We start from the raw sequence: 133961 nt of genomic DNA, 5'->3' as shown, positions 1-133961 counted from the left end.
TAGCCAGTCAGTCAGTGATTGGCACTACTAGCAGCAACCCTGCTGAAGGCGGGGAGAGCAGAGCAGGCTTTAATTGGCTGAGAGGTGCAGGGAACTAGATCCCCTCAGAGTCTCACTGTGATTCCCAGGGCCTGGAGTGCCCAAGGCCCAGAAGGTACTGGCCATGTGGAAGCTGGACACTGACCACAGGGCCCAGGCTTAGCTCTGCCAGCAGCCCAGCTCCCAGCCATGTGGTCAAGACTCCTCTCCTGCCTGGCCGCTGGCTCCCAGTCCCAAATACCCACAAGGCTCTGTGGAGCAAGTCCTGATTTCCAGTGCCCTCACCTCTAGCCTCCCCCACAACCCTCACCACTGGCTCACCCCTCCCCCAGACTCCATCACTTCATCTGGGATGGGGCAAAAAGCCCCCTGTTAACAACAATAATAAGTTGAAAGGAATTTTTCATCTCACAAAGTACATCCATATCCATTCTCCTCCAGGACCTGCGAGGCAAACAGAGCAGGGAGTCCATTCGAGAGATGAGGAAACCGAGACCTCAACTTGCCCAAAATCACTCCTGGCTTTTTCTTGCTTCCTAGCCTTTACATTCATCTTGGGAAAACACACTCCTCTTCAGCTTTAAGGCCTCAGCTTAAAGATCACTTCAACCAGGAGGTTCCCCAACTCCCCAGCTGCAGGTAAGGGCCCTCGTCCTGTGTTAGAGTTGACAACTTGCTCACATCTGCACTGGGCCATGGGGGCAGCTGCTGCTCTGACTCTCCCTCTGCATCCCTGGGAACCTGCTCAGGGCCTCACGTGCGGTAAGGAAACAATGAATATTTGCTGAAGGAAGGACAGGAGAAATGAATGAGCCACCAAAGTGGCAGATTTTCTGATCCCCAGTCTAGTGCTGGAAGGAAGGACACTGCGAAGGACAGGGCAGGGCTGCCCAGTGTGGGCATTTCAGCCGTTGGTGTGCAGGAACCCACTGCACGCATGGGCCACCGGACCCGAGAGCAAGCAGGTGAGCCCTCCCTCTCCCTTCTGCAGAGAGAACGTGGTGGGACTGACCCAGGGAGTCGTGGGAGATGGGGGCCAGACAGGAGAGGGTGGGGAGGGTATAGCTCTGGGGCATTAGGGCTTCCTTCAGGGGAGCCAGGAAACTGGGGTGGAGACAGAGCACTGGTTTGAGAGTCGGAGACCTGGTTGGAGTCCTGGCTTTGCTTGACCTCCCTGGGTGACTTTGGGCATGTGGCCTCCCCAGTTTGGCCTGTGAATTGAGAAAGTCTGATGATATGGGCTCTGGACCCGTCTGGGAGCCCTGCAGCCCCAAGAGACATCTGTGACCAGAGGAAGTGAGTGAGATGGTGATGGACAGTAGGAGTGGGGATTGTGACACTCCCATGGGAGGGATGCAGTGGGAGGGGTGATCATGGCCAGGAGCCTCTGATCCCCAAGAAGAGCCCCCTGCTCCCCTCAGCCCCTCTGCTGTCGCCGCCCCTCAGATTCAATTTCCAGCTCAGCTTTCAAATCAAGCTCCAGCCAGTAACTTTACTGGAGAAAATGATTATGTGATTATTTCAACCTTGCTCCAAACACTGTTTTAATTGGATCTGGGAAAAGGCGATTTGGGCATCAGAGGGGCCATGCGGGGGCGGAGCAGCATGGGAATGTCAGGAGAAGCCCGCTAGCCCCTGAGCCTTGAAAGGCAGTGGACGCTTCTGAGCCATTCCCCGCAGACGACCACCCTCTCAGCAGGAAAGAGGAAATTGGTGGTGGTGGTGGGGGGCTTCCCAGGCAAACAGGTTGGGGAGGGGGCCTTGAAAGGGGGACAGGATTCCAGCAGCGTGTTTCCTGCCCAAAGCGATCCTCAGCCACTTAGAAAACTGCTTTTCTGCCAATCTCCCTTCTCTGCTTCCAGCTCGGCTCACCTGAGAGTAAACTTTTGCTCAAACACTAGCCCGAGGAAGCAAAGTTGGAAAGAGCATCTGATTTTCCAGACTCAAGCAGAGCCTTCTAGGCAGATTTGGGATTATCTGCTCCGGGGATAACCCTGCCAGCTTTCTCCCTACCAGACAGATAATTGGGATTTGACTACATACTAATCTTCCTGAGCCTCAGTTTCACCAACTGTCAGAGAGGGTTGGTCCTAGGTGACCCCTAAGACCCTTCCTAGCTCTGAAAGAAGCCATTTTAGCTGATTCCCTGAGTGTCCTCTAAGAGGCTGGAGAAGCACCCCCCAACTCCTTGGTGGCCAATTCTGTGGGGACCTGTGGGCTCCAAGCCTTGCAGGGCCCATCTGCTCTGGCAGCTAGCTTGTCCCTCCCCATCCCTGAGCCAGAGCTCAGCCAGGTGCTAGGTAGAGAGAATGAGCCTGGGATTGGGGCAGGAGGGCGGGGGGTGGGGTGTGCCCCAAAGGTTGAGGGGTCAGGTGGAAGGACACAATGAAAGGCCCACCTTTGACTCCCTCTCCATGTGTCTCAAGGTCTGGCCATCCCAGGGGCTCTAACTGCTTACACCCATTGCCTTAACAAACGCCATGTCAATTTAAAAAATTGCTTAAAAGATGCCATTTTGAAGAATGTGCTGTGGGGAGCTACCCACAACAGGAATGAATGTGCCCCCTGCACCTCCCCACCAAGACATGGGCAATGAGACTGCAGGGAAGACTGGCCAGGTCCTGGCGTACTCCCGCATCTGCTAGTCATCAGCAAGCAGTTACCGAGCACTTGGGCATGGGTGGAGGGACAGCAAGGCAGGTGCAAAGGAATAAAGCATGTTGGTTAAAATTCATTCACCAGTTATTGAGCACCTACTGGGTGCCAGGTACGGGGCCAGTGCCACCTTGGGGAAGCTGACAATCTGGTCTGGGAGACAGGACACCCCCTTCCCAGAATAACCTGGAACTCTGAGACTGGGCAGAAAAGATGGTGAAGAAATGAGTCCCTGGGCACTCAGGAGCCGTTAGTCTCAATAGGATGAAGCCCAGGTGGGCTTCCTGCAGGAAGGAGGTCTGGACGCGTTTTGGCGGTGGGGAGATTGGTGGGCATTCTGAAGGACCGCACAGCTGAGATGCTCAAGGAGAAGAGGGAGGGAGGGAGAGAGAAAGAAGGTAACCATCATGTTTGCATCTTGTGCTTCACAACACCCTCTGGAGAGGGCAATTATTATCTCCATTTTACAGACTGGAGTCCTGACATCCAGACAGGTTCAGACACCGGCCAGGGCCACCGCCAGGAGGGACAGAAAGCAAGATGTGCCTGTGCCCCACAGCCTGTCCTGTGGGGTCACCTTGCCCCTCCCTGAGTGGGCTGGCCTCATGCTTGGAGCACCAGCAGGCAGAAGCCCAGGACTCCACTGGGAATTAGGGGCCCAGTTCCCGGGAACTTCTGGGATCCCTGAGGATGGCGGAATAAGATCTGAGACAAACAGGACCCCAGCCCTCAAGGCGAGTGCCTGCTTGGGACTGGGGGTTTCAAAGGTGCAGATCACCAGGGAAAATTGAATTGTCAAAGAGGAAAACCAGCGCTGCTATCCCTCCTTCACTCATTAATTTCTGGGGAAGTATTAACTGTCAGCAAGCCGCAGCCCTCCAATTCAAATTACAGAATTTGAATTCTTAATTTCTCCTAATCCATCAGTGAGCTGCCTTCCTGGGCTAATATTAGCAGCGCTGGCAAGGCTTGTAGCAGAGTCATTGATGTCTCCCTCTCTCTGAAGAGAGCCCTAATCGATAGGGCTGGGCCTGGGGTGGGTCCCTCAGACGCAGGGACCTCCTCCCCACTCCCCAGCTGCCTCCAGTCCCAGGAAGAGAGTGTGGAATTTTAGGGAGGTCCCTGGAGAGACGGGAGAGCAAAGGAGAGGGACGACATAATCAGAATCTGATAGAGACGTGGAACGAGGGAGGGAGGGTGAGACCCGGGGAAAGACAAAATTAGCGAGACTGAGAGAGGTGGAGGCAGAGAGTGATGGAGAGACTGAGCCAGACGCCCAAAGAGATGGATGGAGACTGAGGTGGAGAGGAGGAAGGGAGCCCTCCAGAACCTAGGGTCAGAGCAACCCACACGCTGACTTCGTTCAGGAAGAAAACACAGCAAAGCAAAACCAAAGCCCCAAGGGCCTCCCAGGCATCATGGGGAGTGTTGTGTCCCATGGATAACACGACCCCCATAACACTGGGCCCACTAGAACACTTTGGTGTTCTGGAGTCAGGCACCTTGAATCAAATCATAGCCCAAAGGCCTCCTCTCCCAGGAAGCCCTCTTGCTTTCTCTCTGGCAGCACCACCTCTTTGCCCCCAGGCAGTAGTACTCTCTCCCGATCTGCTCCCCGGGTCCTGGAGACACTCTGTGCCGCTGCTTCTCTGTGCAGGTGGGGAAAGCACGGGCGATGAGACAGTCGGGATGGCTGCTGGGCTAGGCACTAGACGGGTTTTTCCTATTTATTTCTTCAACAAGGCTGTGAGGTCAGGACTATTATTACCCTCACTTAACAGATGAGGAACCACTTGCCGGAGGTCATGGGGCAATGAAATAGCGATGTCAGGATTTGAACCCAAGCAGGCTGACTCCAAAGCAAAGTAGTCAAACCGTGTGACAGAAACTTGGGGGAACCCCTGGGGGATTGTATATGGTGCAGTCCCCTTTGTTGTTGAACTACGGAAGGGTGAAGGGCATGCCAGGCCAGCCCCATGACTTCCTCACATGACCCCACTTCCATCAGCCGGTCTTCTTACTAACATCCAGATAGCCTCCTACTTCCAGCCCCTCATCCAGCTCACGCTACCCCCTCCTGCCTTTCCATCTCCCCAATTCCGACCCTTCATCCAGGCAGGCCTGGTTCAAGTCAGGCCTTCAGCTGTCCCTCTCTGGCTGGGTCCTGGTCCTTTCTGTGAATGTCCTTCCTCCTCAGCAAGTTGTGAGCCTCAGTGCACAGCCCAGTGCCCTCCAATGTCCTAGGACTCAGCCTTGCCTGGGCGAGTGCTCAGTAAATATTTGTGGACTTATCAACTGATTGATTGGCAAGGTGAAGACAGGAGGACTGGGACAAAGACAGCTGAGAACTGAGCAGTGTCCCTCTCACCCTGGGCGCTGGGGAAGTGTCAGGGAGCCAGAGACATGCAGGCAGGGACTCCAGGCCCCAGCAGGTGTGATGGCCCCAAGTGGGCAGAGCAGCACTCCAGATTGCTCTCCCAGCTGCCCCTCAGGGGACCCTGTCTCCCCAGGTTAGAGGATTTGGGGATGTGAGTGGGGAAGGGAGAAAGAGGGGCCCCTCAACTTGAGAAGGGAGCCCTGTAGGCTGCTCTTGAAGCTCCTCTCTCTCCCTAGCTCTGCCCAGGCACCGGGAGCGGGAGGCAGACTGGGGTCTTCACCAGGCTTGAGGCCACTGTCCTCACTCCCTTTGCTGTTCCTGCTGCTCCTCCTCCCCGATCCAAGAGGCTGGGCCTGAATAGAACTATTTTGGGCCAAACCTCTGAATTATGCATGGTCTGGCCAGAGCCTACCCCTCCTGATCAGTGGCAATGGGAGCTGGGTATAGGAGATCACTGTGTTCTACTTTTGGCGAGTGCGTCTGAGTTGCCAGGTGCCAGGCGGACTGCGATGGGGTTGCATGCATGTGCTTGTGTAGGTTTTGTGACTAAGGGATTGTGGGTGTGCATGAACAGTTATGGGGCCACAGGGAGGAGTTGTGGGTTTCCAGAGACCTTTCCTTCTCTCTGAAGCTCCAGGATGGCAGACCTCTGGGCCCAGCACCCTGTGGTCCCCAAATGCGTGTATCTGGCCAAGAGCCAGGATGAATGGAGGCCCAGCTTCACGTGGGGTGATGATACAAGTCATCCTGCCCCCACCCTGTCCCTGCCTTGGCTGCCCGTGGATCCTCAGGAGCCAGATGGACAGAAAAGAGATATCTCCCCATCAGGGCAGATCCAGGAGAGGTGAAGGAGAGGCCATTAACTGTCTGAGAGTAAGAGCAGTAATGGCCACCATGAGTTGAGAACATCCTCTGGGTTCAGGCACTTTACATACATGAACCGAGTTAAATGTCATAACACTTCACTATGGTACATACTATTATCCCCATTTTACTGATGAGGAAAATAAGGGTCAGAAAGACGAAGTAACTTGCTCAAGATCACACATGTGGAACAAGCAGAATCAAAATTCATACAGCTATGAAATTGATAAGGCAAGCCACAGCCTGGGAGAAACTGTTTCCAATATATATATCTGACAAAGCAAACTCTTACAACTCAATAATAAGAAGACAAACAATCTAATTTTAAAATAGTCAAAAGAAGATACAGAATGGCCAGTATGCACATGAAAAAGGTGTTTCACATCGTTTGTTATCAGGTAAATGGATATTAAACCACAGTGAGATACCACTACACACCTGTTAGAAGACTGACCATGCAGAGTGTTGGTGAGGTTGTGGAGCAACGGGAACTCTTGTACACCGAGAGTAGAAATGCACGATGGTACAACCACTTCAGAAAACAGCTTGTCAATTAAACATACAATCACCACGGGACACAGTCATTCCACTCTTAGGTATTTACCCAAGAAAAAAAACACATATGTTCACGCAAAGACTTGTACACACATGTTCGTGGCAGTTTTTACTCTCAACAGTCAAAACATGGAAACAACACAAAAGTCATCAACTAGTGGCCAAACTGTCATATTTCATACAATTGGATCCCACTCAGCAGTAAAAAGGTATAAACTACTGACAAAACAACAACATGGATGAATCTCATAAACATTGTGAAAAGTGAAAAGCAACCAGACACCAAGAGTACACATTACATAATCCCATTTATATGAAACTCTAGAAAAGACAAATCTGATCTATAGTGACAGAAAGCAGATCAGTGGTTGCCTGGGGCCGGGGGAAGGGTGGGGATTGACTGGGAAGGGGCACGAGGGAGCTTTTGCAGATGATGAAATTGTTCTATATGCTGATTGTAGTGGCAGTTATATGTGCATATAAATTTGTCAAAACTCATCAAATTGAACACTTAAAATGTGTGCATTTTATTGTATGTAAAATATACTTCAATAAAGTTGAAAAAGAAACTCAGGTCAGCCGAGCTACAATCCACACCTGTAATTTATGCCCTGTGTCTCTTAAGGTAGTGGCAGGTGAGTAATGGGCATCTCGGGCCCCTTTGAAGAAAAGAAAGGGCTTTGAGCCAGAAAGAGAAAGACAAACACTGTATGATCTCACTCATATGTGGAATATAAACCAACACATGGACAGAGAAAACTGGACTGTGGTTACCAGGGCAGTGGGGGTGGGGGGTGGGCACAAGGGGTCAAGGGAGTCACATATGTGGTGATGGACAAACAAAAATGTACAACCCAAAATTTCACAATGTTAGAAACCATTAAAACATCAATAAAAAAGAAAAAAAAGAAAGGGCTTTGATTCTAGAATTGTTTACCTGCCCCCACCAGAAGGAAGCATCCAGCTTTCCTCTACCTTACTGCCCCCCACCCTGGGGCTCTCTATGGCTTTCCCTGTAACCTAAGGAACTGACCATCTGGGGGTGTCTAGTCTCCCACTGGGGCACCTCCCTGACCCCTCCAATAGGAAGCTTCTCACAGCTTTCTCAAGCAGCATCCTGATTGGTGGGTCAGAACCCCCAGGGAGCCAAAGTTTTGTTTCCTTCCATGCCTAGAAGTCAAGTGCACGTCGGCACATCCCGTGAGAGGCTTCTTTCCACTCACCACCCAGGGGACTGGAGATGGGCCACCAGTGCAGTGGGAGGGGGCGTGGGCACTCTGCTCTGGGGTAGGTACCAGGCTTACCCACCCAGGGACCCCTGGTGAAGGCCAGTGTGCTGGTGCTCAGAGCCCTGTGTCACTTGCTGTTATCATCAGTCATTTATTGAAAGCCTATGAAGTGCCAGGCTTTGAGTTAAAGCCTAAACCTGCATTTTCTCTGTTAAAGCTCTGGACAACCCTAGGAGGCCGAAGCTATCACTGCCCTTGTTTTACAGATGAGGATGCTAAGGCATAGAGAAGGTGAGTAGGGCCACACAGCCAGCAGGTGGAAGGAAGGCTGACAGCAACCAATGCTGTTAATTTCCCAGCAATACCTGCACCAACCCCATTTGAATCTCTTGGAGGGTTTATAAAAATACAGATTCCTTGGGGCCAGTCCTGTGGCCTAGTGGTTAAGTTTGGCAGACTCCACTTGGGCAGCCTGGGTTTGGTTCCCAGGCACAGACCCACACCACTTGTCGGTGGCTGTGGCGGCAACCCACGTGCAAAATAGAGGAAGATTAGCACAGATGTTAGCTCAGGGCGAATCTTCCTCAGCAAAAAAAAAAAAACCACACAGATTCCTGGGCCGACGCTTTGCTTTGTCCTTATTTCCTCTAGATTCTCGGGAGTTGACCCAGGTAGAGGATCAGCCCCGCCCCCTGCAGGGCCTGCTGTGACCTCCTGCCAGGTACTGAGCCCCAGGCTCCACGCGTCTGGGCACAGTGTCAGTCCAGCTGACAGGGGAGGGAGGCAGGGCCGAACTTGGTCAGGATCGGCTGGGGTTGGGGGCCGGCAGGGAGAGGAGATCTACAAATAGCAGCAAATTGCTCATTGATTTCTGCCCTGTTGGGGGGGGAGCCCGGGGAGCAGCAGGAATGGGACTGGGTTTTAACTGGAGGAGTGGAAAGGGCAGCTCAGCCTAGGGCATGTGGGCAAAGTCAGGAGGCAGGACACCCAGGGCCTTAGAGGCACTGGACATTGACTGTCCTGGGGAAGTGGTACCGCCACCTCCATCTGCCCCTGGGGATGCAGGTTCCCGGCAGGTGGCCGCAGAATCTAACTGGTATGACCTGCAACTGGGGAAGGGGTAGAAAAAACACCAGAGAAAAAGGCTCCACTGCCCCAGATACCTGCTTTTCCAAGATGGCCCATATTTCAAACATCCTGCCCCATCAGGCCCTCAAGCACACACAACCAGTCACACCAAATGCTCAGATTTGGGGATCACAAAATAGCCTTCATGCCTTTAAAGAGCATTTTAGGGGTCCCCTTACCACGCCCCTTCAGCTTCTTCCACCGCCTCCCTGCATTCCAGGAGTTAGTTATGTATTTCCCACACCCCCACCATTCCCCTCCATGTCTTTGCACAGGCTGTTCCCTCTGCCTGGAATGCCTTTTCCATCAGCTCTCCACGAATCCATGTCCTGTGCCATCCTGAAGACCCAGACTAACTCCTGCCCCCTGCTGAAACCCTCCTAGCTGTTGGCAGCCTCCTGGGGTTCTTCCTTCCCTGACCTCCTGTGGTCTGTCCCATGCAGCAACCTCAGTCCTGCCATCCTCTTTGAGTGTGTGTGAGTGTGAATGTCTCTCTACATGTGGAGGCTCTGGGAATACTGCACTTCTGTGGTTTCTTGAGCAAGAGTCCCATCTCCACTGGACAGTCGGGGCCTGGCCATCAGGAGCCGTGTCTTAACCGTCCACATCCTCCCCACCCCCACAGCAGATAGCACAGCATGCGGTTGCTGCCCGGTCACCTTAGACTCACGGCCTCAGAGACTCCTGCAGCTGCAAGGAACCACAGTGGGGTTTTGTTTCTCCTTCCCACCAGCTCAGAAAATTCTTTTTCTTTTTTGTGAGGAAGATCAACCCTGATCTAAGATCCGATGCCAATCCTCCTCTTTTTGCTGGGTAAGAGTGGGCCTGGGCTAACATCCGAGCCCATCTTCCTCTACTTTATATGGGACGCTGCCACAGCATGCCTTGACAAGCAGTGCGTCGGTGTGCGCCCGGGATCCAAACCTGCGAACCCCGGGCTGCCGTAGCGGAGCACGTGCACTTAACCACTACGCCACCGGGCAGGCCCCAACCAGCTCAGAAAATTCTAATGATGGAGGGCAGTCCTTCCATCACTCTAGGAGTTTCTGCCCCATCATGTGGGGGTGACAGGTGTCTTGACTTCTGGTCTGCCTTCCATTTCCTCCATCTCCAATTCCTTCAGCTCCCAAAGCCCCCTATGCTTCTCCCGATCATCCTCTGTCCTGAGCCAGCAGGCCCTGGACAGCTTTCCAGCTCCTGAGTCCACCCGCCCTTCATGCCATGTGTGCCTGTCCTCCTGTCCACCACCTGGGCAGACGGTGACTCTCCTTGGATCCCCAAGGTGGGGCTAGAGAGCAGAAAAAGGGTCTCCAATCCAGAAATCATTGCCATCAGGCTCAGCCTTGTTTCAGCTCAACTTACAGAAAGTGTGTGGCAGTGCCCAGGAGAGGGAGGGAGGAGCCCAGAGATGCCCCCTCAGGGCAGCTGGGGCAGCAGTATTCCTCGAAGGAAGAACTGAGCCTTCTCGTTGGAATGGTGGGAACACTGAGGCCTGGGGAAGGGACGTGACTCGACCATGGACGCACATGTCAGAGTCAAATCGAGGAGCCAGTTTCCCACTTGGGGTATGGGTTCTGCTGGGCCCTGGCTCCCAGGTTGGCACCAAGCAGGGGACCACCCTTGGCACATGCAGGTCCCTGAACGGGCCCCACAGAGGATGAGGGTGGACAGACACCCTCCCAACCCTGAGGCCAGGGCTGGGCCAGAGCTTCCATGGGCAGAGTGATTTCCTGTCATTCAGTCCCTGGGCCCAGAGCAGCTGCTCCCTCATCTAATTAATGGCCCTGGTTCTGAGTCCTTGATGAAGGGGGATCTTGAGCAGTCACTCTGTACAAACCTCCACGGAGCTTTCCATTAAGCAGGCGGGGGCAGGAAGGTTCGGGAGCGGCCTGGGCAGTGCATAGGGCTGACATGCTGAGAATGGCACCCGGCACCTGCTTCCCCGCTCTGGTCCTCCTTTCTGCCCTCACCATTTCTTAGCAACTTGCCCCAGGCCATTGCCCTTTCCCTGCCCCTACAGGCCTCCTCTGCATCCTCTCTCACCTCCAGTCCACACTATCCTCTGCTACCTCTCAGAGCCTTCTCCTGACCTCTTCACCTTGAACCCCCGACGCTACCCCTCGCCTGGCTCTGGGAGGGATGTGGGCAGGGAGAGGTGCCTCCTTTCACCTACAGTTCACAGCAAGAGCAGCAATCTTGGGGTTGTCCCTGTGAGGTCAGCCCAGCCAAGAGCCACGATCCTCCACAGACTGTCACTCCTAGCAACTAACACCCTGGTTTGGGTGGGTGGGGCTGATGGAGGTGTCCAGCAAGCAGCCAGATTTCTCTGAGGACAGCTAGGGACAGTGAGGAAAACCCTCCCCAACCAAACTCTATGCTGCTAGTGAGTGACAGCTGGGAGGAGTTGTTAGGGCTGGTCAGATGGAGAGGAACAGGACTGGAGACCCAAGAGCTCCACCACTGGCTGACCAGACAGGTCCCAGGAGCTTGCAGAAGTTCAGATTAGTGCCCAGTCAGGGTCAGGGCAGTCCAGCTGCAACCAGCAGACGTCTGAAGAGTTGCAGATAAAGCACAGGGCCCAGCAGGAAGCATCAGGTGATAGTCAGTGATGGGGGGGTCCTTGTTGGGTAGAATCTTAGATGGCCAGTGGAGAGTGGTTTGGGGTGATCAGTTTGGGGAGATCTGTATTGAGGGTCATTACTGGATGTTGAGATAGAGATGCTGGTGATGAGTGGTCAGTGTTGAGAGGCTATATTAGCATATTGATGTTGGGCCATAAGGGGTGGCCGGTCAGTAATGGGTGGTTGACATTGGATAGTTGGTTGGGCATGGGCCATCAGTGTTGGGAAGTTGGGGCTGGGTCGATGGGTGGTCAGTACTGCTGAGGACGGTCACTTGGCTAGTTGGTGTAAAGAGGTAGATGTGGAGTAGTCAGCATTTGGAGGTTGGGATAAACTGGTCAGTTCCCACACCCCTAAGGCATGGCAACCCCTCCCCACTCTGCATGGTGCCTGATAGGCTCAAGCAACACTGAGCTCAGCCCCTAGTTCCTGCCCGAGGGCTTCCTCCAGTCCCAAGCTACACTCCTTGCTCAGTCAAAGCAAAGCTGCTGGGGCTGAGGGGGGGCCTTGGTTTCTTGGGAGTGTGGCAGACGGAAAGGCAGGGCCAGGTCCCTAGAAGTGATGCAGGGGCATGGGGGATGGAGTGGGCAGGAGCTGAAGTGCTCAGGGATGCAGCAAAGCTCCACAGGGGCTGTGGGCCTCAAGGCCAGGATGCTCATTGATGAATTGATTCCCACTATTGATGCTGCTTGGAGAAGTTTAGAAAGATGGAGCTGGGGGAGAGGATGGGGTTCTCACAGAAAAGGCCATGGCACTGCCTGGCCACTCAGAATACAAATGAGACCATCTGCTCACCTGGCCCTTTACAGCTGCACCCTGCAGCGCTGATGAGAGGTGGGGGCCTGCACCCAGGCATGCAATGAGCTGCAGATGTGCATGTTGGGGGATCCATGGTGGGCAGGGGGCTGCGGCTCTTGAATGGAGCACCCTAGCTCTGGACAAGCTGCATACTTGCAGGCAGACGTGCAGGGAGCATCAGGCTTGCATGGGGCAGTCACAAGGAGATGGATTTCGGCTTCCAGTGATGACAGTTTCTCCAGAAAGCAGGTCATTCTCCACAGGAGAGAGCATCCCTACTTCCAGAGGCAGTGAGGACCCTGGACTGGAAGCGTTTGGAAGCAAGAGTGTGGAAGACCCCCTCTCGAGAACAATAGCCTCTGAGGCACTCCCCCTCCCACCTCCCTCTGCCCCTATATTGTCATGAGGGGTCCCATTAGTGGTGTGAATGGTGGGAAGGGGCCATAACCAGCCAGAGGCACATGGATGTTTACCGTGAAGGGCGAGGGGAGTAGTTGCTGTGTTGACCGTTGCTAAAGGGCCAGGCAAAAGGAAGAGGGACAACTTGGGCAGAGCTTCATCCATGGGTAGCAGGTCACTGCAAGGAAAATCTGGCGGGTCCACAGGCAGAAGCCAGGAAGGGACAGGATAGCTCACTGCTGTGAGGTGGGGCCAGAGGCAGGTCAGGACGCAGCCAGTGCTAGAGCTGCTGTGACCATCAGATCACAGGGGCAGAGGCTGGAGGGGAAGTAATCTGCTGGGGGAGGCATGATCTCCGCCTTAGGTGAATGTCCAGTCTGATAGGGGAGACTCACTCCCTGCCCTGGGAGCCCAGTTTGATGAGAGAGACACAGTCCCTGCCTTGGGGAGCCCACAAGTCTAAAGGGGGAGTCACTGCCTGCCACAAGAGTATCCATCCCTTGGGAGGAGAACAAGAGGCAGGTTGTCCTGATTGGAGCAGATATGCAGCGCCCCAGACCTGAGATGGGAGGCCGGAACGTGGAGGCCAGCATGGCCCAAGTCTGCAACGGAGAGGGCTTAGGCTGAGGACCCGGGCATGCTGACTTCCTGTCTCCAACTTTCCAGTGCTGGCCTGAATTCACCACCACTGGCTGTGTCTCTTCACCCCACCTTCTGCTCGCTGCTCCAGGCTCCACTCTGTCCCTAATGAATTACTGAAGATGCTCAAACCAGTGGGAGGACAGGGCTGCTGCCCTCTGGCAAACAGGTGGCATTCTCCAGGTGTGCCTCCCTCCACCGTGCACACACCATGTCCTCTCTGGCTCCACACCCTCCCCCCGGGAGACCTGCCTGGTCTACCTTATCACCCCTCACCCAGGTACCCCATCCACAGGAGGTCTCCAAGGGGACTTAGGCTGAGAAGGGGAGCAACCCCCTCTGCCTCAAACCTGAATCCTCAGCCCAGGTGTGGCAACGACTTGCTCTGTGACTTTGGACAAGTTCTTTTCCCTCTTTCCCTCTGGACAATGAGTGGGTTGGACCTACCGGCCTCCCAGGTCACTGCACATGCTGACCCTCTCTGAACAGGAGTGACTAAGAGCAGTCTCTGCTAGAGGCGCTACCATTTAGCAACATGTGACCTCAGGCAACGATTTAACCTCCTGAAGCCTCAGTTTCCTGTAAAATGGGCACAAGAAAAAAAAATGGGCACAAGAGCACACCCGCCTCCTGGGGTTGTTGTGAAGATGGATGAGATGAAGGCAGTAAAGTGCTGGGTATAGGGTCTGGCAGGTGGTACACACTTGTAAACATTACTTACGGCTATTGTTGTTGTCATTCTTCTTTTCCTCCCAGGAGAAGTAATGTCTCTGATAGCCCATCTGTGGACCCCGTTCCCCCTTCTCCAGGCAGCCTTGCCACAGCTGGGCCCTCTGCCCAATTCTTGTCCCTATGGTCAGCTCCCACACAGCCTACCATCCCATTTCTATTAAGTGCCACCTTTCCCCAGCCCCCTTCCCAGGGACAAGGCTGCACAGCCCCCTCCCTATACACCCTCTACCACTCAGAGGGCCCCCCTCCGAGCCCCCCTCTCCTGCAATTATATAGAGCAAACAAGAGCAGCTGATGGGAAAGGAGCTGCTATTAGCTTAACCTTTCGGGACTGGAGCGGCTGGGACAAGATAGGGAGGCTGGTGGGGAGGGGGCTCCTGGAGCACGTGGGGGCTAGGGCAAGGAAGGCGGGGGCGGAGGGGGAGCGGGAAGACTTGCTCTGAGCTACTAATGGGTAGGATGCAGGCCCAGAAAAAGCCAGAAAAGGGACGGAGAAGGAAAGGAAGACATGGAAGTGGATTATGGAGACTGGAGCAAGGAAACAGGTATGGAAGAGGCGGGAGGCAGAAGAAAGACTGGGAAAAGAAAGCCCCGGATGGCTGTGCTGAGAGCTCCCTGCCATGCTCATCACAGTACCCCAGCCCCTGGCACACAGGAGGATGGGACCGCAATGGCTATCTACAGGGTTACTCCATCTGACACTAGGGAGAATCGCAGAAGGAGGATTGTTGGAACGGAAAGAGACCTCAAACACATCTGGCCCAGCTCTCCCATTTTACAGATAGGGAAACTGAGGCCCAGAGAGGGCTTCTGCCTTTCTCAAAGACAAAGTGAATGTTCACAGAAACCAGGTGAACATTCAGGCCCCTGACTCATGACCCTAAACTCTTCCCTTTACATCACCTCCCATCCATCCATCCATCCATCCATCCATCCATCCATCCATCCATCCTCCCATCCATCCATCCATCCATCCATCCATCCATCCATCCTCCCATCCATCCATCCATCCATCCATCCATCCATCCATCCATCCAACCAAGTGGGCAAGCCCGGCTCCCAGCCTGAAGGAGCTCGGATATGGTGAGAGTGACACACGCAAAAAAGGAAACAAAACAGGGTGGAGAGAGTTCCATAGAGGGACAAAGTTCCCACTGGGCATGACATGCGATTGCCTCTCCTCAGGAAATTTATTATTATTAAAGAGCATCGATATGTACAGTGAACAAATATCACTTCTGTGTGAATCAGGGAGGCTCCAGGGAGGAGGTGACTTTGATCTGGAGTTTGAAGGATGAATTGGAGGAAGCTGTGAGGATAGCTATATCTAAATTTATTGGTAGTTGTGTAGGGGGTGTAAATGAGTGTGGTAAGAGGCACAATTGCAACTGTCCCAGCAGAGCCAGGCTCAGGTGCTGGCAGAAGTTGGGGGTTCAGGTCAGCTCTTCCTCCTTTCTCCTCTGAGTTCTGGGAGGGAGAATGAAGCAGGTGTGCAAGGAGGTGGAGAGGGGCCCCTGGCTACATGCAGGCCTCTAGCTCCTGAGGTGGGAGGGACGATGGATGGGGCAGGTGGTGTGAAATTGGTCAGAAGCTGCGGAGGGGGTCACCACGGGTGGTCAGGAACCAGAGGAGCGCTTCTGCCTTTCTTCCTGATCCGACCCATGTCTCACCTGCCTCTCATCCCCAGCTCAGGTGGGCTAGCCAGGGGAGGGGAGGAGCGGGAGTCAGAGATCCACAGAGGCCTTGGCAAGAGCCCTTCCACCTGACCTCGGCTTGGCCAAGCACTGAGACTGGCCGTGACCCTTCATCCCGCAGCCCATTCAGGGGGCTGAGGGAGGGAACGGGGGAGGGGGAGGGAGGCTTGACTCACACTTAGCCCACAGCCTCAGTGAGACAGCAAGGAATATTTTTAGGAGCTCATTAAACAGGGAAGAAAGAAAGGGAAGGGAAGGAAGGAAGACGAGGATTATGCATTATTTTTCATCCAAGTGACAGCTCTGAGCATCTCCACTGGAACTGTCATGCAAAAGAAATGGCATGTCTAATATTATTACGGAACGAGTGTGCATGTGCGTGTGTGTACGTGTGAGTGCGTGTGTCTCCAGTGTGCAACTCTGCAGGGTGGGGGGCCCACAGGTGAGCTCGTGTGTGGGTGACACTGGGCAAAGAGGCTTTTGTGTGCGAGCAGCCGTGGGGGCGGCTGTGTGTGTATGAAGAAGGCGGTGTGTGCGACTCCGTGAGGGGACCGGGAGCCGTGCGACTGTAACTGTGGGAGAAACTCTGCAAAACTGTGTGTAATGGGGCGTGCAGACTGTGTACAACTCTGTGTAATTGGGTGTGTATAACTCTGTGCGCGTGAGACATTGCTGGAAAGCTTGTACCTCCGCAGTTGTGTGGGGTGGGCATGGGGGCGAGGGGGGCATCACAGGTGAGGGAGCAGCCAGAATGTGCAGTGGGTGGGGGCGCATGGGTAGGAGGGGGGAGAGTGGGTGCAGAGGCGATCCCGAGTCAAGCTCCCAGAAAGCAACAGGAAACGGGAGAGGTGAGGGGGGCACTAGGCCGGGAGACAGTGGCTAGAGCCCCCCAGCTCACACCCCCACTGTACCTTGTTTGACCTGCTGACTGTGGGGCTGGAAGGACACACCCCACTGGTGTGAGTGCAAAAGTCTCTTCCTCGAGCGTCTGCTCTTTGGTTGGCACTTCAGACCATCTCACTGAATCTTTCCCCCACTCTGGTGCAGCAGGGACTTGCATTATTCTCATTTCACAAGTAAAGCGCTCAGGAGGTAACTGTGACTCAGAGAGGTTAAGAAACTTCCCTGACATCACAGCAGCCAGCAGGAGGCAAAGCTGAGATTTGAATGGGCCTCTGCTGAGTCTCCATATGTCTAGCTTCTCAGTTGGGAGAGCTGAGTGCAGTGGGTCAGGGTTAGTGGGAAGGGGGTCGGCAAGGAGGCTGTGACTGTGAGCTTGGTGTTGGTGGAGCCTTTGCAGGACTCCTTTGGGGTTCTTGGGGGTCTGTCTGGATGACAGGTGCCCAGCGTGGGGAGGGAACCCTGGAGAGCTGGTGGGACTCCTGGGAACAGCCAGCCAGGTGGGGTGTAAGGAGATTCGCTTCTGTCAGCGGCTGAGCAGTGTCGCGGGCCCTGCCGACTTGGTAACTAAAGCCAACCTCGTAAGTGGCTAATTGATTTCTGTTCCCTGATTAAATGTGCAGCACTTTACATGGCAGCAGAAGGAGGTCAGCACTCCCCCCACTTCTCCAGCGCCGCGTGCGGAGAGACAAAGAAATTGATTTTCCAATCGATGCTCTGAGAAATGATTAAATGTTCTCTGCACAGCGGGCCTAATGAGTCCCCGAGGGGCGTGCCGGTCCTTTAATTAGAGACTCCCATGGGGGCCTGGGCTAGGGGCTGCCCTGGAGTGAGGGGGTCCAGCCAGGGAGGAGGCCTCATCTGCAGGGGTTGGTGGGCTGGGCCTTGGGGTAGCACCCTGTCTAGGGACCCTGGGCATAGAGACATTGCAGAGGGGTCCCTGGGTGCTCAGGCCCATGCCAAGGCCCCCTGCCCCCTCCACCTAGTATCCAGGTCCAGCGGTTCTCCTTTTGGTCAGTCCAGCTCCGCCATAGGCAGTGGCGGTAGAGACCAGACTGGACAGGAAATGAATCCCCTGTAAGCGGCTGCATTTTCATTACCCAGCTGCCCCATTGGAGGAGCCAACTAAAGACTTTAGAAATTCAAATGAGGATCTCGGGGGAGAGCGGGGCTTAAACATTCCCCTGCGCAGGCGGCTTTATTGAAGGAATAAACTATATTTGCAAAGTAAGATATTGAGGCTGTCAGTTTCTCTTAGGGATATAATGAGATCCTGGGAGGGAGGGAGGCCGGCAGGATGGAGCTCCCGAGGGCAGCTCGAGGGCGGGAGCCCTAGCCAGGAGCTGGGGTGAGCATGGGCCAGGCAGAGCTGCCCCCTCACAATTCTGTGACCACCACCTGGTGGAACCTATCCCCTCCCCCACATCCACCATCCCCACCTCAGTGCTCCTGAAAGAGGGGGAGGCAGGAAGATAGTCAGAATGGTACTGCTTGGCCCTGGAAACTCCAATATAGTGGAGCCCCCCGAAGTCCCACCCCCCACCCCCGCCCCACGCGCGCGCGCGCGCGCGCGCGCGCGCGCACACACACACACACCCCGCCAGCTCTCCTCCCATGTATAGAGCTCTGCTCAGGAGGCAGAAGTAGAAGGCAGGTGTCAAGACTCTGGTGTGGGGCTGTTGTTGAGTCTAGGCTCTGCTATTTGCTAGCTGTATGACCTTGGGCAATTTACTTAGCCTCTCTGCGCCTCAGTTGTCTCATCTCTAAAATACTAGGACCTGCCTCATAAGGTTGTTGGGAGGATTAAATGAATATTACATATAAAGTACTGAGCATGCACCTGTTTTATGGGTGACACTCAATAAATAGTAACTGTTCTTAAGGAGGTGGGGAAACACGTAGAGGAAGGTAGTAACCAGTCAACCTCCCTCCCTCCAGGATGCCCTACCTTACTCTGATCATCCAAGAGCTACCGTCACCACCACCATCACCACTACCTCCACTGCCATCACCACCTCCGCCACCATCACCACCGCCTCCGCCACCTCCGCCACCACCACCACCACCTCCACCACCTCTGCCACCACCACCACCACCATCTCCGCCACCACCACCACCGCCTCCGCCACCTCCGCCACCATCACCACCGCCTCTGCCACCTCCGCCACCACCACCACCGCCTCCGCCACCTCCGCCACCATCACCACCGCCTCCGCCACCATCACCACCACCTCCACCACCTCCGCCACCACCACCACCACCTCCACCACCTCCGCCACCATCACCACTGCCTCTGCCACCTCCGCCACCATCACCACTGCCTCCACCACCTCTGCAATCATCATCACCATGACTCAGACTTAGAGTCAGACACATAGCTTTGAGATTGAAGGGATGGTCAGAGGAGTCAGAGAGAATAGGATTGTGTGGGATGAGTCCCAGAAGGCTTCCCAGGAGACGAAGCCTGTGGACAATGTGCAGCCTGGGCATGATCCTTTCTCTCCTCTTCCCTTTTTCACTAACTCCTGGGGGGTCAAGGTGGAGATACCCATTTTTTTGAGCAGGAGACTAAGATCCGGGACCAGAAAAGGATGAGGACAGCAAGACAACTGGACCCCAAGCTCACCACCTCAAAGCTCAGAAGAGTGCTAGCCCCTGCCCCTCTACCTTAGTGCCAGTCAGAGCAGCTGCAGCATGGTGTGCAGGCCAAAGGGGGCCCACAGTCAGATCTAGGGGAGAAGGTGTCAAGTATAAAGGGTCAGGCAGCAGCTGGGCATCTGTCACTCTCACTCTGAGGCTGGAGGAGGAGACGAGTTGACAGGGTACAGGGTCAGGAGGACAGCAGATACAGAGCCTGCATCAAGGGCGTGAGGAGGTCTGGGCTCTGGGCCTCTGTGAGGGCTATGAGGGGTAATGTGCTGCAGTCCCCGTGTTGGGAAGGCTGCTGAGACCTAGAAGTGCAGAGAAAACAGCCGGGCTCTGCTTCTAACTGCTGCATGACCTTGCGCAAATCAATTAACCTCTCTGGAGCTCCATTTCCGCTACTGGGAAATGTGGGTGGCTTCACGATGGCATAGAGAAGGAGCATGGGGCTAGGAGTCAAAGGACCCAGGATTTAAATACCTCTCCATGTCTTACTAGCTGTGAGCCGGTAGCCAGGTCACTTGTTATCTTTGGCCTTAGTGTCCTTATCTGCAAAAGAAGACAGTAATCTCCATGCATTGCTGTGGAAATGAAGCGAGCATCACATGGCCTGGAACATGGTAAGCCCTCCATGGACTAGCTGGAACTGAGCTCTCTTCTAGCTCTCAAAATCTGAACATAGGATTCTGAAATGAGCTCATACCACCATCATCACCACCTCCACCACCACCAATATAATCACCACCTCCATCCTCACCACCATCACCATCATCACCACCTTCACCCCCATCACTACCTTCACCATCAGCACCACCACCACCGCCACCAATGCCATCATCACCTCCACCATAACCTCCCTCACCACCATAACCTCCATCACCACCATCATCACCATCAGCACCATCTTCACCATCATCACCTCCACCACCACCAATACCATCATCACCTCTGCCACCTCATCACCATCACTATCATTACCACCATCCCACAACCACCACACACACAATAATGCTTATTTAAACTTGAGACCCAGAGAGAAGGGAAACAGGGTGAAGAAAGGGCTGTTTCTCTGGAATGTTCAGGTGGTCCATGAGGCAAAGCCAGGCCTCTGCACCCTCCTCCCCACAAATAAGAGGCTCCCCTCAGAGCAGAACCCTACTTCCTTGGAGGACGGCATGAAGCATAGATTCACGGTGCATGGACTGCTGGGTCTTCCTGCACTCCCAAATCCCCACCCAAGCTTCCTCCCCCTGCCAGTGAGGAGAGATGCAGTGTACACCACTGGCAAAGGGGCGGGGCAAGGGGCTAGCATGAGTTGAGGTCCCACTCTGTGCGGGGCACCATCTTTGGTTCGTTATATACTTAATCTCATTTGATGCTGATGGTACCACTGTGATGGGTATTAGTTACTGCATTTTAACGGAGAAGGAAACCGTGACTCGAAGAGATGAAATGATTTGCCTGAGGTCGCCCAGTGAGTGTCCAAGCTGAGATTCAGTCTCACATTCATACTCTTTCCACCATTCTCAGAGGCCTGGCTGCCCAGGAAGGCAGACCTACAGAGGCAGGAGCGGGGTGAGAAGGAGATGTTGATCCTGGGATGAGAAAGGGATTCTGCATCATTTTCAAGCATTCAGCTGGAAAAGCAGGACATCTGCGTCCCCAGACACTGCTCCCTGGCCTCCTGGAAGCATTATGCTTTGTTGTGCATTTGTTTGTCTTCTTCGATCAAGTCTAAACACCATGCAGGCAAGAACATCGTCTGGCTCTTGCACTGGCTCCCAGGACGCAGCACACAGCCTGGCACCTGGATGAGTAATGGTTGTTGAGTAAATACTTGAATGAACCGAGAAAGCATGAATCAATCAGGACGTCAAAAGCCAGTGGAAAGCTGCCCTGATGATTAAAAAACAGGAAAGCAGCAGTCAACGCAACTTTCCCTGCCTTTTATTATTATTATTTGTTTGCCTTTCTGATTTTATAGAAATGGTTGTTCCCAGATTGCAGAGCACAAACTGACTGATTGATGCCCTAGAACTAATACCCTGAGACAGACCTGAGGCAAGAACGACGATTATTTAACACAGCACCCAGGGGCACGGGGTGTGGGGACATCATTCTTGTGTGTGGTGAAGCAGATGAAATAAAAACATGTTTGCCAAAAACATGTTTGGTTCCTTCCCCAGCCCCCTCCTCAAGCCCCTGCCTCATGCACCAGTTCCTGGCCGCGTCTGGTGGGTCCTGGGGGTCTGAGAGCAGAGTTGGCCCATGATTCCTAAGCTCAGCCTGCTCACCTTTCGGGGAGGGGAGTCCAGTTGCCTCCCTCCCCCCGCCGTGGCCCTGTGAGGTAAGGGAAGCCGGGCCCGTCACTGGTCTCATCTGGGCCCCTGGGGGGATGAAATGGGCACTGATGGGTGAGTTGGCAGCTGGGCTGGAGTGGCACAGCCAGCTGCCCTGGGCACTGTCTTCCCTGCTTGTCACCACTCCCGGCTGCCCAAGCAGCAAAGCAAAGCCACAGTGACAAGATCCAGAGGGGAGAGGCTCCAGCCGGGGGTGTTGCTGGTCTCACAGGCCACTGGAGCAGCAATGTGACAGCTTCTCATCCGGGGGGCCCTCTTTGCCCAGCTCCTGCCCCCTCTGCCTTGACCCTTGTCAGTCTCCATTTCTTTGGCTGGCCTTCATCTCTCTCTAGCTTCCTTTTGGGCTGATATCAGCTCTGAATGGCTCTTGGTCCACACCTCTCTCCACTCCTCCTCCCTCTTCCTCACCCCATGACCTCAGGACCTACTCCCTCCTGCTCCCTGCACACACACGCACACACGCACAAACACACCCCCCACATCAGACACGAAACAGGAGGCTCCCTCCCAGGACCTGTGATTATGACCCGTGGGGAGTGGCTGGGATCTGGGAATCCAATGGGTTTGCGAGTGTGAGCTGGTATGTGTGCAAAGTGTGAGCATGTGTGCATGAGAGTGAGCATCAACATGGATGTGGGATGTCACGAGTGTGACAATGAATGTACACGAGTGCTGAAAGGTGTGTGGTGGTGGGGTGAGTGTGGCCATGGGTGTGTGAGCACAGGGGTGAACTGGGGCAACGGTGGAAGGAGGTGAGTGGCTCTGAGTGTGGATGCGGAAGCTGAGCCGGGGCAGATGGACAAATGCATCCTTTGATCTTGTGTTTCTGAATGTGGAGGCTGCCAGCCCCACGCCCTGCTCGATCACCCCCATCCCTGTCATCCTGCACCCCCTCAAATGAGGTCAGGGTGTGGAAGGCGGAGTGAAGCTGTTGAGCTCCAGGCAGGGCCCCTGCCCGCTCCTTGGGTCTGTCAGCCACTGATCTGTTCCGTGTTCCTATAAATATTTACAAATCCCAGCTGCTGAGGAGCAAGACATCCTCTGCCAGCTGGGGCTCCCAGCCTGGAAGCTGGCGGGGAGGGAACACAGGGGAGGGAAAGGTGGGGCGGCACTGGAGAGGCAGGCGGCTGGGACTCCTGGGTTCAGCTCCTAGCTTTGCCAAAGGTTAGCCTGTGTGCTCCAGTGTGTCCTCACCAGGAACTGTGCAGCCAGAAATCTCCTCCTCCATGCCCCTGTCTCAGGAAGCCTGCACCACCCCTACCTGATGGAGAGGGAGGACCCCTTTACAACCAGCCTCCTGCCTCCTGTCCATGTCTCTCAACTACGGGCAAAGGGAAGGGTCTTCTTACTTTTTAAAAGACACTGAGAGGGCCGGCCCCGTGGCTTGGTGGTTAAGTGAGCGCGCTCCGCTGCTGGCGACCCGGGTTCGGATCCCGGGCTCGCACCGACGCGCTGCTTCTCCGGCCATGCTGAGGCCGCGTCCCACATACAGCAACTAGAAGGATGTGCAACTATGACACACAACTATCTACTGGGGCTTTGGGGGGAAAAAATAAATAAATAAAATCTTTAAAAGACACTGAGAATTCTCCCTGAGTCCCTGGAGGGTGTTGTGTCTCTGAGCTCAGAATCTTCCTCAGGACACCTAGATAAATCCATCTGGATCTTTCTAAATTGGAGGCTGGAGGACTTGCAGCTCAGTGACCCCCATCACAAGAGCCCCCTCTGTAGCCCCTGAGGGGAGCTAAAGCATTTTCCTTTGGCCTCACCCTCTGCCCCCAGCCTCCCTGTCACTTCTGGAGCTGGGCTGCTTGTGGGAACCTGGAGGAAGGGGAGTTAGGTGGGACCTGTGGGGAGGGCTCACTTGCCCCAGTCCACCAACATCGTGACCCAGGCTGGTGGTCAGACAGCCTGGTGAACCAGCCCAAGAGAGTATCGCCTCTCAGGCAGAGGCTGAATATTGACTATTGATCCTCTATACCTGGTGCCCAGCACAGAGTGAGGCATACCACAGGCCCTTGAGCATCTGTGTGAAGTTGTCAGCCATGTGCCTGGATCTCCAAGTCAAACTTTCCCAATAGCACTTGCTGGCAACTCCTAACTCCCAGTCCCAGGAGGCATGTGCCTGAGGGATGGCACCAAAGTCCTAAGTGTCCTGGGTCTCCCAGCTCAGGTAGGCCCAACACGGAATCCCGACCCAGAGTGAGATGAGATCTCTTCCCCTGCGTTGGCTAGAATTTCACATTTGTTAATGCTGGACCCTCCTAGTCCCCAGTGGAACTCCCCTTGGCTTTGCCCAGGTAATGCCTATATTCCTGGCCTAGGTTTGTCCAAGAAGCCAGATACTGGAGTGGGAGAAAAAAATAGGGAGAGGGAACCCCATGACATTGTGAGGCTCTGGCTGCTTGTGTGGGACACCCAGCTGGGCCCCAGTGGGGCACCAAAATCAGGCAGGCACAGGCTGCTGCTCTGCCAGAGGGTGGAGGCCGGGACTGTGGCTTCCCATCTTCCTCCTGAGGGCCCAGGCCAGCTGTTTTCACTAGGACTGTGGAGCCTAACCATTCCACTTGCAAAAAGATGAGAAGAGGGCCAGGCAATGCCAAAATCTGCCAATCTCCATAGGCCAGAGCTATGATGGGGAGAGAGGGACAAGTCACAGGGCAGGGCAAAAAAGGGGCTCAGGGGCCAGAGATGGGAGCTTTCCTTGGCAAAAGGCAACTGGCTTTACCCCCAAGAAAACTGTGACCTTCTCAACTGCCAGAAAGGAAGAGCAAGGACTGAAGAGGAGGGATCATAAGGAGGACAGTCGGGAGCTGGCATGTGCTCGGGAAGAGAGGTCTAGTGATGGCAGTGGTGCAGGAAGAGTTAAGAATATTCCTAAAATAGCCCAGCTAGAGCCTAAGCCAGCCAGCTAGTTCCTCTCCTGGAGAGCAGATCTATAGCAGGAAAAGTCAGCCTGCTCTGTGCCCACCGCCTGCTGCCTGGCTAGGGCTGCTAATTAAGCCTCCTACCCCACCTTACCCCTCCGCCAGGCCCTCCTGCCCTAGTGGGGGTGGGGGTGAGAATAAGCAGAGGGGCCATGTCTCCCCAAGTGACAGGGAACTCCAGCTGGGACCACAAGTCCTGTGCCCAGGCACCCCCCTCCACACACATCATTGACACTTGGGTCAGTGATGGGCACACAGATGGACAGACAGGCAAAGCGCAGGCCTGTGGATGAGATTGAGACTGACAAGATGGAGTGGCCAAGTTCTCCCAACCCCTCACAAGCACGGTCAGCCATTGTAGGTTGGGGACCCCCGGGAAGGCCATCAGCTTCTCCTAGCTCTGTGTTCCCCTCCACTTGGGGCAACTTGGGGCATGGATGGGCCAGGGCAGCCCCTCTAAGTACAAACCACATCTCTGTTTCAGGGGCAGGACCAGCTACACAATTTATGAGACCTAGTACAAAATGAAAATGTGGAGTCGCTTGTTCAAAAACTGTTAAGAATCTCAAGGCGGTGACAGCAGAGCATTAAACCAAGCACAGGTCCCTTCTGAGGGAGAGACCTTTTCCACTGCACAGGTTGCACATCCGTGAAGCTGGCCCTCTTCAGGGGTCGGTTTAATGAACATTTACTAAGTACCCACTGCTCTGCTCCACTGTGTTACCCGCTCTGCCACCTCAGAGATCCCCTCAGTCACTCCTGCCCTCAAATGTATGGAGATGAGGTGTTCAAAGACCCCTCTCTGAACATGGAATTGGGGTCAGGCCACCGCACCCCTGGCTGATTTGGGCAATCCGAGGATACTGCTGCAACCAGAGTTCCAAACCCCACATCCAGCTGTCAGACCTCTCTGAGCCCACCCTCCATCACCACCCTCGGAGGGTCTGTGGGGACCACCTCGTACAGGGGCGAGCAATCAGCCCCTCCTCCCCTTGCCCCCCAACCCCTACCGGTAGGATCCTGAAAACAGCCTTGGGGGGCCTATCTGGCTCTATCTCAGATTGGCTCTAGGACCTTGGGCAAGCCATGTCCCCTCTCTGAGCCTCAGTTTGCTGTCTGTCAAAGGAGAGGTCTCTAAGACCTTTCCAGATCCCAAGTTCTAGGTCTCCTGGGGTGGGAATGCAAGGGAAGGTTTTTTCTAGAAGGGACAGGGCTTCCAAAGAAAAAGCCTTCCCCAGTCATCCTGGGGAGCAGGAGGCTTTCTCCCTTAAGCCCCCATCCTCAGACCAGGGGGTGTCTTCCCCAGAACCCAGGAAAACCAGCTGCTGCCCACCAACCTGGTTCCTTCTCCACTACTTCTCCCCCTGCCTCCCTCCCTGCCTTCTCCCACCTTGCCTGGGAGCTGGGGCTGGGGGCTGGGGGGAATGGAAGCGTCAAGGCCCATGGGAGGGGGTGGGGAGCATGTGACCCTGCTGGCCAGGCGGGGCCTTTCCCTGCTGCCTTTGCAGGCGGCTCAGCATAATTGCACTGCCTGTCACTCCTGCGTCCTGCTATCTGTCTCTCAGGCTGACCCCGGGCACCCGCTGTTATATTGGTTCCTGTTGGGGCTGCAGAGCCTCATTACTTATACATGCAGCTGGGAGACGCAGGCTGGGCTGATGCGGGACAGCCCTCCGATTAGGTCTTCCCTCCCACAGCAGGGGCCTTAAGGAGCTGCCTCCCTGGGGCTGGACTGGGATGGGCGGCAGGCAGCTCTACCAGTCAGAGGGTGGGGAGGAGGAGGCCCAGGGCTGGGCAGCTCCCTGGGACCCCCAGACCTGAGGCCCAGAGTTCTCTGGTGAGGGAGCATGAGAAACCTTGCCAACGACCTGGATGCTTGGGCTCTGCCCCCTTAATCCCATGCTCCTTCAGGGGCTCCTGAAGACGATTCCTCACCGACCTCCAAGACCTGGCCAGACTCAGGAGTTCTGAGTTACAGCCTGGTTCAGCCCACTGAGGTGTGTCCTGGCTCCCCACCCCAAATCACACACAACTTCCATTCTCCCACACTTTCTGACCAAAAGCCCCTTCCCCAAAAGGAGGCTGAGGTTATGGAGGCTTTTCCAACGGAGGATCTGGAAGTGTCTGAGGTAAAATGTCATGAAGGGATTTAAAATATTTTAATGGATCCCAAAGAGGTGTTGTCTGTAACATGAGAACCAGAGCCTTTCAGAGCTGCCCTGGACAATTTTCCAGCCCAGAGAAAGAAACGAAGCCCTCAAATGTGATGAGTCTTCCCCAAACACACATGGCAAGTCGGTGGCCTAACTCGGCCTTGAGAGCTGGTCTCTGCCTCTTGGCGCCCAGCTCCTGAGCCTGCTCAAGCCAGTACTGTAGACCAGTGGCTTCAACCAAAAACCAAAATATGCCTTTTATACTCTTGGGCCTTGACTCAAGCTGTTCTTTCTCCCTAAAATGCCTTTCTTTGATTTCCCCACCAGGTCTGTACCCTCTGGGTAAGTAGTGAAGAGCCCCCACCAGGGGTCAAACAGACCTGATGTCTAATCTCGACTCTCCCTCTTACCAGCTGTGTGATCCCGGGCAAGTTACTTAACCTCTCTGAGCCTCAGCATCCTCATCTCCAACATGGAGATGATAATGCTTATTCCTTAGACTTCCAGTGAGGATTAAATGAAATAGAGTATGTAAAGTGCCTGGCACATATCAATTCCCAGGTAACAGCAATAACATTCATCCATCCTTAATTCATTTTATAAACATTTCAGGAACCTTGAAGTCTCCTGCTCTCACCATACCCCCCCCACCCGGTCCCGATCAGGCCACTTTCAGCTCTCACCTGGACCATCGTAACTGCCTCCTGCCTAATCTCCCTATGACACTCTTAGTCTACTTTATTTCCTCCTCCCCACAGGAGCCAGAGTGATCCTTCTAATTTAAAAAATCTGATTAGAGTGCTCACTCAACACACTTCAGTAGTTTCTAATTGCCCTTAGGATAAATTATACACCCCTTGTCACAGCCCACATGGCCCTGCAAGCTTGTCCTTAGCGCATGCTGTTCCCTCTGCCTGGAATAATCTTCCCTCCCTCCTGTTAGGCATCCTCTTCACCTTACCACCCTTTCATTAGGGCTTAACTTAAATATCACCTCCTCCAGGAAGCTCTCCATGATTTCCTGCCTCCAGACGAATGTAGGCGACACTGCTGCGTGCTCCTGTAGCACCCCACACATTCCCAGGCAGCCTACTTGTCAAGCTAGATAGCAGTTGCTGGTTTAATTGTCCAGGTTGCTGCCATACACTGTAAACTACCTAAGGTCAGAAGCCTCTTCATGCTCACCACTGTGTCCTGTGATAAGAGATGTGGTGACAGTCATTTAACATGAGTTTACAGAATGGATGGAGGATGGATGAATGGATGGATAGATAAAAGGAAAAAACGACATCTCCCCTGTAAAGCCTTCCTGGAGTCCTTTGAGCAGAGAGTTTTTCAGCTGTGCTTCCTAACACCTAGTACAAACTTCTGCCAAAGCCTTAGTTTCCTCAGCTATAGTTTCCTCAGCTATAAAATGGGAAAATAATAGTACCCTCCTTTTGAGGTTATTGATACTAAATGACATAAGCTGTCTAATAGTTCTAAATCCATGCTCATAGGTTGTTAAATTTAAATGAGATAATCCACGTAAAGTGCTTAGAACAAGACGTGACACTTAGTAAGTGCTCCAAAAATGTTAGCTACAACAGTTATCATAGCATCTATCATTTCTTCCTCCTCGTGTCCCCCGCCAAAGAGTGAGCTCCTCAGGGGTACCACTTAGGTCTCCTTGTATTTTTGGACATATCGCCACCACCACCTGGCAATGCCGAGCTAGGTGTTTTCAGTAAATGTTTGCTGAATGAACAAATGAATGTAGATTTGCCAGCTGATGAGTCAGGGCACTGCACCCCCTTTTATCACTCACAAACCCAGACACACTCGAACACAAACACAGTCTCTTACACATTCACACCCACTCACATTCATTCAAAGAACCCCAAAATACCACGGAACAGCCACCCAGTTTTCTAAAGTTAGCCAGTGCATAAATGAAGAGCCTTATCCACTTTCTTGCACCCTCCCCCCAACGCTGCAATGCCCAGCACCCACTCCCCACCCCTTGAATGATGGGGGCTTTGGAGCAAGGGAGCTCCACTCAGAGGAGGGAAAGCAAAGCCGGACCTTCAGCCCCCAGCAGTGGCGGCATCCCAGCTACAGTTAGCGCTGCCTTCCCTCTCCAGAGGCTCACTTTTTTCCCTTTTGGAAAGCCTGGGTCCCTTATGTTGGCAGGTGATGGAGGAAGAGGGTGCTTCCCGTGTTCCTTCCTCACTCCTCTAGTCCTATCTCTGAACCTGGAAGCATACTATTGTCCTCCTCTCCTAGTGCCAAGCCCAGCACAGGCAAGAAGGCAGGATGAGGAGACTCAAGGCCTGGGGTGGTGGAAGAGCCTTCTTAGCCTTGAGGTGGAATAATTGCATTAGCCACACTTACTGGGTGCATCATAAGGGTCAGATACTGAGCCTGGCGCTTTACATTCGTTATATCTCATTTAATCCTCACGACAACTCTTTTTTCCAGGGAAGGACACTCGAGGTGCTGCAGGTTAGGCGACTAGCCAAAGATCACCCGCTGGGATTAGCACGCAGGTCTCTAATTCCAGAATCTTCAACCGCCAGGCTTTAGAGAATTTGGGGTGGGTGGGGTGGCAGGACTGGGGGGTCTTCACGTATTAAACTAGGGAGACGCCCCCCAAGGCAGCTCCCTTCTCCCAATCAGCCAGGCCCTGAAAAGGGGCGCCGAGCGCCGTGGCGGGGGTTCGGCTCCCTCGGAACTTGGGCGGGGCTGGGCGGGGCCCGGCGAGCCCCGGGGAGGCGCGGAGCCGGTGGCCGCGGCTCACAGGCCAAGATGGCTGTTAATTAAAGTGCTGGCACCAGCTCCTCTCTGCAAAGTTTGAAGCCGTTATTTTCCACTCCAGCGGAGCGGGGAGAATCCGGCTGGGCTGACAGCGACGCCACACCGCGCCAGGGGAGCGGGCGCGCGTTCGGGGCGGGGGGCGGGCGGCTCTGCCGCGCCGAGTGCTCCTCTCGGACGCCCGGGCGAGCGCGGGGGTGGACGCGCCCGCCCGTCCTCCGCCTCGGGCCGCGGGTCGCAGCTGCCCGGGCGGGTTCTGGGAGGACTGCGGGTGGCGGACGAGGAGAGACCCGTCTGCCTGCGAACTAGGGGAGTGGGGGCTGTACAAATCACACTCTGATGACCGCGCACTTGTCCCTCGGGTCGCCGGCCCTGTCGCTATTAGGCGAGTCATACTAGGGAGACCGCCGTGAGGGACAGGAGGCCGGACTGAGAGCCGACAGCTGAGGGCTACTCTTCCTGAGCCTGGGGAACTCTAGCCCGTCGCCCCCTGCACTTAACACCTTCCTCCCTTGGGGCAGGAAACAGTAGCTAGAGACCCCATCGCGTTGAGGTTGGACGAGCTTGGAGCCAGGCTGCCAGTTTGAATCCCGACTCTACCACTTATCAGTTGTGTGACTTTGGGCAAATCTGTTAACTTGCCAGAGTCTCAGTTCTCCATCTGTAAAATGAGAATAATGATGGGCTTTACCTCTATAGATTAGTATGTAGATCAAGTGTGATCTCATACACAAAGCATTTAACACAGGAGCTGGCACACAGTAAGCCCTGAATAAACGCTACTTATTGAGGTTTTTTTTTAACTCTCTCCTTTGCGGTGCACATCACTCTAACCTGGGCTCAGCTATCAGTGCTTGGACGGTCCTCTCTCATAGCCCCGGACTTGATATCCTCCTGTCCATTTCCCCCTCCCAGCTCTGGGTAGAGTAAAGCAATCTCAACCTTGGGTAGAGAAAGCCAGAGAACCATAAGGACCTCTGGTGTCAGGTGAGCGAGGGGAGAGTGTGAGCTGGGAAGGGGCCTCTCTGGAGAAAAGAAAGAAGCTGGAGGGTCATCCTTTCGCAGCGGCCGGAGGCCTCGGAGATGCACAGCCCTCCCTGGTGGGCTGGATAAAAGAGGGTGAAGGAGGAGCAGTGGAGCAGCACGAGCTGGGCCTCAAATAATGTGACAAATATTTTGATGGAAGCAGACACATTTCAGTTTATGCAACCTAAACACTTTACTGCACTTGAGGAAGAGGACTGCCTCACACAACCTGACGGGAAGAAGAGTTGGGGGGCTGCTGAGGAGGCTGGGAGGGAGGAGGAGCTGAGGGGCTGGGTGAGATCAACCCCTCCTCTTGGAGGCTGGAAAGGGGGGTCACCACCCAGGGACTGGCTGTTTGTACTGATCAAAATGGAGAAATAACGTGAGGGTGTCCACTTTCTTAGGGCCCCCATTTCTCCCTTGTCTAAAAGCAGGGATAAGGGGAGTGATCAGAGGAAGATGGAGGAGCTCCCCTGCCCCGGGAAAAAGCGGCCTGGCCTGGAGCTCGGTGAGGAAGGGGCAGAGGTCAGGAGGTATGGGTAGAAAATCCTACCCCTCTTGGAGGAAGGTGGGTCCAGGGAACAGCCAAGAGCCAGAAAAGAGGGGACGGCTGCTGTCAGTACCCGAGATCCCGCTGGGCACGCTGCAGGCTCACGATCTCCGGATCTCCCAGACGGGTGGTCTTCGAGGAATGAGTGCGGAATGGCCCCCTCCCCATGCTCCTTTTGCCTTCCCCTCACTTCCCCCCTCATAACCTTCTTCTTGTCCCTTCTTGCTCCCCGATCGGTCCTCCCTTCAATCGCTCTCAGTATCCCCTGCAAACCGGGGCGCCCCCCTCCCCGCCTTCCCCCCCCTCCCCCCCCCCGCTGCGGGCCGTGGCCCCTCGCACCTCCCTCTGTCCCTCTCGGTTTTCCTCGGAACCGACCGTCTCCTCTCCCAATGCCCCTCGGCGCTCTCTAGCTCACCCTGTGGACCTTTGTTCTGTTCGCTCTTTGGTCCCTACTGTCCCCTTCCCCATGGAAGCCTCTCCTGTCTCTCAGACTCTAGCCCCCTCCCCATTTCCGAGTTTCGGTCTCTCCTCCGTCAGTCTCCCCATTCCCCTCCTGGCTCTGGCTCTGTCTCCGCGGCCCCGCCCCTCTGGGTGGGCGGAGCTCTACCGCCCGCAGCCCAATTAGGCTCCGGCCCCGCCCTCAGCCCCACCCCTCGCGGACGCCGAGGCCCGCGAAGGGGGTGGGCGGGGCGGGGCGGAGTGGGCGGTGGCCCAAGCGCCAGCAGGCGGGAGAAGCCAGGCAGGAGGCGGCGGAGCCACGCTCAGTCCGGCCGCGCAGCGGGAGGGAGGCGCGAGGCAGGAGCTGGCGGCTGGGCTCCGCAGCGCATCCAGCGCAGCGCGGCGCCCCGGGCCCGGCCCCATGCCCGCAGCCCCGCTGGACCACCCTTGAGCGCGGGCGCCCCGCCCGCGCCCCGTGCCCGCCGGCACCATTGCCCCGACGGCGCGGCCGGGCGGCCCGGCGCTCCCTAGGCTCCGCGCCGGCCGGAAAACGCTGCTGGCTGCCGCCGCGGGCGTGGTGATGCTGCTGGTGCTGGTGGTGCTCATCCCCGTGCTGGTGAGCTCGGGCGGCCCGGACGGCCACTATGAGATGCTGGGCACCTGCCGCATGGTGTGCGACCCCTACCCCGCGCGGGGCCCCGGCGCCGGCGCGCGGCCCGACGGCAGCGATGCTCTGAGCGAGCAGAGCGGCGCGCCCCCGCCCTCCACGCTGGTGCAGGGCCCCCAGGGGAAGCCGGGTCGCACAGGCAAGCCGGGCCCCCCCGGGCCTCCCGGGGACCCGGGTCCTCCGGGCCCTGTGGGGCCACCCGGGGAGAAGGGTGAGCCGGGCAAAACCGGCCCTCCCGGGCTGCCAGGCGCGGGGGGCAGTGGCGCCATCAGTACGGCCACCTACACCACGGTGCCGCGCGTGGCCTTCTACGCCGGCCTCAAGAACCCTCACGAGGGTTACGAGGTGCTCAAGTTCGACGACGTGGTCACCAACCTAGGCAACAACTACGACGCGACTAGCGGCAAGTTTACGTGCAACATTCCCGGCACCTACTTTTTCACCTACCACGTCCTCATGCGCGGCGGCGACGGCACCAGTATGTGGGCGGACCTCTGCAAGAACGGCCAGGTGGGCCCGGCGGGAGCATGGGTCTGGCCTGGGGGCAGGGCACCAGGGAGCCCGGGGCACATGGGTACCGGGTCGGAGTCAGCGGGCGCAGGTGGAGATTCTACAGTAGCCCCGCTTAGGCATCACATGCGGGGATGGTCGGGGCCGGCTGGCACCCCGAACTCCTCGGTTCCTGGGCGCCCGCTCCCAGGCAAACGCTGCTGGGCCCCCGCGCCGAGGGAATGCGGGAGATAAATACAATTAATCAGAGAGCAGGGCTTCCGGACGCGCGAACTGGCCCTTGGGGGCTTGGCCCTTGGGAAGCGGCACCTGAGAGCTGGGATTCTGGTTGATACCAGCAGGCGATAAGGGGCAGGCAAAGCTGGGTTCTGGGGAAAGGCAGCCTCGGCGCCCGGGGCGCCCAGGCGCACGGCTTTGCGCGCAACCGAAGGCGAAGCTGTAGATGTTTTGGACACAAAGGCAAGGGGAGCCGGGCGCGCAAAGCCTTCGCTGCAGTACATCCCCCGCCCTTGGGCAGCGACCACTGGGCCGATCTGACACCTTTTGCAAAACCCAGGACTGCGCAGCCCCTTCCCAGAGTGTCAGAGCTACCTGCGCAAGAAGACAGCCTCGGGGGAAAAGTTTTTCCTCCTGAGGCAGGGCAAAGAGGTGGAAACTCCCCCTCCTCTTGGCCTCCCAGCTGCAACTCCTGACTCCCGGGGTGTTAGAGTCACCCATGGGGATCCTCTTCGTTCCCTATCCCCATCCCGGAGACCGGAGCTGGCAGGCGCCACGCACGCGGTGTCTTTGGTACCGAGACCGCAGTGCACGGTGTTCTCCTTGGAACTGCTGCCCCAGGACTAACCTCGACCTAACCCTGTCCCAGCTCCCTTTCCATTTGATACCCCCTTCCTTCCCAGTGCTCCCAGACCACTGTGGCCTGGGGCCGCTGGGGGTGGTCAGGCGGAGCATTCTTGTGGAAGAAGGGGACCTGTGCAGGTCAGGACTAAAGCCAGGCTGGTGGGAGTTGGGAAGGAATCTCCTGTGGCTGAGACCCAGGAAAGAGCCTGTTGGAACCCCTCCCACTGCAGCACTACCCTGAGGTACACCCTGGCTTTGGGGGTGGGGGACCGGACAGGCATGGGAGTCAGCAAAAAGCATACCAGGTGCTTGTAAGTCATCTCCCTCTTCTCTCTCCCCTGCCTGCTTCTCTCTCTGGTTTCTGCGTCTCCCCTGCCTCTTTCTCCTCTCATTGTCTCTCTTCTCTCTCTGTCTCTTGTTCCTGTCTCTCTCCTGGGTCTGCCAGTCCTTTCTGTCTTTCCCTGGGTTTCTGGCCTCTCTCCTTGGGGTTTAAGGCCCATCTTTATTCCTTGGGTGTCTCTCTCCCACTTGCATCTATCAGGCTTCCCATGTCTCTCCTATTTGTCCTTGGTTCCTCACTAAAAGAGAGGCCCCTGTATCTTGGGGGCTCATTCTGCAGACAGCCCCACGATTCCCCTTATTAATCACCAGTAAGGGGTACAGCAATGTCACCTTCATCAATGGAATTTCTTCCTTCTCCAAAGAAAGTTTGGGCTGGCACCAAGCTGAGGTTTCAGAGGGTTGGGGGCCCAGCTTGTCTGGATAGGGAGGTAGTCACCAGGCCACCAGTGGCCCCGGACCCTGCACCATCTCAGGAGGTTGTAGCAGGGCCCCAGAGATGAGGCAAGAGGAGGCCCCAAAGATGATGTGTGCTTGGGGAAGGGGCATTTGCTTCAGTCACTGCGGGGTGAAACTGACTCAAAGCCCCTTCTTTCCCCTCCAGCAGGGGCAGGGCATTGGCAGAGCCTGACAAGGAGGTGGGACCACAGGCTCGTAGAAGAAAGGAGGTGGCTTTAACTAGGGGTTTCAAAGACCCAGCATTTTAACAATTCCTCAGACTATCACTCCCCCACAAATAATGGGGCCTATACCCTCCTCCCCCACATCCTTTGTGACTTCTCCTTCCAGATTGTCCAAGAGACTCATTTAATCCGACTAGCCATTCCATATATTAGTTTTGAGCCCCTACTAGGAGCCAGGTTTGGAGCTTGGTTCCAGAGATTCAATCTCCTTGCCCTCCAGGACCTCATGGTCTGTGCAGGGGAGACAGTAGTAACCACACAATAACACACCCCAGGGATTACTGTGTTAGAGGAGAACTGGGAGCCCACCTGGTACCTCCTGTTCCCAAATGGGTTGGCTGCAGGGAATGATTCAGTGGGGCCTGGCTGAGACCAACCTGGCCAGGGGAGAGGATGGCGAACCTGGATCCCCAATGTGAGGAGACATGGCTAGGGAGAAAATAAAAAGGTCAAGTGTAGGGAGAGGCTGTCTCAGAGGTGGAAGAGGACATTCAAGTGGGCAGAGAAAAAATGACAGAGCTGGCCAACGGATGGGAACAGAAGAGAGGAGCTTGCTCCTCCCATGCCTTCAAGACCACAGAGACCAGGCTACCCTGGGCTCTGTGCTTTTCCTTCTTGGCTTCCTGCCTGCAGAGAGGCTTCCAGAATTTCCTCAGAAAGGCAGGGCTGCTTCTGGGCCCTGGCCCTTCCTTGGCCCTTCCCAGCCTGGTGCTGGGACCCCTCTCTGTCCTTGTCCCAGCACCCCTCCTTAGGGGTAGCTTTGAGTCACCACTGCGCAGCCTGATGGCACCAAGCCCTGGTTATTAGGACATGGGGACCTGAGGAGCCTGAGGAAGGGGCTCTAGGTTGGGGGTGGTGCCCTGGGTGGTGTGAGCTCCCTGAAGCTGCCTCTAAAATCCACAGTTCAGATGGGTCAGGGAGGACACGAAATTGATAAACTGGGCTGGGGGGGAGGGGGCTGTGTGGGGATGGGCAGGACCTATGGGAAGGTGAGTATTACAAATGGGCAGGGGTTTGGACACCAGAGTCTGAGTGAGCGGAGAGGCGGTGGGGTATATAAATTGAGAATTGTGGTATAAGGAACTAACTGGATGTCGGCCTTGCACCTGATGGTGGGAGAGGGGCCCCCAGCAATTCTCTCTGGCCTCTAATGCCTTTCACAGCACAGAGCACAGTGCCTGGCACAGTAGGGACCCAGTAAATGTGTGAAAGCACACGTGTTCCCTGTGCCTGTGGGCCAGGCTGGCTGCCTGTGGGAGCCAAACTCCTGCACATCTGAGACCCCTGCATTGATCTAGGGGCAGGGACATGTTTCCTGGGTTCTCCCTCACTTCCAGGCCCCTCTTCCAGGCCCCTAGCCTAGGCCCCTAACCACTGCCTCAGTTTCCCTTCCTAGAAGCCCTTGAGGAGGTAATTCTACAGCGCCCCCTCGTGACAAGTCTCAGGCTGTCTTTCCTGCTTCCATGGCAACCTCAATTCCCCAAACTTCCCCTTGGCCCCCAGGAGGAGCTGGATGCCTCCACTGGTCCCAGTCTGGGGCTGAGAATCAGGACCCCTGGGTTCCGTTCCTGGATCCCCCACCGTCTAAGGATGGAAGAGCATAAATTCTCCCTGCCTCCATGGATAATTAGGATAATCACAGCAACAATCATGGTGATGAATAAATAATAAACATAAGCATAACAGTTCTGATGCCTGTCACATCACCAGGAGATTCCTGATGACAGATGACTGTATTCTAATGGATTTGGCTATTAAGAAGCACACTGTTTTAATGAGTTAAGGCTAAATTAATCTGGGTAATAAAAATAATTGTTATTAGTAGTAATTTATTAGCAAGATAATGAAATGCATGTGTAATAATAAATACTACCAGGATTAGGGCCCAGGGAACAATACAGAAGTTGGCTGCTTGCTTTCAGCTCTTTCCTAGTAGCTCAAAGCCCCATCAAGATTTAAAATTTTTTTCTTCACCATCAAAAGGTTTTTACAAAGGTGGCTGTGGTGAAGCAGGATCTTCTCATCCATTTTCTAAACAGAGAAACAGAGCTCCTTGACTGACTGTGTCTCTCCCCATTTGATTTCCACCCACCTTCAGCTGGACCAAGAGTTTTCCCAGCTAAGTGTCCCAAACAGCTCCTTCCCAGGTTGGGGAAGAAAAAGTTGAGGGAAAAGAAGGGGCGGGAGGGATCTTTAAATGGCAGACTGCATGCAAACATGTTGGGTCCCCCTGTTGCGGCATTACCCTGAGTCAGCAGCTTTGGCCCAGCTGATCTACAGTTGTGCCTCCAGCCCAGGAGGGAGGATGGGCCCCTCCTCTAATTTGGCTTGGTCCAGCCCAGACTCAGCCCTTGGGGGAGCTGCCTTCAGGGAAGGGGCAAGATGGAGGGGAGCTGTTGAGGAGCCTGGCTGAGAGAACCCCACTCAATGCAGCCTCCCCCCAGCACAAGCCAGAACCTTGGAGAGGGCTCCTCTCTTCTCATTCTCCACCCAGGATGCCCTGGAGAGGCCCCAGGTCCTATGGCTCAGGCCTGGTGTTACCTCAGCTGTTGGAGAGGAATGCCCAGAGGGAATGTGTCCACCACCACACACCCTCAATATCTTATGATTATAGTTGGAGCCCCTAAAAGCGATAGGAAGCTTCACACCCAAATGCTGGCACTCCCTTGCCCCATCATCCTGCCTGTCCGTCCCCTCCACTCCAAATAAAACAAGGACCAGCAAGGATATAGACCAGACTGAGGATCACAGAGGGATGTATGCCTGGATTCCCTTCTTCCCACTCTGGGGTGAGACAGGAGGAGCCAGAAGTCCTCTTTGGGTGGGGTAATAGTCACAGGTATAGCTTCTGCTCCTTGGAGGCTCAATCTGAGCCTTGGGAGGAGAAATAATTACCAGGCCTTCCATCTCACTGCTCCGGTGTGAAAGAGTCTAGAATGACCTTCAGACAGGGAGTCCAAAGACGGGGTCCTGATACTAAGGTTAAGGTTACTTACTGGCAGCCTGGCATTGGGCCAGGGCCCTGACCTGTGAGGCCAAGGTGCGCCCTTGTGTCCACCTGACATAAGAACAGGTGGATGTGGCTGAAATGTAAGGCATCATTATTACAATTAAAGCAGAGAGGAAGAAATGATGAGAGAAGGAATGGCCCTCCATCCCTTGGGGGTACAGAGAATTCCTCTCTGCAAGGAGGAAGTTCCAGGCTGGGACATCCTGGAGATGTTGTTGGGGTCCTCAGCAGATGAGACAGTAAGACCTAGAGGAGTTAAGAAGGTCGACTCCACCTTGACTCTCAATCCAGACCCAGATTACATGGGCCCTGGAAATCCAGGGCTCCCCTATAACCCCCTCCCAAAACACACAGTTATGATGGGGGGTGGGGGGGGAGACGACGGGAGAGAAGCAGGCTCGGAGCCCTGATGGGGCTTTTAGGTCACCCCCCATCCTCCTTCCTACCCTCTCACACACACCCCTACTCCCCTACCCCCGCGACCCCGCAGGTGCGGGCCAGCGCCATTGCCCAGGACGCAGACCAGAACTACGACTACGCCAGCAACAGCGTGATCCTGCACCTGGACGCGGGCGACGAGGTCTTCATCAAGCTGGACGGAGGCAAAGCACATGGCGGCAACAGCAACAAATACAGCACGTTCTCCGGCTTCATCATCTACTCCGATTGAGCTCCCGCCGCCCCTGCATCCCCATCCCCTCAGGGCTCCCTCCCCGGAGGGCAGAGGATGACCCGTCCCCCGCCCACTCCCTCGCTGCCGGCCCTCCCCGGCTATGACGCCCCCGGCCCGCCCTCGCCACCGCCCGGGCCCGCAGCTAGGCCCTCCCGCCGGCTCGCCGCAGAGCCGGGTCCAGCGCCCCCGTCCCGTCCCGGTCCCCGGGAAGCGGTGTTGACCGCCCCACCCCGGCCCGCACTGTATATTTGTACAATAGGACTGTTTATTGCCCACCAGCCCGCCCCAGTCTGGGGACAGGTCTCGGCGGGGTCGATGCGCTGCCCCTCCGCCCCGGGGTGGCGCCGCCTGGGAGAGGGGTGGATTGGGGGCTGGATAGCTTCCCAGCACCCCATAAAGACCCGACCTGGCTGCGCCCCCTCTGACCAAAGCTATAATAAAAACACTTCCACCCCGCTGGCTTTCGGTCTGTGCCCTGGAGAGGAGCTGCAGGAGGGGACCATGAACCCGGCCCTCCTCCAGACTGAGAAGGGGTCTGGTGGAAGTTTCCCATGGATCTGGGGGAAGCCAGGTGCCAGCGTCAGAGCTGCTCCAGGAGGAGGTGGGCCAAGGGGCCCAATGCCCACCACAGCCCAGGAGGGCCTGGGAAGCAGCCCAGTTACATCATCTGCCATGGTGGAGATGTTCTATTTTTTCATCCTTGAAAGTGGCATCAGCGTTCCAAAGGCACAGCAAGGTTTAAAGTGGGAGACCCAGGTTCCCAATCCGGTGCCACCGTGTGTGCTCCTGGGCAAGCCACTCCTCTCTGACTCAGTCTGGGTTAGTGGCAGCAACCAAAGGAACAAGCTTTGCACTAAACGCCTAAGCACTTGACCTTGGCCTAAGCACTCCACCTCTGGGCCTCAGTTTACTCATCTATAAAATGTAGGTGTGGAGACCTACCTCACTTGACTGAGGATTAAAGAGGTATAGTGTATGTGCTCAATAAACATAGCTTTTATTATTTATACATCACTCTCAAGTTTGCAAAACCCTTTCAGGGTTGTCACCTCACTCAAGTCTCCCACGAGCCCTGATTTAGTTCTTCTTCCAGGGAGGTTAAACAGCTTGCTTAATGTGACACAGTCACTAAGTTCTGTGATTGCCCGAGTCCAAAAAGCCCTTGCTCCTTGGAGATCACAGAACTTAGTCTCCTTGCCCCTCATTTCCTGTAACTGGGGCCGTGACAGTCGCACAGTTAGAGCATTCCTAAAGAAAAATGACTAGTATTTAGAGAGCACCCACTCTGTGTCAGACACCATATAGGAACTTTGTAAATATTATCTCATGTATATGTGTGTGGAGTAGGGGTGAATTGGCAAGTGATGCCCTTTAATGTGGATGCTGTTATTTTATCCATTTCAGAAGAGGAAACTGAGGCTCAGAGAAATTAAATCACTTGCCAAGGTCACAAAGCCAGGAAGAGGCAAATGCCAGTGTTTGAACCAAAGACCGTGCTCTTACCCAGGACATCATATTTCATAAAGATTTGGGATCTCCAAAGTAGAACTGAGGAATGATGGCATTGAGGCAGCTCAGCTCCCTCCCTGCTGCTCCCAGTCCTGCCCTGCAGAGGCTTGTTGTATTTACAAGCATCTGCCCTGGGCAGAAGCCAGGGGTGCGCCTCTTGGAGAATCCCAAGGCTCTACATTGAGGCAAGGTCCCAGCTGGCCTCCCCTCCCCCAGCCGGCTCAGCTGGAGAGACAGGAAGGAGGGGTGGCCTCTCTCCCAGTCAGGACCCATGTATGGACCCTTGTCATGGCTGGCAGACTTGAATGACTTTCTTTATCCTTCCTTCTCTCCCCTACTTCCCCCCACTGCCAGCTGTGGCCATTTAATAAAATTAGCTTAATACTTGTTCCTTCCCTGTGGGGTCTGGAGATTGAAATCTGCGGGTCCCCACAAACGCAATAAAACCCCTGGCAGGTCTGGCTGGAATGAGAGTTTCCTTGGGAAGAGTGATTAGAGTAGATGGCACTCCCCCCCACCCCCAGTGCCACCCACAGTCCCCTGTCATTCTTTAATAGCCACATTGGCCGGAATTACCCAGACACCACACCTGGGGGGCTCCCCACCTCTCCCCAGACACCACAGGGACTAGTCTAGGACCTTGGCTACAATAAGAAGCATGTTAATCATTTCTGTAGGGAGTGCCTGGCTGGCTGGCTGGCTTTCTTTTCTTTCTGGTTATCGGATGATCCTCATGTCGTTTTGAGAGCTGGGCCTAAAATCTCCATTTTGCAGATGGGGAAATCATAGTCTGAAGAAAATTTGTGACTTGCCCGTGGTCATGCGGCAAGTTTGTGGCGCAACTGGGACTGGGCTGAAGCCAAGGACTTTTCCTTTGCAGGGCACGAGGGGTGTCCTGCAGTGCCAGCTACCAGCTATTCCTCAGGCAGCATCCCAGCTGTGAGGAACCTGTTGGGAAAGTGTCTCCCCCTCAGACAGGGGCTCCCCAAGGGCAAAGCCTGTTTTTTTCCTCAGACCTGAGGGCAAGACCTGTGTCTCCCCCATCAAACTGTGGGTCCTCAAAGATGGTGTTTTCTCCTCAGACTGTCAGCTCCCTGAGGGCAAGGTGTGTATGTCCACTGAGACTGGGGACTGGGAAGTTTCCTAGATGAAGAGGCTGTGGCTCTCCTGTCAGTGGCTCTGAGGGTAGACACTGTGTTTTTTCTGTTAAACTAGGGCTTTCTGAGACCAGATCCTGGGACTGGGGGTTCCTTGAAGGACAGTCTGTCTCCTTGTCAAACTGGGGGCTCTCTGAGAGCAGGGACTGTGTCTCTCCTCCTCCTCAGTCAGGGGCTTTTCTGGCCCAGGAACATTCCAGAGGGCAGAACTGGCTGCATTGTGGAAAGAAGGCTGGGCAGGCAGAATGGCGGTCCCACTCTGGAGGAAGGAAGGAAGAAGCCTGCCCAGGCGGCCTCCCCTTTAGAAAGATGTGTGATTAATTAACAAATAATGTCTCTGCTAGGGGAGTGTGAGGACGGAGGTACCCCTGGAACTCACCCACACAAGGAATGGGCAGGCCATCCTGTGCCCAGGCAGCTGCCGGCCCTAAGGACTGGCAGCTGCCCTGGTTTCTGGGGTCATAGGGACCGGAGGGGGCAGCAGGAGCCCACCACTGGGGGCTGCCCTAATTGGATGACTTTGCAGGAAGGCCAGGCAGGTGTGCTCAGCTCTCTGCTTCAGCTCGCTACAAACACATCTGCCATGGTGAGGTCTAGGGGTTAATTGCGTCCCGCTTCACTCCTGGTAACCGATATTTCATTTACTGCTCGGAGGGGGAGCTGCCCAGAGAATCAATCCCGGACAAGCATCCAGGAGATAGGGGAGCTGCAGGGGCATGGGAGCTGGTTCCCGGAGGATCTCTGAGCACCAGAGCAGGAGGCAGGAGGCAAGGACTCAGAGAAGGCGGCCAATTGCTTCAGGCAACTCTGGGCCTTGCTGCGTTCTGCTGACCCTGACACCAGCTCCAGGACCCCCAAGGGCTGGGAGAAAATCCCAGGGGCGAGAGGCTGCACTACCCTAGCTAGCTGGGCTGTTTCCCCTGTCTAGGTTCCTTCTGCACTTATTTATCTGGATGCCCCCATAAGCTGTAGCAGGTTAGATGCTGTTAATAAGGTTGTTTTCACAAGCGATGAAGGTATATTTGAACAGCGGAACTGGAGGTGTGAGCTCCTCGCTCCCTTCCAGGTAACAAACTTTAAAATCCTACAAATGAGGTGATAATAAAGTAGAAGTGAAAAGTCTACATATGTTTGGAACTGGGAGAGGATGGAAGGGTTACTGAGAGGTGGCAGCTGGGGGCTGGAGGGAAAAGGGACTAGAGGGCTACCCACCCCCATGCTTTCCACACTCTCCCACTTGCCCCATCCACCAAAATTGAGAATCAAAGCCACAGAATGGGCAACTCCCATTACACAGCTGGACAAACTGAGACCCAGAGAGGAACCCCAGGTTGCTCAGGTTGGTTCAGGGCAGAGCTAGAATGAGAGACAGCAGGACCCAGTGACATGCAGCAAGAGGAGCCAGAAGCACTGGGCTCAAGTCCTGGCCATTCTCAGTGTTTCAGGAAAAGACATGTTGCCTCTCTGAGCCTCAGTTTCTCCATCTATAAAACGGTGCTGGGTAATAAAAATATCTACTTGAAGGGCTATTGTGAGGCAGTGGGTGAGAACCTATTTTGTAAGTTATGAAGCAAAATGCAAATGCATCGTTATTACAACCCAAGTCTCCTGAGCTCCATGATTTAGAATTCTTTTGGCTGCACTACAATGCCTGGGGTGATGATCATTATTATGGAAGAATATGAAGACACTGGGGTTGTTCTCCCACCCTGGAAACCCCAAAGTGAGTGTGGGGCACTGAGGGAGGGGTTGGTTTGGGGCACCCGGGATGTGCAGCTAAGTATTGGGAGTGGACTGCCCTGAGTCCTCCGGTCTCCAGTGTGGATTCCCCCACCCTTCTGCTCCATGGCCTGCAGTTTGGGGTGAGAGCCCAGGGATACCCCCAAGGCCCTGGCCCACCCATCTGTTCCTGACTCTACTTGCTCTGCTTGTTTCAACTTTACTGAATACCTCCAATGGGCCAGGCCCTACCTTGGTGTTGAGGATCCAGAGACAGATAAGAAACCACCCAGAGCTTCAAGATACCCGCAGGGATATGCAGATACATCCAGGACACGGTACGGTTAGAGGAGCAGGGGGGCTTCCCAAGCTGTGAACAGGGGTTACCTCTGAGGGAGCTGGACTAAGTAGAGGCTTAGTTTTTTACTTATATAATGTTTGGAAAGGTTTTACAACAAGCGTCCCTCCAAAATCTGAGCCCCCACCCCGCCAAGTTGTTGCTGAAGCTGTCTTTTTGGGAATGGGGTAGGGGCTAGAACCCAGGCAGCTGGGGATTATCTCTTCTCTTGTCCAAGGTCTTGGGGAATACTGGAGCTGGAGGAATAAAATGTACTCTCATCTCTGTATCAACAGCTAAGTTATAACAGTAGTTTATGTGCCATGCACTATTCTAAGCATTTTGCACAGATCCATTCATTAAACCTCACAATGATCCGACAAGGTAGTTACTATTCTCACACCCATCTTTTGAATGAGAAACTGAGGCACAGAGAGGTGAATTAACTTGCCCAAGATCACATGGCTTATTCTTTCTGGGAACCACCCTCTTGACTGGCCATTCCCTGGAGGAGGGGAAGTGTTGACTCTCGCTCTGTCCCAGCCAGAGCAGTCTTTCCTTCCCTAAGTCCCCAGGCACCCCTCCTACAATGCCTGCTACCCAGGCAGCTTGTGCAGGGGTGGGGCTCCTGCCTTTTCCCAGATAGTGAAGGGCAAATTCGAGGGTTTCCTCCTAGGCCCCCAGGGCACAGGCCCCTTTGCTTCCTGAGTGAGGAGCCCCAGCCAGGACTAGGACAGCTGCCTAGGCCAGTAGAGTTACGGACTCTCCCGGCCTGCCAGAGCCAGGGATGGGTCTGCTAGGCCCTGGGGTACTTCAGCTGCCTGCAGAACACCTGCTCATTATTCAAAGCCAGGTCCATTGCCTGCTCTTCGATGAAGCCTTCTTGGACTTCCCCAGCAGTCACCTGCTGGTCTCCAAGGCCATACTGAGAGCATCTTCCAAGTATGACAATGGCTCACTCAGTACCTAACACTGTGCCTGCCACGTAATAACCATTCTACCATAATGGAATCTGTTATAAACATCTCTCCTCTTCTTGAACTTCCACCCCCTGCGGCAGATGCTGTGATGCACTGCCTAGGTCTCCTTCAGGACAAAGGATCTATTCCCCAGCGGCTCGGAGTGCTGCCAGCAGATGGCTCTCGGCTACCCGCCCCCCTCCGGGGATTGCCTCTGCCCATGTGAGCTGCCTTGCCCAATACCCTGCCCCCTTCTCAGGGCAGCCTGCTTTCAATGACTGATCAACATGGGGGTTAAAGGCCCAGCCCCCTCACAAAGCCTTTAAACTCAGGGCAACTCTGAAGAATCTTCCCAGCTTCAGAGCTTCCAGCTCAACTTCTCCCTCTGCCCAACCTCGCTTCCTTCCCTTCTCTTCCACAGGTGTTAATTCCAAGAGCACTCCCCAGTAAACTTCCTGCACCTTGATGTCTGTCTCAGAGTCTGCTCCATGGAGTACCCAACCTGTGACACCTACCCTCGGTCTCACTCATTTACTGATTCCTTCAGCCAATTTTATCGAGTACCTATTATGTGTCAGGCCCAGCAGCAAAGGCAGGAGATGGAGCGTGAAGCTAACTATCCAATGGATGATCACATGTCCTACCACCCAGAGAAGTTAGAAGTCACAAGAGGGAGACTCCATTGACTTTCACCATAAAATCCACAAACTTCCCTGCATCTGCGCCCCTCTTCTCCTCCTTTTTGTCTCCAAGGAAGAGCAGTTCCCCCTTTCAGGGCCCAGCTTGCTGCCGTGCTCTGCATCCTGTGCCCTCCCACCAGGGTGACCAATCTGTCCTTGTTTGCCCAGGACTGTCCAGGTTTTAAAACTGAAAGTTCCACGTTCTGTTAAACCCCTCAGTCTCAACTGGGTAAACTGGGATGGTTGCTCACTGTACCTCACACCTTCTTGGGGACTTCACTTAATTGATAATCATACCTCTCTATTAATCTTCAGCTACTCACTCTGAATCAGTCCTTCCTGTCATCATTTAAATCTTTCTTATCCTTAAAAACCCTCCCTTGACCCCACATCCCTCTCCAGACTCTACGTCCTTTCTCCGCTCCCCTTGACAGCCAGATGCCTTAAAAGAGTTGTCACTATTTTCTCGCCTCCCACTCTGATCTGGCTGCTGCCACTCCTCAGAAACTGCTCCTGCCAAGGCCACCTATGACTTTCTTGTTGATAAACTAACTAGACACTTTTCTGTCTTCATTGTGGTTGGCCTCTGCGCTAGGCCAGACCTTGAAGTCTGGCCTGAGTTTAAGGGCGGCGAGAATGACGTCTTGAACTTTGTCCAAAGACCTTTTATAATTGTCTATATCTGTAGCAACTAATGCCACACCTAGGTGCAAAGGAGGTGCAGTGATAAGGGTGCAGGTGAGAGGACATGGCTCCCCTCTGCCTCCTGTGAGCTCCCAGGGTGGGTGGTGTTGCTAGTTGCAGATAGTGAGATGTCCACAGACGTCACAAGAGCGTAGATCCTTTCACACTCTCAGCCATATCAGCCCAGAAACATCTTCTGCCACATACAAAGCGAAGATTCTGCACCCAGCCCTCACGTCTGGGTTCTAGGCTTCGAAATTCTTGTGAAGCCAGTGCCAGGCCAATCTCGCCTTATCAGCATCTGTGGTGTAGGGCCCAAAGGTTTTCCATTTGTGTCCACTAAGGTGAGCCTGGCCATGCCCTACCAAGGCGGCTCAGCATTGTGGGCTCAGTTGACTCTCTCACCCGCAAAATTCTTTTCCTTTTGCCTCTGAAATCCATGGAACAGCTCCCTTTGCCAAACTAGCTCCACTCCTCCTTCAGACCTCAGCTTGCGTGTCACTTCCTCCTGCCATCCCAGCATTTTCCCATTATAGCTTGTATCTCATGTCATTGTTAGTACTTGTTTAGTTGTCTAATTTCTCCATAGACTGCAAGCTCCATGAGAGTAGGAGGTGGGTGTTTATCACTCACCACCCTGTCTTCTGAGCCCACGTGTCTCATGTTAGTAAATACTTGTTGAATGAATGAATAGGAGAACATTCATTACTATTTCATTGAATATCAGCAAGGGGTTTTACCTACATTATTTCTAATCTTTCTAACAAGCTAAGTAGTATTTTATCCTCTATTTTATAACTCACAGAAACTGAGGCCCTGAGAGGCTAAACGACTTGCGCAAAATTATCAAGCAGGTAAGTGTCCCCTTCTCACTGCCCAGAGCAGGGTTGGCCTCTGCCGCTTGGCTCACCCTGGCTCACCTCATCTTCTCCAGCTAATCGTCCAAACTAGAATGAGACAGGGCAAGACATGGCTTATAGGACACAAGAAGAACCTGTTCCCCTGGTGGCTCCTGGGGACCCTAAGCCCTCAACCACACCCTAAAGCTCTGTCTCACATTCCTGTGAGAGAGGAGGGGACTCCAAGCTGGAAGCCATTCTTTAATAGTTTTATTTCTCTTGGGTAGCGCAGATGGCAAGAATACCCTGGTTTTCTTGTAGCTTTACAATGGCAGCAGCTTTGCATAGTTTTCTTTCTTTCTTTCTTTCTTTTTTTTTGCTGAGGAAGATTCGCCCTAACATCCACCGCCAATCTTCCTCCTTTTATTTGCTTGAGGAAAATTAACCCTGAGCTAACACCTGTGCCAATATTCCTCTATTTCATGTGTGGGTCACCGCCTCAGCGTGGCTGAGGAGCGGTGTAGGTCAGCGCCCAGGATCTGAACCTGTGAACCCAGGCTGCTGAAGCGGAGCACATCGAACTTAACCGCTACGCCACGGGGCTGGCCCCTCATAGTTTTCTCATTTTATTCTCACTAAACCAGCATTGTTGTCCCATTGTATGGAGGGCAATTGAGGTCCGGTAGATTAAAGAAGAGTTTGGGACAAATCAGCCAGGTATTAAATAGTGACCATACTATTTAATACTAATTATTATCTACTATCTTGGTGGCATGTCCACCAAGGGAATTTTGCCTCCTACTTTCTTGCATGCCTCAGACCCGCTCACAGTCCCAGTGTGGGGACAGATCAGGTTAATCAAAGTGGTGAGCAACTGGCTCCTGGCAGCCATTACCTGTTTCATCCTAATTAGATTCATAGAAAGCTATGCCCATACATATGCTGGGGATTTGGAGGGCTTTCACATCCACGCTCTCCTAGGTGTAGGAAGGGCAGGATATTTGCCCCATTTTATAGATGATGAAACTGACAGAGAGCAGAAGAGACTTCCGCAGTCCCAGCACTAATTAGTGATTCAGCCACTAGTGACTGGAATCAGGCCTCCTGATTCCAGCGCAAGGCTTTCTCTTCCACCCACTCAACCTCTGGTGTTGGGGAACAGCATGAGGTTGGTCCACCAGAATCCAAGTAGAGGGCGGCTGTTGGAGGATGAAGACAGCGCTGCCCAGCGGTGCCCTGAGGGGCCGATCTTCATATTCAACAATCAGTCCATGATACTCCTGACTGTCAAAGCCAAGAGGGTGGAATTGCCATTCTCTGCCTCTGCCGGCTTTTCCACATCAAAGCTGCTCTCGCAATTCATTCCTGGGATGGTCGCAGAGCGAGAAGAGACCCCGGTCAGTGGCTAAAAATCCCTTCTTGATAAGCGGGTGCCGACTTAGACAACAGAAAAAGCAGGTTTGAAAACGTGTTTGATGTCTGGTTGCTGCAACTGGTGATGAACCCAGTCCCAGGGACGACAGGGACGGGCCGTGGCACCGCCGAACCCCAACTCCATACTGATTTCTGCCAGTCTGGTCCTGGACGTCCAGCCTCGGAGACACTGCCTCAAAACCTTCAGCAAGCAGGAAGGGAAAGTGCGCAAGCGCACTGTCGGCAGCTCCCGCCACCTTGGAGCTGTACTTTGTTACTTAGGAAACAGCCAATCAGCGACCCGGGCGATGACCAATGGGAAGCGCGGATGAGCCGACCCGGCTAATTTGAACGCGCGGCGCAAGGCGGAGGTTGACGCGGGTGGGGGAGGGTGTGGGGCGCGCTGTCCCGTGGTGGGGGGCTCCGGTCTGTGGCGGAGGGACCCGGCAGCGAGCAGGCGACACTAGCGGCGGGGAACCGACGAAGGGTAAGCGCTGGTCCACGGGAGAGCCGGCCCCGCGGGCTCCTGCGCTCAGGTCTCTGACGAGCGGACCCAGTTGCTCAGGGCGGAAGCCCGAGCCTGGCCTCTTTCGTGCCAGACACGCAGATGCAGCATGGAGACCGAGCAGGTTCTGGGTGGTCCCCTCTGAACAGGGTGAGGGCCAGTGCAAGGAGCAGGGTGCTTCCTTCCACATCTGCGCGGGAGATTGGCACCCCTGTGCTCATTTGCACAGGACCTAGACTGGGTCCGCACATCTGCACCGGGCCCGGCCCTCTGTACATCCGCTCTGTGAAAGGTCCTCTTGCTCGTGTGTAAGGAAGAATTGGGTCCTCCTGCACAGTAGAACTGGAGACTGGGACCTCCTGCACATCTGTGTGGAGTAGCTAAGACCTTCTCTGCACGTCTATACAGAACCTATAGCAGAGCTGTGCCAGCGGCCGTAACTTAGTTACTAGGGCACTTAGTAAATACTTGATTGAATAAAGGAAGGAATGAAAGAACATCTGTATGACAGAAAACCAGGCCTTCTGCTCCTAGGATGCCTCTCCTCTTAGCTTTGACCCTTTAAGGTACTGAAGTGATGTGGAAAAGATAAAGCCTGGGCTGTGCCAAGGGAAATGGGATTTTACGGCAGACGTTGGTTCTGGCATCATGGGAAAATGCTGTATGTCATATCAATTCTAATAATAATGGCTAACATTTATCGAGCACTTACCAGATCTGAATTAACTCATTTAATTCTCACAACAACCCTGTGAAGTAGATACTAATATTTACATTTCATAGGTTGGGAAACACAGAGAGGTTAAGCCTAGCTCAGGGGAAAACATCTACCAAATTTTTCTGAATGAGCTTCTCCTCAATGTTATACTGCTCTCTCCACTCTCTATTTTATTTCTTCTCCCATCACCGCATCCCATGCATCAACAACTGCCAACGTATCCAATCCTTTCTGCCTGTTTCATGAGTGAATTCTCCCACCCTCAGAGAGATATTTTAAGGTGTCTCAACCTGTTGGTCTTTGTATTATCCAACCCAACTCCATTTATAGCTTTTTTTTTTTTTTTTTTTTGGTGAGGAGATCAGCCCTGTGCTAACATCTGCCAATCCTCCTCTTTTTTTGCTGAGGAAGACTGGCCCTGGGCTAACATCCGTGTCCATCTTCCTCCACTTTATATGGGACGCCGCCACAGCATGGCTTGCCAAGCAGTGCATCCGTGCGCGCCCGGGATCTGAACCAGCGAACCCTGGGCCGCCGCAGCGGAGTGCGTGCACTTAACCACTTGTGCCACCCGGCCAGCCCCTATAGCTTTTTAAAAAAAAGTATACAAATATTGTATTTTTAGAGGCATTTATAAAAGTTGTCTCTATCTGGCCACAGAGTAAATCTAAACAATTATCAGAGTACAAACCATATTCTCTTTCCACAAGCAATTAAGTTAAAAATACAAAAGAAAAAGAAATTAAAACAAACCCACATTTGGATATTAAAAAAAACACCACGTAACTTAGTCAAATAGGATATCATAATTGTAGTTAAAAGATAATTATTATGAGACAGTGATAATAATACTTATAAAATTTGTGGGATGCAGTTAAAGCAATACTTGGAGGGTAATTTTTAGTCTTAAATGCTTACATTAGAACTTGTTTTTTAAGCTGAAAGTTAGTGAGGCAGATATCCAACTTTAGTAAGATAGAACACAACAACAGAATAAATGTGTAGAAAATAAAAGAAAGAGTTAAGAGCAGAAATTAATGAAACAGAATTTTACTATATAAGAGAGAGGATTAACTTAGCCAAAAGCTGTATCATTGAAAAGACTAATAAAAAAGCCAAACCTCTGGCAATATTAAGAAATAAGGAAAAGAAACACAGAAAAATGACCCTGGGAATGAAAATAGGGACATAACTTACGTTACTGAGAGATTAAAAGGCAGAGACTTCAATGGAATACCCTTTTTAACAATGCTTTTGGACAATTTTCTAGGAAAAAACAACTTACCAAAATTAACTCAAGAAGTTATGGAAATTTTGAACAGACCTAGGACTGTTGAGGACATTGAATTCATTTAAAGTCTACCTTCACACACATCAAAAAACCCCACCAAACTTCGCCAGAAATTTACAGGCAATTGGAAGAAATTATTCCTAATCTTATACAAACTCTCCCCCCCCAAAAAAAAAAAAAAAAATTTCCAGTCTGTTTTGTGATACCAAAAATGAGACAAAGAAAATTACAAGCCAATCTCTTTCGTAAATGTAGTTTTAAAAATCTTGGGTTGGGCCGGCCCCGTGGCTTAGTGGTTAAGTGCACACGCTCCGCTGCTGGCGGCCCGGGTTTGGATCCCGGGCGCGCACCACGCGACGCTTCTCCAGCCATGCTGAGGCCGCGTCCCACATACAGCAACTAGAAGGATGTGCAGCTATGACATACAACTATCTACTGGGGCTTTGAGGGAAAAAAATAAATAAATAAAAATTATAAAAAAATAATAAAAATCTTGGATAAAATATTAGCAATCAGAAGCCAGCACTGTATAAAAAAAAATACATTATGACCAAGTTGGTTTTATCCTAGGAATATGAGAATGGTTTAACATTATAAAATCTATTAATTCAATCTACACATTTACAGATTAAAGGATAAAACATATCCCATTAGACACAGAAATAGAATTCAATAAAATTCAATATCCAGTCATGATTTTTAAAAAATTTGGTAAACTAGAAATAGTCGTAAATTTCCTTAAACCAACAAAGAGTGAAATAATAGGGGCATTCTCTATAAAATTGGGAAAGAGACAAGATTGCTCAGTGTTGCTGCTTCTGTTCAATGTTGTACCAGAGGTCCTAGCCAGAACTGTAAGACAAGAAAAATGATAAGATTAGAAAGGAATAAACAAAACTATCATCAGTTACAGCTTTATGATTATCTATTTTAAAAACAAAAACACACAGCTCCTTCCTCTGCAGATGACCCATAGAAAGGACCAGTGGTCCCTGGCTGTTGCTCTGTGGGTGCTAAGGTGAGGGAAGTAGGAGCTGCAAGACCCAGCTGCAGGGCAGGAGAGCCTGGGATGAAGAGCCATGCCTCTGTGACAGGCAGAGCAAGGTCATGTTTGGCCTTGCTACTTACCATCCATGTGACAAGTTCCGTCTTGAGCCTCAGTTTCCTTCGTAGAGTAGGGATGGAACAATTGTATCAATAACCACGTAATGAGATTGTGAAAGTTAAATGTCACCATTTGTAAAGCACTTAGCATAGTGCCTGATACATAGTAAGCCCTCAACAAATGTTAGCTATAATAGTAATTAGTGTTAGACTTTTGGATTCAGACTCCGCTCTTGTCTGGCCTTTATTCATTCATAGGACAAATCGTGTTCAGCATCTCCTGCATGCTGGGTGTGGTGTCCAGGCATCTGGAGTGCACAGACTATATCAGAAGAGGGTCCTGCTTTCCTGGAGCTTAAGGACAAGAAACTTGAGTGTGTGAGTTGTGAAGGGGCAATTAAGGGGACTACAGCAACCCCTGTACAAATACAACATCCAAGGGCTAGGCCCCTTCCCTGCCTTCCCGGTTCCCAATGTCTGCAGGCAGATCCCCTCAAGTCCTCAGAAATTCTTCCCCAGGGGCTTCTAAGGAGCTTGGGCTTGTTTGGCCTGTCCCTATGAGGGTGGGCAGAGGAGGCCATCCTGAAAACAACTGAATCTTGGCTTCTCAGCCTCAGCTCTGCAGCGAACTAGCCTCTGGGTTTTAATGAGCTGCCCTGGGTTAGAAGCAGGACGTGACTGTAGCTGGCTCAGAACCCTGAAGATCTTATTAAAGAATCATCTCCCTTGTACTTTGGGCTGAAATGCTCTTTCCAACTGAGGATCAAAGCAAACTTGACAAACGTTCTCTCATTAATCTCCCCATCCCCCTGGGGCGGGAGCAGATCAGTAGCTGTTCTCTCTGGCTCTCAGAGAGGGAAGCTGATGTGACATCGATGTGGTGTGGCTGGTGGAAAGACCTCCCCACCAGTCAGATGCAGAGCAGGGACCAGGACCCAGGCATCCTAGCTGTGGCTATGCCGTGTCACCCGCCCCCCACCCGGCGCCCCCAGAACTGTCTCAGGAAGAAGGAAAACATCTCATTAGGCAAACAGTCTGCCTCACTGGCCCTCAGGAGGCGGAGAGGAGAGAACTGTAAAGGTTATGCGCACTCCGCTGCCAGTGCCCTTTTTAATTTCCTGCTTAGAATGTTAGGCTGCTCTGTGGCTCCTCCTCAACTACAACCCTCCCCTTGGGGAGCTGGCACTGCCATTAAGTCAGCTGACGTAGACCCAGACTGTGGGGCCAGGCACCCTCTGCTTTCACTTTCCTGGGTACAAGAGTGGCATTCCCTGGGGGCGGGAATGGGAGGGTGAGAGGAACTCTCTCTGAGTGTTGAAAATTAGGTACAGTCCATAAATCTGAAAGTGTTTGCAGCATACATAATGCTAGTTACATAAAAGGGATTGTGATTATTATACAAACATAAGGGACTGTTACAACAATGTGAACACGAAAGCACAATCTATAATCTCATTATAAGGCAGTATACAGGCTCTGCAGTCAGACAGCCTGGGTTGGACCCAGGCCCTGTCACTTACTAGCACTGGAATCTTGGGCAAGTTGCTTAACCCTCTCTGTCTCAGTTTTCGCACTGAAAATGAGTATAGTGATAGTATCTGTCTTGTGGTATTGCAATGGAGATGAAAGGAGATGATACACATAAGGTGCTTAAAACAGTCCCTGACATAGTGAGCACTTAGCTTTTATGTTTATTCTTATGACAGTCTGATTGCTGTGACAGGAACAGAATTATATACATGTAAAAAGATTATTATTGTTGATATCTTCCCTTGTTTCATGTGCAGAAGAAGTGAAGAAGTTTGGGAGTGAGGGGACAGGAGTTTGAAATCTGCTCAATTCTGCCTCATTCTCAAAGGAAAAGATGAGTTGTTTGCTGGAGTATTATGTAGAAATCCCACTTTTCTTTGCTGAATGACCTTGGTAATTTGACCTGTCAGCAGGACCTGGTCTTTCCTGGGGAAGCATTCATCTATTCAAATCCCCCAGGACAGCCCCTGTCCCCTACCCCTGTTAATATATCCCTAGAGTTGGGCTGAACTTTTCCAGGATATCTGTGACTCCTGCATTCCAGAAATTCCATCTCTATCCTTGGTAGGCTGGCTTGAAGGAGAAATGAAAAACCAAGGAGAAATGTCTGAGGGGAATACAAGAGAGAATAGGCAAAAAGTGTTTGGAATTATGACTAGGTCAACATTAGGAAATATGTCCATGTCACTCTACATTAACAGATTAAAGGAGACACTGTGATCATCTCAGCCAGTGCCAAAAAAGCATGTGATAAAATTTAACACTCATTCCTAAGGGGCAGTGAAGGGTGGGGAATTAAATGTAGAAGAGCTAAAAATAGAAAGTAACTGTCATTATTTGCAAACTATATCATCATTTAATTGAAAAACCTCAGAGAATCAATGACAATCTATCAGAACTAATAAGGGAGTTCAGCAATGTGGCCAGATACAAGATCTGCATACAGAAATCAGCAGCTTTCCCATATTCTGGCAAAAATGAACTAGAAAATGTAATTTTAAAAAGAGCCTATTCATAGTATAACAAAGACTACAATAACTTGTAATAAACCTATCAAGAAATATACAAAACCCATGTGAGAAAAACTGTAAAATTTTACTGAAGATTGTAAAGTTGTGAATAATGAAAAGAGATGCTATGTTCCTAGAGGGAAGACTTGATATTGTAAAGATGCCAATTCTCCTTATATTAGTCTATAAATTCAAAATAATCCCAATTAAAATCTTAGCAGGATTTTTCATAGAACTCCATAAGCTGATTCTAAAATCATAAGCGAGACAAGATGCCTAAGTATAGCCAAGAAAAGGAACAAGGAGGTGATATATTATAGAACCACAGTAATTACAACAGTGAGTTACTGGAAAAGGAATAGACTGTCAGTAGAACAGAATGGAGATCCAGAAACAGATTCATGTTTCTATGAGAATTGAGTTATGTTAAATTTGGCATTTCAAATTGGTAGAGAAAGAATGCACTATTTAATAAATGATCTTGAGATAATTGCTTACCATTTGGAAAGAAAAGATGTTTAGAAATCTCCTTACATCATTCATACAAAAAAATAAATTTCATCTGGATAAAGACCTAAATGTAAGAAAGAAAAAGTATTAGGCAGAAATGTAAGAAAAGTGTTTATTACCTTGGGGAAGGAAGGTAAAATATGTCTTCTTAAATATGACATAAAAACCATAAAAGAAAAGATTGACACATTTGACCATTTAAAAATTGAAAACTTTACTGTGGCCAGGGTAGGATTTTTTCTAAGAATGCATGGTTGGTTTGATACCCAGGAATAATATCAAATGTTTTACCATCAAGAGAATAAAGGAGTACAAAACGTATAAACATATCAAGAAATGCTGAAAGAGCATTAGATAAAATTCTAGACATTCCTAATAACAACTCTAAGTAAAATAAAAACAAGAAATTACTAATATGATAAGGACCATTTGTCCAAAATTAATTTCTAAATAGTGAAGCACTAAAGCCGTTTCCTTTAAAATCAAGAACAAGACAAGGATGCCAATTATCATCATTATTATTCAACATTGTTTTGGAAGTTCTAGAGATTGCAATAAATGAGATATAAAATATTTAGTATAAATATGGAGAAAAAAGGTAAAAAGTTATTTTCCTTTCTGATATATAACTGTATACTCAGAAAACCCAATAAGCCCTAATAAAAAACAATTGGAATTAATAAGAGAGTTTGAGGGTGCTGATTATAAGGCAAATATATAAAAATCAATCATGTTTCTCCATACTAGCAATTACCACTTGGGAATGGAGATGGGGAAAGGTGTTCCATTCATAAGAGCAATTAAGTCCATAAAGTACTGGGGAATTATATCAAAAGGACAATTACAGAACCTATCTGAAGAGATAGAAAACTATAAAATCTTATTGAGGGATGTAAAAAATATCTGAACAAATAGAAAGGCAATAGCCATATTCTTGCATGAAAAGGTTTAATATAAAATAAATATGTAAATTTAATACAATTCCAATTGTAATCCCAAAAGGGTTTTTTGTGTGTTTTGGAGGGATGTTCTGGGTTGGGAATGGAATTGATAAAATTTTCTTAAAGTCAAATAGAACAATAAATGCCTGAAAATAGCCAAGAAAATCATGAAAAAGACTAGTATGGGGAGTGGGTTCTTGCCTTACTGAATAAAAAGCATATTGTAAAGGGATGGAATGGAAACAGTGTGGTATCAGCACAGGGGTAGACAGATTAGTGGAACATAATAGAAAGCCCTGTAATAGGCCTCTGAAAAAGTATAGTCATTTGGATATGACAAAGGTGGTATTTCAAGTGAGAAAGAGGCATTTATTAATAATTGGTGCTGGCACCAATATTCTTATTCTCTTGAGGTATAAAATGAAGATCAGCTGTTGGAGGGGTGGGAGGAGGCCCTCAAATGCTAGGCCGAGGGGGCACCGGTCAGGTCTGGGGTCTGATTGGTCCTCATCTCCATCGTGTCTCTGCCTAGGTGTTGCCATGGTGATGGCAGTGGAGGACAGTGTGGTGCAGGTGGTTGTGCGGGTGCGGCCCCCCACCCCGAGGGAGCTGGAGAGTCAGCGGCGGCCTGTGGTTCAGGTGGTGGATGAGCGGGTGCTGGTGTTCGACCCTGAGGAGCCCGATGGGGGCTTCCTTGGCCTGAAATGGGGCAGCACCCATGACGGCCCCAAGAAGAAAGGCAAAGACCTGATGTTTGTCTTTGACCGGGTCTTTAGTGAGGCGGCCACCCAACAGGACGTGTTCCAGCACACCACCCACAGCATCCTGGACAGCTTCCTCCAGGGCTACAACTGCTCAGGTGAGAACCTGGACAGCGAGGAGGACGAGCCCTGGTTGGCAGAGGCCTTGCCTCCCTGCCTCCTTCTAAGGGTTTCACGTGTCTTCTGATGTGCGCCCACCTCCCTCGCCCTCAGCTGGGCACTTGCTGAGGAGGGCTCTGGCCCTTGCATTCTCTGTGGGTCCCGCATTCATTCTTCTCCTGTGTGTGAGGCACTCTTCTGGGCCCTGGGGTACAGTAGCAGATCAGCCAGACACGGTTCCTGTCCTCTTAATGCTTACAGTCTAGAGCGGGGAGAAGACATTAATCACAAAGTCACACCCACAAGTGTGTGGCTGAACCGAGGTAGGTGATGTGAGGGGAAGAACTGTGGGCCTTCAACAGAGGAAGCCACCTAGACTGGAGAAGTCTCTCCTGAAGAGAGGATAAGCCCCCACTGCAGTGCAGACCCCTTTGCCCTTGAATCCACAGGCCTATAGGGGAGCCAGGTCATACACAAGGAGAACATGGGGGATACGAGTGGATAGGAGGGGGGGAACTGTACACATGGAAAGCAAAGGAAAGGGGCCTGGGGAGGAGGGGAGGGCTGAGCCAGGTGGACATGCACTGGGGGAGCCCCTAGAGAAGGCAGATCTGGCCCTGCCCCCACCCTCCTCCCTACTCTGTCCTCTGTAGTGTTTGCCTATGGGGCCACCGGGGCCGGGAAGACACACACCATGCTGGGAAGAGAGGGGGACCCTGGCATCATGTACCTGACCACCATGGAACTGTACAGGCGGCTCGAGGCCCGCCAGGAGGAGAAGCGGTTCGAGGTGCTCATCAGCTACCAGGAGGTAGGGCTGTTCCCTCCCCAGGACTGGGCGGCCCCATCCCTCACCCTCACAACCAGCTGAAGAGGGAGTGGAGGGGAGTGAGCAGATGGGGGAGAGCATGGTAGGAAGCGGGCAGATGGGGGCCCTGTGAGAGCCCCAAGGGCAGATACAGCTCAGTGAGAGACTGCCTGCGAACTAAGCCTGCCCGTCCTGCTCTTCTCCTCTAACATCATCCTGCAAAGTGCCATTTGTGGCGTGTGTCTCGTCATGCTTCCCCTGCCCAGAGACTCGGCCCTCCCCCAGCCTCCAGGGGAGCTTTCCTGACGGGCCCTCTCCCTCGGGTCTCTCCCTTCTTCCTTTCTCCTCAGGTGTACAATGAGCAGATCCACGACCTCCTGGAGCCCAAGGGCCCCCTTGCCATCCGTGAGGACCCCGACAAGGGGGTGGTGGTGCCAGGACTTTCCTTCCACCAGGTGCGGGATTCGGCTCGGGGCACGAGCAGCCCTGTTGGTCCTCTGGGGTTCCCTCACCAGGCAGTTTGAGGTTGCCCTGGATCGTGTGGTGGTGGCAGTAGCAAGGGGGTGACATGGGTTCTGGAGAGCAGCCCTCCTGTTAGGGGAAAAGTCCTAGTTGGGGAGACCACAGCCCCCTCCCTGGGCATCTCTTCCATAGCCAGCCTCAGCTGAGCAGCTGCTGGAGATGCTGACCAGGGGGAACCAAAACCGCACGCAGCACCCCACTGACGCCAACGCTACTTCCTCCCGCTCCCATGCCATCTTCCAGGTGAGAGGGGTCACGGGTCAGAGCCCGAAGCTGGGGCCCCTGATGCCCAGCGCCCCCTCACCCCTGCCATCTGCCCCAGATCTTTGTGAAGCAGCAGGACCAGGTTCCAGGTCTGACCCAGGCCCTTCGGGTGGCCAAGATGAGCCTGATTGACCTGGCTGGTTCGGAGCGGGCGTCCAGCACCCAGGCGAAGGGGGAGCGGCTGCGGGAGGGCGCCAACATCAACCGCTCTCTGCTGGCCCTCATCAATGTCCTCAACGCCCTGGCTGACGCAAAGGTAGAGCTGCACAGACCCAGGGGCCTCCCCAGAACGCCTGAGGGCCTGAAGCCAAGGGTCCCTCCCTCCAGCCCTGGGCCTAAGGCTTCTGGGGCCCAGCGACCTCACCCCACGCCCTCCTGCTGTCCCCCAGGGCCGCAAGTCTCACGTGCCCTACCGGGACAGCAAACTGACCCGCCTGCTCAAGGACTCCATCGGAGGCAACTGCCGCACAGTGATGATCGCTGCCGTCAGCCCCTCCAGCCTGGCCTACGAGGACACTTACAACACCCTCAAGTATGCCGACCGGGCCAAGGAGATCAAACTCTCGGTGCGTGCTGGCCGGGACCGGCCAGTCTGGTGTGGGGGAGCCCTCAGGCTGGGAGGAGGGAGGGACGGGACCCACACAGCTTCCTCCGGTACCTGGAGCAAGTATTCCCCCAAGGCAGAGGAAAGAAGTTCGCTAGCCTCTGACTTCAGGGAAATTCTTTGTGATAGAAGCGACACAGTCCCCATTCTTAGGAAGACTCTGGCTAGGGGAGAGGCAAGACAGTCTCCAAGACTTGAAAAAAGAGTAAAATGTCACAGCACTGGGATGACCAAGGCAGAATCGTCTCAAGAGGGAGGCAACGGTGTCAGCCAGTGATCTTCTTCAGACTTGTTTTTAGCAGCAGTACCACATTTTCAGCAGAGGGACACAAACACTGATATATAACACAGATAAAAGCAGACTTGCTCTGGTTTTTCCTGCTGCCTCCAGGGAGCCCTGGTGCTCCTGGAGCTGCTGCTGAGAAGCCCCTGGCCTGGTGAGAGCATATTGGTCATGGAGTTAGGGGTCTTGGGTTCAAAAGTATCCCCTGCCTCTTGCTGTGGCCTCAAGCAAGCCGCTGACCTTCCCTGGTCAGTTTCCCCAGTGGGGAGGGTGAGTCCCAGGAATGTGAGTGAGGCGTCCAGCACGGTGCCTGGCTGTTGGAAGTGGTTGCTAAAAGCTGCTTTAAGGAACAAACAAATCTCTCCCCTGTGCCCCCACCTCAGCTGAAGACCAACGTGATCAGCCTAGATTGTCACATCAGCCAGTACGCCACCATCTGCCAGCAGCTCCAGGCTGAGGTGAGGAGCTCCCCTGGGGAGCTTGGCCAGGAGGCCAGGAGGGCACACAGGCGCAGGGGCAGGAGAGCAAGAGACAAGGGCGCTGGGGTGTGGCCGGGGCTCTATGCCCACCCATCGCCTCCTGTGCTCACCTGGGACTCTGAGGGGCTGGGCTGCTTTGGTTCCAGGTGGCCGCCCTGAGGGAGAAGCTCCGAGTGTATGAGGCGGGAGCCCAGGCCCCAAAACAGGACCTCCCACAGTCCCCCAAGTCGGGCCCTCCACAACCACCGTGAGTTCTGCTGCCCATACTTGCCCCCATCCTTCAGCTCGGCAGGGAAAGCCCCCCTTTCTCCAGCTCCTGGAGGGTTAGGACTCCTTGCTTCTGTTCTGACACCTAGGGCTAGGGGTTCCCACCCGATGCCCAGCACACTGATTGCTCTGTGTCAGATGAGTAAATGACAACCCAGCTCATATAAGCAGCATGTCCTATTCAAAAGAAGGTGCAGTTAAGGGGTGGGTGTCATTGTTTCCTACACCAGGAAATGCCTGACTCCTTCTCCCACCCTCAGCTACTGCCCACTTGTTACCCAAGCCTCCATCACTTACAGGCTCTATACCACCTGGTGCCAAAGAGATCCTGCCCCCTCCCTGCTCTCCACACCTGCCCCTGTTCCCGCCTCTCAAACCCTCATTTCCCCCTTGGTGTTCCCAGCTCCACCTCACCATCCCACCCTCCCAGCCAGCCCTGCACCCCAGAGCTCCACCCAGGGTCTGCAGTCCTTCAGGAAGAGAGCCTGAGGACAGAGGCCCAGCTGGAGACGGTCGTGAAAGGGAACTCTTCAGACTGGGAGCAGCCCCCAGAAGACAAGGACAAAGGCCCAGCCAAGGAGGTAAGACTTGGAGCTTGTGGAACATAGAAAGAAATGTCTCACCCCAATTGATGGAGTCCCTTCAGTCCTGGGTTCTCTACCTGGATGTCTTACATCTTAGTCATTAGGAGGCTCTCAGATCCTGTACAGGAAGGAAAACTATTCTGTCAGATCCTGTGTGTCTGGAAGTGAGGAGCATGTGTGTTACCAAAAGAGGAGCAGGGAGGGAGGAGGGAGACTGGGAGAGAAAGCCTCTACCAGGACCCGATCAATCCAGGAACCGTCATTCCCACTCTTGGAGGAGGGAAAGATTTTAGAGCTGCTTACTCAGGGAGGAAGGCCATCCTGCACCCTCCATCTGTGATTCCCTTCCTCTTAGGTTCCCAGCCAGGTGCCAGAGCAGAACCTCAGACACCCACAGCCAGGGTCCCCTGGACTGACCCTGCAGCCTAAGCCTGACGTGGGCCATCTCTCACCACAGAACCTGAGCAGGGACCATTCTAAGCAGTAGGTGTCTTCTTGCTCTTCTCTGGGGTCCAAGAAGGGACGTGATGGGTTCCAGCCCCTGGGGTGGGAGTTTGTGTCAAGTACATCACAAAAGTTCTGCTTCTGCTCTAGTTAGGAGGCAAGTCTTTTTTCACCAATGTTGTCCCTTATCTGCTTTCAACAACTTGATATTATCACCTACTCTGTTTACTTATCATCTCTATTTATTCCTCCACGTAGCTGGCAGCCCGACAGGAGGGAAGCCAAACACCAGATTCCATCCAGACAGCTGGCAGGCACCGAGTTTAGGGCAGGGCTGCCTGGGCTAGCACTTTGCTTTCCAGTCTGAGGGCCAAGCTGCCTGTCCTCCTCAAGGAGGGAACTGAGCAGCCAAGAGAGGTTGGGCGGCAGGTTGAGGAAAGGCCAACCTTCCTGAGTCAGGTGTTCAGCATGTGTCTTCATCAGCAGACTGACTGTGGCTATTTCTTTTCAGAATTAAATACCAACCACCACCCAAAGCCAAAGAGAAATGGATTTTGGACCATTCTTTCTGTACTTAATAGAGAGGTGCTGCTAGTATTTTTTTTCCCTCGGCCCCAGGAACATAAATCCCCTGCCACTTAGCTTTGCTGCTGCCAACCCCTCTCCTCCCTCCACAGCATGCTTCACGATAGGCAGTGTATTTAAAGCTTCTGGACAGAAGGGCCTGTTTAATTTTATTTCTTGTTGGGGAGTGTCTGTTCCAGAGTCAGCAAAAATGCTGCAGCCTGAATAATCAGCGGCTCATTATCTGTCTCCTGCTGCTGACTCCTGGGGGCCCTGGAGTGGTAGGGATGCACTGGCAGGATGTCCCCTTGGCCCCCAGGGCTCCCACTGATGACTCAGGGTCTCTCTGCCTGGTGTCACCGTTGCAAGCAAAGAGGACACCAGGGTTCTCATTTCTTTTTTTTTTTTTCTATAAAACCAAATTGGGGTGAGTTTATTATGAGCCAAACTTTGATGACCATATAGCCCGGGAGAATCCTTTCACGAAGAAATGGAGCACTCCAAAGAAGTGGGGTGTACAGAGTGGTTATATACCATCAAAGAGCATGTACCACATGTGATTGCAATGTCCCTTTTACAATAGCCATGACATTGACCTGTTGGCACCTCGATTGATGGACACTGTGGGTATCAGGTGTGCTGTCTCCATGGGCGTGGCTATTGTTTCAAGTTGGGTTGTCACAGGATGAGCGCAGCAATCAAATCCTTGCCTTTAGCTGCAATACTTAAGCGGGCAGCTTAGACAGAGGAACGAGTTGCTCATTTCTGAGTTTCTCCCATGTATACATGTTATTAAACTTGGTATTATTTTCTCCTGCTAACCTGTCTTTTTAATTATTTGGCCAGCCATAAGAACCTTAAGGAAAAGGGCAGAGGGGGATTCTCCCTCTCTCCCGACAGTTTTGGCGCCCAATGTGGGGCCACACTGGCTGGCAAGTTGCCTTCTCTCTGGGTTCTCATTTCTGCTTTGCCTCTGGTTTTGTGGTCTCTGGCAAGTTGCTTCAACTTTGGCTATGATTTGGTGATCATAGTCCTTATTCTCCCTACTTCTTAGAGCTAATAATAGATACTAATAAAATGTGACAGAAGACCCCATGTATCAGGGGCTGTAGAACATTCTAGATCATCTCCATACTTGGAAACACCCTAACAACGAGATAATCGAAAATAATTTCTCTTTGGCTGTAGACTTTAGAATCTTAGACCACCAGGGCACTGAGTAGATCTTAGATTTTCCAGTTCAGTGGTTTTTCAGAATTTTTTTAGCTGCAAAGTCCTTTCTTCAAATGAAATCTGATGCTGAAGTCTAATTTGTAGAACAGATAAAGCAGAGCTGCTCCATTTATAATGTCCTCTGATGGGTTTCTTGAAACCTAATTTGACAACCCCTGATATAGAGCAACTCCTCATTTGTCTGATGGGGTACTGAGGCATTTGCCCAGGGCCACACCATGAGAGGGATGGGGCGAGACCTGGGTCTTCTGACCTCCAGGCCAATGCATTTCTCCCCAAACACCCACTCTTCCCAGTAGTCTAATCTTATCATGTATGGCTCAGGCAGATATAGAATGAGTTTCTGCTGTGTCGTTTTTAATTTACGTCCTGCCTTTGAAAAAGGCCGGAGGCTGCTTTATAAAATGAGTTGGGGTTTCCTGAGCACACACTGAGGGCAGAGGAGGGGCTCGTAGGTGTCCAGGCAGGTAGTGCTACTTGAGGATAAATTATTGGCCATGAATAATTCCCACTGAGATAATTGTGTTTATTCTTTTATCATAGGTGTGCCTTACAGAAGGAAAATTTGTTTTATTAGAATCTAAATTTACAACATCAATAATCTCATTACTCTCATAATTTCCTTTAAATCACCCCTCAGTGCATGTGAAGGATGCGCTGATTCACACACAGTCTTTCAGGATCCCAACCATTAAATAGAAAGCGCAGACTGAATGCATTTTTGAGGGTCTCCTCAGAACCAAGATCAACACAGGCTATCTTATTTCTTCTCCTCTTTTCCTAACAAGGTAGATGGTATTAATTCCATTTTCCAGGAAACGATAGTTAGCTAGCCTTATAGTGCTTAGTATGTGCCAGGTACTCTTTAAACACTTTGTGTATAAAACAACTCATTTCATCTTGCCAACAACCCTACGAGGTGTGTGCATTTGTCATCCCCATTTTAAGGATGTGGAGGCTGACGGTAAGCAATGATCCAAGATCAGTCGGCTGGGAAATGTGGGAGCCAGGATTTGAACTGGCAGTCTGACTTGAGCCTGGCTCTTGACTGCTACCTTTCATTGCCCCTCTGGTAAATGAAATTACTCAAGATCACAGCCCTAGTAGGTGGCCGAGCTGAGAGGTAACTCAGACCTTCTGAATCCAAGGCCACTTAGTGCCCTTTGCCTGTTTCCCAGGTCACTGTCTTTGTCAGGGGGCGTGGTTAGTGGGTGAAGCCTCCTACCATTACCTGTGGCCATCTCCGCCAGCCTTGGACTTGAGCAAGGGTGTGGCAGAGCAAGAGCCACGGCTGGGAGGGTGGTGAGGCCAGCCAGCCAGCCTGGGGCAGGGCAGGAGGGAGCCGGGGGCCAGCCCACATGGGCTGGGGCCAGGGGCAAGGCAGAGAGGACCCTGGCCAGGACCGGTCTGAGTAGGGGGGGGAATCCCCTTCCCTCTGTTCCAGGTTGGCCCTGAAGGTGCTGTGCCTGGCCCAGCGGCAGTACTCCCTGCTCCAAGCGGCCAACCTCCTGACCCCTGACATGATTGCTGAGTTTGAGGCCCTGCAGCAGCTGGTGCAAGAGGAAAAAACTGAGCCCAGAACAGAGGCCTCGGGGACTCCCGGCCCAGCCAGGGGGGCACCTCCAGCTCAGGAGCTGTGTTCAGAGTCAAGTGAGTCTCACCCTTGCTCTGCCTCTGCCTATCGGTACCATCTCCAGGGCCCAGCTGGTGCAATAGGAAAAAACTGAGCCCGGAACAGAGGCCTCGGGGACTCCCAGCCCAGCCAGGGGGGCACCTCCAGCTCAGGAGCTGTGTTCAGAGTCAAGTGAGTCTCACCCTTGCTCTGCCTCTCCCTATCGGTGCCATCTCCAGGGCCCAGCTGGTGCTGAGGCGTGGCCAGGGCCTCAGGTGCTGGGTTATGCTGTGGTAGCAGGCTAGACCACTGGGATCATAGACTTCTGTACACAGAGAGGCCCAAGGAGTCTTGGCAGACCTGAGGAGTTAGGGGCTCCTGCATGTCTCCAGTGCCTCTCTTCCCAAATTCTAGAAATTCTCCTTCCTTCTGGCCAGTCCCTGATCTCCCCTCAACACCCTCCTTCTCTGTGCTCAGAGCCTCCAGGATACTCTGGACCCGTAACCCGGACCATGGCAAGGCAACTGAGTGGCCTCATGCACACTCTGGGGGTCCCACCTGGGCCTGACTGCACCCCAGCCAAGGCATCCTGGCGGACCACAGAGAAGAGGAGGAGACCGAGCCCCTCGGAGCCAGATAGCCCCCCGGCCCCGAAACCAGGGACCAAGCGCCAGCGCCAGTCCTTTCTGCCCTGCCTGAGGAGGGCATCCTTGCCAGAGGCTCGGCCTTCATCCGGGCCCACCACCCCCAAAGCGGAAAGGGCCTCCTCCCCCTGCGACTCCCCTCGCTTCTGCCCAGCCACAGTCATCAAAAGCCGGGTGCCCCTGGGCCCTTCTGCCCTGCAGAACTGCTCCACTCCTCTGGCCCTGCCCACTCGGGACCTCAATGCCACCTTTGATCTCTCTGAGGAGCCTCCCTCAAAGCTGGGTTTCCCTGAGTGTGTTGGCTGGGAGAATGTCCCCAAGGAGCTGAACAGGATGGATCAGCCCTTCATCCCCAGGTAGGTCTCCCTTCTGCCTCCCTCCCAGCAGGGGGTCAGGAGTCAGTGAGAGACAGAGGTGCCAGCCGGGGCATTCACGTCTCTTTCCCTTTGGTCTGACCAGTGGTGCTCCCCAGGCCCCAGAGGGCAGAATATACAGTTCCCATGGAGGCGGTGCTTCTCTCAGCAGCCCTGCCTTGTCTGTCTGAACTTCAAGGGCGCCAGCTCTGCTGGTTTGTGGCATGCCCATGAGTAGCTGACGGGACCCCCTTGGGGAGGGTCAGCAGGGAGCAGGAACTTACGAGGTGAGCCAGTCCTCTATTCCTCTGCATCAAGTGGGCCTCTTGGCCTGGTCTAGTTCTGTATCCCACTGAGAAATACCTGTTTCTGCCACTTCCACCCCGATTTTACCCTCCAGCCCAGTGTCTGGAACTGGGAAGGGGATCCCCTGAAAAGTTTATTCAGCATTTTTCAGTGAGAAGATGAAGCTCTCACCCTTGCCTTCCGCCCACATGGCAGGGTAGGGGAACAGCGACCAGCCCAGGACAGTCCAAGGGCAAGAACAAGTAGCAGACTGACTGCACTCATGAGGCCAAGGGTGGCAGGATGCCCACTGCACCCCCTGCCCCTCCTGCAGCCCGAACCACCTCTCAGTAACAAGCGCAGAGCCAGGCAGGTGGAAGGGTGAAATTGTTTGAACTCCAGTTCCCCGGACACACCAGGAACTGACATCTGAATGTTCTCCCGGAACAGGCCTGTCAGTCAGCTGTCAGCCCAGGCCAAGTGAGGCAGGGAGAGGAGCCCACCTCTTGGTAGGAGGAAACCTCAGGTGTCATCTCCAACCTCCCAGCCCCCCAAGCTGGCGGCTGGAGGGAGGAGGCCTGACTCCCTTTTCTGGTTCCCTCCTGATCTGCCCCCCTTCACCTTTCTCCCCTCCCCAGTGGACCCATGCCTCTGTTCACCACGAAAGGCCCCAAGCCAACATCTTCCTTCCCTGGGACCTCAGCCCGCAAGAAGAGGCGCGTTGTGAGGTGAGGTTGGGGAGGTGTCGGGGGAGAGAGTGCTTTCACCAGGGCAGTGGACACTTGGGCCAACTATAAGCCCCGGCTGTGTCTCTGCACCCCGTACAGCCAGTGGCGGAGGTCTTGTGAGCAGGGCCCGCATCTGGTTCTCTGAGGTCCCCTTGGCCCTTGCTATTGCAGGATTTCACTAGAGGTGATGGGGATCTCACTTCTTTAGTTAAAGGCCACAGGCCCCCTCTCTATGAGAGAGACGTTCAGTGTTCACTGTTTAATCCAGGGAATGGACTACCCACCCCCTCACCTCTACTTCCCTCTCACACAGCCCACTAAGCTCCCCTTCCCCCCACTGCCTCTCCTGCCCTCACATCTGGCCTTGGAAGCTCTTGTTGGTGCTCAGCCGACCCCTGCTCTCAAAGCTTGTTGTTTAGCTCTCCCCCCCACACCCCGCTGTGGTCCAGAGGCATGGCTGTGACCTTCCCACCTTCCCTCTTCTCTCCCTCAGTTCCTCAGTCTCCTGCTCACTAGGAGTCACCCGGCGCCGCAGCCGCATCGCCCGTCTGCCCGGCAGCACCTTGAGGCCAGTGGGGCGCCTTGCAATCCCAGGTGACTGGCATTGGGGACAGGGACGTTCTGGGCCACGGTGGCAGATGAAGACAGGAAGTAGGAGGGGACAGGGTAGGGCAAGACCCAGGTGAGAGGAGTGCCTGGGGTACTTCCAAGCATCTCAGGGACCCTGATGAGAGCAGTGAGAGAAGGAAACAGTGGGTCAGAGCCTCACTTTTCTCTTTCCTCCCTGCCTCCCCCCGTCTGGCTGCAGATCCCCCCTCCAGTCCCCGCTGCCCTGGCAACCAGATGAGCCAGAAGGAACTGATGGGGTTTGGGGGAGCATTGTCAGCTGGGAGCAGCATCACCAAAGTGTCCTGACCGCCGATCCCTCTCGGACCCTGGAGCCACCTGCACCAGGAGCCCTGACGGCCTCCCTCAGCTCGGAGCAATTAATGCCAACACCCTCTTCCTTTATTAACACTCCTCCCCCAGCCATTCATTCTGCTACTCACCCTCGTTCTTAATCTCATGATACTCAGCTTATCAGCGTGTATAGTCATTAGTGGGTGTTAACATGTTGCTATTTTAAAGGGTGCTGCCATCATTCCCCTCCAGTTTATAATGCCCTCCATGCAGGCAGGTGGCTTTCGGGGGCTTTGTCCTGTCCCCAGTCTCACACAGGGCTCTGTGCAATGACAGCCACTGCACAGGGGAGGAGGGAGCCCCAGCCCCAGGCCACAGTCCTGGCGATAATGCAGACGATGGTGGCGCTTCACTTTCCAAGTGAAGACAGCTTTATTGTTTTTACCCTGTTGTAAACAGGACACCTGGGTGTAAAAAGAAGTGCAAAGAAGAAAGGGAAGTTCAGCCTTAATGCTACCACCTATAAGAGCTGTTAATACTTGTGTTTATATCCTCTGATCCTTTATTTCTGCATATTTACATATATATGTACATGTAGATATAGATATATTTTTTTATTATAATGATTAATGAACCATCTCCATCCTTGGTGTACCTCCATCCTAGGTAGGATAGTAACACCTTCCCTCTCTCACCTTCCCACTCTTCAAGACCTCAAGAAACTTCTGAGTATGGAAAACATTCCTGCTCTGCCTCCTCCTGCAGCGTTAGGTCTGGGCCTCGGGGTGAGCCCTGCTCCTGACTCTGCAGCCCCATCCTCCACTAAGGGCCTCTGCTCCTCAACGTTGAAGAAGCTGTTACACCTGGAGGCCTGTTCCATCCTCCTACAGCTTGGGCATGGGTTGCTGGGAGTCCTGCCATCAAGAAGAGCGTTATACTGGTCCCCATGTCTTAGGTGAGGCTCCAGGCTAAGCCCCAACCAGCTTGAACCCAGTGCGAGCTTCCTCCCACCGGCTCCAAAAGGCTCACTCTCCACCCCATTCGTGGCTTTCCTCTCCATTCATTTGGATTGTGACAGTTCCACACAAATTTACCTCTGTCTCTCCAGGAAGATATGGCTGGCTGAATGAATGAATAGTGCAAACAAAATTACAGGAGTCTGTGTTTAACTTTCTTCTGAAAACAAACATGTTAAAGGTATTTAGCAGATTGTGAGTAGTCTGTAAATAATGCTGCTAATTTCAGATGAGTCCCCGCTGTTCTGGGAGAGCAGCCTCCCCCTCTGCCTGGTGAGCCCCTCCCTGCTCAGTTTCAACTCCTTTTTGGAGGAGTGAAGAGGAGAATGCAAAGAGGAGCATCATGTTCCTACCAGCTGTAGGCTTCTCACAAAACTCCACAACCTTATAAGGTATAATGAGGAAATAGACTCAAAAAGGTTAACAAAACGTGCCTGGAGTCAGGCAGCAAGTGGCAGCATGGGGATTCAGACCAGGGTCTGCTTCCTTGCATGACACCAAGCTGCTTCCCTTTAGAAGTGAACAGACATCGTTTCTTTCCTCGTGCCTGGGGTTCCCTCCTCTCCAATTAGTCTTAATGAGTTTTTTCCCCCTGTGTACCATGATTCCCACAGAAGCAGTCACAGCTTCACATCTGTAGCCCCCAGCGGCCTGGTGTGATGCCTTGACCTTAGGAGGCCTCGCTGAGTGCTGGTTGGATTCAAATTGAATGACTTCCTCATTTCCTGGGGCCCTCCCATATATTATCTCATTTGATGGTCACCATCACCCTGCAAGTGTGGAGGCAGCAGGCACCGGGCATGGCGGCTGTTAACTGGGGCCAGGAGGGCAAACTTCGCACAACAGAGTCCACTGCACAAGGCAGAATTTGCTTGGGCTGGGGGCAGCTTGCAAGTGGAAGAGGTCACTCTTGACAAGGATGTTCTGCAGCCAGCCATTCACTCAGCAAACATTTGTGGCTCCATGGTGCAAAATGTGCTCTCGGGTGACCCATTAAATGTACAAAGACTCTGCCGATGGAGTTAAGCACATGTGGCTCCTGCCCTCAATCACGGGAGGTCGGGCTGAGAGGGCTCGCTGCATGGTGTCCCACTCACCCAGAGGCAGCCTGGCTGGTCCCAGCTTTGCAGGGAGCTGGCAGGGCCTGGGGGCGGGGGGCAGTGAGCTGACAGCCAGCTCCCAGCTGACCTCTGGGCAGCGAGGAGGCTCTGAGATTGGATTGTTCTCAAATAAAGAGAGTCATCCACGAGACACAGCAATCGATGGCTCCCCCGTCACCCTGCTTCACCCTGCCTCTTCCACCTTGGGGGTCTGCACAGAGCCCCTCACTCCACTTCTAGGAATTTAGAAGTATTCTCTTCCTAGGCCCTTTACACCCACCTCAGGCCCCACAGCTCATGTCTGGACCCCACACTGGGCACAAGTTCCTGCCCAGTTCAGAGAACCAGGCTCAGTGCCAGGAGCTGCAGACACAGAGAACAAGACATAGTCCCTTCATGCAGAGAGTCAGGATGGCACCTGTCCCTGTCACCTGAGTGTAAGCCCAAACCTCCATCAGTGTTGGGACCTGTCAATGGGAGGGGACTAGGCTTTCTCCTCTGGGTCTCCCAACCCCCAGCCTTCTGCTTGGCCCCCACAGGGGACACCATCACCAATGGGGAGCTTCCTGGGCAGCTGCTAGCTCAGGAGTCCTGCCTCCCAGACCCCTGCTGGTCTGTCCCCAAGTTCATCCAGGAGCATCCCTTTGGCTCTTGTCTAAGTTTGGGGAAACGTGGTTCCCAGATAGAATCCAGTCATGGCTGTCTTCTCCTTCATGGTTCTTTTGTGAAGAGGGACCCAGGAGGGCTTGGGATGGAGTTTTTGGGGGTGGAAGGGACCAGAGTCACCTGAGGGGCCTGGAGACTGATGGTGTTTTCCAGAACACCGTTAAGGGCTCCCCTCAGCTCACCCACAGCCCTCCCACCCCCGCTCCCTGGCTCATCCTGTCTATTTGGAGGACCACTGGATTGGAAATAACAGGCTGCCCGCCAGTCCTCTCTTCCCGCCAGGGACACATCTGGTCCCCGCCTCTCGCCCTCCCAGAGGGATGCATGCAGTCAGGCAGGGAGATGGAGGGGAGTGGGAAGCAGAGCTGATCGGGGGAAAGCAATTAAAAAGCCAGTCTCAGGGTTAGAGGCTGGGATGTGGGGGGCATACTGGAGTGGGCCCTGGCTGAGGGGAGAAGAGCGGGGAGAAAGAGCTCGAGCTTATTAACCCTAGCGCAGCAGCCTGACCCCTGGGTCTGTGAACGTGAGTGAGCTGATGCCTCCAACGATGATGTGCTGAGGGGCCAGGGAAGAGGAAGGGGAAGGAGTCTAGAGGTTCAGCCAGGAACCCTTCTGCAACCACAGGAGTCGGGCGCTTCTAACCAGCAGAGCCTGGCTGGGCACAGGCTGAGGAGTGGAGAAGGACCTAATGCTGGATTGAGGCAGCCCTCCTCTGACTGAGAGCAGGAGACGACCCTTGCCCTCAAGGAGCTCCCACCTGACAGTGAACCATGGGTTCTCGCATCAGGAAGCTCCCTCCAAGGGGAAGATGGCTTCTGTCCTGTGGGTGCCTTAGTCTAAAGCGGGAGACAGACCGTATCCTTAGGGAGTTCCCATTCTGAAGGGAAGACAGGTCCTAGCATCTGGAAGCCCCCATCCGTCAAGAGACACATGGCCCCTCTCCTTGGGACGCCTCAGGCTGAGGTGCAGAGGAGACCCACACCCACGGGAGATGCTGACACACCAAAAGCTTCTCAGACCGGATGGAGTTGTGGCCTCAAGTCTAGGGTTGGGGAAGGGCAAGGATGGAGGGACGGATCCCACCAGGGGAGTCAGCGAGGTGAGAGAGCAGGCTGGGAAAGAGCCTCTACTCTGAGTCTCCTCCGGGGCAGTTGGAGATCATGTGCATATGTCCCCTGGGAGACCCAAAGCCACGAACAACTAGTCGCCTGGGGGCAAACGGTGCTGACTCTCACCCTCTCTCCTCTGGCTGCTGCCCCCTACCCCCAAAGACGCAGCTCCCACCCCTCGGGGCCCACCCCATCACAGACGTGCTACCGTGAAGGTAGGCAAAGCACCCGGATGGTGTTATTAAACGGAAGCTATGACTTCTTGAGCACCTGCTGTGTCCAGCTTTCACTGATTTTATCCTCACAACTACCTTGGAAGTAAGGATGACAAGTCCTCATTTTACGGTTGTGGAAATGGAAACTCAGAGAAGTTTCCTGAAGTCATCCAAGATCATACAGCTATTGCGTGGCCACTGCCTTTCTCTGTCCCCTAGAGGGCACTGCCATGGCAGTCAGAGGCAACTCCAGAGAAGAAACGGGGTGATCCCCCTGGGTGATCCAAATTTGGGTTTAGAAAGCCTGCCCACAGCTGTGAGACTGGCTTTCTCCCTGCTTCTAAACGGCTGTGGCCTGGCGGCCGCTCAGACCTCAGCAGCTGAGCACTGCCATCTAGTGGCCACCGGGGCCCAGTTCCCTTCCTCAGGGATGGGCCGTGGAATGGATGGACTCAACCATCACCAAGGGGTGGGCCAGGGAGACCCACGTTTTCTTCGTCCCGCCCACGCTTGCTGACGGCCAAGCTATGTCAGGCGCTGGAGAGGGGCAGGGGCTCAAGCAGAGCCAGTGGGCAGCAGTCCAGTGGCAAAATAGCCACTTGAATTAGAGGCTGGCAAATTTGGAAAATGCTGGGCAACTTGTGTGTGGGTTGAGGCCAGATGTGGTGTTGGTCTGTCCCAGGAAGCATGTGGGCTCTGCCCCACAGGCAGGAGGGCATCCTGGCACAGGGGGTAAAAGATCATCTTTTCCCCACCTCGGCTTGAAGTGGGGCATGGCTTGGCTGAAGGCCCTGTGGAGGGGCGTCTAGGCATCCTCTCTCCATGGCCCACAGCTTCTGCTGTCTAGTCCAGAAGTCAGTCCAGGATTGGCTTGAGGCTTCGGATGTTGAGGCCCTCAGATTGGGGAAGCAGGAGAGGATGGGAAAGCATCTCCCATGGCGTGGGGTAGGGGCATTGGCCCGACAGGAGCTCAGGGGCCTGAGCTGGCTCTGAGAGCTGCGGAGGGGGCAAGCAGCCAGGCCTTTTCTGCAGAGCTAGAGACCCTATGTAGATGGGGCCTGAGCCAGACCAGAAGGATGGGGGCAGCGTTGGAAGCCAGGAGGTGGGTCTGCCTGGGGCAGATGTGCATCACAGTGTGATCCAGAACAGAGAGAGAGAGAGAGAGAGAACATAATTGTCCAACAACAGGGCTTGGTTAAATCAATGCATACAGTGGAAAACCATGCAGCTGTTAAAATGATGATGTAGATAAATATTTATTGATATGGAAAGATGTTCGCAACATATTGTTGAGTGAAAAAAGCAAATTACAAAATAATTTGTACAGCATGAGCCCACTTGTAAGAAAATGAATTTATATGTGTAGAAAAAAATCTGGTAGTGTTTATCTCCAGGTGGCAAAATAATGGCTAATTATTATTTTTTTGTTTTGCTTATCTGTATTTTCTGATTTTTCTACAAAGAATGTGTAAAAATAATGAAAGTTTGGCAAACACCCACAACCAAGCCTGTCTACCTCTTTGGTTCTCTGTGTGGACATCTTTAGATAGTTAAGGCTGAGTGTGGGGATGGGTCTGAGGGTCAGATGGGGGTTGAAGACGGAGGCAGAAAGCCTGGGCCTGTGACAGGGGCCCAGGGAGGTGACTGAAGGAGGTGAAGGCTGGGGGCCTCCATCTGCTGCTGCTGACACAAGCCTGTGTCTCGCACACGCAGGTACAATCCACTGAGCATGGCTGACAAGCCCTTCCTGCTCTTGCTATGTCTTTCCCCTCCAGGACTGCTTTGCACTCATTTCAACTAGACTTCACATGAAGGAAGCGAGGAGGCCACTGACTCGCCCTGCAGGCTGGAAGGGCAGACACTTGTAGCCACAGAGAGGAGTTGGGACGAGGGTTTGTTCCCAGTCTTGCTCTTCCTTCAATGCCCCCTGTCCTTCCCCAGCTCTCCAACCCACAGCAGGATCAAAAGTCACCGGGTGTCCCCTCCTCAAGACTCCCCTCCCTATGTCACTGCTCAGCCCCTGGGGTTGGGTGCGGCCAGAGACTTAGAGACTCTCGCCTCCTCTCTCTGCACTGGGACTCACCCGGGGGGGGAACCTCTGCAAGCAGCCTATAACATGCTCAAGTGGAGAGCATGTTCCCGGGCGTGGGGTAGGGGCATTGCCGCAAAAGGAGCTCAGGGGCCTGAGCTGGCTCTGAGAGCTGGGCAGGGGGCGAGCAACCAGGCCTTTTCTGCAGAGTTGAAGACCTGGCAGAGCAGGGCTGGCTGCCCCCCAGGGCCTTCCCCTGGTGCCCACTGAATGACTCACCTTGGCACGGACACAATGGTCGGGAGTGGGCACAGAGCCTGCTCCCCACTGCACCCCAGCCCCCCTCAGATGTTTTCCGAGAAGTTCTTTGAGCAGGGGGCTTAGGCTGCACTCCGCCTAACAGCCTGGCATCTTGGGACAAAAACAGCACAGCCCCCCGGGGGCTGCCGTTGCTGTGCGGCGCCCTCACCAGCAGTGGAGAACAAGGCTCCATTCAGCAAGTGCCCGGGAAAAGGGAGCAGAGGCCCAGGCATGGGCAGTGGGCAGAGGGGGGTGGGGAGAGGAACGCTGCCCACTTCCCAGAAGTCCAAGGACATAGATGGGTGAGGGGCCTGGGTGGAAAGCTGACCCTGTGGGACCAGAGTAGAAGGGGTGGATGGATCTGAAGTCTCAAAGAGCAACAGGGCCCTGGCCCCGGGCTCCCAGTTTGGACCCAGTGACTCCTAACCCACCCGTCCCCAGGGCCCTTCCCATCTTCTCTGTCTCATGCGTGGGAACTCAAAGGAGATAAATCTCCAGTGTGAGAGTGAGGTGAGGAGTGGCCAGGGAAACAGGGTGACGCAGGAACAAGATGGGAGTCAGGACAGCCAGCTCATTCATAACTGCTTTGTGGAGATGTCAAGGCCTAGGCTGGGGCAGGGGTGCAGGAAGGCTGGGTGAGGGAGGGGTGAGGCCAATGGGACTGAGGCAGGGGCTTAAGAGTGGCCCTGGGAGAGGGCCAGAGAGTGTAGTACCTGCCCCCTCTTGCCCTATCGGGGTTTCCACGCTCCTTCCATCATCCCCCCACTGCTAAAGAGAGGTCTCAACTGACCCTCCAGACAAAGGGCTGGTGTCCAACTCCAACCCACAGCCCCAGAACTCAGGGAATGGGGAGAAAGCAGGAATGGGGGATGCCTGCATTCAGAGAGGAGGACTCCAGCAATCTGTTGGGAACGGGGCTCAGCAGGAACTGTAACATAGGCTGTTCCTTGAGGGTGTGGAATAGGTTTGTTCTTTGCTAAATTTCCGGCACCTAGCAGGCACTCAAAGGAGGAGGCTCAGTGAGAGAAGGCCTGGGTTATGGGATCTAAGAGTTGGAAGGCAGGTCAGAGGTCATCCGGTCCAGCCCTTTCTTGACCCACCTTCCTAGAGTGAGAGTCTCCTTGCCCAGTGGTCAGGCCCCAGACCCAGCATCAGGTCCCAGGCACTGCCCATCAGTACTTCTGTCTGTGGCAAGGGGTGGGGACTGGCGTGCCCAGGAGGCCCTGCCTCTGGACACAGTGACCTCTGTGGGGTGAGAGGAGCTCTCCCCATGGCTGGGCTGCGGCCCAGCCCCACCCCCTCAGGCTATGCCAGGGGGCGTTGCCAGGGGCAGCCTGGGAAGTGCCAGGCCGGCCCACTCCTCCATAAAGCCCTCGCAACCCAGGAGCAGGCAGAGCCAGGCCAGGATGGAGAGGAGACGCGCCACCTCGGCTGCTCGCCGCTCCTATGTCTTCTCCTCAGAGGTGGTGGCAGGCCGCCGCCTGGGTCCTGGCACCCGCCTCTCTCTTGCTCGAATGCCACCTCCACTCCCGACCCGGGTGGACTTCTCCCTGGCCGGGGCACTCAACACAGGCTTCAAGGAGACCCGGGCCAGTGAGCGGGCAGAGATGATGGAGCTCAATGACCGCTTTGCCAGTTACATCGAGAAGGTGCGCTTCCTGGAACAGCAGAACAAGGCGCTGGCTGCCGAGCTGAACCAGCTGCGGGCCAAGGAGCCCACCAAGCTGGCCGATGTCTACCAGGCTGAGCTGCGTGAACTGCGGCTGCGGCTTGATCAACTCACTGCCAACAGCGCCCGGCTCGAGGTCGAGAGGGACAATCTGGCGCAGGACCTGGGCACTCTGAGGCAGAAGTGAGGAGGGGGCCGGAGGAGAGGGGCCTCATGAACAGGGAGGACTGAGCCCCCAAGAGAGAGTGCCTGCAGGCCTTCAGAGTCTCACACAGGGAGCTCTGCCTCCCTGCTCCCCAGTTTCCCCACTTCTGGGAGGGGAAGGCTCTCCTTGCTCCCCAAGATGATGGGAGGGGCTGGGAGGAGGCCCAGAGCCTCAGGGATCTGATTCCAGGGAGCCAGGGTACTCTCAGGACCTCCCCACTGGGGAGAGCTGTGCAGAGGCAGTCAGGGACCCCAGCAGGCAGGGTCTGTGCATTTCATTCACTGCGGGGCCTTGTGACTCTGGGCGGGGAGCTGGCGGACTCTGAGCCCAGACCTGTATGAAGGAGGAGTTGGAAGGGAAGGTTGGTGTGCACTGGGAGGACTGGGCTCTGGGTAAAGGAAGTGGGAGAAAGAGTAGGCAGGGCTCGCTTCAGAACGTGGTGACTCTGCCTGTCACTAGATTATGACCCTAGTCAAGGCACTTCAACTTCACATCTGTGAAGCCAAGATCTTCATAAAACCCATTTCCAAAGGTCAGAGGGAACCACAGGGGCAGGATGCTTTGCTGAGCTGTCAGGGCACGCGCATGAGCCCTCAAGGGCAGGAGGACTAGGGTTTGTGCACTCGGTAGTGGGTGTGTGTTGGTGAAAGTGCCTGCGTGAGCAGGAGCGGGTGCATCACCCCTGATAAGGCCCCTTGCTAATGAGGTAAAGTAAAGGCCCTCATCTGCTCACCCTTCTGGCCAAGGCTTCCATCTAGGACCCCTCTGACCCTCGCTCCTCCTGCTACTCCACAGTCCTGGGGGGGTCTCTCTGGCAGCCACCTCCAGAGAGATTGAGGCAGGGATCCAAGAGTCCTCAGAAAAGGAATGTGTCCCCCCACCCCAGGCTCCAGGATGAAACCAACTTGAGACTGGAGGCCGAGAACAACCTGGCTGCCTATCGACAGGTCAGGGGGTTGGCGGGGGAGCAAATGGTGGGGGGAGAGTGTTGATGGTAGCCCACCCAAGCCCAGCCCTCCAGAGCAATGTGTTGCTCTCCCCAACCCAAAAGGAGGGGTAAGACAAGGCTAGAGAATGGGGAAGAGGAGTCTGGTGTCAGAGTGGTCCTTTGCGCCTTCCCTACTCCAGGAGGCAGATGAAGCCACTCTGGCCCGCCTGGATCTGGAGAGGAAGATTGAGTCTCTGGAAGAGGAAATCCGGTTCCTGAGGAAGATACATGAGGAGGTGAGGCCAGGACACAGGGGGGAAAGCCCAACACAGAGACTGCAATTGAGAGAGAGACAAAGAGACTGAGACTGAGAGAGATACTCAGAGACAGAGAAAGAAAATGAGAGAGATACAGAGAGAGCCTGAGGGAGACAAAGATAGAGACAGACAAGGGAACCTCATATTTTTCTTCACTACAGACCTGAGACAGAAACCCTTCCAGTATTATCTCCTTTGCACTGAGGCCCAGAGAGGTTAAAGAACCTATTAAGGTCACACAGTTAGTCTTTCTGACTCCACCCATTTGCCATCTGTCTCACTTAAATGAGAGTCATTCATAAAAAAAGATCCCACTGAGCTCTGACCTCAGACTATGGATTCAGAATCCGTGATCCCATGGAACCTAGGAACCCTTACAGGAACACCCACCCATAGGGACTTAGTCACTCTCCCATGAGAATACAGGCCACTTCAGTGCTCCTGCCTGTCTGGGCCTGGGAGGAGGACACCATGGGGCCCTTAAGCTACCCCCTGCCTCCTCTAGCTTGGGCCATGCCACTTCCTCCAACTAGGACTGCCCCATTTCCCTTAGCCAACGTCCACGTCTGAGGGGCAGGCAGAAGAGGGCATGACACTGTGGGGGAACCCCAGTTGCGGCCTGGGCCCTGAGACCTAGCGTCACTTCTCTCTCCCCGACCAGGAGGTGCGGGAGCTCCAGGAGCAGCTGGCCCAGCAGCAAGTCCATGTGGAGCTGGATGTGGCCAAGCCAGACCTGACAGCAGCCCTGAGGGAGATCCGCACACAATATGAGGCAATGGCATCCAGCAACATGCACGAGGCAGAGGAGTGGTACCGGTCCAAGGTAGCCCTGACTGTAGGCCAGCCTGCCTCCTCCAGGCAGCCCTCCTGGCTCCATACAAGAGAATTGGGGAAGGAGGATGGAAGGAAGCCAGGAGAGGATCCTCTCTGGGTAACTGACCTTCACCAGAGAAGAGAAGTGACTTGGCCAGGGTCACACAGGCACTCTTACTCCCAATAAGTAATTATTATTATTATTATTATTGCTACTATTACTATTATTATTAGCCAACATTGTTGTGTGCCAGGCCCTGTGCTTTGTATGGATTATCTTACTATGAAGTAGGTACTATTCTTTGATAGATGAGCGAACTGAAGTCCAGAGAAGTTAACTAATCTGCCCAAAGTCACATAGCTCCTAAGTGGTAGAGCTGGATTTCCAACCCCAGCCATCCCTCTTGGGAGCCTGCATTCTTGACGCCTTTGCCGTCTGTGCCCTGGGTTGTTGAGTGTCTACTGTGTGCCAGGCACCGCCTGGGACACAGAGCTGTGTCTGCCCAGGGAGATGTGATGTGTGCCCAAATATGGTGTCCATAGACATGACCACAGGGCAGAGTCTATGTGCAGTGTGGGACCAGGGAGAACATCATAGAAGGGAGGGCCTTTGGCCTCAGCAGGACTGGCAGGCTATGGACATGAGGAGAAGAGGGAAGGGGCATTCTGAGTGGAGGACAGAGCCTGCATAGAGGCCTGGAGGCTGAAAAGCACAGGGACGCGGGAGCCCAGAGATGCTGGCCCAGGGCGCCCAGCAAAGAAGTGTGCGTGGCAGAAGCCAGTGTTAGTTCTGAGCAGGTTGAGGCCTGAAGGAGCCGTGAGGGCTTCACTGCAAGCTGGGGGAGAGAGGGCTATTAGAACCCAGGACTCTGGGGCCGGCCAGGTGGCATAGTGGTTAGATGCGTGCTTCGGCAGCCCAGGGTTTGCAGGTTGGATCCCAGGTGTGCACCGAGGCACCACTTGTCAAGCCATGCTGTGGTGGCGTCCCATATAAGGTGGAGGAAGATGCGCACAGATGTTAGCCCAGGGCCAATCTTCCTCAGCAAAAAGAGGAGGATTGGCATCGGATTTTTGCTCAGGGCTAATCTTCCTCACAACAAAAAAAAAAAAGAAGAAGAAGAAGAAGAAGAACCCAGGACTCTGCTCACCAGAACCCACTGTCTATGGTGGAGGAGAGCAGCGTTCAGTCCGTGGATGGAGCTGCCAGTGCAAGAGATTCTGGATTCTGTGGCAAACTGTTCATGAGTTCATTCCCTGGCCAGGCACTGTTCTAGGTGCTAGAGACGCAGTAGTGGCTTCTGTACCCTGTTCATAGGTCACAGTCACTAGGAATAATAAAGTGACCTGGCCAACAATCCTGGGGGCCTGCCCACCTCCCGGATTTCCCAGAGACCGTGCCTTCCCACGGGTCGCCATATGTGCCGCAGCCCGCCCCTCAGCATAGGGCCCTCTCCCCATCTAGTTTGCGGACCTGACGGACGCCGCTGCCCGAAATGCAGAGCTGCTCCGCCAGGCCAAGCACGAGGCCAACGACTACCGGCGCCAGCTGCAGGCCTTGACCTGCGACCTGGAGTCCTTGCGCGGCACGGTGAGCGCGGGCAGGGCCGGAGGGGGCGGACACGGTCGGCCAGCTGAGGCTGGCGGACTGGAGCAGGGGACCCGCAACCCCGGGAGACGCCCGAGGAGCAGGGCCCGGGGCAGGACCACGTCTGGGCGGGGCTCCGAAAAGTTACTCCGCGACCAGAGACTCGGCCGGGGGCGGGGCGGGGCGGGGCGGGGCGGGGACTCGAAGCCTCTCCGAGTCGGTCCCTTCCGAGCGCGGGGCGGCGTGACGGTGCCTCGAGGGACCAGCCGCTCCACCCCACAGAACGAGTCCCTGGAGAGGCAGATGCGGGAGCAGGAGGAGCGCCACGCGCGGGAGGCGGCGGGTTACCAGGAGACGCTGGCCCGGCTGGAGGAGGAGGGGCAGACCCTCAAGGACGAGATGGCCCGCCACCTGCAGGAGTACCAGGAGCTGCTCAACGTCAAGCTGGCCCTGGACATTGAGATCGCCACCTACAGGAAGCTGCTGGAGGGCGAGGAGAACCGGTGAGCCCTGACCACAGCCCCATGGAATCCTTCTTGCTGCAGCCCCCAGAGTCGCCTTGCTCCCTGCAAGGACTGTGTCATTCAGCCTGCGTCCAGCCCCCTCCTATTCCAGTGCCCAGCACAGTGCTTGCCTAACACACAGTAGGTATTCAGTAAATGTCTGATGAATGAACGAATGGATTCAATTCAACCAATGTTGATTGGGTCCCAAGGCGAGGACTTGGGTCACCCCCCCAAACTAAGAGGCTCACCCCCCCAGCCCTTCCCAACAAAGATTGGACTTCTTTTCCCCTGACCGATCTCTTCTGCATCCTTGGAACTTTCTTCGCCACTCTCCCCTCCCCTCTGCCATCCTCCAAGCTGCCTTCCAATAGAGATGTTCCCCTCACAGATAACACCCAAGCCCCCTGCAGACTCTTGGAGCTTCAGGGAGCATGTTGGCTGCTGGGGAAAGCTAGGAGATGGAGTCAGCCTTTCCTGGCAAGGAGAAGGGCCTCGAGGCGATCATGATAACCCTGGACGAGGACCTGGCCTGGGGATGTCCTTGGGCAGCCCGGTCACCCCCTCCCTCTGCTGTCTTTCAGCATCACCATTCCTGTGCAGACCTTCTCCAACCTGCAGATCCGAGGTCAGTAGAGCAGGGCCTGGTGGGCAGGGTGTTGGATTCCTGCCCCCTCCCCCAGGCCTGTGGGCTATTGCTCTGGCCTAGGGCTGAGGACCAGGGCAAAGGGGCCTGGGGCTCTCCTTGGGGGCCTTCATGATTCACTGCAGAGCTTCTAGCCAGAACACACCATCCCAGGGCATTCCAGGTGGGGCTTGCAGTTGCTCTTGTCCCGCTCTGCCCTGTGTCCCACTACCCATCCCTGCACACCATTCCACCGCAGAACTGGGTGAGGGTCTCAACCTCTGTCCTGTCTGCAGATCCCTGAGCAAGCTCTGCCCATCTGAGTGTCTTATGTTTTTGTTTTTTTTAACTGCTTGTCACTACAGGGGGCAAAAGCACCAAAGAAGGGGAATGTCACAAGGTCACAAGACATCTCAAAAGCCTCACAATACAAGTTATACCAATACAGTCTCACCAGATTGTAAATGGAGCCCCGCCGGCTCTCGGTTAGCTGCCTGCCTCTTAGAAACGGTGCTTTTCTCAGCGTGACAGGGAGTGAGCCTTACCCAACCCATCTTCCCCATCCTCTTGGGTTCCCCCTCCCAGGTTCCTCTAAAGGGCCAAGCCTACGTCATTTTCCCAGCAACCTCAGTGCCCAGCCCAGGACCTGGCACAGGTTAAATGTAGGTTAAATTAGCAGAACCGGCCAGTGTTCAAAGTGATCTGTCTTCAGGTGCTCAGATGAGATGCTCTGGGGCCTCTGAGAAAATGCCAGCCTCTGCCTTACCTCTTCCCCATCACTGGGAGGGCCCCTGGGCTCTTGCTGTGCCCCGTGGCCAGGCTCTTTGCTTGATTTGTCTGTCCCTGAGGCTCCGTTGCTCAGCTCAGTGCTGATTCAGCCCAGAGGATTATTTCCCCCTGGACTGCTGCTCTAATGGTGAATAAAGTTTTATGCTCCCTGCTCTCAATTTTAAATATTAGTGAGTGTGACATGTTATATTTTTCTCTCTGAGGGGGGGAAAAACTAAATTACTTCTTACTTGTATGTGGCCCTCAAATGATTCTTAGCTAAGAAAAAAAAATTATTCTTCTTCTGGGCTAGAAATTGAGGAACACTAGATATGCACGTCCCTGGGCTTAGTTCAGCATCAGAAGGGTTAACCAGGCGGACCAGGTAGATGTAATACTGCCAAGTGCCAGACAGTAAGGGGTCACTAGGGCCCAGAGAAGTGGGAGAGAAAAGGAGGAAAGGGGAAGGGGGACAGCAAAGCAACCCACATGTATTGAGCACTAATATGTGCCAGTTGCTTAACATATTATTTCAGCTGATTCCTCACTCCCACCTAGAGAAGCGGGCACTTTTCTCCCCATTTTGCAGATGAGGAAACTGAGGCTGGGAGAGGTAAATTAACTTGCCCACAGTCGTGTGGCTGGTTAGTGGCTGAGCTGGGACTCAAGCTCTGGCCTGCCTGATTTCAAAGCCCATGTGCTCCTCCCTCAGCACAGCGCCAAGTCATCAGAAAGCCAGGTGCCAGGTGAGGGCTTGCAGAGGGGCTGAAATGCAGCCAGGCCAGGAGAGTAAGCAAGGCACTGGATAGAGCAGCCAGGACTTGCCCAGCATAGTGGGGACTTGGGGGTTGCCATCCCCTTTGGAAGAGCCCAAGCCCTTCCTGCCCAGTTGAATAGGCTTTCATACTCATGACTAGGGTGTGATGGGGAAGCCGGGGGTGGGAGAGGATGTCTCATGCCCTGAGAGCCCATGGGAGGCCTCCTCTCCTCACACCTGCAGAAACCAGCCTGGACACAAAGGCCGTGTCAGAAGGCCACCTCAAGAGGAACATTGTGGTGAAGACCGTGGAGATGCGGGATGGAGAGGTGAGGAGGGCAGACCCAGATTCTGGCCCCATCTGGCTCTGGCTGCCCCCAGGTGTTCTTGAGGCCAGACTCTGGAAGACAGCCTGGACTAGCACATAGAAGGTTCCTGATAACTCACAAGAGCTCTCCAGGGAGGCTCTGGAAGAGCAGAAGGAACCTGGCTGTAATTCAACCCCCCAGCCCCTCCACTAGCAGTTCTAAGGGGAGCCTAGGCCACTGGATGGGGTCCTGACTCAGGCTTTCTCCCTTTCTCCCTGTGAAACTCAGGTGCCCCCAGCACCAGGCCTGGAGGAAAGAGAAAGAAAAATAAAGTTAGCAGGTTTCACTCCCAACTTTCAATTTCTAGCTTGGTTAAAGGAACCTGCCAGAGGAAGGGGATTTGGCATAACCTCCTCCCCCTCACACCAGCAACACCGCTAGCTAATCCTCCACCATCAGCTCACCATGTACCAGCAGGGAGCTAAACACTTGACACATGTTACCTCATTTCCCCTCTGACTGCTGCAGGGGGAGTTCTGGTTAGAAAAGAAAAGAAAGACCCTGGAAAGCCAAAGAGTTGCTCAAGGTCACAGAGCCTCGCAGTGGTGGACCTGGGGTCTGGGTAAGCTCCTAACCGTGGCATGTGCACCTTCTCTGTCCCCGCAGGTCATTAAGGAGTCCAAGCAGGAGCACAAGGACGTGATGTGAGGCGGGACCCGCCTGGTGGCCCCTGCCCCAAGGCGTGAGGGGCCTGCAGCAGGAGACAGGACAGTTGCCCCTCCTCTGACAGCTACTTTCCCAAGACCTGAGATCCCACCCACCCCAGCCACCCCTCCCTGCTCCATCTCTATGCCAGCTTGCTGCCCTAGGCTCCATCAACATTAGGCCTGCCAGACAGCACCCACTCTGCACTCAGTAACTCCAACTAACAGGGCACTCACTCCAAAGAGGCAGCTTGGAGGGGCGTGGCCAGCAGCTTGAGTTAGAATTGGGAGGGAGGAGAGAAGCTGGGGAGGGCAGGGACATAATAAATCACCCTCCATAGCCTAATCTCCGTTGTCATGGCAACTGTTGCCAGAGCTGGAGGCCTCTAGGGGTATCTGGGAAATGGGCCTTTGAGTTTCCTCCGGCTGTTGGAGGAAAACTGAGACTGAGACAGGAAGGGGAAGTCCCCACAGGCAAGGCAGCCCTGGCCAGAGGCTTAGTCTTCTAGACTGAGCCTGACCAGTCTCAGAGTGGGTGGGGATAACCTGTCACCTGGAGTAGTCACCAGACAGGGGCCTCCTGAGTGATGATTCAAGTGTCTCAGCCCCACTGAGCTGCCATGTGGACACGCTATGGGCATGCTGTTGGCATGTGGGAGCTTGATTCTCAGCACTTGGGGGATCTATAGTGTAAGTGGAGAGGGCAGAGATGCTGGGAGGGAGGAGAAGGGGGCTGCCTGGCCCCTAGGTGTGGGTACAGGGAGGTCAAGCCCCGGAGGACTCCTCCCATCTAGGCTAGGGGAGCAGGTGAAGGAGGCCATTGGGATGATGCTAGACATTGGAGTTGGGGGTTGTGGGTGACCAGTTACACTTGGCCTCTGGGTTGTGGGACTCAAGGAAGTGACTCATCCTCTTGGAGATGCTGAAACAGGAGAGAAAGGGGCTGCTGTCCACAGGGGCAGGACACACTTTGTCCCAGTTCTAAAGGCCCCTTCCTTGCTGCATAATCCCAGTCCACCCAGGCCTCTGAGCCTCTGCAGCTGCTGCCTCCTGGCCCCAGCAAAGGGGTGAAGCCACCGCAATACATCTGACTCTCTCCACCCCACAGTGACCTGCTGCTTTTCCCGAAGCCAAGGGCCCGTGGTCCCCTCTTACTCAAATACAAAATGTACTGCCATATTTTAGGTAGCACCCTATTTTATAATTTGGGAAGTTGAGGCACGAGCAGAGTGAAGACCCTGGTTTGTGTTCCTGTAGCCTGAAGGTGGGGCAGCTCAGGGCAGACACTTTGACCCAGAGCACCTGCTCTGCTTTTCACGGGAAGACTGTGGGGGCACAGGATTATCTGTGCCCAGAGTGGGGTGGAGAGGACCCACTCCAGGGTCCCCCTTTCCCCTCTAAGGCCAAAGGGAGAGAGAAGTGGGGATCCCTCCCTCCTTCCGAGACTTGGTGCCCTTTCCCCAACCCGCTGCTGCTAACCTTCAGGGCGCCGCTGCCGTCTTTAGTCACTGAGGTTAATAAAGACAACTGCTGTGGCCTCCCCAGAGTGGACTCTGATCTGTTCAGGAGAGGCTGGCGCTGGGGGAAGGGGGCAGGAAGTAGCCTTGGACAAGACCCAACTTGCTTCCTATCACTAATTGTCTTGGGATCCCAAACCCCCACAGCAGCAGCCACATGACAAATCCCACTTCCAACCCTGCTCTGCCACGGCAGCCCTAGTGCCCCCCACTTTGCTCCCAGCCCCTCATGTCACCCCCAGTCCCCAGCCTGGGTGCAGTGTCTCAGGAAAGCCCGGAATTTGACCTCCACCTTCCTCACCCATTTCTTCTCTTCTAGTTGTTACCTTTATTGCCAAACCCACCATTTCTACCGGCCAGGCCCAGGGCGAGGCTCGGGAGGAAGGCAAAGAGGACAGGTACTAGGCCCCCCTATTCTTCTTTTCTCTCCCTGCTACCCCCAATTCAATCAGCACCCACTTGGCAATCCTTGAAGGCAAGACAATAAAGCACCTCAAACACTTCAACAGTGAATAGGCCCCTTCATCCTTCTCTAAGCATGAAGTCAGAAGACACATGTACCCCGGCTACTTCCATCCTGGCCTCAGTCCGCCATCTCCCACCTGCCTCAGGCTTCCCCTCTTCCCAGAGCAGGTTCTAGACGTGCCCGTGAAAATAGGGAGCAGGCTGTAACCAACAGATCTGTCCACACCCCCTTGCCACACATCCCAGCCCAGGATGCCCACTCAGAGGCATCTGGTATCATTTAACGAACACATTTAAGCACAACTGGTCTTCAGAGCTGGGGAAGACAGAGCCTAGGGGGAGAAGTTGGGACAACAGCGAAATAAGTAACAGCAGCAACGACAGAGGTGAATGGTGACAAAGACTGCCGTGATGAGCAGGTAGCCTATCAGGGTGAGTTCCATGGCAGAGCGAGTTTCAGGGTCCGAGAAGGAGACCCGGTAGCGGCCTCGAGATGTCACGCCCAGTCGAAACCCAGCGACCTGCGTCCCCTGCCGCCAGCAATAGTAGATGCCCCGGTCACTCAGCTGGGTAAAGCGGATGTGGAGATGGTTGCCATGGTCGATGAACACCCTCATGGACCTGTTGACGCCCTTCAGGTACTGTGTGCGGTAGAGGAACTGGTGGTCCTTGTCCCAGGCCACAGCATGCTCTGGCCGAGCCCCAGGACAGGAGATGATGAGTCCGTGGCCCAGCCTCTGCTGGTGGAACTGAATGGGCACCTTGGGCACCCAGGGCCGGCTGCCCACTTTGGACACATAGTTGAAGATGGCCATTATGCCCTCCCGGACCACCTTGTTCTTCTCGCAGGGCACCATACAGCTCCGAACCAGCAGTTCAGGTGTGTGGTGCCTGGCCTTGGCCTGAAGCTTACTTGGCACAGCCCGCGAACCACAGGACACCACGTCAGGCAGCGTCTTGCGGTAGCGTGGGGAGAGGTCTGGGCTCTGCAGGTAGCAGAGGCCAAGGCGCCACTGCTCCCCGCGCACCCCGCACCGGTCACAGGGGGTCCACTCCCAGAAGGTGGTGAAGACATGGAGGCTCCCATGGTACTCGTCTTCAAAGGGCTCCTGACCCTGGTCCTTGAAGGTGGCCACCATTCCCTCACTGCTCTGGATGTCCACATCGTAAGCGTAAAAGTAGTCCCCCTTGCGGGTGCCACAGAAATACAAGCCAGAGTCCTCAGGCTGGGCCCGGAAAACCAACAGGCTGAACATGCGGATGCTGAAGCGGACCAGCATGTCACTGCCCACACGCACCTGGGCTTCCTCCGTCAGCACCCGCCCATCAAAGTCTGTCAGCACTTTGGTGTGGCCGCTACCTAGGTGCTTTTGGTAGTACCAGACGACAGCAGACACATCCTCTGGCTTGCAGTGGCAGGGAAGCTCGAAGCTCATGTCGGCCAGGTAGGCCGCATTGTCAAACATCAGGAAAGCCGGGCAAGGGGTCCTCTGAAAAATGTTCTCCTTCTCCACAATTTCAAAGGCCTGGAGACTCCCCCACACCCACAGGAGCACAGTGGTGTGGGCCAGGTTCATGCCTGCAGGAGGGAAGGGTCAGAGAGGGCAGGCAAACCCAGGCACTAAAGGTCTTTGGGGCTTCTAGAAATCACTGCTGGGAGGAGGCATCTATATGAGGAAAGGGTTAAATAGCCAGGAAAAGAAGTAACAATCTGTAAAGCAAGCAGCCAAAAGCAAGGCAATTTATTCCCAGCTGATATACAAGATGCCCTTCTGATGTTCCAGGCATAATCTGGAGGGAAAGCCATTCTAGAACCTGGCCCTCTCTCCCCTTTCTAGAACACTGGCACTCACCCAAGAATGGGTCGGGGGAAACCGGAATGAGAAGCAAGGGCCCAGGTGCTAGGACAGGAAATCTCGGCCTCTCTGCTCCAGGCCCTGCCCTGCCTACCTAGTGGAAAGGTCTTCCCTTCGGTTAATCTGGGAGTTGAAGGAAACCCGCCGGCCTGCACATCTGGCCACCTGAAGAAGCCTGGGAAGCTGGCCAGACCTGAGCTAATGGCTTGGGGCTTTCCCAGGCCCAGCCTGCACAGGAACTCAGTCCCTGGGGAAAAAATACTGCACCTCAAATGGGGTACCCTTTGATCATTTGTGGATTAAATGCCCATTCATTGGTTTTAAGTTATAAAGATTCTTGTTAAGAGCTATGGAGATCAGTATTTGTTTACCATGGAAGATTAATGATTTTCCTTTTTCCCATTTTTTTGAGTGGAGGCTGTAACTGGTGTAGCCAGCATTTGGTTGGGCACACACCCATCTCTCAGGGCTGAGGGCTAGAGGCTTGGCAGACAGTAAGGGTGAGAAGCAAAACACTTTCAACTTCTTGGGCCCTTGACCATCCTGTGGATCTACACACTTCAGAATATTGAGCCACCACGGGGCTGGAGAGGAAGGGAAGATTCGATTCCTGCTTTTGCCCTGAAAATTCCAAGTTGAGAAGGGAATTAGGTGTGGGTTTCTCATTACAGTCCTGTAGAGCCCCCAAGACAACAACCAAAAAAGTCCTCCAATGACCACTGGGGGCCTCTGAAGGTAACTGGTCCTATTAATCCATCTGGTACAGCCCTAGCAGCTCTTGGAGGAGCCTCTCCTCCTCCTGGAGCCCAGCAGGCAGCTCCTCCACACCCCACTCCCTCTGGCTGAGCCCTTCCTTCATGGGTCTGGGGGCGCCCATGGCCTGCAGCTTCTGAAACAAGCCTCTGCAGCTCTCTCTTTGCACGTGGCTCAGCAGGCTCAGGTTCAGGGTGAAGCGCCCGGTGCTGGCCAGGCTGCGCAGGATCCCCAGCACCACCGACCGGTCTGCCGGCCTCACGTGATCAGCCAGTGCCACCAGCAGCTCCCCTAGAAGTCCAAACCCCACATCCGTCTGGAAGAGGCGGGCCAGCTTTGGACCCCCGAGCTGCAGCAGGGCCTGGTAGCGCTCTGGCCCACTCCGCAAGTATCGCCGCCAATCACGGTAGAAGTCTGCCGAGGTCTCAGGCTGGAGGAGTGTGTTCTCCTGGATCACAAAGGAAGGAAAAGGAGTCCTGAGCTCTTCCAGCTGTTCCGCAACAGTGAGAGTGAGGGGAGCCTCTAGGTTTCCATCTTAGCTCTGGTACTGCTCCCTGAGCACTGGCAAGGCTGTGGTCCCTGTGGGCCTCATTTTCAGAGGAAGGAATGGGGAAGGGGACAGGGCAGGAGGGTCCCAAGGAACCCAGGCCATGATTTGAGATTCTCAGTTGTACCAGGATTTTCCTACTGATGAATGCAGACATAGCCCTGCTCTAGGAGAGTAAGTGAGGGTTTACTTGGAACAGGGCATAGGGGATGATCAGAAACCTCAGGAAGAGAGAAAGGAACTCAAGGTGAGTGTTAAGAATCTGACAGGCTGGGTCTCCTTCCCAACACTGCCACAGAATCTTTATACTATACACCATATAACCCAGAGGCAGAGCAACCCAAATCTGATCTGGGAATGCAAGTCAAAGGACTGACGGAAGGGAGCTGCCTCGCCCACCGTTCTGACTTGTTCTGCCCAGTTTAACTCAGCCTCACCATCCACTAGTTGCTTTTCTTTCTGGGATTGGAGGCAGAAACCTGCCTCTGTGGCTTAACATGAGAAATAAGGAAAAAGTATGTGTTGTAAGAAGACAGGATTGGAGGTTTAGGGCAGAGAATCCAGCTGGGTTGAAAGGCTGGGCCTCACCTACCTGGGAGATTTCAGTGGTCTCGTCCTGGGAAGTCCTTCCCTGAGTGGTGTGACAGTTCCAGGGCACAGTCCTCTTTCCTCCTATCTTGTCCTTCTGCTCTAGTGGCTTCAGATGTGATGCAAGGACAATACCCCTATGAGCAAAAGACACAGATCAGAGGATGGACCTAATGCTGTCTGTGTATGGGAGGTGGCTGGACTTTGCGTGATATAGGCAGAACCTGTTGGCACACCAATATGACAATAATAATAACAATACAGTCATAATGTGCCGCATAATGACGTTTCATTCAACGACGGACCACGTACACAATGGTGATTCCATAAGATTAATACCATATAGCCTAGATGTGTAGTAGGCTATACCACCTAGGTTTGTGTAAGTACATTCTGTAATGCTCGCACAATGATGAAATAGCCTAATGACGCATTTCTCAAAACTTATCTCCATTGTTCAGCAAAGAATGACTGTAATAACACCAGCAACAATAGTTGACAGCTTTTGAGCACTTCCCATGTGCCAGACATTGTGCTCACAATCTTACATGTAATAACTTATTTAATCATAAAAATGATTACTCTCTTTTACAGATGAGGAAATAGAGGCTCAGAGAGGTTAAATAACTTGCATAAGATCACACAGGTAGCAGAAGGTAGGGCCAGGACTGAGCCCAGAATTGTCTGACACCAAATCACACGCTCTTATCCACTACTGTTCACCATAACAGGAGGGCCTGAGAAAAACAGCATTAGGCCAACCTGAACTCCTCATAGGAAGCCACCCTCTGTTCCACTGCCCGTAACTTGGCAGCATTCTCCCGTTTGTACTTCTCATCAGCAGTGACTGCAGCCTGCAGCTCTTTTTCTAACGCCTTGAAGTTGATGATGTCATTTCTTTCCATGGCCTGTGCAAAGGGACATCAGAGAAGGGTCAATATCAGGGGGAAGAGGGTACATATGAAGTCTTTGCCAGCCCACAAAATGATCCAAAACCACTCTGGATATCTTGTCACTTATCTTGGGGAGTGTTATAAATATCTAGTTCTCTACAGAGGGGAGCTGAGTTGCACAGTGAGGACTTGCTTAAGACTTGCTGTCACTGAAAATAGAGAGTCCTGACTTTCAGATTGGAGCCCTGCTTTAATTTTCTTCTCTGCCTCTAAAAATACTTTAATTTTGATGCTTGGCTGAGGAGGTATTTGGATCTCAGAATTCAGTCCACTAACTCTTCCACATCGGTTCATTCTATAGCAAGTTGTGATAGAGAACCTCACACAAAAGCAGAACTATTGCTAGCCACTCTTGAGCCCTGGGATAAAATTTCAACCGTCTTTATCTGGGAAAGATACATTGCAACCAAACCAGATGCAATGACTAAGCAGGAAATCAAGTAGAAGTTAGGCAGAGGAAGGGGCTTAATGATCCCTGTCCCCAAATCCCTCTGTCCAGCCCAGGGTTCCAGCACAAGTCCCTAGGTACTTGAGCAACCTCTTTAGTTCTGCACCTGTACTTCTGCAGCCTGCACGTATCTGAGGCTGACTGATCCTTTCTACAGGGAGATCCTGTATATGGGTTCTAGTCTTGGCTCTGGCATTTACTTGCTGTGAGACCTCTTTGAACCTCAGATTCATGGTGCTTTGAGCTAGATTTCGTGGCGGAGTCATCATCAACGGCCCTAGGGCAGGGAGGCAGGAGGTCTGCAAGCAACCCCATAGCCCTTTCCCTCCACCCCAAAGTGGGTAAGCTGAACACCAAGAAGGGCGCTGGGCTGGCCAGGAACTGAACTCAAGTGTCCTGGCTCCTGTCTAGTTCTGAGCCCTCCCCAGTCATTGAATAAATAGAACTAACTCTTCTGACCCTCTGACCTTCACTCCACCAGCCCTGGCCTTGATTCCCTTGCTTTCTTTGAAGATCCGCAGATACGCGAGAACAGCACAGCTCAGTGTAGACCACGCCCAGCAGCTGTGGTTGCCCAGCAACTGCTCCAACAGCCTGCTCACGTGATCGGCCCGAAGGCCCCCTTCAGTGTGGTCCCAAGGCGCCTGATCAGATTCAGGCCTGCTCAACCCTCACTCTCTTGGGAGCAGCCCACTCCTTGGTTTGGGGGCCCACAACTCCACCTCGCCTGTTCCTGTGTCCGCGGCCGGCATTCTTCCGAGCTGGTCCTCAGGCAGAGGGCTGTCCTCCGGGGCAGAAACGCGACGGCGGCGTCTGCGGGGTCCTTCTGGACAGCGGGCGCACACATTGGCGCGGCGTGGGGCGGAAGCGCGGTCTCCGGTGGCGGACTTGGAGCTTTCGGCTAAGCGGTCGGGAGGTGAGCTGGCGCGGGTCAACCGCATGGGAAGTGGGATGGGAAATTAAATAATGTCCGATCTGGAAGAGACGTTATATGCTATCTGATCCTTTCACTTTACAGATGGGTAAATGGAGGCGTTCTGCGGGAAAGGGAAAGAAAGAACCCCCCCCACACACACACACACGCACCCCAATTCCGCGGTTCCCTCGATATCATTCATTCGTAAAACCCCTTTCCTGGGCAGGGGTCGTGCTCTCACTGTCCAGTCCCCTCTCACTCCCTTTTCCATCTGTTCCGCCTTCACCCTTTCTCTACCAAGCTCCCTCTGTCCTTATTCTGTATTCCGTTGAGAGCCTGCGTTATAGCGGGAAGCAGCAGTGAAGTTTGGTACCGAAAGTCGTTAGTTTTATGCAACTGTGGACAAATCAGCTGTCTTCTCTGTGCCTTGTTGGAGTCATTCATGCGTTTAACGCATACTTATTGAGGTCCTGTTTTGTGCCAGGCACTGTTCCAAGTGAACAAAACAAAGTCCTTCCTTAAATTGTAGTTGGGGAGATGACAGTAAACACATGAATATGTCAGCTACGGATAAATGTTACGAAGAATAATAAAACAGTGAAAGTGGGGATTGGAGAGTGTGTGTATAGGGGACTTTTTAGAGTGACAAAGGAGGTTTCTCAGAGAAGGTGACATTTTAGTAGAGACCTGAGTGAAATGAGGGAACAAGGTATAAATATCCAAGAGAAGATCATTTCCAAAGAGAATAGCAAGTGCAATGGCCCAGCAGCAGAAATGAGCTTGGCTTGTTCCATGAAGAGCCTTCTATAAAAATTTCTGCAATCACTACGTGGGGGTCTTGGGAGAATGAAATGAGCATAGACGTGATAGCTCTTTGGAAGTAAAAAGAATCTCGATGTGTATGAAAGTTTCCATTATAATTTACATTTAATTACTTGTCCTTGGAGCTCTTAATTCTCTATTTTATCTACAACCAGCACTCAACAGGTGGCATTGAGGGAAATGGAAGGATTAGCCTAGTACAAGGAATATCAGTATCTCAAAATTAAACAGTCCATTCGGTTAACATTTATCTAGTTCCTACTTATGCATGGTGCTGTCTGGGGCATTGGCAGGTGGGCACAAGGAACTCAGCGTTCGTGAATTCAAGAATGGCCAAAAAATAATGCTAACTAATGTTTACTGAGCCTGAGATTGTGTAAATTCTTTACACAGACTATTTTGTTTAATTCTCATAACCTTTTATGCAATGGGGACTATTCACTCCATTTTCCAGTTGAGGAAACAGGTTTGGAGAGATGAAGTTACATAGTTATTAGGTACATAACTTACCTGAAGTTACATAGTTATTAAGTGACAAAGTTAGGATTCAAATCTAGATCTTCCAGGTTCAGAGCCTTAACCCTTAACTCGTGCTGTGGTCTGCTGTTTATTACTTGTAAGCTCTAGAGTTGTTGGTGAGGGTATTTAGTACAGTTAACTGACATTCAAGACAGAATTAAATGCTGATAAAGGTGCAAAAGGTTATAGTGGCATAGGAGAGTGAGAAATTGCAGATCTAGGAAAGCTTGAAGGAAGTGTCATTTGAACTCTTACTTTGAATAGAATGTCAATAATTGAAGTGGAGAAAACCCATGAAATACTTATTAATTACAAAGAGAAAACAAGTAACTATAATGGAAAAGCCTGGTAGACACCACCATAATCAGGTGATTAAGTTAGCGTTACCACTAATAGGACAAATTAAAATCGTGTACCACCTGATGGCAGATGCACTGGAAAGAACACAGCATCACTTCTGGTATATTCCTGCCAAAAATGCATAACCTGAATCTCGTCATGAGGCAACATCAGACAAACTCAAATTAAGGGACATTCTACAAGCTCAGTAGCCTGTAATCTTCAAAAGTGTCAAGTCATAAAAGTCAGGGGAAGACTTGAGGAACTGTTCCAGTTTGAAAGAGACTCAAGACATGACAACTAAATGCAAATATGTGATTCTAGATTGGGTCCTTTACTGTGCAGGACATTATTGGAACAGTTCGTGAAAGTTCACTGGGAGTCTGTGGATTAGGTGGTAGTAATGTGTCAATACTAATTTTCTGATTTTGATGGTTGTATTGTGGTTCTGTAGGAGAATGTCCTTGTTTGTAGGAGTCACACACACTAAAGCAGCAGTTGGCAAACTTTTTCTATTAAGGGCCTATATATTTACTAAAGTATAGTAAATATTATAGGCTTTGTGGGCCATATGGGCTCAGTTGCAACTACTCATTTCTGCTGTGACAGTGTGAAAGTAGCCAGACAATATAAGTGAATGAGCGTGGCTGGGTTCCAATAAAGCTGTTTTTATAGACACTGAAATTTGAATTACATATAATTAATTTTCATGTGTCATGAAATATTATTCTTTTGATTTTTTTTTCAACTATTTTTTTTTTTTGGTGAGGAAGATCAGCCCTGAGCTAACATCTGCCAATCCTCCTCTTTTTGCTGGGGAAGACTGGCCCTGAGCTAACATCCGTGCCCATCTTCCTTCACTTTATATGGGACGCCGCCACAGCATGGCTTGACAAGTGGTGCATCGGTGCACACCTGAGACCTGAACCAGTGAACCCCGGGCCTCCACAGCGGAGCGCGCGCACTTAACGGCTTGCGCCAACCAGGCCGGCCCCTTTCCACTATTTAAAAATGTAAAAGGCATTCTTACCTTGGGGGCTGTAGGAAACAGGTGGCAGGCCAGATTTGGCTACAGGCCATAGTTTGCTAATGCCTGCACTAAAGTATTAGGGAATACATGAGGCATTGTGTCAGCAGCTTATTCTGAAATGATTTAGGAAAAAGAAAGTTATTTGAGCTATTTTCGCAACTTTCTAGTATTATTTTAAAATTAAAATTTTTTTACTATTAAAAAAAGAAGTGAGGGCCGGCCCCGTGGCTTAGTGGTTAAGTGAGCGCGCTCCACTGCTGGCGGCCCGGGTTCGGATCCCGGGCTCGCACCGACGCGCTGCTTCTCTGGCCATGCTGAGGCCGCGTCCCACATACAGCAACTAGAAGGATGTGCAGCTATGACACACAGCTATCTACTGGGGCTTTGGGGGGAAAAATAAATAAATAAATAAAATCTTTAAAAAAAAAAAAAAAGAAGTGAGAGGAGTATGTAAACAGAGACAACAAGTAGAGCAGAGAGGGGAGACGGGCACATGGCTTTGGGGGGAGCAGTCAATAGGTTGGTGTAACTGGAGAGGAGATGTGTGAAGGGGTATGGTCAGCCATAAGGCTGGAAAGGTGGGGCCGTGTCATGGAGGCCTTGATTACCTTGCCAGAATCTAACTCCTCTTCTTGAATTTCAGCATCATGGATACTGACTTGTATGATGAGTTTGGGAATTATATTGGACCAGAGCTTGATTCTGATGAAGATGATGATGAATTGGGCCGAGAGACCAAAGATCTTGATGAGGTAAAACAAATATATTGCTTTTTTATCTCTTTTTTAAAAAAGCAAAGTTCTGAATCCTTTGTGCTCCTGTAATAGCTTGTGCACATCTCTACCATTGCCCTTTTTGTAATATGACTTATTGGGATCTTATACGGCCCCTAAGAAAGCTTAGTTACTGAAGTCCTTTGAGGAAGATCAGCCCTGAGCTAACATCCATGCCAATCCTCCTCTTTTTGCTGAGGAAGACTGGCCCTGGGCTAACGTCTGTGCCCATCTTCCTCCACTTTGTATGGGACGCCACCACAGCATGGCCTGACAAGCGGTGCGTCAGTGCATGCCTGGGATCTGAACCTAGGTCACCAGCAGCGGAGCGCATGCACTTAACCACTACGCTACGGGGCCGGCCCTTGAAGTTTAAAAAGGAATATAAGTGGGGTGGTTTTATAATCTGAGCTCTGGTTCATTTGGTAGTAGCTCTTCTTCCTTTTGCCTGAAGTGCCTTGTGACAATCATGAATAATTCCAGCTTAGAAAAGGTAGTCAACTTTTCCAGTTGCACCTGTACTGGGAACTCCCTCTTAAGGTCAGGTTTTGAAAGATGAATAAAAACAATAGTAAGGGAAGGTGTAGATTCCTATGCCTCCCCTTAAGGGGAACTACGGGGAATGAAGTCCAGAATGGTCTGAGGCTTGCAAAAGACAGGACACCAAAGGTGGCTTTTATGTTTTAGCAATGTTCAGAACAAGATGAACAAGAAGTAGATGGGTCCACTGCTCATCAATGGAGGTTTGATATTAATGGGACAGCAAGAAAGAACAAAAGTCCTGGCTGCCATTTGTCTTCTCCGTCAGGGAAAATGTCCTTCAAACTAGAAAAAATAGAGTAAATACTGGAAAAATAAAATTGAAGCCATGTAGAGGAGGTGAAAAGAGGATCTTGCAGCTTTAGGTGCCTTCATGTCTCCAGGCCCAGATGTGTTATATCCTGGGTGGGGTGGTTGGGGAGACCCTGCAGAGGTAAGCTGAGAGCCACTGTGGTCATCTTTAAGAAACTGGGGAGTGGCCGTGGTGCTGGAAAGTAAATCAGGCAATTCATCCTACTTTTCAAAGATGGAGATAAGGCACTGCATTTCAGAAACTACAGACTAGTAAGTGTGATATGCATCTATGGTGAAAATTATGGAAGACATTTTAAAACAGATGACTGTTGAACACTTAGTAAGCTGGTATGAGTTTCATAAAAATTTTCTCTTGGTACAATTACTAGGTTGAGACATAGGAGGGTGCAGTGGATATTAAGTATCTTGATTTGGGCAAGGTATTTGAAGTCTTTTTTCTTTAATAAACCAGATTTTTTCTTTTTAGAAAATTACTTTAAAGAGATATTTTTCATTATAAAAGTAGTTCGTGAATACATTCTCATTCAAACCAAATAGATAGAAAGTCTTCCTTGGTCCTCATTCCATTTCACACTCCTTCCCAAGGTAACCACTGTAACTCATGATGTCCTTGTGGAAAGAATATGGGCTGAGTCATAACACAATTAGGAGAGGTCCTAGCCTTTGAACAAAGGGACCCAAAGAGGGTAGGTTAATGGATCACTGCCAGAGCTCTTGTGACATCCCCCAGGCATCACTGCTTCGTCCTGTCCTTTTCAACCTTGTTGTCAATGACTTAGGTGAAGATAGAGAAGAGAGGTTTATAAAATTTGCACATGACATAAGATAATATATTGGATAATAGAATCTAAATTCAGAGTGATCCCCAACAAACTTGAATTCCAGGCTAAATAAAGCCCAAGAATTCATTCATTAAATATTTATAGAGCACTTACTATTTGCATGGGATCATGGTGCAGAGAGAGCCAAGACACTATCCCTGCCCTCTGGTAACCTACTGCTTATCGGGAGATGAAAAACAAAAATATTTATAATATGAAACAGGGAAAGACAAGTGCCATTTAAGTGATATTAACTTCTATCCATAGTAATAGTATATAAAGAGGGATCATTCCTGACTGGGATGACCAAGAAAGCCATGTGAGGAAGTCACATAGACCTGAAGAATGGGTAGGCATCTATAGAGACAAAGTAGAACTGTTAGTGATTGCCTGGAGTGGGGGGTGATGGCTAAAGGGTACGGGGTTTCTTTTGAGGGTGATAAAAATGATCTAAAATTGATTGTAGTGATGGTTGCACAATTCTGAATACTAAAAACCATTGAATTGTGCATTTAAAATGGGTGAATTGTGTGGAATGTGAATTATATCTCACTAAAGCAGTTAACAAAAAAAAATACTTAAAAACAAAAAAAGAATGGTTAGACAATGTGTGAATGTTTTCACCTCAGTACAGAGGGTTGAGTTAATTATACTCCAGTTAATGCTTTTCAGTATTATTGCTTGTGCGAGGCTCTGCTCTTGTTTAATTAACTTATTAATTCCTTTTTTATCTCATTCTCGTACCTGTTACCATAGTAATTGTTCTAATGTACGTATGCTTCTTTTTGTTTGTATGAGTTGCAGGATGTGGATAGTTGCATTGTGTGTGTATTTTTTTTTTTATATAATTTTTTTATTATTATTTATTTATTTTTTCCCCCAAAGCCCCAGTAGATAGTTGCATGTCATAGCTGCACATCCTTCTAGTTGCTGTATGTGGGACACGGCCTCAGCATGGCCGGAGAAGCGGTGCGTCGGTGCGCGCCCAGGATCCGAACCCGGGCCGCCAGCAGCAGAGCCCGCGCACTTAACCGCTAAGCCACGGGGCCGGCCCTGTGTGTGTATTTTTAATTTAAGTAAATGGTATCGTGTTATCCGCATGGTTCTGTTTCTCACTTTTGCCCCTCAGTATGTGTTGAGTGATGCATTTCAGCACCCATCTCTGTTGCTGTGTGTCCATCTAGTCTGTGGCATCTGATTGCTGCTCAGTTCTCCCTAGTGTGCGTTACTCTCTTAGTGATGATCATCCAGGTTACCTACCACCAACCTTCCCTCACCACAAATAGTACTGCAATGAATATTTTCAGATATATCCATTTATGTACTAAGTGAAAATTTCTTTGAGTTATGTTCCCAAAGGCAGAGTTGTTGATCATAGGATCATATATATACTTGATGTGTTTATATTTACTTAATGTGTGTATTCTAAGGACTGTCAGATTGCTCTTCAGTAAGTATGTAAGTATGGCTTACTCTCAGTAAGTATGGCTGCACTAGTCCATACTCCCTCTAGCAGAATAAGAGTTCCTATAGCCTCATATTCCACATGGGATGCATAGATTTTTTTAAAACACTTTTTATTGAGGTATATAACAGTAAAGAGATGCATAGGATTTTGATAATGGAGACAGGAAAGAAGAAAGGACATTTTAGAGAGGAGTACAGTGAGCAGGGGCCCAGAGGTTGTGTGTTAAGAGGAAATGATTTCTCCTTTTTTTTTTTTTTTGCTGAGGAAGATCGGCCCTGAGCTAACATGCCTTGCCAGGCTGCCTCTTTTTTGCTGAGGAAGATTAGCCCTGAGCTAACATCTGTGCCCATCTTCCTCTATTTTGTGTATGGGATGCCGCCCCAGCATGTCTTGATGTGCGGTGCATAGGTCTGCACCGGGGATTCGAACCTGCGAACCCCGGGACACCAAAGCGGAGCGTGCGGACTTAACCTCTATGCCACTGGGCCGGCCCGATTTCTCCTCCTGATTGCCGTTGCCCAAACACAGTCCCCGGGGGATGGCTGTGGGTGTGAAGCAGAGGAGGTGGGGCCAGACTATAGAAGGCCTTGAATGGAGAACTGGGAGTAAGAGGTGACGTGATCAAAGCAAAATGCTGGGACGCTTCCTTTTTTTTTTTTTTTTGGTGAGAAAGATCAGCCCTGAGCTAACATCCATGCCAATCCTCCTCTTTTTTTTTGCTGAGGAAGACCCGACCTGAGCTAACATCTATTGCCAGTCCTCCTCCTCTTTCTCCCCAAAGTCCCAGTGGATAGGTGTATGTCATAGTTGCACATCTTTCTAGTTGCCGTATATGGGACGCCGCCTCAGCATGGCTGGACGAGCAGTGCGTCGGTGCACACCCGGGATCCGAACCCAGGCCGCCAGCAGTGGAGCGTGCGCACTTAACCGTTAAGCCACGGGGCCAGCCCCTGGGACGCTTCCTTTAGTGAAGGGAGGGTTGGGAGGCCTGGAGACCAGCCAGGAGTTCATCACAGCAGAAGGATGTGGAGATGTAGAGTTGGGCCACTGTTTGAACGTGGGGGAAGAAAGAGAATGAGGGGTGCTGGGATGACCAGAGGAACACTGGTTATTAACAGACAAAAGGAAATGATAAAAAGATGCTTGTTTAGTTTTGTTTTAGACTTGCTGAATTTGAGCTAGTCAGGACACTTAGGTAGAAATAATTGCAGGTAGTTGGAAATTATTACTTAAAATCCTACAGTTAGATTCAAAATGCATTCAGCAGGATGCGGCAGGAGGAAACTGGCTTGATAGCTGTTTTGGAGCCACCACCAGTAGGATATATATGGCTGCCAGATGAGCTAATGTAATCCTAGGTCACATTAATAGGAGTGTAAAGATGGTAGGAGGTAGCCAGTCGGCTTACCACTGGAGGGTTTTGTGTTCTTTTTAAGAAAGAAGTTGACGTACTGGAATTTGTGTGAGGGAAAACAAGCCCCCAGCGGTACATCGACCCACCTCCCTGCATCTGTGCCACACTCCTTCCCTCCTGTTCTTATGGATGATTTGTTCATGTTTCTGTTTACTAGCAACTAGATCCCATCCCTTCTCACCTACTCCAGACGTTCACCCCAGCAATTCTCCCTCTCTCCTGCATCATCAGTTTTCCCCCTCTACTGGATCATCCCCATCAGCATACAGACATGCTGATATTTCCTCTTGAAATCCTCTCTTTACCCCATATCCCCCTTCAGTTACCTCCCGTTTCTCTGCTTCCTGTTGCAGCACAACTCAAAAGAGTTGTTGATACTTGCTCTCTCCAAATCTGCTCCCATTTTCTCTCAAACCCGCTTCTGTCCTTTTGCCTCTCCCATTCCACAGAGACTGCTTTTGTCACAGTCACCAGTGACCTGTCCCAGTCCCAGCCCTCATCTTACTTGATCTGTCTGCAGCATCTGACCCGCTGGTCACTCCCTCCTTAAAATCTCTCTTCTTTGGCTTTCAGGGAACCCCCCGGGGTTTCCTTCTCACTGGCCATTCCTTCACAGTCTTCGCTGCTGGTGCCTCCTCATCTCCCTGACCTCTAAATGGCAACAGACCCCAGGCTCCATTCCTTATACCCCTTCTCTGTCTACACTCGCTCTCTAGTGACCTCATCCAGTCTATCAAATACCTTCTGTTCACTGAGGACTCTCAAATTTGTATCTCCAACCTGGACCTTTCTCTTAAACCTCAGGTTTATATGTCCAGCATCTCTACTTGATGTCTAATAGGACATGTCAAACTTAGCATATGTGAGACCTGAACGCTGAGCTTCCCCACCCCCTGTCCCCGGCTCCTGCCCCCAACCTGCTCTTAGATACAGCCTTTCTCCTCTCAGTAAAGACAGTGCCATTCCCCAGTTGCTCGGGTCAAAAACCTTGCCTCTTTTCTTTTTTCTTTCACACCTACTTTCCATTCATTGGAATACATTTTTGACTCTACCTTCAGAATATATCCAGAATCAAACCTCTTCTCACCACCTTCACAGCCACCACTCTGGTCCAGGCCACCATCACTGCCATTTCTTTCCTGAATCACTGCAGTAGCCTCCTAACTAATCTCCCTCCTCCTAGTATATTCTTAGTATGGGAACAAGAGTGATTGTTTTAAAACAAAAGTCTGGTCATATCACTCCTCTGCTCAGAACCTGGGGAGCAGGATTTCTCAGCCTTGGTACATTCACGTTTGGGGCTAGGTAATTCTTTCTTGTGGGGACCGTCCTGTGCTTTGTAGATGTTTAGCAGCATCCTGGCTTCTACCCACTAGATCCCACACACATATAGCCAGTTGTGACTACCAAAAATGTCTGCAGACGTTGCCAGTGGTCCCTGGGAGGCAAAATTGCCCCTGGTTGAGAACCACTGCCCTAGAGTAAAAGTAAAGTCAGATTACTTAGAATGCTCCAGAAGATCCTACATGATCGCCTCCTACGTGAGCTCAGCTTATACAGTTCCCATCATTCACTGCACTCCACCACACTGGCTTCCTCACTAATCCTGTTAGCTCAGAGCCTTTGCATTTGCTGTTTCAACAACTAGAATGCTCTTCCCCAGCTACTTGTAGAGCTTACTCTTTCATCCTTTAGATTTTTGCTCAAATGTCATCACTTCTTTTTTTTATTGCTATATTACCAATATCTAGAACAATGCCTGGTACATAGTAAGTCCTCAAGTATTTTTTGAGTGAATGAATAAACTAGGATGTTTTTGAACATAAAGGATGATATAGTAGCCACTTTATTTGAAGGACTTTTTAGCAGAAGAGGGCATAGGTTTGTTCAGTGTTGCTTATGATCATGGGTTAATTTAAAAGGAGGTGGATTTGAAGTCATTTACAAAGACTGACTTTCTAGCTGTGTTTTCACACAGGGAAATGCGCTGCCTTGTGAGTGAGTGCCATGTTACTGGAAGTATTCAACAGGGGCAGGAATGTGTAGAAAGAATTCATTCAGTCGATAGGGTCTGCTGTGTGACAGGCACTGTGCAATGCCCTGAGGATACAGAGACAAATAGCACTTAAAGAACTCCCATCTAATGGGATTCCTAATGTGTGAGAAATTGTAGGATGATGTCCAGAAAAGTGCCTGCACATGGTACTTGCTCATTAAATATGACCTCTCATCCAACTCCACAATGTGTTGTGCTCTTCTGTGCTACCCATGTGAGTGCACTGATAAGGCATTTTTGCAGGGCAGAAATACCAATCAAAGTCTTGAAGTATGCATACCCTTTGGCCCAGTGGTTTTGCTCCTGGACTTTATCCTAAAGAAATAATGAGTGTGGGCTGGCCCCGTGGCTTAGCGGTTAAGTGCGTGCGCTCCGCTGCTGGCGGCCGGGGTTCGGATCCCGGGCGCGCACCGACGCACCACTTCTCCGGCCATGCTTAGGCCGCGTCCCACATACAGCAACTAGAAGGATGTGCAGCTATGACATGCAACTATCTACTGGGGCTTTGGGGGGAAAAAATAAATAAATAAAATCTTTAAAAAAAAAAAAAAAAGAAATAATGAGTGATACTCACAAAGATGGGTATACAAAAAGTGGTTTATTGCAGTGATGTTTATAGTGCTAGAAATTAGAAATCACCTCTATGTGAGAAAATAGGGGATTGGTTAAATAAGTTGTGGTATGTGGTAGACCACATAGTCATTAAAAAGTATAGGGTAGGGGCTGGCCCCATGGCTTAGCGGTTAAGTGCGCATGCACCACTACTGGTGGCCCCGGTTCGGATCCCAGGCGCGCACCGATGCACCGCTTGTCTGGCCATGCTGAGGCGGCATCCCACATACAGCAACTAGAAGGATGTACAACTATGACATACAACTATCTACTGGGGCTTTGGGGAGAAAAAGGGAAAAAAAGGAGGAGGATTGGCAATAGATGTTAGCTCAGAGCCGGTCTTCCTCAGCAAAAAGAGGAGGATTGGCATGGATGTTAGCTTGGGGCTGATCTTCCTCACCAAAAAAAAAAAAAAAAAGTATAGGGTATAAATACATATATTGTTGGGGTTTTTTTTTGCTTGTGTTTTCTAGTTACTTGTGTGGCAGAAAAAAGCAGGTTATAAAGTTATTTTTTAACTGTTTTATTGAGATATAATTCATATACCATACAATTCACCCATTTAACATGTACATTTCACTGGCTTTTAGGATATTTGCAGAGTCATGCAACCATCATCATAATCAATTTTAGAATACAGTCGTGCATCACTTAATGACATTTTGGTCAGGGATGGACCGCATATACAACAATGGTCCCATAAGATTAGTACCATATAGCCTAGGTGTGTAATAGGCTATACCATCTAGGTTTGTGTAACTACACTCTATGATGTTTGCACAACGATGAAATCACCTAACGATGCCTTTCTCAGAACATATCCCTGTCGTTAAGCGATACATGATTGTATTTTCATCATCCTAGAAGGAAACCCCATGCCCCTTGACAATCGCCCCTCAATTCTCCCATCACCCCCAGCCCTAGTTTACTTTCCATCTCTATAGGTTTGCCTGTTCTGGACATTTCATATAAACAGAATCATACAACATGTGGCCTTTTGTATCTGATTTCTTTCATGTCGCACAATGTTTTCAAGGTTCATCTATGTTGTAGCATGTGTAAGTATTTCTTTTTATTGCCAGATAATACTCCATTGTGTGGATATGCCACATTTTATTTACGCATTTATCAGTTTATTGACATTTGGGTTGTTTCCACTTTTTGACTTATGAATAATGCTGCTGTGAACATTTGTATAAGTTTTTGTGTGAACCTAAGTTTTTGTTTGTCTTGGGTATATACCTAGAGTGGAATTGCTGGGTCATATAGTAACCCTGGGTTTAACATTTTGAGGAACTACCAAACTGTTTTCCAAAGCAGCTGCACCATTTTACATTCCCACCAACAGCATGTAAGGATTCCAATTTCTTCACATCCTCTCCAACACTTGTTATTTATCTGCCACAAGGTATTTTTCAAAAACAATTCTGTTCATCTAAGTGAAAATTTTAAAGGTATGGACTTGCTCCCAGTTTTGGCCTCTGGTTCCTGGTTCCTGCCCTTAGAGGAAGTTATTTTTTCCCTTTAATGGGTATGTTGTGATAAACCATTTGTTTTCTTCAATCTTGATCGCTTGTGACCGCTGGCCCACATTTAGGAAGCAGCTAGTTTGACCAGGAGAGCCGTCTGTAGCCATGGCTTACAGTCTTCTCTTTGTGAAGGATCATACAAGAGTAGAACCTGCCCCACTGACCCTTTAGCACAGAACTCAAAATAAGAAGCTGTCAAGCATAGTCATTGCTCTTAACTCATGTAATGCAGTCAGCCACTGAGCAGGAAAAGTGTGCGCCTCTTACAACCTCCTTCCCTCTCTTGCTTTTAGATGGATGACGATGAGGACGATGATGATGTAGGAGATCATGATGAAGATCACCCTGGGATGGAGGTGGTGCTACATGAGGACAAGAAGTACTACCCCACAGCTGAGGAGGTGTATGGTCCTGAGGTGGAGACCATAGTTCAGGAGGAAGACACTCAGCCTCTCACAGGTAAGTCAGGAGGCACCGGGTTGTGAGAGGTGAAATGGAAACTAGAAAACTTCATTTCATAGCCATCAGCAGTCTTGAAAGTTCAGTGAATGAATTGACTGGTTTTTCTTTACTACTTTCCGGTAGTATTTCTGGATTGAGATTCAGTTAACCCTATTTTAATATTCAGTAAAACTCGTAGCTTGTTTCTTTTTTGTGTGTGTGTGAGGAAGATCAGCCCTGTGCTAACATCTGCCAATCCTCTTCTTTTTTTGCTGAGGAAGACTGGCCCTGGGCTAACATCTGTGCCCATCTTCCTCCACTTTATATGGGATGCCGCCACAGCATGGCTTGCCAAGCGGTGCGTCCGTGCGCAGCCGGGATCCGAACCAGCAAACCCCAGGCTGCCACAGTGGAGCGCGCGCACTTAACCGCTTGCGCCACTAGGCCGGCCCCTGTAGCTTGTTTCTAAGCAAATAAGAGTTATCTATTTATGTAATATCTGTTTAAGTGGTTAAAGACTGTTTTTAACTTCTCCCTCTGATCTGATAGGTTTTTCCATCCAAATAATCCCAACTTCTTTAACCAATACTCACAATGCTTATTTTCTACTTTAATAATTTTCCTTGATCTTCTGGAAAGTAGTTGCATATTATAAATGCAAGGATAACTTTTCAACTAACATTGACCTCAACCTATATTCAGTCCGTCTCCATTCTTCCCATAAAATGAAGTCCAAACTCCTCAGTCCACAATTCAAGATCCTTCACTGTCTTGTGCCAAACAGCACTCCCAGAACTTTCTCAACATATGAGTGATCCTTGAGAATAACGTAAATTGATGTCATATATCATACATTCTGAAAGCTCAGTCTAATGCAGTAGGGCTCTGTATTTTTGTTTTATGCCTACCCGCACATCACTACTTTTTTTTTTCCCTAGAACCCATTATTAAGCCAGTGAAAACCAAGAAATTCACTCTGATGGAGCAGACGTTACCTGTCACGGTGTATGAAATGGAGTAAGTTATTAGGTCTCTCAGGCTCTCTGCACAAATAGCGTGGGTTCATTTTTTTCATGGAGGTAGGAGGTAGTTTGTGGCTGAAGTGGCCAGCGAGTTGTGAAAGCAAAAATCTCTCCCTACAATTTGCCAAAATTTTCCTTCAGCTTATATAGTTGCTGGGATATTTAGGTTCAATCTTAACTTTTCTCTTGGCCCTCATCTAGATCTCAGCTGTTTTCTCTCCTCTAGGTCTTTAGTTTGGTATTGGAAGCCAGCCTTTGAGACAGAACTGGGAATTATAATTATCAATGTTGGGGCCGCTAGAGCCTATTTTGACTTGGTAAGATTGTTAAGTGTTTGGGGAGCATTAACAACTGTATTTTGACAAGGACGGCACAAGTAAGTAGATATATGTATAGAATACTTGAGACTCTTCATACTGCAAACTGTTTTTGAAAATATTTTCATTGATTAAATGCATTTGTAAGACCCTCATATATTGAAGTGCTTGTGATTCATTATTAGATAATGAAAGTCTTGTTTTGGTTGGTTTTTTTTTTTTTTTTTTTTGGTGAGGAAGTTTCACCCTGAGCTAACATCTGTGCTAATCTTCTATTTTGTATTTGGGTCGCCACCACAGCATGGGCACCGACGAGTGGTGTAGGGCCACACCTAGGAAGCAAACCTGGGCCACCAAAGCGGAGTGTGCCAAACTCAACCCCTAGGCCACAGGGCTGTCCCCCTTTTTTGGTTCTTTTTAACATGTTGACAGTTTGCATGTCCAAAGAATGGAGTCCCTTCTGAAATGGTCTACTCACCTGCCATCATTCATACATTTTCAAAACAACTTTTCAGTTGTCTTCAGAGCTTGCTTCATATTCCTTTGTGTTCTCAATGGTGATTTTTTAAAATTTCTAAATCTTTGAAAGCAGACTTGATTTTTTGAAGAGCCAAAGTCATCTGAAGGCTACTTGCCATAAGTAATGTGGATGATAAGCAAGAATGACAGTGCTGGTTTTGATCAAGATGGAAGTCCTCTGCTCAACATCATTAATGAGATGGGGTTTTCTTGAAAGCCTTGTCAACTAGCTCTGATGGCAGTTTCAAAAGAGAAACTCCCAAAGTGATATTAAGTCCTTTTGGCATCAGTAGAATAAATGTATAGCATCTAGCCTGAAGATTTTGAAAGGGACAGTATTTATGTATGTGTGTTAGTTCTGGTATTTAGTTTTGTTTTTCTTCTCGCCTTTTTTTTCTTTTTCTTTTTTTTACTTTTTATTTATTTATTTATTTTTTTGTGAGGAAGATCAGCCCTGAGCTAACATCCACGCTAATCCTCCTCTTTTTGCTGAAGAAGACTGGCTCTGAGCTAACATCTATTGCCAACCCTCCTCCTTTTTTTTTCCCCCCAAAGCCCCGGGAGATAGTTGTATGTCATAGTTGCACATCCTTCTAGTCGCTGTATGTGGGACGCAGCCTCAGCATGGCCGGAGAAGCGGTGCATCAGTGCGCACCCGGGATCCGAACCCGGGCCGCCAGTAGTGGAGCACGCGCTCTTAACCGCTAAGCCACGGGGCTGGCCCTCTTCTCGCTTTTTAAATCTCATTATTTTACTGTTGAAATCCCTATGACATTTCACAGGCTGTGTCATCTCATAGGTAAGTCTGCTCCATCCCCAAAGCCAAATTTGTAGATGTAGAAATTCACGTCTGCCTCTGAGCATTCTTCAGCTGGTCTGAAAGTTGTTCCTGGCCAAAAATACCTACAATACTTTTGTACCACTCCCCATTTGAAAGCTTTTGCCAAAATCCCTTTTCTCTTTTCCTTTTTCTTTCAGTTTCTTGGCAGATCTGATGGATAACTCAGAGCTCATCAGAAATGTGACCCTTTGTGGCCATCTCCACCATGGCAAGGTGAGAGAATGTTCGGCTATTTAAACTTAGGGTTTCTTTTTGTTACTGCTCATTTTTTCAGCCCTCAGAGTCACAGGTTGGGGTTTGAGGCCATAAGCCTGGACCTCCTGACTCTGGGAGGTGGGGGGTGTCTCCACGCCTATTGTGAAACTATGCTGTGAAATTCTAGCTTTTCCTGAGCGATGGATGGAGCCTGTTTCTAAGCCACTTGCATGCCTGAGCCTTGTGTCTACATCTTGACAGAAGAGGGGAAATTGAGCCTTACTCTGATTTTATAAGTTTTCATTTCCCGGGGGATGCTTGTCCAAGAAAGATTTCATCTTCCATTTGAAAATAATCCTGTGGCTTCAGTATTAATGCTTTGCTCCCATAATCCTCCTTGCTCTCCTCCTCTTCTCTTTATCCCTAAATTATATGGTATATTGGGAGCTGGTGGAAGGGTGGAGTAGATTTTCCTCTGTGTTAACCTTAACCTTCTCTTTCCTTTCAGACGTGTTTTGTAGATTGTTTAATAGAGCAGACTCACCCGGAAATCAGAAAACGCTATGACCAAGATGTAAGTAGAAATTCTGTTGAGGGTTTAGGATGAACCATTCAGAATATGCAGGAGTGTCTCTGCTCTTCCCCTTCCTTCAACCTTCTCACTCTCATAAATAATGACGCTTACAAAGGGCTGCTTTATAATTGTAATCTCTATTAATAGCCTTTAAGGAAATAATTTCCACTTTCTCAGGAGCACAGAGAAGATTGACTTGCAGTATTTTTGGATGATCTGTTCTGCACTTGGGATGCCTCCTCTGTTCTGATATATTCTGACTTTTGTAGCCTGTTCTTTCCTGTCATAGTATTAGTAGCCTACTCTGTAAATATAATACAATTGGACCTTGTTGTTTTCATGATAAATTTAAATGCCTGTGAATGAGGCCAAGTGTGGCTGTAAGTCTCAGTGCAATAAATGTTCAATCTGTGCCAGATGGACTCTTTTGACGTGCGGGGGTTCCGTGAAGGCTGGATATGTCTCTCTTTACCTCTCTAAGGATTCAGTGCATTGAATATAATTTAGCTCTCTAGCCATACCTGGTCTTCAGTGACCACACCGCACCCCCAAAAACACACATCCAGGAGCATTTTCCATCTGGGAGGGCACTGGTCTCATTGTCTGAAATTTCTTGAGGGACACCCTGCTGTCTTCAATCTCTTCTCCTCCTGAGGCAGAAACCCTTGAGTTGGGAGGTGGAGAGGGGAAGTGATTGATAGTTTGTGTGGGAGAGGAGTCTGAATTCAGCTGGTAACAATGATACATTTTTTTCAGCTGTGCTACACTGACATCCTCTTCACAGAGCAAGAGGTAAGTGTGCCTTAGGTCTACACCACACCCAGCAGTAGTAGTTTTATAGGGGACGTAGGGGAGCCTTTATGATAACACCCCATACCGCACCCCGCGCTCTCACTCCCATCCTGCACCTTTTTATCTCCACACTTCTCCCAGTCATCCCGTGATCTGTAACTTGAAAGAGAGCTGGGAAGGCAAGCTGTAGGGTAAAAGGGAGGACTGTGCTATCTTTGACTAGATTTAATTAGGCTTAATAGGGCAAATACTAAGAGGTGATGTCTACATTGATGCTCTAAGTTATGCAGAGGCTCAACATGATTTTTAAAATGACATCATCCTTAAAATCTATAAGATGACCCCATCCATATGATGATCTCTGTCTAGGAGTAGCTTCTCTCTGAGAATGGGTCTGCCTGTCTTGTGTGCTGCTCTTTCTGTATAAAGGAGTGAGCTACATCTCTGTCTTTCCCATTCCAGCTGGTTGTTCTTTCTTTCCATCTGGATCTTTATCCCTCCCCTCTAACCCTGTCTCTTTCTCCCTCTCCTTTATTTCTGTCTCATTTTCTTCAATGACCACGTGGAAAGCTCAAGTACATAAATATTGTTAACAAAAGAACTTTGAACAGTGCTGGCATGTGATAAGCAATCAACAAATGTTAGTTATTGCTGTTTTTTAATATATTTATTTGACTAGGGTTTTTTAATGCTTATTTCCTGTTACTGCTTTTATAATATTTTTTTTTAAAACCGAAAATGCCCCAAATTGTTTTTTTTCACCTACATGATGCTTAGTTCTTACTTTTGTTGCCAGCATATGAGGAGGATAAGATTTTAGGACCCTGGATTTTCTGTTAAGGTTTAATGCTGCTTTGCTTGCTTGTTCATTTTTATTTTTACTTTTTTGTATTTGATCCAATCCCTGTCCCCCCAAAATTGCTGTTTAACACCAAGGTGTTTCATCTTCAAGGTCATTCTGGTTAGAGGCCTAAATAAAAATCATACCCACTGCAAAGAGAGACATCAGTGTAATTTACCAGCAACTGGTAAGCCCCAAGAGCAGAACGAACTCTTCTTGCATGGGAAGAAGCCCTGACCACTCTCTCTTTGTGACTTTCAGAGAGGTGTTGGCATCAAAAGCACTCCTGTGACAGTGGTCTTGCCAGATACCAAAGGAAAATCTTACCTCTTCAATATCATGGACACTCCAGGTAGGACATCCCTTACCATTTACTATCAGAACCTTGTCCTGTTTGTTTTTTGTGCTCCCACTCTGTCAGAACACAACAGAGCATTGCATCTTTATTTTTACATTCCGTTTACCTCCGTTGATGTAATTTTCATTTCTGTCTCCTCTGCTTCTGACTAGTTAATTAGCAAGCACTGTGCTCCAAGCCTTCTATTTCACTCCTCTCTTTACTCTGCTCTAGAATATTTAAATTTGGGGGAATCTTGTTCATTTATTCATTTCAGCCCGTGTCAGGCCCCATGCTAGATGTTGGGGTAACAGTGGTAAGTTAGATATGGTCCCTGGCCTCAGGCACTCTCAGTCTTTTGAAGGAGACGCCAACTGCTGGTGGACATACAGGTTACCGTCAGAGCAGCATACCTGGCACTGTGGCTGACTCTTTCTCTAATGGAAAGGACCAACTCAGGGTAGAGTTTTAAATAGGAAAATTTGAGTTTTCACAGATTGGCCTTCTTTGCCCCATCAGGTGCCCAGTGCCCTCATACCTCTCAGACCCTCACCCCCCCCACCAGCGGCACCTTGCAAGGTGTGGTCTTCTGTGCCCCAAGCCCTCCTTTGCCCTTTCTCCTGCCTCCAAATTGTCTGTGTCCCACAGAACTCTGTTTACTACTGATGAGGCTAAGCTGGTGAGCTGGTGTGTGAGTGTGAATGTGTTATGCCCTCCTGGGTAAAATTGCTTCCTTCTTTTTATGTTTGGGGGCCTCCTGTATAAAAGTTTAATCCAAGGATGTGACTCTAATGGTGGAATTTTATATACTGCAGGGAGCTGTGGGGAGAAGGGAAGGGGGATATTTGGGGGTTCACATGCTTTGCAGTGCCCCTCAGACTACCTGCAAGTTAATTGTGCCTCACCCTGCCACTACACACTTGGTAGTATATACACTTGCCACTACACACGTGGAGACTTACTTGGTATTTGCTTTGCAGGACATGTGAATTTTTCTGATGAGGTCACAGCTGGCTTGCGCATCTCAGATGGAGTGGTCCTTTTCATCGATGCTGCTGAGGGCGTGAGTTTGACTCTACTCTCCTAGGACCCCTCCTCCCTCTTAGGTTTGCCCCCCGCAGAGCACTGAGCAAGCTGGGAGTCAGAGAACATGAAAGTCTGTGGAATGAAGGCTCACATTTTCTCTAAAATTAGGGCAGCAAATGAAGTTCAAAATTAGTTCTCAATATGAGTCCCTCACTTCCTGCCCAATGAAGCTCAAAATGATAGGATCCATTGTCATTCAGGAAACACAAATGTAAATAAAAGGGAAGGAGGAGAGTATCTTCATATAAATGGATTTTATTTTATTTTATTTATTTATTTTTTGTGTGTGAGGAAGATCAGCCCTGAGCTAACATCCATGCTAATCCTCCTCTTTTTGCTAAGGAAGACCGGCTTTGAGCTAACATCTATTGCCAATCCTCCTCCTTTTTTCTTTCCCCCCAAAGCCCCAGTAGATACGTCATAGTTGCCCATCCTTCTAGTTGCCGTATGTGGGACACGGCCTCAGCGTGGCCGGAGAAGCGGTGTGTCGGTGCGGGCCTGGGATCCGAACCCGGGCCGCCAGTAGCGGAGCGCGCGCACTTAACCGCCAAGCCACGGGGCGGGCCCCTAAATGGATTTTAAATGTTAATGAGTTTTTCTAAGCTAGAGAGAGGTTGGATTTAAAAGGCCCAGGGTGTCTTTTATATTTCTGAATCAAAAGATTAGGTAATTTGGCTAACCTCGTTCATGTTGTCATTGGTGAGATAGCCAGCAGAGGGAGCCAGAGTTGCCCTTTTTTTAAATTGACTTTATTTTGGAATAATTTCAAACTTACCAAAAAGTTGCAAGAATAATACAAAGAACTCACCCTCATTTGCTTTGTAGTTCTCTGTGTGTGTGTGTGTGTGTATTTTCCCCTTGAACCATTTGAAAGTAAAATATTTCAGAATATATTTCCTAAGAACGAGGCCATTCACTTACATAACCCTAGTACAGTTACCCAAATCAGGGACTTTAACATTGGTACAATAGTGTAGTGCAGATCTTTTTGTACAGACCTTATTTAGTTTCACTAACTGTCCCAAAAGTGTCTTTTATGGAATTTTTTCCCCTAATGTAGAATGCTGTGTAGCATTTAGTCTTCATGTCTCTTTAGTCTCTCACTCTCTCTCTCTTTTTTTTTTTTTTTTTGGTGAGGAAGATTGGCCCTGAGCTAACATCTGTTGCCAATCTTCCTTTTTTTTTTTTCACTTGAGGAACATTGGCCCTGAGCTAAGATCTGTACCCGTCTTCCTCTATTTTGTATATGGGATGCTGCCACAGCGTGGCTTGGTGAGCCACGTGTAGGTCCACACCCGGGATCCGAACCCACGAACGCTGGGCCGCCGAAGCAGAGGATGCGAACTTAACCACTACCCCACTAGGCCGGCCCCTCTTTAGTCTCTTTTAATTGGAACTGTTCTTTAGCCTTTCTTGTTCTTTTTGACATTGGCATTTTTGAAGAATATAAGCCATTTATTTGCTAGAATGTCTCTCAATTTGGGTTTGTCTAATGTTTCCTTACGATTATGTTCAGGTTATTTTTGGCAGGAACACTACATAAGTATAATTGTGTTTTTATAAGTCTGTCACATCAGGAGGTCCATGATGTCACCTTATCCCATTGTTGGTGGTGTTAATTTTGATCACTTGGTCAAGGTGGGTCTGCCAGGTTTCTCTAGTGTGAAGTTACTATTTTCCTTTTTGTGATAATTTGTGGGGAGATATGTGGAGTGTATATATACATTCTATTCCTCATCAAACTACTTGCTGGTTGTATCATCCGTTGATCATTCCTGGCTTATTTCTATGATTATTGCTAGTGGTTATTTTCCAACTCTTATTATTCCTTCTATAATTATTGGTTGGAATTCTTTTGTAAGGAAGAGCTTTCCCTTCTCCTCCATTTGCTTATTTATTAGCAGTATGGATACACAGATTTTTATTTTACTCAGTGGATTATAATCCACGATGGTCCTTATATATTTTAATACTCTAGTTATCCCAGGTTTGGCTAGTGAGAGCTCAAATCAGACTGGCTTTTTTATCCTTTTGACATGTCCCACCTTTTTTTGAGTACTTCTTTACTTTTAGGCACGAAAACATGTTCTAGACTCATTTTGTACTTCCCCTGCCCCAATCCTGAAATCAGCCATTTCTGCAAGGAGCTCTGGCTCCTTATAGTGGGGACTGGTATTTAGAAACAAAGATCGGGATGTGTTCATTGCTACTGGGGTGCATTGTTTCTAGACCTTTTCACTGAACGCAGTTAGATAATATACACCCACACATATCTATAACTATTTCTACACATAGATATTATAATTTTATTTATTTATTTATTTTTCCCCCAAAGCCCCAGTAGATAGTTGTATGTCATAGCTGCACATCCTTCTAGTTGCTGTATGTGGGACGCGGCCTCAGCATGGCCGGAGAAGCGGTGCGTCGGTGCGCGCCGGGGATCCGAACCCGGGCCGCCAGCAGCGGAGCGTGCGCACTTAACCGCTAAGCCACGGGGCCGGCCCAGAACTAGTGATTTTTAATATCTATGTGAAGAGGGCTGGCCCTGTGGCTTAGCGGTTAAGTGCGCGCGCTCCGCTGCTGGCGGCCCGGGTTCGGATCCCCGGCGCGCACCGACGCACCGCTTCTCCGGCCATGCTGAGGCCGCGTCCCACATACAGCAACTAGAAGGATGTGCAGCTATGACATACAACTATCTACTGGGGCTTTGGGGGAAAAATAAATAAATAAAATTAAAAAAAAAAAATCACTAGTTCATCCTAATACCCCCAATTCCATTCCAGCACCACAGGTTCTTCTTCGCCTTCCTTGATCCCTTCTCTAGCACTGAGAAACCTGGCTCCCACCTCATCAGTGTATTTATTCATTTCTCAATCCAACAAGATGCCGTTTTAAAGTTTCTGCATCTGCCTTTGGGCAAGATACTCTCTGCTTCTACCCAACAATCTATTTCCCCGGGTCCTCTTTTCCGCGTACTTCATATCTTTAAATTGTACCCTCTTTGGCTCTGCTCTGGACTTTTCTGTCCATTTTGCTCTTATCACCACCTCTGAGCCTTGTGTCTCTCAGGTGATGCTGAACACAGAGCGGCTGATCAAGCACGCAGTGCAAGAGAGGCTGGCGGTCACCGTGTGCATCAACAAGATTGACCGGCTGATCCTGGAGCTGAAACTGCCTCCAACTGATGCTTATTACAAGCTGCGCCACATTGTAGATGAGGTCAATGGATTAATAAGGTATCAGGACCCTGGGACTGGATTTCCTTTCCTTAGAGACTTTGGTTTTTATAAATCTTCATCTTGAACACCTCTAGGGGCAACTCTGATTTCTTGGCATGTGTTGATGAGCTTTTTGGACAAAGCTAGAGACACATTCTGGGGCTTTATGGGGATTGATTCCACAGCCTTGGCCTCATTAACTCTGAGCCCTAACAAGTTGTGCAACTTAGCACACATCTTCAATTTAGTGTTGTGGTCATTACCTTGGGCTTTATTTATTTATTTATTTATTTTGTGAGGAAGATCAGCCCTGAGCTAACATCCGTGCTAATCCTCCTCTTTTTGCTGAGGAAGACCGGCTCTGAGCTCACATCTATTGCCAATCCTCCTCCTTTTTTTTCCCCAAAGCCCCGGTAGATAGTTGTATGTCATAGTTGCACATCCTTCTAGTTGCTGTATGTGGGACGCGGCCTCAGCACGGCCGGAGAAGTGGTGCGTCAGTGCACGCCTGGGGTCCAAGCCCGGGCTGCCAGTAGCGGAGCGCGCGCACTTAACCACTAAGGCACGGGGACGGCCCCTACCTTGGGCTCTAGAATCAGTCTCATCTTCACTCCTACCACCCATGTAAAGTTGGGCAAATGACTTAAGCTTGTAGAACATCAGTTTCTCTTCTATGAAAAGGGAACAATAATAATAATAATAATATTTTCCTAATGGAAAGTTACAAGAAATTAGATAGACACTTGATGTAACACACTTAGCATACAGTAACTGATTGGTGAATAATATTAGCTGCTGTTATCTTATTAACACAGTCTCAGTAAATGAATAAACTATTTGCTGTTATTTCTGGATATAGCTGCTTTTCAACAAGATGAATTTCGGGCTTACATTAGTAAGTATGAGTGATGGTTGGGAAACCTTACAATACAGTATCAAGGTGACTTTGAAGAATAGGTTAAATATATCTTAAAGACAGTCTTATCTACAGGCTGAAAGATGTGTTGGATGACTTCTTGAGGCCGCTCAAAGGGCAGAGGCGGAGGCCGTCCTATTGAGAGAACACCTCTCTGGTGGAGGGTTGGGGAGTACCTATGTGGCCAGAGACAGATTGACCATCAGGAGCCACCCCAGTTTGTAGCACTAATTCTCAATGGGGATATCTTCTTCCTGTTGCTGGAAGAGCTGAGAATGATGAGAGCCCAACATAATATCAGGAGTCCAAAAGATGAAATGATAACTTCTTTTAGAAAAGGGGGTAGGGGGGCCGGCCCCGTGGCTTAGTGGTTAAGTGCGCACGCTCTGCTACTGGTGGCCCGGGTTCGGATCCCGGGCACGCACCGACGCACCACTTCTCCGGCCATGCTGAGGCCGCATTCCACATACAGCAACTAGAAGGATGTGCAACTATGACATACAACTATCTACTGGGGCTTTGGGGGGAAAAAAGGAGGAGGACTGGCAATAGATGTTAGCTCAGAGTCGGTCTTCCTCAGCAAAAAGAGGATTAGCATGGATGTTAGCTCGGGGCTGATCTTCCTCACAAAAAAAAAAAAGAAAGAAAGAAAAGGGGGTAGGGAGTGGGATAAAGCTAAATCCTGATCTACCAAGATAGGAAGTCAAGAAGCCATGTCTCAATCTCTAGACAAGAAATAACAACATAAACATATTATTTAGACATATGCAGGGAAATACTCTAAAAGCAGCTTTAAAAGAGTTGAAAGCAGTTGCCTTTAGGGAGCATAACTTGGGAGTGGGGTAGAGTGAGGCAGAGAATTGCTCTTTATAAGCCAATACTTCTAGTTCTAAATTAAGAAATGCCATAGAATAATGTGTCAATAAGGCTAGAGTTGTGGATTTGATCCCTGTGTACAACTAGTTTTCTTATAAACATTATTGGCCTTGGGATGCTGTGGCTTCTGCATGGCTTTTTTTTTTTTTTTTTTTTAAAGATTTTATTTTATTTTATTTTTTCCCCCCAAAACCCCAGTGGATAGTTGTATGTCGTAGCTGCACATCCTTCTAGCTGCTGTATGCGGGACTCGGCCTCCGGATGAACGGAGAAGTGGTGCCTCGATGCGCACCCGGGATCCGAACCCGGGCCACCAGCATCGCAGCGCGCGCACTTAACCACCAAGCCACAGGGCCGGCCCTTCTGCATGGCTTTTAAGACTCAAAGTTTTAACATGAATTTGTAAAAAAAAGCCAAACAAGACAATAAAGAAGAGTAGGACACTGAGAGTGGGGAGCAAATTTGCTTTTTCTTTCTTCCTTCCTTCTGTCCATCCGTCAGTCCTCCCTACCTCCCTCCCTCTTTTTTTCTGTCTACTAGTGTTTATGTCTGTATTTGTGAAATTGAGATTTCTCTAAAATGTGTTCCTCTGATCATATTAAATTCATTTCCTATGTTCCAAGATCGTTGTCTCTGTCCTCCAAGTTTCCCCTTGTCTGTCCGGTGCAGTTAACTTCTCCAAGATCATGCAGAATGTTCCCAGCTCTGGGAAATCAGCTTGTTACTAGGAGTTAGGGAACAACTCCATCATGTCACATTCTTGGACCAGGTTGTTGGCAAAGCTGAGTGTATTATGCAAGCCCCTTCTGAGGGTGAGGGCCAGAGAGAGGCTATGATGCTGAATCCCTGCCCTTCACCCTTGGCGTTGTGTCAGTGTTGCTGCACAGTCAGGCTCTGTGCTCACGACTCTCTCTGTTTCAGCATGTATTCCACTGACGAGAACCTGATCCTTTCTCCACTCTTGGGCAACGTCTGCTTCTCCAGCTCCCAGTACAGCATCTGCTTCACGCTGGGCTCCTTTGCCAAGATCTATGCTGACACCTTTGGTAAGCGCTGGCTGGCGGTCTGTCTTGCCAGCTTCCCCAGAATCGTGTGTGCCTTTCCTGCTGAATGGTTTAGAAATTGGCTTCATACCAGAGTCCCCTGTTGGGAGGAGCATTTTATCAAATGTTATTGTCATATTTGGGGCTCTTTTTGGCCCCTAGATCCTTTCTTCAGGCTAAATGGTTTCTAAACAATAGAAAAATAAAGGTGACTAGGAAGAAATGGGTGAAGAGGGAGCTCATTTTAGGAATAAGAATCTCTCCTAGAGTGAGACAGATTTTGTCAAAAAGGGATTATCCATGGCCACAAAGCCCTTTCAGAGTTCTTCCTCAAAGATGGAATCTCTCACTAGTAGAGGGTCTAGCAGTCTTTCCAGCTGTGTCTAGGCAATAGGCCTCCTTGAGAACTCATGTTGGATTTGCAGTCAGCACGAACAAGCCTCCGCCGGGATGCCCAGTTTATTGATTTTATAGGTCCCTGGATCCTCGATGCCAGAGCCCTGGGACCACTTGCCAGCTCAAGAGGCTCTCACCCTCTCCACCTCTGTGCCTCCCCAATTCCCTCAGATTCCAGTAGGAACCATGTCCTGAGTGTTGTGTGTGTCAAATACCGCACTTCCTTAGAGGGGTCATTGTCACTCCGTTTCCAGAGACAGGAGACAGGCTCTGTGAGAGGTCTCACAGCTGACAGGCGCTGGCCTCCAGGTTTCTGTTCTCGCCAGTCAGTTGTCCTGCCTCACTCTCAATGTGGATTTGTTTGCCCTTGTGAAGAAAATGGGCCAATAAAACTGTCTTTTTTTAAATATGTACATATTTACTGCATCTTCATTGTAGAAAAGTGGAAAATAGAGTAAAATCTAGTCAAGAAAGCAAAATTCACCCATAACCTCATTACCATAAGCATTGCAAACATTTTCTAGTTCCTTCTTTATCTGTTTAGTGTTTTACATAAATGAGATCTATTATATATGTATAATATATAATAGCACAGGATAAGTATTCACCAGTATAAGAATAAAAATTATTTTATGTAACTGCCCATTGGTCCACTGTATAGATGCCCTGTAACTTAACCATTTTCTAATCATTAGACATATATTTTGATTGTTTCCAAGTGGTTCTTTTAAAAAAAAGTGGATAGATGGACAGTAAATGAAATTCATCTGAACAGGGTTTTGGTTTATATGTTTCTGAATGTTTTTTTTATCGGCATGTGAAGCAGAATCCAAGACTGCATCTGTAATTATAGTGTATTAATGATTCAGTTTCTGATTGAAAATGGCCCTGAGCCTCAGGAGAGATTATTACTCATCCCTTGAACACACTGTTAGTTTATGAAGGAGCTAGCTGTGGGCTCCAGCATCATTATCATCAAAAGCCATGTATGGACTTCTAGAAAGTCAGCACTGGAAGGAATAGCAGGGCTCATTGAGTCCTTCCCCTTCATTTTACATATGGGAAAACTATGCCCAGGGTCACAGAACTTATTGATGGGGTTGGGACTAGAATCTACTTTGATGCTTTTTTATCACACCATACTGCCAAAATGGGTACCATGTCTTCTTGCTAGGAATACAACAAGGCCTGGTGAATAATTTCTGACACCTAGGGACTTCATCTGCTGGGTAGACAGAATCCCACCGAGTGATAAATGGCAATGTAAGGTAGTGTGGGCTGAGTGCCAGGTAGCTACTTTAGGCGGGTAGAGCTGAAGAAATTCAGAGAGGAAGTCAGCTCCAATGGCCAAGGGCTCAGGGAAGGGTGCATGAAGGAGATGGGACTTAGACAAGTGGAGAGTAGGGAGCCAGGAATTCCAGACTCACCGGGTTAGGAGAGGAGGCGCAGAGGCAGGTGGTGTTGGGCCCTGGCCTGTTCATTAATGTGGACTGTTTCACCAAGGAGAAGATTTCAAGTCAAAGTGCTGGCAGGCTGGGTTGGGACCACATTGAGGAGGGCTTGGAATGCCAGGTTAGGAATTTATGATGTAGGCGGTTAGGAGCTATTAAAGATTAGGGTGGGGTGATATGTGCAAAGCTGATGAAAGATAGACCAGAGAGAAGAAAGGATACAGGAAGGGACACCTGTTTAGACGTTTTTGCCAATATCCAGATACAGGATTGTGAATATTGAATTAATGTCTGTAAGATTGAAAAGGAGAAGATGGATTGGAGAGATATTCGCTCATTCTTTCCGTAAGCTTTATTCAACTTCTGTTGCGCTGGGCCTAGTGCTTGTGAGTACTCAAGCACCTCAGTCCAGTGACTATAATCCACCACGTCAAGTGCAGTCATAGAGGTGTGTGCAAGATATAGTGGTTCACCAAGAAGGGAGAGTTTCAGTAACTAATAACATGGGAAAGAAGGGAAGAATTTGGTCATTAACAAAGGGGGGAAGAAAGAGATTTTGAGCTTGGGTGAAGTTCCAATGGTTGCCTCACTGAAAAACAGAAAAGTGTGAAGGGGAATGTGGCTTTAGGGAAAAGGTAATGAATTCCCTTTATGCTATCTTGAGTGAGAGAGAACAGTCTGACATCTGGGTAGAAATATACACAGATAGTTGGAGATATCAGTGATCCAACTGAATATTGTAGGAGCTCTTGACTCAGAAGATCTTGAACTTTAAAAGCCACAATTTCTTGGTTCAGTCTGACCAGAATTAGCAGTTGCAGTCAAACTAATAATATTCATTGGTAAAAGATGAGACAATGGTTGGCTTTGGTGTCTTCTCACCAAAGGGCTAGGCGTCTGCCTTCTAGAGGCTTAGGGCTAGTCAGAGCCTTAGCATGATACTACAGCTGGGAGGTTGCCCACTGGCAGCAGAATAGAGCTTCTGGGGATCAGGAAAGAATGAGAGAACCATTAGGCTCTGCTTCTGGAAGGGACAGGGTTTGTCCTATGCCTGCTGGAGATGGAGCTACCTGGGTGCTCATTTTGACTCCAGCTCAGCCTTGTCAACTTTGGGCCAGTACTATCCTTCTTTGTGCCTCTCTGTCCTTGTCTGCCTGCCTGGGTAGAGGGAACTGTCTGGACCTGGGAAAGGAAGATGCTAGAATTCCTCACCTACAAACCACTGTGGCACCTGAAACAGAATTTTGAACAATACTTTGCTAGGTAGAGTGTAATTGTGTGATTTCTCTTATAGGTGACATTAACTACCAGGAATTTGCTAAAAGACTGTGGGGTGACATCTACTTCAACCCCAAGACGTAAGTAGAGTGTGAGAAGTGACTATCTAGAGTGGTGATCCATTTTCCCAGTAAGTGAGGGCAGACAGAGAACGAGTTCCTAACATTAAGACCTACTCTTTTCTTAGACGTGAACTACCATCTTTCCTCCTTGAAGTGGGCTGACTTTATGAGCCCTAACAGGGTGAGAGGCTGTTACTCTTGAGGTCTTCACAGCTCAGCTCAGGCATGCAGGAGAGTCATACCATATGCCCTCTCAGAATATTGCTGGAAATGTTATGGTCAAACACACATTCCTTCCCTTTGGCCCTGCTCAGATTCAGAACTAAGGAAATACACCCTTGGGGTCAGTGACACTGCCTTCTCCCTCCTGGATCACCCATAGCTGTTTTTTTTCTCTTTAGGCGAAAGTTCACAAAAAAGGCACCAACCAGCAGCTCCCAGAGGAGCTTCGTGGAGTTTATCTTGGAGCCCCTTTATAAGATCCTCGCTCAGGTGAGTGTCACACCACCTGGTTCAGGTCTGCCCTGCTAAGCACAAGGTGGAAAAGCTGGTGAACTCGGACTTCCCCCTGCCCCTAAACCTACTCAGTTTTGTATTACTAAGTATGAGGACAGTGGTCACCAATCTTCTGGATCTAGACCACCACAGCCCTCTATGTGCTGTTGAATTCAGAGTAAAGGGGGAAGGTACAAAAGAAAGAAAAGGCACAATCTAGAGAAGTTTTGTGCAAAGATTTTGACTATTCAAAAGAATGTGATATTTGAGAACTAATAATTTCAGTTACGGGTATTTAACTTACAGATATAATTGTGCAAGTCTTCCAGATTATTTATATATATATATATGTTTGTTGTAGCATTACTTACAACAGCTGGAAAAGAAAAAAACTGGAAATAAGTTGAATGTTCATCAGTGGGAATCTCCTTAAATGGATTATGGTTCCTCCCATAAAATGAAGTATTTTGCAGTCATTGGAAGAATGGCTGCGTGAGCTTGGTTTTAGTGACTATTCTGGGCATGTATGTATGTGATGTTTGTCATATTGAAAAGGATGCATCAGACAGCGGTAAGGATGTAGTTAAACATGTGGATGATCCAAAGAAAAGAGTATAACTTTGCATTTGTATCAATTTGTGCTTACCTAAAAGGCAGAACTACAAGGGTAATAATGTTGTACGGGAATTTTCATACAGACCTTTCTCCCAAGACAATTATAAAATATGTAGGTGTTTAATAAACACTGTGCACAGGGAACACATGCACATACACAGAATGTGTGTGGCCATTCCAGCTGACAAAATAGTAAAACATAGCAACAAGACAAAATGATGTGATTAAAACCTATTATTGCTGAAAACAGTATCTTGTGTCAGACTGGAATGGATTAATACAAGAAATTTATGGAGTCTGTCTTGGAGGGACTTTGCATTTGCTGAGGATGATTTAGCTTGGCCCTGCCCTCACAGCAGATGGACTGCTAGGTGACCTTTTTTGGTGCCTTCCCCGTGGAGTGATCCTCGAAATCTGAGAAATCTCTAAATAGGGAAGAGGAAGGGATTTCCTGAGTGGGATGAGATGCTGCTTTTCAGACACCAGGGGGCAGCACTTACAGTAGTCCATCTGAGAGTGCCAGGTTTATTGGCTGGTGTGGGCATTTAACCAAGCCTGCCTCACCCAGGGTTGGTTTGAAGGGTAGGTACCAAAGATTTCCTTGAAACCAAATTGTTGTCCTTGCCAAGAACTCTCCCTGTAGAAGAGAACCTAGTGCAGGGACTCTTCAAATTGCCCTTTGGCCTTCCCTTGTCCTTCTGTGTATCACCACACTGGGGCTATCACTGCAGCTGACATGGTGTCTGGTACCATGACAGGTTGTGGGTGATGTGGACACCAGCCTCCCAAGGACCCTGGATGAGCTTGGTATCCACCTAACCAAGGAGGAGCTGAAGCTGAACATCCGCCCCCTGCTCAGGCTGGTCTGCAAAAAGTTCTTTGGCGAGTTCACAGGTAATAAAGAGCTCATGGCCCCCTTAACATCACCATCATCACGTATCATGGGGAACTTTGCCTTACCCTACAGTGGTGTTCAGAGATCTGAGGTCTTTTAAATAAACTGCAAGTCAGCATACAGAACACTTGGGTTTTTTCCTAGTTTCTTTCCCTAGTGGATGGTACCAAAAATTCTATCTTGGGAAACAAAAGCAGTTAAATTTCCTTTCTAGGAGGAGTGTGCAAGTAAAGGAGCCGGGGAAGCAGATTCTGAGGTTCTGGTATTGCCAGAGGGCAGTGAGGAAGGTGGACTCGTGGGTGGTTTGAATTGTGGGAAAAGCACGAGGCGAGGACTCGGGAGACTTGGGTTGTAGACTCAAATTTCTCTTTCCCGTGAGCTCCTCTCTCCTGTATTTTAGTTGCACACAAGGCAGGTGATATGGTAGAATAAGCACCGGACTGGTTGAGAGAAGACCTGAGTCTTGACCCTGCTCTGGCCCTGGCCCTTCCTTGGGGTGACTCTGAGCCAGCCACATAGTTCTGTGACTAATTTCTCATCTGTAAAATAAGGAAGGAGGAAAAGGTGATGGCTAGGGGCCTTCTCAGCAATCTCTTGATTCTACATCTGGTGGGTATTGGCTGTCTGAATCCCCAAAGTGCATAATTTTAGTAATTCATTCTGGCCTGGCCATGAATCTGACATAGGAGATGGCAGTTAAAAGCAGACACGCCTGAGGCCGGCCTGGTGGCGTAAGCGGTTAAGTGCTCGCGCTCCGCTGCGGTGGCCCGGGGTTCACCGGTTCAGATCCTGGGCGCGCACCGACGCACCACTTGTTAAGCCATGCTGTGGCGGCGTCCCATATAAAGTAGAGGAAGATGGGCACGGATGTTAGCCCAGGGCCAAAAAGAGGAAGATTGGCATTGGATGTTAGCTCAGGGCTGGTCCTCCTCACAAAAAAAAAAAAAAAAGCAGACATGCCTACCCCAAGGTGCTAATGGAGGTTCTCTCTTATATGGCTTATTGGCTGTTAGAAAAACAGGATAACTTACTGAGCAGAAATATGTGCAGTGTTTCTCAAAAGGAAGAGTCTATTCGGGGATTGTTCTAAAAAGAAGAGATGAGGTACTTATTTAGTTGAGTATAAGTGCTCAGTAAGTGCTTATATTCAATAAAAGGTCATGGATTGATATAAGTACCTTAAAATTTTTGTTGGCTGAGTTCCAAGGAACCGCTGAGACCTGCTTCTTGCTCTTCCCTTCTATCAGTGTGACTCCACCCTTTTAGCAGCACACTCCCAGGAAACAGGGTATCACTTCCCCCCTGGAATTATAGTACCATAACTTTTAGAGTGGCAAATCAGTCCCCTCACTTTTAGCTTTCTGACCATCATGAGTGGATCAGTGACTCACCACTCACTTACCTAGTGAGAGTGTATAATAATGGCTTTCTCTTCTTCCACAGGCTTTGTGGACATGTGTGTGCAGCATATCCCCTCTCCAAAGGTGGGCGCCAAGCCCAAGATTGAGCACACCTACACCGGTGGTGTGGACTCTGACCTTGGCGAGGCTATGAGCGACTGTGACCCTGATGTAAGGGAACGTGGCCCCCAGTTCTCTGATTTTTTTTCCCCTCCTGGATGGGGATCCTGTTTTCTGGTCATAGAGATAATGCTTTCTTTCCGTCTTTGCTTGCCCCTCCCCGAGACCACAGTCAGACAGACCTGAATTCAAAGCCTAATGTTACCACGACTAGTGGTATGATCTTGGGAACATTATTCATTCTTTCTGATTCTAAGGGTGTTGGTCTATAAAATGAGAATAATAATATGTGTGTGGTTGTTATGAGAACTAAATAAGATTAAGAAAGTGTTATGGTTGTGTTTAGCCTGCTGCCTGACACATAGTAAAGATTCAGTGAATGGTAGCTAATCTTGTAAGTCCTGGCTTTTATGTTTTGTTTGTTTGTTTGTTTTGAGGAAGATTGGCCCTGAGCTAACATCGGTTGCCAATCTTCCTCCTTTTTTCCTTTTTTTCCCCCAAAGCCCCAGTAGATAGTTGTATGTCAGAGTTGCACATCCTTCTAGTGGCTCTCTATGGGACACTGCCCCAGCATGGCCCAATGAGCGGTGCGTAGGTCCGCGCCCAGGGTCTGAATCGGTGAACCCCGGGCTGCCGAAGCAGGGCACACGAACCTAACCACTATGCCACTGGGCTGGCCCCAGTCCTGGCTTTAAAAAAAATCTTTCCCAGCCATTGCTTAGGCAGTCTAGTTTCTTGGCATAAACTTACAGCCAATCAAGAATTGTGAGTTACATCTTTGGAGGAAACCTGGGGCAAGCTAATCTTGTAATCTTGCAAGTTAACAGGGCCAGTCTTCTAGCCTAAACCTGCTTCTCTTCCCCATTGCCCTCGTCCCCACAGAAAAAAGGAAAAGAGTTTTTGGCTATGCCTGTGACATCTGTTGACTAAGTAGCGGGTAGAGCATGTTGGTATTTTCCCAGGAGATCACCACATCTTCCTCTAGGTGTGGGCTTCCTCCTCATAGAGCTCATGTCATTGCTGTCAAGGGAGGTGGAGACAGTGGTACTTACCAGGAGAGTGTGTGTGGTTGAAGCAGCACTCTGTCCCCTCCTCCAGGGTCCCCTGATGTGCCACACTACCAAGATGTACAGCACAGATGATGGAGTTCAATTTCATGCCTTTGGCCGGGTGCTCAGTGGCACCATCCATGCTGGGCAGCCTGTGAAGGTGCTGGGGGAGAACTACACCCTGGAGGATGAGGAAGACTCCCAGATATGCACTGTGGGCCGCCTTTGGATCTCTGTGGCCAGGTACTGCCAACCAGAGCCTACAGGGGCATGCCTTGGCCTCTACATTGGAACTGCCCCAAGGAGCTGGAAGGGGTGGTCCTGCTTGAAAACACTGTAGCTGCCTGGCTCCCTACAATAGGGGGTTAAGATGACCCTCCCTCAGCAGATCTATTGACATCTAGTTTTCACCACCCAAGGTTGCTAGGGCCAAAAGGCAGCTGCTGTTGGGATAATGCCAAGAGCCTTGCCTTTGTGTTTTGGATGGATTGTATGAACTTTTGTAGCAGAATTTCTATTTTTACTCATCTTAATCCTCTTTTCCTCTTCTGTGTTCTTAAGTCATAACCTTCATGTTTCTTCCCAGAAGAAATAGTTTCCCATCCTCTACTGGCTGTTCTTTGCCCGAGATAGATTTTGCTGGATCCCTTGTACCATCCCAATCTATAGAATCAAACTTAGCTTGGGCCTCTGGGCTGCTTGTCAGTTCTTAAGTTTCGCAGCTCAGCTAGGAAGCACAACTGTGGCAGTCCTGTTCCTGACGTGGCTGTTCTACCTCACTGATGGCCCCTTTTTCCTCCTCCAAATCTACCCATTCCCTAGAAGGCAGAAGAAAATTGAAGCGCTGGGGGAGTTGCAGTATCTTCTGTGGTGCTTTTGGCAGCTCCTTACATTCTACCCCTTGGGCTGTAGCTTGCTTGCCACTACCATCCAACTGGAATTAGGTTTTCCTGTTTTGTTCTCTTATGATACCCTGCACTTTTCTTTTGTGGCACTCATCAGTTTGTAATCACATATATGTGTGGTTATATGATTGATTGTTTATTGCGTCCCTCCCCTGCTAGAATGTATCTGTTTGGCTCACCCCTGCTGCTAGCTCAGTGCCTGGCACATAGCGTGTGCTGAGTAAATTTTTATGAATGAATACTCTGTCCAAGTCCCATTGCTGCTTATTGGATGTTGCTCCAGGTACCACATCGAGGTGAACCGTGTTCCTGCTGGCAACTGGGTTCTGATTGAAGGTGTTGATCAGCCAATTGTGAAGACGGCGACCATAACTGAACCCCGAGGCAATGAGGAGGTAGAGTTTCTGAAGAGGCAACTGGATTGGCTTAAGCTAGAGGGCCACAAGGAACCACAGCACACATGAGCAACAAGCATCAAAACTCGCAGGGACTAATGTGGAGTCACTGCTGCTTCCTGGTTCCAGGCCTCAGCACAGGCTCTGCCTTCTAGATCTAACCCTGCTGGATTCTCCCTATACTTGGCTCAGATGCTAGGAATTAAGGGGAGTTCCTTTTATTCTTTCCTTTCTCTCTTGTTTTGCCAAAATACAGGGGAGTAAATGCCCCCTCTTACTGGCTCCAAGCAGCACGGTGGCTCCTGGTTGGGGGATAGTCTGTTCCTCAGCGGGTCCTCAGCTCCTCTCTGACCTGTGCGCCTCCTGTGCCTGCTCAGGCCAGGTGCCCTCACTCCTGTGCATTTTGGATCTCAGGCTCAGATTTTCCGGCCCTTGAAGTTCAACACCACATCTGTTATCAAGATTGCTGTGGAGCCAGTCAACCCCTCAGAGCTGCCCAAGATGCTGGACGGTCTGCGCAAAGTCAACAAGAGCTATCCATCCCTCACCACCAAGGTATGTCTGAAGCCTGCAGCAGTGTCCAAGCCCTGCTTGCCGTGGCTAACTGGTCTGTGCTGCCTGCTGCTTCGCATCTGTCAGGCATCTCTGTTCTGCTGCTTCCAGCAACTGTATCAGCAGCTAATCCCTGTCTCTTACTGTCATTTGAAGGCGGGACAAGACCATGTTTGTGTGTATGGACGTGTGCACGCATATGCGTGTGTGTCTTCCACAAGTGTCTTTAGATAGGAAAGAGATGTTCCTTGGAGAGTACACTTTGAATTGATTTTCCAGAAAATACCGAGGGAAAAATGAGTCACTTTGATCCTTTTACACTCTTGAGCCTGCCAGAGTGCCATTCTGAGTAGTTGGCCAGACTAAAAAGTCCCCTTATGTTCAGAGACATAGAGGGCAGGGTTTTCCCTAAATAGCCAGATGAGAGTTAAATTGGTGACCTTACACCCAGTAGCACTGTGCTGAGTGGTCCATAGGTCTTAAGGACTGACTCATAGGTCGCTGCTCCCCACCGATTCTTCCTGAAGAGGCTGGAACTGATGCTGAGCAGTGGCTGTTTCTGATACTGGGTTCAGGCACCTCCTCCTGGGTTCTAGCCTTGATTCTGTTTCTGTCTGCTATTGCTGACACAAGAGAGTCCAGGCTGTGACCACCAGGGCTGTTGTGTTTCAGGTGGAAGAGTCTGGCGAGCATGTGATTCTGGGTACTGGGGAGCTGTACCTGGACTGTGTGATGCACGATTTGCGGAAGATGTACTCGGAGATAGACATCAAGGTAAAGCAGTGGCCCCTTCCTTTAGCACTTGTATGGCCAGGAGCTTGGCTCACAGCTCCAGACTGATTTTATAAGCCACTAAACCCTTGATTCCCCTGGAAGGTCCAAGGGAAGAGGTGTGCACGAGGAGAGGAGATCTGTTTGGGAAAAGGGTTATTTGCTGCTCCCTACATAGGACAGTATTTCAGATCTGGTTTGCCCCTTTCTGTGGGGTTATTCTCAATGTCATATATTTAAAGTCAAGGCTCTCAAGCCAAAGTTATTCTTGGTCTTTTGTTAAGAAAATAGTTGCACAGTTAACCCATCTGTGGTGAGTAGAGCTCAGAGTGGATGATCTCAAGGAGAGAGTGGGGACTGGCTCTGCTGGATTCATTGTCAAGTCTTTTAATAATTTTATTTATTTATTTTTCCCCCAAAGCCCCAGTAGATAGTTGCATGTCATAGTTGCACATCCTTCTAGTTGCTGTATGTGGGACACGGCCTCAGCATGGCCGGACAATTGGTGCGTCGGTGCGCGCCCGGGGATCCGAACCTGGGCCGCCAGCAGCGGAGCGCGCGCACTTAACCACTAAGCCACGGGGCCGGCCCTCATTGTCAAGTCTTGATGTAGCCCTTCAGTTAAACTGCCCATTGCTTGGCCTCAGTCTCTCAGTTGACACGCATTTTCTCCGAGGCGCTGTGGTGGGAATGAATACCCTCAAGTACCCGTCTTAGACCCTTACTGATGTGCCCAGGACTGGTGCTATAGAAGACACTGGGTTTCCCGGTAGCAGGCCATGTGGGAGCTTCAGGAGGGAGCTGTGCTACCCAGACAGCATGGGTTGAGAATGGAGCGGGTACTTGCCAGTCGGCCTCTAGTGCCAGCTCGGACAGACCCTCAAGAGTTGTTTGGTGGAGTGGCTGAATGGATGTTGAAAGATAACCTTGGGGGACTATAATTTAGGTCCAGATTTGATCCCCACTTACTCTTGGCTCAGGAATATAAATTGTGCACTATGCTAAGTTTTCCCAGGCTTCATGGTACGGACTTTCAGCCTGTTATTGTACTTAGCACGAATGTGATTAAGAGGGGGGTTCTCGTGGAGGTAGTGTCAAGGGAACCTTGGAATTCCCTTTGGCAGAAAATTTTCTTTCCAACAAAATTAGACCCTGCCTAACAATTTATTTTGTTTCCCAGGTGGCTGACCCTGTTGTCACGTTTTGTGAGACGGTGGTGGAGACATCCTCCCTCAAGTGCTTTGCTGAAACGCCCAATAAGAAGTAAGCTGGGTGTCATAGTACCCCTGGGACTGATATGGGATACTTTCCCCCCACCACCAGCTCCACTCCAGTCACAAGCGCTGTGGACATAGAGATCTCTAAGTCTTGGGATGGGAGTGCTTAGGATACTTGAGTTTTACGCCAGCCCTCTCATCCCTGTGCCTTTGGACACGATACTGTGGAATTCTTTGCCTTAGGTACTCCCTGGATGGTTTCGTAATTGCCACTTCTCCTCCCCATATACTACGACCATCTTAAAATTTTGCCCTAGCAGCAACTCTGCTGTTTTACTGTTTAATATACTAACACTGTTTTAAAAAGCTTTTTTTTTTTCTTTTTCTTCAAAGCCCCAGTACGTGGGTGTATATTGTAGTTCTGAATTGTCTGAGTTCTATGTGAGCTGCTGCCACAGCATGGCAACTAACAGATGGGTGGTCTGGTTCCATAACCGGGAAGTGAACCCGGGCTGCTGAAGTGGTGAGAGCACTGAACTTTAACCACTAGGCCATCAGGGCTGGCTCATACTAATACTGTTTAAAAAAAATTTTTTTTTCCCCAAACTTTACTTTCTTAAAGAGTGGTTCAGATGAAAGAAGACAGAAAATGAGTCCTTTGTGCTCTACTCTGCCCCTGTGGCTTTCACTGATGTCAATGCCTTAGCTGTTCCCTGTCACCCTTTTATTAGGAGTGCTCCTTGTGCTAGTCCTGCTGACCCTCCTCATCACTCATTTCCTTTCTGACTAGGAACAAAATCACCATGATTGCTGAGCCTCTTGAGAAGGGCCTCGCCGAGGACATTGAGAACGAGGTGGTCCAGATCACGTGGAACAGGTGAGAACATAGCTCTGATTCCAGGACTGATTGGAGACAGGCACCACAGCTTCCCTACCAGGTCTCTAATACCACATGTCCTCTTAGAAAGCAGTTTGGTCTCTCCCCCTTTGCTGTTGGGCTGGGCATAGCGTGGGTAGACTGAGGTGACTGTCCTCCAGAAAGACAGGATCTGTAGCCCCAGGAGCCATCAATCACAGAGCTGACACCTCCATTCTCTCCTCCTTCCCCCAGGAAGAAGCTGGGAGAGTTCTTCCAGACCAAGTATGATTGGGATCTGCTGGCTGCCCGTTCCATCTGGGCTTTTGGCCCTGATGCCACCGGCCCCAACATCCTCGTGGATGATACCCTGCCCTCCGAGGTACAGCAGAACTGATGGGAGCCTTGTGGCAGTCTCTTAGCTCTTGAGTTAAGTGTCTCTTAGCTCTTGAGTATTTTTCTTTTCCCAAAAGTATTTTGTGTCTTCTGGTGAAGGAGAGTCCTCTTACCAGTGTACCTACCTTTTCCTTCCTCTAAACTCTTTGGCTGTTGCCAGGGTCACTGCTAAGGGGCCTTCATGTTTTGTGCAGGTGGACAAGGCTCTTCTTGGCTCAGTGAAGGACAGCATCGTTCAAGGTTTCCAGTGGGGAACCAGGGAGGGGCCCCTCTGTGATGAGTGTAAGTCCACCAGTGCCTCTCTGTCTCTTCCACCCCAGTCCTCTAGGGTCCTTGTGCCTGGGTGTATGAGGTGGGGTGGGCTCATCTTTGGGACCTGGCAGGAGAAGCAGCTTGGGACACACAGGGCCATCCCATGTCCTGGGCCAGTTTCCTCTCTTCTCCCTCCCTCCCTATCCTGGTGCTACCACTTGGTACATTCTGGAAATGAAGTCATTTCTAGGTTGACATTTGCTGCTCATTCTCGAGAAGGAATGTGTTTGAGGAGAGATATCAAAAGGAGCATGGGATTAGAGTGGTTTATAGACCAGGATTGGACTTAGTGGGAACAAATGTGCAATTCCTAGAACTTATTCTATATCCAAAAATAATTATCTGCAAAAGAAGCCCGTAAACTTCTAGGGAGGCTTTGTGATGCCTGAGCATGGCCTGAAACAAGCACTAAAAACGTGTGCTTACCTTCTGACTTCTGCTACAGGCGTTGTACAATCTATTAGAACACCCGTCTGCAGGGTGATCTTCTACCATATCTTCTGCAGTGCTGCAAGAGGCCCCTTGCTGCTCTGTCCGTGGGCCCTTGACTAGCACCAGAACCACTCCTCAGTCAGCTGCCTCATCTCCTTTTCAGTGATTCGAAATGTCAAGTTTAAGATCCTGGATGCAGTGGTTGCTCAGGAGCCCTTGCACCGGGGCGGAGGCCAGATCATCCCCACGGCCAGGAGAGTTGTCTATTCTGCCTTCCTCATGGTAAGTGAGCGGGGTGGGCCTGCTCCAGGGCATGAAGTGGGGCCTCGAGACTACTGTCCCCCAGCCTTCCTTTCATCCAAGTGTTTTGTTCTCAGCCTTTGCCAAGCTGAGGAAGCCTTCTTGCTCTGTTGCAGGCCACTCCTCGTCTGATGGAGCCTTACTACTTTGTGGAGGTCCAGGCCCCTGCAGATTGTGTCTCTGCTGTTTATACTGTCCTGGCCAGGCGCAGGTGAGCAGCCCCAGGCATGTTAGGGAGTGTGCGGAGGGCAAGAGCAGAGCAAGAAGTAACTGGCTACTGCAGGGAAGAGGAGATTGGCCTCCCCCACCCTCTCTACCTCTGAAACCTAGTGAGCTGATTTTTCAGAAGAAAGTAGGAAAGGAATGAGGCTATCCCCAGCTTTACCACAGATTAAAATTTGAGATTCCTTCTTGGGCCCCATTCCTTGGAGAGCTCCTGGGGAAAGTACTGAAGCATGTCAATGGTGGGAATGTCTATAGGGCCTTGCCCCATCAGTATTCCCACTCTGGCCCAGAGTCCTGTGCCCCTTTGACTTCCAGAGGGAATTACACTGAGAGCCCCAAGCCTTTTCTGCCCTCTGTAGTGTGTTATTCTTTCTTTGATGGTAACTCTGGGTTGGGAGTAGATTGCTTCTCTGCTTTTGGCCTGTGTAGGACTAGGGACTCAGCCTTTGTTTTTCTGTCTCAGGGGGCATGTGACTCAGGATGCACCCATCCCAGGCTCCCCTCTCTACACCATCAAAGCTTTCATCCCGGCCATCGACTCTTTTGGCTTTGAGACTGATCTGCGGACTCATACCCAGGGGCAGGCCTTTTCCTTGTCTGTCTTCCACCATTGGCAGGTGAGAAAATGGTACAGGCTGGCCAGCTTGACCTCCCTCCTTTACAAGGCCAGTGCCCTCTGACCTGTTCCCCTTCCATGTGAGATCTCCAGCATGCTAGAGAAGAGTCCTGGACCCAGGCCTGAACGCTCTAGGAAGTCTGCCTGCAGCATCTGAAACCCCTTTGCCTTTCAGATTGTTCCTGGTGATCCTCTGGACAAGAGCATTGTCATCCGCCCCTTGGAACCACAGCCAGCTCCTCACCTGGCCCGGGAATTCATGATCAAAACCCGTCGTAGGAAGGTATGTGTCCTTCAGGCCCATCGCCACCTCTCAACCCCCAGGGGTCTCAACAGGAGTTGGATCTCTCTTCCTTTATTCCTTTTGGACCCTTCTCCCAAAGACTAAGAGCAGTTTACTGTACAATGTAGAGAGAGGCGATCTGTATAGGTCTCAGGCAACCAGACCTGGGACCCAGTCTGGCTGGAGAGGAGAGCCTTCTCCTCCCCTGTGACGATACCCTGAGGACAGGGCTCCTGAAATAGTTCGGGCGACTTTCCATCCCCCACCAGCCTCCCACTCAAGCACAGGTCTCAGACGGCCCCCAGCTCAGTCAGCTGCCACATAGGGCTCATTCTTGCATTTGCCCCCACTCTCTGCAGGGCCTGAGTGAAGACGTGAGCATCAGCAAGTTCTTCGATGATCCTATGTTGTTGGAGCTCGCCAAGCAGGATGTTGTGCTCAATTACCCCATGTGAGTGCTGGGACTCCTGGCAGCTCCTGCTCCCTACAGTGGGCTGCATGCTGGACTTGAAGCTGGGACCCGGTGTAACTTGGACTCCACATTGTCAGAGAGTGTCTGTTTGCTGCTGTGGCCATCTTTAACAACCCAAGAGCCTCCAACCAGTGAGGAAGGAGTATTTGGCCTCCTAGTTCCTTCTGTGGCCTCTGCCTGGCTCCATTCCCAAGGAACAGAGAGGAGCTTGGGCTCGGGGAGGGAGAAGGAGATGAAAGTGTGTAACCCCAAGGGGCCTTGTCTTCAGAATTTACGTGGAATTTTTTTTTTTTTTTTATAAATTTGACCTTAGACATGGTTTATAAGTGAACAGAACATTCTGACTTCTGCCTTGCTCTGTTCCTTTTATCCCCATCCCTCCACCTCCTTTCCTCCAGCACAGTCTAGTCCTGGTACTTGGGTTCTGGATATGTGTCATCTCCCATGAGGCTTCACTGTCTCTGCTCCCAGCTGCAGCCTTCTTCCTGCCTGGGTCCCCAGGGAAGCAGCCTGTGGTAGGAGGAATGCCTGCCTCTTAATTCAGTGTTCCCATGAGCATTGAGGCCTCTTTACTGCCCCCACCCTCCCACTCCTACTCCTGGCGTCAGTCTTCTCTACCACGCTTCTGGGTGGGACTTGTTGGGTTTCTGTGATCGGAGGTCTACTACCCCTCCTCCTCTGCCCCCTAAGAGTCTCTTTTCCCCTGGAGTTGGGGGCCGGAACTCTGATCTCCAGCTTGTTGCTCTAAGTCCTTGCACCAGCCACTACCAATTCCTTACTCTGCTCTCCTCCATGTGAAGAAGAGACCATTGATTTTCCTCAAAACTACTTTATTAGGAGCGTACCAGGGATTGATTTAAGAGGGTCTGACTGCCCCAGACCCTATAGGACTCCTACTTCTCCCCGGCATCCTGTGCTGTTCTCTTGATGTAGTCTCTATACATTGTGTACACAGCACCTGTGTGAGGGAGAAGGAAAAATGCCCCGTGACATTGCACCCTCCACCCATCCTGTGGCTCCTTGATGGGTCCCAGAGAGGAGTAACAACTGCAGAGTCCCAGGGGTCCAACTCGAGCCGTTCCCCTGAGAGTCCAGCTGCCCTGCTCATCTTTCTGCCCTAGGTCTCAACAGCTGCTACAGGCACCTGACCACACAGCCTGGGGAACACCCCATCTAACAGTTCACAAAGCACTTTCACATATATTATCTATCTGAGAAATCTCACAGCAGCCTGTGAGGTAGACAAGCCAGGGGTGATTATCATCATGTTACACATGGGGAAACCGAGGCTCAGAGAAAGGGATTTGTCCACTGTCACACAGCTAGTAAGTAGCTGTCTGCTTTTGATCCAGATAGGAAGAGAAATTCAGCGTATGTTCTGCTGTGTGATTTTTCTCACCTCTAGGACGAACTCTCATGAAACAGACTGTGCACCATCCCCACAGGCCTGGGGCAGGAAGTTAAACAGGGAGCCCTGAAAATGTCTCAGTACAAGGGCTTCACCAAGGACTTGATGTGGAGCCCAGCATAGGGAACAGGGACTGAAATCATGGACCCTTAACTGTCAGGACTCACAGCCCGATTTTGCCTAAGTCAGTTTTGCCTTCACTCTCCTGTGACCCCACCAGATACTCACCCAGCATGATGGCACCCACAGCACAGGCCTGCGCTGCCACTCGGGTGTGAATCAGGTGTATGGACATCTTGGTGGAACCACGAGCTTTCAGCCGGTAAATCCTGTATGCTGCCACCATCAGACAGCCTCCTAAGCCTGTAGGCAGAGAACATGACCCTTGACCCTCAGTCACCAAGCACATCACTCTCCTGATAAGAGACACCTCACTAGGCAGGCTGGGCATCTAGATAAACAGCTGCTTTCCTGCTGTGTCGTGGGGAGGGTGAAAGGGGGGGCAATCTTTAGAATATTGAGTTGTGGGGCCGGCCCGGTGATGTAGCGGTTAAGTGCTTGAGCTCCACTGCTGGCGGCCCGGGTTTGGATCCCAGGCGCACAGCAACGCACCGCTTGTCAGGCCATGCTGTGGCGGCATCCCATATAAAGTGGAGGAAGGTGGGCATGGATGTTAGCCCAGGGCCAGTCTTCCTCAGCAAAAAAAGAGGAGGATAGACATGGATGTTAGCTCAGGGCTGATCTTCCTCACCAAAAAAAAAAATTGTTTCCTCTCAATGTCATTTTCAAAGTGGCTGCCTTGCTCCAATGACTCGCTTCCTCCGTATACAAATAGTCCATCAAGCCCATTAGCTCTGCTCAGGGCCCTTCTCTGACCACTGCTGGCTCCCACAACTGTTTTCCTATTCTCCCAGGGCCTTGAGGAAGGACGCCCTGGGAGACCCCAAACTACTCCTTCCTGTCCTGACACTGGCCTTGGTGCCCAAGTTGCCCTGTATCCCATGCACTGGGCTTGGACGCCACCTCCACCCGTCCAGACTCGTCATTTCATTGTCAGGGGATGTGGCTTTGTCCTTTGGCACCTTTGCTGTTGGTTCAGTCCTCCTCTAGCTGTTGATTGTTCAGGGGGTATGTATGACCACTTGAGTTCTTGCTTCATCTTTTCAAAGGAATAGGAGACATGTTCTCTCTGAGAGAATGCCCCCTCCTCGCCCCCCGTTCCTTTCCCACTCACCTATAGGCACCAGCGGAGACTCCCTGGTCTTCCTCAGGAACTTCTCAGACACGCTGTCTTCGCCCTCGGGTGGTACCCACCAGCCTTTGTTAGCAGACATGATCCTGCCCCCAGATGTTAGCAGCTGGGGCTCCTATGCTTCAGCCCAGTCCTGGAAGGAGGCATGCCGCAATAAGAACTCTGATTCTCCTCAGTCTGGAGTGGAAAGGAGGGAGTTGCCTGCTAAGACCCTCTCTTACCATGCCCAACACAGCCGCTACTTGAAAAGATGTCTCAGGTGGCTGGACCACTAGCGCCATTTCTCCATCTCTTCTTCCTAACATTTGCC

The 133961-nt window shown here is 51.0% G+C and overlaps 7 protein-coding genes across 8 annotated transcripts; 4 read left to right on the top strand and 3 right to left on the bottom strand.

Annotated features, from left to right (window-relative positions):
* The first annotated feature begins 31992 nt into the window (after positions 1 to 31992).
* C1QL1 (complement C1q like 1) lies at positions 31993 to 38671 on the top strand. The gene is made up of 2 exons (XM_004432580.3): positions 31993 to 32697; positions 38060 to 38671. The coding sequence occupies exons 1-2, from the start codon at positions 32101 to 32103 to the stop codon at positions 38237 to 38239; spliced, it is 777 nt and encodes a 258-aa protein (XP_004432637.1). The 5' UTR covers positions 31993 to 32100; the 3' UTR covers positions 38240 to 38671.
* Positions 38672 to 47941: 9270 nt separating this feature from the next.
* On the top strand, positions 47942 to 67225 carry KIF18B (kinesin family member 18B). Its single transcript, XM_087441296.1, has 17 exons — positions 47942 to 48026; positions 51416 to 51535; positions 55681 to 56007; positions 56662 to 56819; positions 57167 to 57271; positions 57471 to 57581; positions 57661 to 57858; positions 57992 to 58168; positions 58873 to 58947; positions 59115 to 59215; positions 59639 to 59816; positions 60175 to 60302; positions 63505 to 63710; positions 64150 to 64672; positions 65593 to 65682; positions 66176 to 66276; positions 66491 to 67225. The coding sequence occupies exons 3-17, from the start codon at positions 55689 to 55691 to the stop codon at positions 66595 to 66597; spliced, it is 2577 nt and encodes an 858-aa protein (XP_087297422.1). The 5' UTR covers positions 47942 to 48026; positions 51416 to 51535; positions 55681 to 55688; the 3' UTR covers positions 66598 to 67225.
* Positions 67226 to 74359: 7134 nt separating this feature from the next.
* On the top strand, positions 74360 to 83762 carry GFAP (glial fibrillary acidic protein). The gene is made up of 9 exons (XM_004432576.3): positions 74360 to 74869; positions 75778 to 75838; positions 76020 to 76115; positions 76798 to 76959; positions 78412 to 78537; positions 78817 to 79037; positions 79622 to 79665; positions 81431 to 81516; positions 82162 to 83762. The coding sequence occupies exons 1-9, from the start codon at positions 74424 to 74426 to the stop codon at positions 82201 to 82203; spliced, it is 1284 nt and encodes a 427-aa protein (XP_004432633.1). The 5' UTR covers positions 74360 to 74423; the 3' UTR covers positions 82204 to 83762.
* A 185-nt stretch (positions 83763 to 83947) lies between these two features.
* Positions 83948 to 85775, bottom strand: FAM187A (family with sequence similarity 187 member A). The gene has a single exon (XM_004432901.3). It carries the CDS (start codon positions 85756 to 85758, stop codon positions 84514 to 84516), a length of 1245 nt encoding a protein of 414 aa, XP_004432958.1. The 5' UTR covers positions 85759 to 85775; the 3' UTR covers positions 83948 to 84513.
* A 119-nt stretch (positions 85776 to 85894) lies between these two features.
* DNAAF19 (dynein axonemal assembly factor 19) lies at positions 85895 to 89897 on the bottom strand. Its single transcript, XM_087441295.1, has 4 exons — positions 89794 to 89897; positions 88688 to 88833; positions 87930 to 88062; positions 85895 to 87238 (listed from the first exon to the last, which is right to left on the bottom strand). The coding sequence occupies exons 2-4, from the start codon at positions 88828 to 88830 to the stop codon at positions 86786 to 86788; spliced, it is 729 nt and encodes a 242-aa protein (XP_087297421.1). The 5' UTR covers positions 88831 to 88833; positions 89794 to 89897; the 3' UTR covers positions 85895 to 86785.
* A 151-nt stretch (positions 89898 to 90048) lies between these two features.
* EFTUD2 (elongation factor Tu GTP binding domain containing 2) lies at positions 90049 to 131310 on the top strand. 2 transcript variants are annotated; one of them, XM_004432569.3, is made up of 28 exons: positions 90049 to 90242; positions 93596 to 93704; positions 102774 to 102939; positions 103860 to 103938; positions 105758 to 105833; positions 106324 to 106389; positions 107146 to 107181; positions 108284 to 108374; positions 109340 to 109422; positions 112515 to 112681; positions 115377 to 115501; positions 118640 to 118703; positions 119087 to 119177; positions 120554 to 120689; positions 122134 to 122261; positions 123309 to 123502; positions 124448 to 124559; positions 124974 to 125114; positions 125784 to 125885; positions 127063 to 127145; positions 127890 to 127976; positions 128211 to 128337; positions 128546 to 128633; positions 129259 to 129377; positions 129512 to 129606; positions 130084 to 130237; positions 130412 to 130519; positions 130879 to 131310. In XM_004432569.3, the coding sequence occupies exons 2-28, from the start codon at positions 93600 to 93602 to the stop codon at positions 130972 to 130974; spliced, it is 2919 nt and encodes a 972-aa protein (XP_004432626.1). In that variant the 5' UTR covers positions 90049 to 90242; positions 93596 to 93599; the 3' UTR covers positions 130975 to 131310. The 2 variants fall into 2 exon arrangements, with proteins under 2 accessions (XP_004432626.1, XP_087297420.1); XM_087441294.1 differs by lacking the exon at positions 90049 to 90242 and adding an exon at positions 92917 to 92935.
* Positions 131311 to 131884: 574 nt separating this feature from the next.
* On the bottom strand, positions 131885 to 133748 carry HIGD1B (HIG1 hypoxia inducible domain family member 1B). The gene is made up of 3 exons (XM_014789093.2): positions 133634 to 133748; positions 132628 to 132762; positions 131885 to 131949 (listed from the first exon to the last, which is right to left on the bottom strand). The coding sequence occupies exons 1-3, from the start codon at positions 133731 to 133733 to the stop codon at positions 131885 to 131887; spliced, it is 300 nt and encodes a 99-aa protein (XP_014644579.1). The 5' UTR covers positions 133734 to 133748.
* Between the last annotated feature and the right edge of the window lie 213 nt (positions 133749 to 133961).

The sequence above is a fragment of the Ceratotherium simum genome, chromosome 16 (assembly GCF_057802395.1).
Source record: "Ceratotherium simum simum isolate JZ-2026a chromosome 16, ASM5780239v1, whole genome shotgun sequence".
Lineage (NCBI taxonomy): Eukaryota > Metazoa > Chordata > Mammalia > Perissodactyla > Rhinocerotidae > Ceratotherium > Ceratotherium simum.
This window is presented reverse-complemented; position numbering and strand designations above follow the sequence as displayed.

What these genes read in the sequence shown, in the direction of transcription:
- EFTUD2 (XM_004432569.3), top strand. Translation starts at nt 93,600, where the DNA reads ATGGATACTGACTTGTATGATGAGTTTGGGAATTATATTGGACCAGAG. An exon ending in GTCACGGTGTATGAAATGGA is followed by an intron (nt 103,939 to 105,757) that starts GTAAGTTATTAG and finishes TTTTTCTTTCAG; the next exon opens with TTTCTTGGCAGATCTGATGG. An exon ending in GAGGTCAATGGATTAATAAG is followed by an intron (nt 112,682 to 115,376) that starts GTATCAGGACCC and finishes TCTCTGTTTCAG; the next exon opens with CATGTATTCCACTGACGAGA.
- HIGD1B (XM_014789093.2), bottom strand. Translation starts at nt 133,733, where the DNA reads ATGTCTGCTAACAAAGGCTGGTGGGTACCACCCGAGGGCGAAGACAGC. An exon ending in GTCTCCGCTGGTGCCTATAG is followed by an intron (nt 132,763 to 133,633) that starts GTGAGTGGGAAA and finishes CTCTGCCTACAG; the next exon opens with GCTTAGGAGGCTGTCTGATG. An exon ending in TGTGGGTGCCATCATGCTGG is followed by an intron (nt 131,950 to 132,627) that starts GTGAGTATCTGG and finishes TCCCTCACACAG; the next exon opens with GTGCTGTGTACACAATGTAT.
- DNAAF19 (XM_087441295.1), bottom strand. Translation starts at nt 88,830, where the DNA reads ATGGAAAGAAATGACATCATCAACTTCAAGGCGTTAGAAAAAGAGCTG. An exon ending in GCTTCCTATGAGGAGTTCAG is followed by an intron (nt 88,063 to 88,687) that starts GTTGGCCTAATG and finishes TTTTGCTCATAG; the next exon opens with GGGTATTGTCCTTGCATCAC. An exon ending in AGACCACTGAAATCTCCCAG is followed by an intron (nt 87,239 to 87,929) that starts GTAGGTGAGGCC and finishes TTTGTGATCCAG; the next exon opens with GAGAACACACTCCTCCAGCC.
- KIF18B (XM_087441296.1), top strand. Translation starts at nt 55,689, where the DNA reads ATGGTGATGGCAGTGGAGGACAGTGTGGTGCAGGTGGTTGTGCGGGTG. An exon ending in TGCTCATCAGCTACCAGGAG is followed by an intron (nt 56,820 to 57,166) that starts GTAGGGCTGTTC and finishes CTTTCTCCTCAG; the next exon opens with GTGTACAATGAGCAGATCCA. An exon ending in GGAGCTGTGTTCAGAGTCAA is followed by an intron (nt 63,711 to 64,149) that starts GTGAGTCTCACC and finishes CTCTGTGCTCAG; the next exon opens with AGCCTCCAGGATACTCTGGA.
- FAM187A (XM_004432901.3), bottom strand. Translation starts at nt 85,758, where the DNA reads ATGAACCTGGCCCACACCACTGTGCTCCTGTGGGTGTGGGGGAGTCTC.
- GFAP (XM_004432576.3), top strand. Translation starts at nt 74,424, where the DNA reads ATGGAGAGGAGACGCGCCACCTCGGCTGCTCGCCGCTCCTATGTCTTC. An exon ending in AGGAGTGGTACCGGTCCAAG is followed by an intron (nt 76,960 to 78,411) that starts GTAGCCCTGACT and finishes CTCCCCATCTAG; the next exon opens with TTTGCGGACCTGACGGACGC. An exon ending in CTGGAGGGCGAGGAGAACCG is followed by an intron (nt 79,038 to 79,621) that starts GTGAGCCCTGAC and finishes GCTGTCTTTCAG; the next exon opens with CATCACCATTCCTGTGCAGA.
- C1QL1 (XM_004432580.3), top strand. Translation starts at nt 32,101, where the DNA reads ATGCTGCTGGTGCTGGTGGTGCTCATCCCCGTGCTGGTGAGCTCGGGC. An exon ending in ACCTCTGCAAGAACGGCCAG is followed by an intron (nt 32,698 to 38,059) that starts GTGGGCCCGGCG and finishes GCGACCCCGCAG; the next exon opens with GTGCGGGCCAGCGCCATTGC.